Raw genomic sequence first — 110,732 nt, forward strand, 5'->3', positions numbered from 1 at the left:
TTGTCTCTCGAACTGACAGAAAAAAAGTTCTAAAGGTTGAAACTTTTTTATTCTGTTCGAAAAAACTTTGATAAAGAAAAAAAAAGTTTTCGAAAACTTTTCGGTCAATTATTATTTTCAGAGTTTTCATGTTAATTATCAGGAGAAACTTAATTGTGATGGTCTTAATTTAGTTTTATTGACTGTAAACAATTAAAGAAAAAGAAAAAGTTTTTTCTTTGTTTATCTTATTATGGATTCGTTTCCGTTTCTCAACTGACCAGCTCATCGGTACTCTACTGGTACTTTATGACCAACGCCTGTTGAATCAACGGGAGGTGTGACGAGGAAGAGGTTCTAAGTGGTAGTGATTGTGATGCCATGAGTGGTGATGAAGCTGACGATGAATCGTTTGTATCTTCATCTCAATATAATCATCATCACACTAATCAACAATTAACTTTAACAATGGACAATTTACAATCAAACGGATTCCTTACCAATTTACCTAAATCACTTGAATTACGTCCATCATCATTATCTTCAAATAACAATAATGATCTTCATCATCATAACTCCTCTTCCGGTTTACCAAGGTTAGTTGCCGTTACAACCAAAGTTGACCTAAGAACGGGGCACAGATTTGGCCCATTTCCGGGTAAAATAACCAAAGATCCGGTTCCACAAAGTTACAATTGGAAGGTAAGAGTTTCCAAATTTATTATCAATGTTGTTATTTATCAAATTAACCATGTAATTGATTCAGTTATCATTTGAAAATGAACAAATAGATTTTGTGTTTTCATTTCAACCGGAAGTTTATCCCACCCACTTTTTATTATTCTTATTATTGGTAAAACAAATATCCGGTTTTGAAACACTTTGTATATTTATTACAACATGATAATAATTGACGAGATAGATAAAAACAAACAAAACAAATAACATGATAGTTAAACTGATAATCAGGTAACAATCAAGGTAACCCAATATTAAATTGAATCATTATAATCAAAAGCATTTGTTTTTCACCAATTAGATTCCCATTGTTATCATGATGATATAATTATCATGTATTCCTGAAAAAAAAACAATCAACCTGAAAGGTTATCATTAACAAGAAGGTGATAATTATCAATATCAGAGTGGGAATGATCTATGAACTTGTATATTTATCCAGAGGGTGGGTTATTATTGTGGGTGGATCAAGATTATTTTAAGATTATCATTATAATGGATTGAACATTTTGTCAATTGAAATGCGAATTGGTAATAAATAAGCTTTAGTTTTCCAATTGAAAAAGATTGTACTGTAAACTTTGTGATTCTTTGTTGTATTTTAGATGTTGATTGAATTGTCATTTGGGTGACAATTTGAATCCATTTTGAGAGAGAAAGAGAAGATGAGAAAGAAGATGATGAGGATGAGAAGATGAAAATAAAGATACAATAATAATAACACACGTACACAAACGGCTTGAAGGTTTTAAGGTCTTAATCCGTCGTGCGCTTTTACTAGAACGTCGAGAAAAGTTTTAAGCTTCAATTCTGAGTTCCGAAAATGCTCTGACAATACAATATTATCACAATAGAAGAGTAAGTGAGAGAGAAAGAAAGAGAGAACACCTTTGGACAAAAGAGAGAATTGAAACATTAAAAGCTTCTCTTCATCTTCTTTTTTTTCCTCTAACACCATTCTCGTTTCGGCCTTTTGTATATTCGATATATTCGGTCTCTCTCTCTCTCTCTTGTTTACATTGGATTGCCACTTTCACCCTCACTGATGATCAGGATGATCTCTTTCTCTCTTTCTCCCTCCTTAGATCATCTTCTCACCCTTCATCAATAGTCCCAACTACCTTTTGGTCAAAACCATTGAAAAGATTCATTGAAAGGTAAACCTTAAAATCCAAGGTTAGGCTTTTTTCAAATAACTTTTTTCACCTTATACACCTTTGTGTTCATCTTCATCTTCATCATCATCATTATCATCATCATCTTTTCCTTTCTACTAGCGTCTATTTTGTCTCTCTCTCCCTCTATCTTTCACCTTTATCCTCATCTCTTTTTTATTTCTTCTTCTTCATCCTCATCATCATCATTTATCAAGATGATGATTGTTGTTATTATTGATATATGAAAGTTTCCTTAAAGATGATGAATAAAATTCAATGATGGTAAAATTTTTTCTCTCCTTCATCTTCATCTTCATCTCCTCTCTCTCTCTCTCTCTCCCTCTCATATCTTTTACCATGTCGAGTGTCAAAGATCATGTCATCCTTAATCTCTCTCCCTCAATCCCTTTGATTGAAATGATTAAATGATTAACTTTCAAGAATAAACTTCTAATTCAATATTTGGTTTTGTTTCTTTGTAACATGAAAATAATATTATTACATTATTATTATCATAATCTAATAACACAGATAAAAGTTGAAAGTTATTATCATTTTTTGATGTTGTTCCCTTTTACCATGAAATTCAAGTCTCAGAATCTGAATGAAATAATATCATGGAACAATTTAATGATAATAGTAATGATAATAAAAAAAAGTCTAATAGTTTGAGTGAAATGACAAAAGCATCTGGTTACATGTTACTTTGAGATAGAAATGAGAAGTTACTAAAAACGAAGAAAAAAAAGTTCCAAGTTCGAATATTCAGTTCGAATGTACTTCACCTTAATGGTTTCTCTTTCTTTACTTTTTTTTCTATCTTCCTCCTACTTTTCTACTCGAAATGATGATCTTGATGATGTCGAAAAGGAGGAGGAACATTTTCTGGGAGTGGGAGTGGGAAGAAGGAGAAGAATATGAAAGATTAACTCAGAGAGAGAAATGAGAATTTTCTCCCCATGTAATTGCCCTTTGAAAATTTTCTTATTTCATCTCATCATGTTTGAAATTCATCTTCAAGTTTCCATGGTAACGTTGAGCATTCATCTAAACTGATAACTCCAATTGAGATAATAACAATAATATTATCATTGTGGGCGAATGAGAGTAAAATTTACTGACAGCAAAATCGTAACAATCAATTGATTATCATGTAAGATAATTGGTAATTTTTTTATCATTACGGTTCAATATTTCACTAAATTAAATTACATCAGAAACATTCATCTTCAATTTTTCATCAATCTCATCATTATGATGATCCATTAATCCAACTTGTCTTAACCATGAAGATGAAGATGAAGATGATAATCTGAATGAAAGTTACAAGATCATCATCTCGAAACCAATGCAATTGATTTAAGTTAATCTAGTTTTCGTTTTCTATCAACTTGATTGGAAAATATCAGTTTATTATAATAATGAATTTCAGTCGTTCAATTGTCATGATAATCAACTGGAAGATTAAGTTGTTGTTGATGATTAACAATCGTCATCTCAGTTAACTCAATTTGAGAGTCTAAAGATTTACCTTGAATCATCTTCAAGTTTCCATGGTAACGTTGAGCATTCATCTAAACTGATAACTCCAATTGAGATAATAACAATAATATTATCATTGTGGGCGAATGAGAGTAAAATTTACTGACAGCAAAATCGTAACAATCAATTGATTATCATGTAAGATAATTGGTAATTTTTTTATCATTACGGTTCAATATTTCACTAAATTAAATTACATCAGAAACATTCATCTTCAATTTTTCATCAATCTCATCATTATGATGATCCATTAATCCAACTTGTCTTAACCATGAAGATGAAGATGAAGATGATAATCTGAATGAAAGTTACAAGATCATCATCTCGAAACCAATGCAATTGATTTAAGTTAATCTAGTTTTCGTTTTCTATCAACTTGATTGGAAAATATCAGTTTATTAATAATAATGAATTTCAGTCGTTCAATTGTCATGATAATCAACTGGAAGATTAAGTTGTTGTTGATGATTAACAATCGTCATCTCAGTTAACTCAATTTGAGAGTCTAAAGATTTACCTTGAATTTTAAGCTTACATGTTAAGCGTTAAAATCGACACCTTTTTTTGTGGATTGACGATAAAGATGAAGATAAGAAAAAGGATGACAAAAGAGATGAAGATGAAGATGATAAGGTATTAACATAGTTTCCAATAATATCTGACAATTGTCATCTTCATCTTCATCTTGAAACTATTGTCCATAACATAGTTTCCAATAATATCTGACAATTGTCATCTTCATCTTCATCTTGAAACTATTGTCCATTGATTGGAAACACACACACACAACATACAAAAGATTTTTTTTCTTCTTTTTTCAACTTGACCGATTCTCAAAGTAACAACAATCAACGATAATGATTAAGATGATGACCATGAACAAAAGGGTTGATTACCTGGACAGTTTATTGTTAAAATTTGGTGAAATATTTAAAGGTAAGAAGATATGAAGATAAAGATGACAAAAGGATGACCAAAAATTGGGTCAGAATTTGATTCTAATCTTCACTTATCCATTTTCTTTGATAATTTTCTGTGTGTCATTTGCATACAAATTGTTATCAATTTGATAATATAACTATAGATTGTTGTTGTTTTCCAGGCATTTGATTAATGTTGTTGATTGTTGGTGATTTATTTAATTGTTTACAGAAGCAGATTATCAATTTTGTTTATCTTTACAGAATTGATCGTGAGCTTGATGACAATATGTTACTATGAGGAAGATGAGGAAGTGGGAGGAAGGAAAAAGTTTTAATATCATTGATCCTCTTCCTGATTAGCGACCACCCTTTTCATCATTTAATCATCTTGATCATCATCATCATCCTCATCTTTATCTTGATCCCTATTCAGGATTGATAACATTTTCTTCAGTCAATTGGTTCATCTTAAGATTAATAGTTTATAATCTTTCAGTTATGATTCTTATAAATTGCCTTCGATTATGGGAGAGGATAGAGAGAAAGAGAGAGAGAGAAAAAGATGAGGATGCTAAAGGAAAGTAGAAAAAAAGTTATTTGGACACATCATTTACCCATTATTATGATTACCGTTATTACTGATGAAGGAAACAGTTTTTACAGTTGAAATGATTGGGAAGATGAGGAGGCTGAAGATGAAGATGAAGATGATTAAGGTAAGAATTGGAACGAAAAAGATATTCAGTTCTACAGGAAAAGTTTGATTTTTTTCGAGAAAACGAGAAAGTGAGTCAATTCAATTGCTTTTTTATGTGTTATCACCAATATTTTATGAAGAAGAAGCAAAAATGAAGATAAAGATGAAGATGAGGATGAGGAAGAAAAAAACATAAGCAATATTGTTGTTTATTCACTTTCTCTTTTTTATTCCATGATGATGTTATCCAATTTATCATCCAAATCATTCGATACATTAACCTTTAAACATTCCCAATCTTCATCTTCCTTATCATCATCATCATCTCTCTCTCATCCATATCCATCATAAACTTATGCTACCAAATTTGTGTAGTTACAAGTTAAGGGTGACTTGAGTTGATATTTTTGTATAATTTTTACTAACTTTCTCCCTATTCATCATCTCCATCATCATATTGATCTCTCTTCCTCCTCTTCCTCCTCCTCCATCGACACTGACCTGTCTTTGACCTTCATTGAAAATAAAATTAACTTAATATTATTACATTGATATCTTCATGTTGATTATGATAACAAAAGAAATGGTAGTAATAAATGTAATAGAATAACAATCGTAATGATGATAATTGTTAAAGTAAAGGCGTAAAAAAGGGGGAAGAGAAAAGAAGAATAGATGATGATAAGCACGCGTTTTGTGAGATGCGTTGAAAACGCGTGTTTACAGACTCGAAATTGGAAGTGAAAAAAATTGAAGGCTAGAACTCTGATATCTGTAAGAGAAATCGTATCATATACAAATATTATATATCTCTTCGTGTGTGTGTATATGTATATATGTTTGTCCCTCGGTGGTTTTTACTACACGTGTTTGAATTAATGTCTAAGTCAATGAAGCGATAGTGTAAATGATGATAATGATGATGGTAATGATGAGGATGATGATGAGGTGGGAGAAAGATGATCAAAAACTGAAAAAAACATCAACATTGATCCTCCTTCAGATGATGATAATACCCACCAAGGGCTATAGCTTTTTCTACCTCATATCTCCCGATAGTTGATCTCAATTGATTTGTGATAAAGATGAAGATGAAGATAAGGAAGATAAAAAAATCTCTTTCTCTCCAATTGATAGAAAGTGAGAGTTTGTTTTTTTTTTACTTATCATGTTTATTATTATCATCATCCAGTGGGAGTGAATTGATATCACACTGATTTATGTTGGTTTTTGTTGTCAAAGTGAAAAAAAAGTAAACCTTATTTAACCATTAATAGGAAATTGTTGATTAAATGGCTTCCATCATTATCTTCATCTTGATTCTGATGATCGTCATTATTTTGATGACAATGAATGTTTTTTTCGCCATCTTCTTGATCATCTCAATATAATCGAAAACCTTGAATGCTGAATATTGAAAGGTTTCCATGAATAAAAAAGTTATATAACATGAATTCAAATGTTTATCATGTTAATATCAAAGTTAATAGATAATGTTGATTACTGTTTACTGATTATCATTTATCATTATATTGTTATTAAAATGATTATATTAATAAATGATAACTTTGTTTGCTCCAATGTAAATATTTATCCATTTGAAAGATTAACCGTTATATTGTCCATTGATTTATTAAAACATCTCTCAGTCTAATCTGTTATTTTTATCATGAATTCATGTTGATATTATTACATGAGTAACAACCATCATATTTTTCAGGGTAAATGAGGCAACAAATAATTTTAACGTCAGCTTGTAATCATCATCATCATCACTTCCTCTTCCTTTCCATTTGTTTCTGATTATTAATTCACATTATTGTTCACATTATTACACCTTGAGTCTTGTTATCCTTGAGTTCATCGTTAACATGATTTTACAATCATTTGAATTGTTGATTTTCTTGTATGAACAATTTAAGTTAATTAAATGTAATTATCTGTTGAACCATAAGATGAATGATAGGATTGAGAAGATGTGATGGAACTTTTTTCTCATTCTCTCTCACTTTTCATCCTCTCTGAGGTGGGTAACACTTGATAGTTGGAAGATGATGATGATGAGGAGGAGGAGGAAGAAGAGGAAAACCTATATGATGATGATGATGAGGATGAGGATGGAGATGGATGATGATGATTGAGAGTGAGAGTGAGTCGTAGAGAGCAAGTGATGAGATGTATCAATAATATTCGAGGGCAGTTTCAATTTATGGATGAAAAGATATTATTTAAAAAACGAAAATTTTTTTCTCTCTTCCAACTGTGAACACTTTACATGATGATGATGATAAAGATGATGAGGATGATGATTTTCTGGAAAGTTTCAACTTTCCGTTATGAGATTCAATCCATCATGTATGATTACTTGAAACTTTAATATTACACTTTTATATTAACCATGAAATCCAATAGATTGAATCAATTTTGGTTAAAATTGAAATTTTATAAAACATTTACCGTTATCCTTGTGATGATGATGATGATGTGGGTGGAAGAGGAAAAGGAAACTGATATTTAGAAGAAAAAAACTTTTTTTTTCACTTCTCTCTCACTGTTTATCATCATCAACATATTATCAATCAGCTTGTCGTTAATTTAATCATAATCAAAAAGTTTGATTGTTATTAACACTAATCCATTAGTTTAATCAATCAAATTGAATAAATCTCATGTTAACCTTGAATCTATTTTCATGTTGATCAAATTGCTTAGTGATTTATTGATTGTAAGTTTATCTCAGATTAAATTGTTACAATGCTGTTGTTTTATTGATCAGTTGTTGATCATAAACAATTAATTTAGATCATCAGATAATTGATTTACTTTTTTCATCGACAAAAAGTTAATCTCAATTAGATTAATATATTATCCTCATCATCTTTATATTAAAGATTATTTTTGATTCTTGAATCATTGGAAACTTCATTTTCTCAGTTAATTAGTAACAATCAAATGGACTTGACTAATTAACTATTTCAAAGGATAGATTAACATTAATTTATATTCAGATTCTTTTCTCTCATGATATTATCATCATCACCAATCTCATTAACATGTAACAGATTAAAACAATTAACTTTTCCATCAGATATTCACCATCATTAATTATCCTTCTTGTCTCTCTCTTGGTGGAAAGCTTGTTAACTGATTATTAATGATAACCAAGTTAACTAATTTCAATTAGTTTACGATTCAGTGTTTCAAGTTTTTAACCTTTTCTAATGAAAAGGATCATACTAATCAACTTTTTCCTTTGGTAATTAACTGTGTTAATTTACTGATACATAATTTAAGTTGATTTATCAATTTCACCTTTAACTTTCCATATTTTCTTTAGCTTTTAGGTTTATATTTACATTTGTTGATTATCATCATCATTTGTTTGATGTGTTGATCATTTATCAAAGTGATTTTCATGCAAATTGTTTTTCTGCAACATCATCATTATCACCATTATTATTATATTAACCTTATCGTGATGATTATTACATCAATTTGTGTCATTAAGTTATTATCAGTGAGGTAAATGTTTTCCATGAATGATATTCAAATGAGAATGATAATAGTAAATAGAGAGAGAGAGACCAATATGGTTACAAGTTTGAAATCGTAATTGTTGAAATTTGATCCTTAATTGTGGGTGATAATAATACGACGCTGGTAGAGAGAGAGACAGGAAAGTAAAACCAAACAAGCAGCAATTTGAGATGAAATTGAACAGAATTGAGGTTGATTGGTGTGATTAAGGTGAAAAATCAGTTTCCAGATTGATTATGAATGTTTAATTTCATGTTTGTCGTGAGGTTGCATAAACAGGTCCAATATTGGTTTTGTTTCATTCCAATCTCTTGGTGTCATTCTGGAAAAACATTGATTATTTGATGGATTACAGTTATCACTGTTCCCTTGTGACAATTTGTATACAATACAAACTGTCAACTGTCCATTATAATCGTTATTATTACTATCATTATCATCGTCATCATTATTACCATTGTTATTATTTTGATGTCATCCTGAAAGAGAGAGAGACAGAGAGAAACGTTTCTATATTATTATTATTATTACTATGATTATGATTATTACTTTAACCATTAATGTTTAAGGTAAATGATAAAGGTTAGATATTTATAATAAACAGAATTGAGTGATTATGTTGAATAAAAGTGTCAACTATAATAGTCGCTATTACAATTAATCTCATTGAATCATTTTTCTTACCTTTAGCTCTTTTTTTTTCCTAATTCCATCGTCGTCCTCTTCCTCCTTTTCTTCATCGTCTCAATTAAATGATTACAGCCAATAATCAGGTTAATTGACAATTATTTTGCTCCATTTTGTTTAGTATATGAAACACAATACCAAGTCATCTGTGATTGATTGAATATTACTGAAGGAGAAAAAGGAAAAGGAAAATGTTACTTTCTAATAATATAATCAATGTTACCACAGGAGAATGAAAAAAAATGATAGTTTTTTGTGACAATTAAATTAATCATGGTGAAAGGGAGAGGGTGGATAGATGAGTGAAGAGAAAAGATTTCTATTAATTAAAAAGAATCGAGGAAAAAATAATAATAATAATAACACAGGACATTGAATCCTTAAGGTGAATACCTCATTCATGGGCTGTGTGTATGGGTGGGGGAGGTTGTCCTATCACGATAATAATGATGATGTGATGATTATGTGATTGTCATGTAATGATGAGTTGATGTAATGATGGAAAAGTGTCAAAGTCACGCAATCAGAGGGCCTTGATTACTGATGAAATGGTGAAGAGAATCAATGATTAGATAGGATGAGGAAAATGTAACCAATTGGATGGAGAGAAACTCATCAGGATTGAATCATTTTCTGTTGGGGGAAAAGAAAACCAAGACAAAGACAGTCAATTAGAATTTATATAAATTTGTTAATGATAGAAAATTAAATTACGTGATTTAGAAAACAAATGACAAACCGGATAAGATACACAATTAATATCCTATTGAGAGAGAGAGAGAAAAAAATCAATCAAATTGAGAAATTGACTCAACACTTTGATTACATTTCCAAAGACGATCCTGAGTTTTTCCAATGGAGATTACATGTGATAGAATTGATTCCTACGTGACTAGATAATCTACATGTTAGGAAATTAATGAGAAATAATATAAAAAAAACAGAACAATTAAATTAAGTGAATTAATTAACGGTCAGAAAATTTTTTCCTTCCAAATGAAAACAAAACAAAAATTCAAAATCTTTTCCGTTGGCGGTTAACATAAACGCTATTCTAATGCCATCTATTGGTGTGCGGGGAAATTTCCCTCGATTAATTAATTGGAAATTTAAACAATTAAAGGTAGAGAAGAAACAATTTAACCGATAATTGATTAAATAGGACAATTACATGACATGATTAAGGTAAATATGAGATATTGTTTGAATAAGAAGAGAGAGAGATTATGTAAATATTTAACAAACGCCTTCGCAATTAAATACTGACAATCAGTTGATTATCAGTGAGATGAATCAATCATCTGAGCTAATTGTTGGAACGGATGTTTACCATGATTGGGCGTCAATATGATTAGTAAATCATTGACACAGGAAATGAATTAAATAATAGTAATAAAGTTTAGTAAATTAAGAAAATTGTGAAAAAAAATGACTTTGACCTTATTCAATATTCAATGATTAAGTTAATTGTTGTCAAAAGGTAGTTTAATTTTACCATTTTCTTACCAACAATTTAATATATTCACATGAAAGTTAGTTGATGATTTAATCTTGAGAAATAATAATAAATTGTTAAGGTTGAAGAAGGAAAAAAAAAGTTCAATGGAAAAGTCAATTGAATTGATAGAATGGAAAAAGAAATGAAAAAGTTAATAGAAACTTTTTCATCTCATTTGATTTGATTCATCTTCTTGATTGTAATTGATTGTGGTCATTTTTGTTTACCTATTTCATGGTGATCATTTGAGTTTCGTTTTTCCCTGACAATTCAATATTGAAACTCAGATAATCTTAATCACATTGAAAGCAATCGAATCAAATGTAATAACAACAATCGTAATCAACTCTAAATGTGATTGGGAACAGAAAGAAAAACCTATCACCTAATTTATCTTGATCGTTTCTTCATCTTCCCAATCATCTTTATCCTCTCATCATCATCATCATCATTTCTCTTGACCCTCCAAGTCCATTTACTTTTGTATTGGTCATTGTCTCATCATCGATATTGAAACTTCATCAATTTCTAATCCAATCACATCAACAGATAAGTGATGATGATGAAGATGAAGATGAAAATAAGATGATAATGAAAGTATAGGTAATAATCATCATCATCACTTTAATCATGGTAACTACATTTTTATCATTCTAATCACCATCATGGAAACGGAAATGATTGACGAACCTTCTGAACCGGAAATAGATCATAAAATTTTATCATCAGTCTCACTTTTTTTTTATTTCTCTTCTCTTATCATTTCCTGTTCTGTGAACACATTGATTCCACCCATTGAATAGTAATAACAAGAAAAGAAAAGACATTTTATTATCTTAATAATTGTTCGATAATTTTTTTCTTCTCTTTTTAGAACTTTTTCCCCTCGATTCTCTATCACATCTCTCTTATTATTATCTAATCTGAAAGGCATCAAACCACCATTGAGCATCAAAAGAGAACACAGAAAAAAAAATTCGAAAACTTATCAATAATATTATCGTATGAATCATTAATTATTTTAGATAAACAAATTGTAACAATTAAAAAGTTCGAGAGTTTGAGTTTTCCACCAAGAGATGGCGCTTGTTGTTACGAAAATGAGAAAACTTTAATTACAATTAAGTTAATCTAGTAAACCTTGTAAACTCAATCCCTGATCTCAATGATTTATCATGATTATCAAGCTTTTCAATTGATTAGCAAAAAAAAAACTCAATTCTCTAAAGGGAATCAAGATAATCAAGTTGTTATTGGTTCTAATGATCTTTGAGAGTTAATTACAATTAAATTAAATCTCATAAGTGATTAGTGTTAATAAGAAGCATTTTTCTCATCCCCTTACAACCTTTGGATGTTAATCTTGATTGTGGTTCAATACAATCTACTAATGATGATGATAATCAATGTAACAAAAGGATAACAATCAGTTGATTCCTTTTGTTGAAAATTTCCAACCATTAACATTATTGCTTCGAGCAATTTGATTCAGTTAACTTTTCATTTCTCATCGAGAAAAAAAACGTGATCTGAGTCTCATCAACTGAATTAAAGTTAATCACAATCCATTTGAATCTATGTTCTCAACCAATGAGATTGCGTCCATACTATAGGATCATATTGAATCATGATGATCATCATCATCTTCACCATGAGCATCATCATTATCATCCTAATATGATGAGCATGATCAGGGAACTGAATTACAATTGAAATGGAAAAGAAGAAGAAAAAATTGAAAAAAAAAGTTTTTGCTTTCCACTCGAAAAGACAATTAATCAATTCACCAACATTACCATGCAAATTATCATGTAATTAGATTGTTGATTAAGGTGGATAATTAGTTAATTACACTGCAAGCTCAAAGTTTAAATGATTTACATGAATTATAATTAAAAGAAGATGAAAATTAAAATTTTCCCAATTCACTTTTCTCAACCAACATTTTAATCAACACATTTTCACACCAACGCAATTAAATTTAATTCAGTTATTGTTTTCTTCTTCTTTCCAACTATTAATATATTTTAAAAATTAACCTTTAATTGAGTTAATTGTTGATTATCAATCATTGATAATCAATTAATTATTGTTGCTGTTGATACGATATCATTTCGTTGGCGTAATTTATTACTCTTTTAATTTGTTCATTAAGAAACAGCAAAACTGTTATATTAATTAAATTTATATTGTGATTACAAAGTTGATTAGTTAATTGTAACACATGTTAAACCATTAAGAACCATAAAATAAACATGAAATAAATAATTGAACAACATGATTTTGAACATGTTTGTTGATTGTAAATTGCGAACACACAAATTGTGATTAAAATCAATGATTAAGACTCAAGAAAGAAGAGTAAATTACACTTAACTGTTAATAGTTTAAACTAAATTAAATAAACTATCAACAAATTTTTCTTCATCATCATCTTAATTCTGTTAACAATCATCAATTGATCTTGATGATGATGATGATGATTAACTTACCTGCGGGCAATTAACTAACATTTTAATTCCTTTGGGCGACAATAATCGTCAATAAAAATCAACAATCAACCAAATCACTTACACCTTCATCATCATCATCATCACAATCTTCATCTTCATCTTCATATCGTCTTCATCATTATCGATACCATTTAATATCGTTGATTAATAATAATTAGTAACTTTCAATATACGGAAAAAGTTGTGTTTAAGTAAATTGTTATTGATGGTTGATTGTAATTACTTTTGATTGTGAATATCTCTTCTCTCTCTCTCTCTCTCTCTCTCTCTCTCTCTCTCTCTCTCTCATCATCATCATCTCAGCTGATGATTCATTGATAACTGCCTGAGTCCTTGTTCTAATTTCCAGATAAATTTAATCAATAATGTTAATTGCTAATAATCAATTTACTTTACCGATAATTTTTTTTCTCTTTTTGTTTTTGTTGTTTGTTTGTTGATTATTATTATTGATAGATGATAATGATGATGATATTAATCTCTTAATTCAGTTCTGTTGATTATTTGAGAGCACAATTTGTTTTTCTTTTGCTTTTTCTAACCATTTAATAGCTTAATCACTTTTCTCCTTTTCTGAATATCTCTTCAAGATATTTTATATTATTATTATATGAAGATGACCAAAAAACTACCCACTATTTAAGGTATTAATTAAATTGCCGATAACTCGTTTCTTAATCCAATTGTACATTGATTAATCCTGTTGTTGACACTAATTCCTTACCAATAGCCGCTTCAATGTCCAATAGAGTTTTTTTTAACAATCCAATCAAAATTATCATTGCAAGTTTATCCTCACAGTAATTAGTCAAATTTTATGATTGATTCTTAATTGCGGTTCAATAAGATGATCATGATTGATGCCATGTGAGTGGACCTTTGAGAGAGAGAGAGAGAGAGAGAGATGATTAAACATTAAAAGCTTGAATTTAATCCAAAATATTGATTACAATTTATCTGATCATCTGAGAAACATAATCTTGAGATAATCTTACTAATCCCTTTTTGTAGTTACATTTGCAATAATGTAGCAAGTTGTTAATCTCTTTCTCTCTCCCGATTAATTCATTTAATAAATATCTCTTGAGGTGATACTGAATTAGCTGATTTTGTAATTGAAATATTGAAACACCAGCACCTCTCGTTTTGCCTTCAATCGCCTCGCATTTGAAACAAAATTAATTGATTTGTATTGTGATAACTCACGCTGAGCCGATCGCCATTAATATTTTTTCTGGGAAGAGAAAAAAACAAAATTAAAATGAAAATTTATACAAAATGTTAAATTTATAACTTGATTATCACTCGTTCGGCTAGTATATTGTATTGTGTGTGAGTCGATTTAATCTGATTCCAAAGATTGATTTGATTAATCTCAAGGTTTCCATGATCATTTGAATACACAATATCAATTCCTAACAATCCTGATTAATTGAACGAAACCACTTTGAGTTCCATATGAAAATGGGCCAATTTAGTTTATCATTCAAGTCCAAGTCTCCATCATCATCATCATTATCATCATCTAGAGAGAGAGAGAGAGAGATATGAAGAAGAGGAAGAAGATAAATTATTGAGAAATAATAGAAAGTATTAGTAAACTGGTTTATCCACCATAAAGAATACAAATGCATCATGGAGGAAGAAAGGTAACAAATTGATGGATTAGAAAGAGATCATGAGAAACTGGAAGAAAATCAATGAAATCGTTTAAACTGTTATTCGATAATCCATCGATCCAGTTGATCACTATCATGGGAATATTCTCACCAAATTGTTATCAATTGAAGAAGCAAAATAAAGAACATTGTCAAATCAGCAAAAATTATCTACAGTAAAAAAGAAAACCAGTAAAAGAAAATATTAATCAAGTCATGGTTAAATATCGCCTCAAGGCAAATGTATTAAGAGAGATTGAAGAGAGAACAAGAAAATAACAGAATTGATTACTTGCTCTTTTATCTTCATCATTATTAGTGTTTTACTTTTAATAAATGAATTTCAAGCTTAGATAAATCACCCAGAGTAATCAAGAGATAATTTTGATTGAGTATTTAAACAATTAAAAACAATTAAAGTGAACAATTAACAGAAAGAAACATCAAAACATTTAATCTGAATGAAGATTTACTTTGTAGTTGTTGATTGGATCACCAGGAGGGGACACTTGGTTAGAACTTTTTTCAACAATCAGTTAATCATTTTAATTGTGATTCGTTAAATTTGTTACAATATTTCAATTTTCTGTTGATTGTTGTTGGTTTTACTCAAATGTATCAATTATTTATAATGAGAATGATGTATAATTATATTTGTACGCTTTTAATTAAGATGATTATTGGTGATTATTGTTTATTATTATTGATGGAAAAGTTGATTAGACAAAAATAGTTTTTTTCGTTTGTTTTGTTTCAAGTAAATTAGCTAATTGTTAGACGATAATAGAGATTAAATTAAACGACAATTTGTTCAGAAAGATGAGATGAGATGAAGAGAAAGTAATTGAAAAAAAAAATATTGAATTTAACGTTTCAGATTAAATGATGATAAAAGTTAATTGGAGTTACTTGAAACCCTTGACAGTAACAATAACAATGAGATTAACTGTAAATAAGTTAAATCCTTTCCGGTTAATACTTAATCTTAATCACACACCTTACAATTTGTTCCTGATTATTGATCATCATCATCATAATCAGTGGTAGGTGATCTAGTTTATGGAAAACCAAGAAGAAAAGTAAAGTTAAATCAGTGGTCAGTTTGAAATTTTGATGGACAATTGAATTTAACTCATAAACAAGGAAGCTGAAAATACAGATAAAGATGAAGATGAAGATGATTAAAAATGATGATGATGAAAAAGCGTCAAGAGAAACTGAAAATTGTGGCTTAGCCTCTCCCTTAATTGTGTCTGATTGTAATAATAATCAGCGATATTAATAATAATGATTAACTCGAATCGACTTGACCTCACCCAATAACTAAATCTTATCATCTTTCCTCATGATGATGATGATGATGATGATTAACCCCTCCCGAATATATTTCTCTTTCAGTTTCATTTGTATAATAAAAGAGTAACTTAATTTCATCATCATGAAAATGATGATGATGAAAAAGTGATGAGGAAAAATAAATTCACTTCGTTATTGTTATCGATTGATTAATTTACTTTCGATGAAACTTTTTCCTTTTACTTGATTGTGCTTCTGAAGACACAATCAATTGCTTAACTGTTAATTTAATTGTTAAAAAGTGAAATACATTTGATTCACTTTAAAACCAATTAATCATTGCCATCTAATCATGAATAGTTAATTGTTGTTGTTGTTGTTACAATTTGAAAAATAGTCACACTCCCTGTCGATTGAATTAAGAGAGAGAGAGAGAAAATTATTTCATATTAATTGTTTATTGGACTCACACTGGTCAACATTTAATTGTGTTGTGGTCATTTTCAAGTGACCACTCTAATTGTATTTATTGTTATTGACAAGAGCCTCTCACTTCAACACCCTCTCATCATCATCTTATCTTCCTTGTCATCCCCATCTTCCACCCATCATTGATAATGATGATGATGATGATAAATTATCATTAATCAACTTTTTTTGAAACAAAAGTTTCATTTTGATTAACTTGACATTGATTAAACTGCCAACGCCTCAATCTATGGTTGTAATTGACAATATACAGACAATCAATTAATTTAAATTGATTGTACAATCGCAAGTCCCAAGATTTACAATAATAATTAGCAATTCAAATTAATTAACTGATTGCAACAACAATTAAGATATTTTCATTTGCAAATTGTATTAATAATAATCATGATAATTTCCTAACTAATATTATAAATATAAAAACTTTTTGATTGTTGTTGTTGTCATGATTAAAGATTTTAATTTGACCATAAAAATGTAACTTTGTGACAGTTAATTGTTGTTGTTATTTTCAATTAACTTTTTAAATTGTTGAAAATTAATTCTCAATTGTTGATGGGAGACTTAATCTCTTTTGATCTAATTTTTTTTCCTCATCTAATCTACTTTTATTGTTACCTTTTTTAAAGGTTAATCTTATGGATTTTTAAATCATCATCATCATCAACAATCAACTAATGATTATCTTGATTGTGGTGTTGATTAAAATCCGTTACCATTTAATATATATATATTAACTGTCCAGCAATCAAATTAATCCATCAAATTTATTGGCCTCTTATCATCTTCCTGATTGGTTACAATTAAAAAAAAACAAAATGAAATTGATTGATTGGATGTAAACAAACCTTTAATTGTCAATTTGATTAGAATCAAATTAAAACTCATTGAGCTTTTATTTGAATAACAATCTAAATGAAAAGTTTCACTTTTAAATCATTAATATTTAACAATAGTCATTAAGATGTTGATGATGATGATTATGATTATAATTAAAGTACTTGAAACCTGTTATTTGATTGTTTACCTTTAATCATCATGATTAAACTTGATTGTTATTCATTTCTCATTACACCAAACCCATTAACACTGAAAATGACCTTAACTTTAAATTGTTGATTATTATTTAATTCTTGTTGATAATCATTTTTCACACAATTTAATATTTTTCATCGGTATAGTAACATTACAATTAATATCAACAATTTAAACAATTGTTCAACAATTAACTTAAAACTAAAGTTTATATAAACTTTGGAGATTGTTGTTTAAATTGTTAATCGATTAATGTTGTTAGTGGTTTAACCAAATCTAACCTTTTTTTTGATTAATTACTATGAATTAAAGGTTAATCATAATCTAGTTTAATTGTGATTAAAGGTAATGATAAATTTGTTGTTCTTGATGAGCTAAAATGCAATTAGTTGATTAAAACTCATCCCACAATCAAATGTTTTCATCATCTTAGTGATTCCTTCCTGATTCAATTTAATCAAAAATGGTAACAGTTAACAAATTAAAATCATTTATATTTAACTAATGATGATGATAATGGTGAGGATGATGATGACAAAGTCTCTCTCTCATCCCACCTCATCATCAACTTGATCTGCATCCTCATCATCATCATCATTAATGGACAATAATTAAGAATCATAAATGTGAATAATAAAAATGATAACGAAAAAAAAAATAGTTTATCATTTAGACAATTTAAATGATTAAAACTTTTCCATCAACTTAATCAACAACAATTTAATCGTGAAATTAATCATCATCACAATTAAGCGAAAAACTTGTGAATTTAATTTCTATTTGAAAAGTTTTTCGATCAAGTGAAAAAGTTTCGAAGTGAAAAGGAAAAAAAAAGTTCTAACTTATTCGAATGGTCTTTTTTGATTATAATAATATAACAATAACTTTCCAAAGTTAATCAACTTTTAGATTGATTGTTAATTGTTGACCAACTGATGATGACGGTGATAGATAAATGTACGATTAGATTGAAAAGATCAATTCGATTAAGAAGAAGGAGAAGAAAAGAAAAGAAGAAAAAAAAAAAGTTCGAGAAAAAAAGTTCTATTAAAATTGTGGTCAATCTAACGAAGGGCGTTTATGATGATTACAGTTTTGTCGATTAATTTATAATATAATAATCATTTCACACTTGATAATTATCGTTGTGATAATGATAATGGTGATGATAATGATTAATTGTCCCAATTTTAAATTGTCGATCAACTAATTAAGTAAAAAAGAAGAAAGAAAAAAAAAGTTGTTCCGTCGACGAAAAGTTCTAATCGTCAGTTCGTATCTAATTATCATCAAGATATTTAATATGAATTAACTAAATGATCCAATAAGAAATAAATTGTAATCATAATATCATTAAATTGTTATTAAAATAAACAACAATTCATTTATATATTGATATCGTTAGTTAATCATCTTGAGTTAATGAGTTCTGGTGAAGATGAAATAACAATAATTTTTCATGATAAATTGAATGATAATCTGATTATCATCAAGTCTAATGATGATGATGATTAAATTGCTGAAATGGATAGGAAATGATTATTGTTGATTGTTTGCTGATTGTTTCTATTAGTGTTATATTAGTTAATTATTACAATTTCTATCAGAAAATAAAAACATTCTGATTCTCATTCATTTCCTACTGAATTTTTTACCCTGTAGTCTGATTGTGATACTGATTCAGATTTCATGTTACAGTTAATTTAACAACTGATTTATGATCTAAATCAGGAAATAATTGGTTTAACAGATGATTAAAATTAAGATGATAATGATAGTGATAAAAAAAAAGTTTAGTTTAATTTGCGATTTAAATTGTTCAACTTAATTGTTGCCGTTTATGTTAATCATGGATCTTCAATAGGATAAAGAGTTGAATCCTGTTACCTCTTGATTGTTGTGAGTTAATCTTGATTGTTTGCAATCAATTTTAACCGGGAAAACATTTGACAACAATCAATTTAAACTTCTGATTGCCGGTGATCAGTTGTGATAAATTGTGATGATGATTATGATGATAATTTAATCAAATTACACACTTATCGTGACAAATCATAATCATTGATGATTGAGGTGTAAAAAAGTTTCAATTGTCAGTTAATTGTAATCAATTTGTCCTTATACTAGTATTAGGCATTGGTAAATTGTTGAAATTCACTGTTAATTGTGATTGAAGTGAAATTAAATTGTGATTTCATGATGAAAAGTGATGACAAACAGGAGATGATGTTACTGATATTCAATTCTGACAACTCAATGTTCATGTTTTCATCACCTTAACATATTATGTTACCTTTTTAATCAGATTCAGTTTCAATTTGAATTAAAAGTGAGATAAAGTCAACAGCCTCCTCCTCATCATTTTCATCATCATCCTAATCATCATACAATTTACATGATGATGATTAAATTAACATATTGTTGTTGTTGTTTACAGGCGTGAGAAAGACACTACAACTGATTAACAGTAATTTAAAATTCAATTGACTATTAACATAATTTACAAAATGTTCTGGTAAATTTATCTAATATATTTAATAGGAGATGATGTTGATCATCAGGCATCACTTTTGATTGTTGTTGTTGAGAATCAACAACAGCAACAATCAAGGTTGAGTGTAAACAATAATGTAAATTAAGTTTTAAAACAGAAAATTGAAGAAAACTGTAAAAAATTTAGCGAAAAATATTTACTGATTATTCAAATTAATCTTAATCTTAAATCATCATCATGTTAACCTTAACTATCTAGTGATGATAATGATGATAAAACCAGGTAAAAGTATTTACCTTTAGAAAGTTTTTCTTATTTTCCTTTCAACTGTAAAGTAATTGAGGGTTGGGTGCTAAGGTGTGGAGAGGGTCAATGAAGACAATCAACTGATGATCATGATGAAAAAAGGATGATGAAGATGCTGAAGATGATGAGGATGATGAATATTTACTGGATGATTTAACTATAATTAGCTACGATTAGAATCTATGTTTCTAATAAGTTGAGATCTTTATGATTATGGATTAAGAAAGAAGAAAAAAACTTGAAACTTTTATCAGAACTTTTTTTTTCTCTTCTACCCTCAGGGTAGTTTATCTTTATTTCCCTCATCCTTCATCATCTCAATAAGGGATCACATTCATTTCTTGTTATTTTCAAGAGAGAGAGAGAGAGAGAGAAGAAAGAAAAGAAAAAAGAATCTGAGAAAAAGTTCTGAAAAGAATAAGAAAAAAAAACTTTTATTCTCAATTTCCAAGGTAACAATTTATTCTCATTGTTTTCATAAATATCAAACTCTTTTCATCTTCCTCATCTTCATTGTGATGATGATAAATAAGTAAATGTTTTTTTAATGTATCTCCAGCTCCTTGAGAAGCTCATCATCATGATTAACCATTATGGTTAATATAATCATGATTAACTGGCTAAATTATCACCATTAACTTGTCTTCAAATTGTAATTTAAATGCAACAATTAGAAAAAAAAGTTTTCTGAAACAAACCATTGATTCAATAGCTGTAAAAACAACCACATGATTATCAATTGTTATATAATGGTGATGATGATGATGCTTTATGATAGTGATTAAAGTTAATTGTTTGGTCAGTTTTCAATTAACCTTGAAAATTTATGATTATATTTGTGTGTGTGTCTTTCAAGTGAATGAAATTTTAAATTATCTACGAGATGATCAATTACTTTTTCATTAATTGTCATCATTAATGAATCATGACCTTGCCTATTGACACTGACATCTAATTATTATATTAACTATTTAACTATTAGGTTAATTGTGGAAGAAATTAATTTATTTTTTTCGGATGCTGGTTAATTGTAATTAAGATTCAGTTACAATTTTTTCTTAATCTCTTCTCATTTAGTTAATCATAAGTTAATCAATTTTATTAAACGACTGCGAGTTCAAGTTAGATTGAAAGATTTGATTGTAATCAAGTTTTTCAGTGATCAAATTAAATCTTCATCTGATTGAAATGAAGAGAAAATTATTTTTCCAAAACTAATCAAGATACAATCAAATTTAATCATGTAAATTAAATGATAATAATAATAAAAAAAATTGATTCCCATTAAATTACAATCCAATAATCAGTAAATTAGCATTTAGGAAAAAAACAACAAATCAATAAGTAAAATGATAACTGAATCAAATTAAACTATTGGGTGGTCATTGATAATAACTGTTAATCACTTTGTTAATAGTTAATAATCAACCAATTTATGAATTAAATTGCGAAAAAAAGATAAAAATTGATTAATCAAAATTTATTATTAACAATTAATCCCCAATGTCAGATGATGATAATTAACATGAATTCTGATTTATTGATCTTCCTCCTTTTAATTTTCATGAAAAGATTATTAATTTTCTTGTTCTCTCTCTCTCTCTTTTTTATCATCCTCATCCTCATCCTTATCATCCTCATCATCTTTTATCATCTTCCACCCACAGGTTACCGATATTGCAAGATCGCTAACCGCTTGGCTTCAACTCAATGATTTTAATTCACTTAAATGGTTAACATGTTTCCGGTGTTCAGATAGGCAATCGGATCAAAATGCAATATTATTACTCTTTAGGGGACAGGTAAGCTTAATCACAATTAACTAACTTAACGCCAACACAATTAGTTAATCATAACAATTTTTAGACTTACAATTTTGTGGCTCATCACCAAATCCATTGACACATCTTAATCCATTCATCTTAATACAATAATAATATTGAAACAAGATTCGAGTGGTCAACTTGGACAACTGGACATTAGTTGGTGTGTATGTTGATATGTATCAAGTTAGAGGATCAAATTGATCATATTGTCACAATTTAATTAGTTTGGTGTTTAATTAAGACATTCATTTGATTGTTTTGTTTTGTTTCTCAACTGAATTAACAGTTAATTACATTAACCTTTTATTTTGTTTTTCTACTTCATTATTATTAAGTGAAAAATGTTGATTCGCGATTTGATTTGATTACTTTTGATTGATTGATCACGATTAAGGTGATTTCTGTTAATTTGATTGTCCATGATCAAGTTAATGATGATTGTTATTAAATATATTTCATGATGATTAAGTTAATCAGTATCTCGGCTCATCTTCCTTATTAGTTTAATCAAAGAGCAAAACTTGATTTAGATGCGAAAATATTTGAATCCATTTTGAATTTAAAAGAAAAAAAAAATTCAATAATTATTATCGATTTGATTTGATTGTGAACTGGTTTTAATAACCTAATATATTGTCAGAATTACAATTTATAATTAACTTGATCATCTTTATTTTGACGTTTATCGTAACGATTATTATGTTGATAATCAAGCAACAATTTTCTCAATGAATCTTTCATTGAGATGCTCATAATTCATGAGGGACGATATGAAATTAATGACAATTAACCCAAAGAATATGAGTAATTAAATTTACAGATAATTATTCGGTGTTAAATGATTAGCAACGATTAACATAATTATAGAAAAACAAAGATAATAAATGTGAATGAGAATAAGTATAAAATAAGAAGAAGAAAAAAGTTCTGAAAAAGTTTTTTCTTCTTATTCGATGTGTATAAATATAAATATGATGAAAGAATATAAGAAGATGATGAGGAAGATGAAGATGAAAATAGAGATGAAAGAGTTCAGAACTTAATCATCGTTGTTATTATTAATCTCGTTCTTCTTCCTGATCATCCTCAATTCGTAGGCTCACCCAATTGAAAACAGATCAATCGATAAAGATGAAGATGAAGATAAAAGGTGTGGCTGGTTGATTGAGTTCACGGTGTTGTTGTTATTCAATAATTGATGCTACTGAGATGAGGATGATTAAAGATGCTGATTCTCATCTTCCTGGTCACGGCAAAAGTATTTAAATGAACAAATTAAAAACCATTGATGATATACAAAGAAAACGATTTAAATCTTTATCCTAATCAAATCGTGGTTTCTATTGTTACAATCAAACGTTTCTTTTTAATCACCATCACCATCATCATCTTCATCTCCATCATCTTCATCTTCATCTTCATCTTCATTTTTAACAATATCATAAGAAGGTGAAGATGATTAGAAGAAGAAGAAAAATTTTCTATCGGATTAACGGGATGATTAGGATTATCTTTTTTTCCTCTATTGTAATTTGTTGTTTAATCTTCTTGTTTCGTTGTTGTTTTCTTGTCGTTAATCTTGTTTAACATTGTGATCAATGGCTTCTGATTGTTATTTAGCGGTTAGTTAGCTAATTGTGATAACAATCAGGTTAAACAATTTGATTTCCATCAGGTAAATTATCATGATAATGATGATGAGGCTTCTGTAAGTCACGAAATGATAAATCACAATCTAACAATTTAATCATCATCATCATCATCATCAACAGCAACAAATTGTACATTACCTTTAAATTGTAATAATTGTTATGATTCATGATTAAGTTAATTTGTTTTTTTATTATTATTTCGTTTAGTTAATCAATACGATATGAACATACAACTTTTCAACACCATTCAACTAATTATCACAATCATAACGGTAAATAAATAAATAACAACAACAACAACAACAATTAACTTAATCATAATCAACCAAAGAAAAGAAGAAACAAAATTAATTATCATTAGTTTAATTTTATTATTACAATTTGAGAGAAATTTTCTTCTTCTTCTTTTATTTAGAAAATTGTAAATAATTAATTGTAATATCATTGAGTTAATTGTCGATTTAGATTAACCTTCACTTTTGAACAATTTGTTTTAATTCCTCGAAATATGTTGATTAATAGTTTTTCGGGATAATTTATTCAATCAATTGATTGTTACCTTTAGAAAGTAAATTCTGATTAATCAACCAAACATGGTTTATATATATTAAATTGTTGTTGATTGATAAATGTTAGTTTAATTCAGAAAATCAATTTCCTAACCTTAACTTAATTTTAAAAAAACGTAATCATTAACAATTTATACTGATTGTGATTAACGGGATAATTTAATGTTGTGTTGAGATTTATGATACGATGTTAATAATATCAAGGGTTGATTGAAATTCAAATTGATTACAATAACAATTAAATTGCCAATCCGATGAGAATTAGTAAATTATTTTTCTCGCCAAATTTCATTCATTAATTTGGCTTCTCTCTCATTCACTTGATTAAGATTTCAAGGTGTGTCCAGGTAATTCACACTCGCCAAGGGTCAAGCTATTGTAACAATCAGGTCAAATCATCGTTGTATAATAATATAATATAAATATCACTGATTAGCTAATCATTTACAATTTAAATTGATTCAGCTTCTGTTTCAATGAATTACTTTTAATTGTGAGGAGTGAATTTGAAGTAAAAAAAAATTGATTTTAACACAATTAAACCTTTAAAAGTTTCAATGTTGTTTGATAAATACACAATCAATTTGTATTATAAACAATTAAAAATTGGTTCAATTAACTATCATACAACAATTAACTCTTATTGATGGACAGTTATGGTGAAATTAAATTGTATTAATCATCAATTATGATGATGATTTGATTGAGAGAGAAATGATCCTCAGGGTTTTTACAGGAAAATGGAAATTTATTCAAACCAATACAATGGAGTTTAATTGTGGAGGAAAAAGAAAAGTTAATTGTAAATGGATTAACTCAATTAATTGGTTATCGATATGTTATGATATTCAATTTGAAGTTAATAATTGTGATTAATTTACGTCGGCGACAGTAAATAAGATATGAAAGAGAAAATGAATGAATCGGATTCTGATTAGAAAATGGCGAAAAATATTTTATTCTTGATGATAAATATTCTGTATCTTCGACACCCAATACCAAGCCCAAACCTGAAAACCGGAATTATGATGATAATGATGAAGATGAAGATAAGAAGGAAAATGTAACAAAGAGAGATGAGAAAGAAGAAGAAGAAAAAAGAAATTCTTTTCAAGAGAAAAATATTGATTCAATTCTGAAATGAGTGAGAGAGAAAAGAGATAATCTCTTCAGAATTGGAATAACCTTATTCATTTAATGTTACCTTTCAATGGATAACAGTTTTTTTCTTATTGATTCATTCAAGGCAATTGACCAACAATCAACTTACAATTCAACTAAATTGTTGTTGTGGTGGTTGTTAAGGTTGATGATGATGATAAAGGTGAAGATGAGGATGAAGATGAGGATGAAAAAGATGAAGGTTCCTCTCGTTTAATTATCTCCATCTCTCTCTCTCTCTCTCTCTCACTCAAAGCTTCCCTTAGAGAGAAACACTTTTTTTTTCTTGATTGCTGTTAATCTAATCAAGTCTATTGTCACGATTAGAATTAATCTCTTTTCTCTCTCACATTGAGCTTTTAATTGTAATCATTTGGTCTTAATTGTTGTTGTCTTTTTTTCTCTCTTTTTCATTTGTTGATTTAAGGATTAGATTTTAGTTATTGACTTACACACACATCCCAAGAACTTAATCAGACAATTAATCCGTTAACTCGTTCAATCATCAGAAATCCTTGTAGAACTTTATTTCCATTACTTTCATGATTCCATCAATTCTTGAATCACATTGACCAATTATTATTATTATAGTTTAATAATATTGAAGTGTATCAATTTGTTTTAATTGAATGAAAATTGAATGATCTGAATAAGTGAATGATGATTAAAGGATGAGGAAAATTTTCTGATAACATGAATCGCCATCATGATTGGCAGCATATCCTTGTTTCACTTTCAGAATTTCCATCAATCTTTTTTTTACGATTTTTCAGATTTTTCCTTTAACATTCAGCCTCACCCTTTTCATCATCATCATCATCATCATCTTCAAATCCAGTTGATCTAATTTTTATCTTTTCTTTCTCATCTATTACTTTCCTTTTCTTAATCTTTCATTTTCATCTTCATCATTAGTGAAAAAGATAAGGATGAAAATCCTATCATCTTAATGATTTTTATTTTCTCTTCATTCAAAACAATGATGATGATGAGATGATGATGGAGACTTTTTCTTTCTCTCTCTCTCTCTCTCTCTCTCTCTCTCTCTCTCTCTCTGCTCGAAAATGCTCATTATCATGAAAACTTTTTCTTCTATCATGGATTCTGAATAAGGAAATTTTTTCACTTTCCAATTGAATTTCGAAAAATTTTCTTTCTTTTTTCTTCTCTTCATCTTTTCCAATCAGTTAACAGTTATGTTAATTGTCTTCCAAGGTGGAGTCGAAACTGTTTCCATCATCATCATGTACTTTTTTATAGGTTATATATACATTATCATTCTGAGTAACATCCTCTTCTGGTGAAGATGATCATCATGATATTGAGCAATTGAGCAATACACGAATGAAACTGAGGATGCTCATGATAAAGACCCCACTTCCTCATCCTCATCTTCCTCCTCCTCCTCCTCCTGTTTATCCTCATCTTTCCCATATCCTAAACTTCATCTTCATTTTCATCTTCATCCTGAGCATCATGAGGAAAAGTAGGTTGGGTTTTTTTGTTGCTTTGTTCTCAACTATCTGAATCTAGAATCAGAATTATGATGAATTTATAAATAATATAAATTCAATGATAAAAATCGTGAATCAAATCTAATTGTTTATCAACATGATTAACTTTTGATTCTATTGTTTCTGTTTCAAACCCTGATTTTATTACGTTTCATTGTTAAATCATTTTCCTATTTAATGTGATCATCATCATCATCAACTAAATCAGTGAATTAAATTAAAAACTTAATCACTGTACGATTATTTTAACAAACCATGATAACTACAATTGATTGTTAGATTGATTAAAGGGATTGTTAAAGGGTAACAACAACAATTAGAGACAATTATTAGTTAACTGTTTGTTTTGATTTCTTTCCTGTTTCTGGTTGGTGATTAAATTACTTGGATTAAGATTAAATTGCAATTCAAATCCCAAGGATATTTCACTGATTATCAATTAATTGTAATCGAAAACGAATTGAACCAAAAAAAAAACTTTTCTTTTCTAAATTAATATTTGATTGTTTGATCTTAGAACTTTGTTCAAAATCATTTAACCTCAATCATTGATCGTTGTCGATTTTTAATCAAAGTTAATCAACGAGTTTTAATTTGCTCTTTTTGTTTCGTTAATCACGATTCGTTGATTAGTAATTAATGTATTTGATTTTTAATTCTCTGTCATTTACAATCATAATAATAATAATCTGCTATTTAAACCTTGATTAAATGTTAATTCAATTCACTTGATGACTTTAATCAACATGAAACTTTTAATTTCTCACCCTTGAAGAGTGAGAGAGAGGGTTAATCACAATTTACTACAACAATTAACTCAATGAAAAATCTAAAGGGAAGTTAATTAACTAAGTATCGATATCGAGACAAACCAATAATATTTATATAAACTCATCATTATCATCATCATCATCAGTTAATTGCTGAGTATATAATTTTAATCTCAAATAAACTAAATCAAAAGAACTTGAGAACGAAGTGGACTTGGGAGTTAATTGTTGATTGGAACAATTTAATAATCAGTTGTAACAGTTAACATTTATCATCGATCGCTTTGGTTATCCTTTATTATTGATAATCTCGATAATTTAATTTCGATAATCGAGAAAATCAATCGTTATCATCGCGAGAAAAGATGAATGAAAAACGAATCAAGAAAGAAAAAAAGAAAAACTTGATTTTCTTTCTTTCGAATTTTCATTTCTTTGATTGATCCATAGCCTCGAGGGAAATAGCTAATAGCGATCACGAATTTCAATCGATTCGATCCTGTTGGTACCATCATCATTATTATCACTCGATAAATCGTCATGATGATGATCGACGTTGTCGTTGGTTCGTTCAGTTTCATTTCGTTCTGAACTAATGATTACTTTCATTTGAAGCGTTTCTGATTAAAAAGATTTAACTTTCCGATTATAATGATAACGGTAATTACGATGATGATGATGATGATGATGATGATGGACAAGATGATGAACATCATTGATTGACTTTGATGACATCAACGTGACCTGGATGGTCAAACTGATGAGTAAAAATTATAATAACAAGTGTGTTGATATTGACCAGTAGAAGATGATAAATGAAGGAGAAAAAGATGAAGAGAGAGAAAAAATTGACATGAATCAGATTTTGAAAGATAATTATCATCATGATGAAGATGAATCAAGATGATCACTTGAAATGATTGATAAAAAAACAACAACAACAGCAACAACTGAATCATTTGATTGAATGTCCAGTCATCTGCAGAAATGATGATAAAGATGATTAATGTTTGCAAATACTATCAAACAATTGACCATTTGATTGAGAGGATCAAGGAAAACTTGAGTTGACAAAAAAAAATTAGAGACACGAATTTAGATTAACCTTAATCTCATCGGCTACTGGATTACAATGTGATTTGTACAAATCGTTAATCTTAATCATCTCGAAACTTTTTTTTTTTCTTCAACTTTAATTTCACAATTTAATTCACAGTCCATTTTGGTGTAACCGATAATAACTATTAAGGTAAACTCGTTTTACCCACTCATGCGTATTTAATTTATTGATTGTGATGAGGATGAGGATGATTAAGATTATGATGGTCATTTATGTTTCCACTGGACTGGTTATCAATTTGGTCTTAACTATGATCTAGTTTAATCAGGCGTTGGTTGGTAATCATTGGAATCAAAATCTTCCTGTTTTCATGTTTTTTTTATGCTTTTCCTTTTTCTTCATCCTCATCACTTTGATTTAACTTGTTTTTTACATCATTATCATCATCATCTTTGCTTCATCTTCATGATGATAAACGATTCAATTGAATTGCCTTCTATTTTTTTTCCTCTTCATCTTCGCCATCATCTCAATCACCTCCTTCTCATCACGACGGTAGCATCGTGATAATAATCACCGTGATAATCAGAAGCTCTGATTATGATTGTTACTCTTGTTATTGTGATTAAGATGATGAATCAAGAATCTGTTTCAAGTTTTTATTCATTATTATTGTTGAAGCGAGTTTAACTTTCCAATTGACAATTAACTCATTTACTGAATTGCTTTCATGCAAAAAGAATTGAATTACTCTTAAATCTTAATGGATTAACAATTAAACAGATAAACAAGATTAATCTTTATAAGTGATGATGATGATGATGATCAATAATCAACAATAAACGTAAAAGTTTTTCACCCTTAATTCAATTTTCTAATATTAGTTAATCGTTTAAAGTTAATTATTTATCTCTCAGTTGATTTGATTGGTGATAAGATGATGATGATTTTCAAAATGAAAATATATCATTTATTTTGCAACTTTCATCGATATCAGAATTAATCACGCAATTAAATACAAGCAATTAAAATAAGTTCAATGTTGATTGCAATTAATTCTGAAAACATGGAGATAAATATTTTTCTTTTTCCTGATTTCGTATTTTCTATCAGAATCTGAATTTCAAGTTTCTTTCCAAAAAATTGATTGGAAGAGAAAAATAATGATAGCTTCACCTTTCTTATCAAACTGATGATTATTATCAATATAATCATTATCATCATCATCATCTTGATCATTATTATCATCTTCGTGATCATTTTCTCACGTTAAAGGATGAATGTTGTTGATTGACAAGTTTGTATAACAAAATGATATCGCCAGGTAATGATGATGATGATGTTTACCTTATTTTCATTGTAGTTGAAGATGATGAGCCTTGATTTTAATTGGTAACAATTTTGATTGTTATCATTGTTGATGGAGGTAAACTGTTATTATCATGATGGTGATTGTAAATTTAATTGTCGACAATCATAGATGATGTTAATCTATTGGTTTTAATAGATAAAAGGAAAGGAAAGCTAATTATCATCCAAACTAATATCTTCCTCCGTACACACTCACAATTTAAGGTAAAGAGACAGAGAAAAGTTAGTGAGTGAGAGAGAGAAAAGTGAGTGAGTGAAAGAGAGAGAGAAAGAGAGAGAGAGATAATTATCCTATTCCTCATCCTCATCCTTCTCACCATCATCTTAATAATCATTAATAACGTGTAGGAGTTTATCTAATGATGATGATGATGAAGATAGAGATGAGGTGACCCAGTGTCAAAATCCATATCCGAAAGTTTCATCTCCATGGATCCGTAATAACAACAACAATCATAATAATAATTGTTAACAGTTAGACAATAACAATAAACAATAATGATAACATTAGACAGGAAACTTAACTCTCCCACAAGACAGACTTTTCATCATCTTTATCCTTATCCTTATCCCTCAATACTTATCATCCATATCTTCATCCTCATCATCATGATAATCAACAGATATAAATTAGTTACAATGACAATCAAGGTGATTCTCTTATTGGACTCTTCTCATCATCTTCTCTTCTTCTTCTTCTGCTTCTTCCATCTCTATCTCCTTCTCCTTCCTTCCTCTTTTACCTTTGATCACCTTTGACCCTTGACAATCTAAAGTAAATCCCAAAGCAAGTGACTAACCAACCATGAACAAGAAAAACCAAATACACCACACAGACACTAATCATCATCATCATCATCATTCTCGCCCCCCACCAACCGCTATCATCAAAAACTCTCACTCTCAATATCAACACACAAATAAATTAACTGATTGTTATTAGCAACATCCCAACGGAACTTGTACCTTTATCCTCTAGACTCTGTACTGTCCTCATCCTTGTCCTCATCCTCGTCATAATCATCACATCACATCATCATCATCATCGTCATCATCATCATCATCATCAACCTCTGCTTCTGTCTCAACCTCAACCTCAACCTAAACCTAAATCTAAACCTTATCACTAAAACAGTTCACATGTAACCCTAAACAGCTGCTTTAAATTGTTATGTATTAATGATAATCCACAACAACAATTAACTTATTGATAATAATAATTACAACGAGAAACAACAACAACATTGAACAGAAAAAAAAGATTAGCTTTAAATAGCCTTCGGGTAAAAACCGTGTTACACTTAAACACCAATGTCATAAAACGCCAATGACAACGGATAGTTGATCAGAAGCGACGATGAGGTTTACTGTTTGTTTACTATTATTATCATTTGATAATTGTTGTTGTTGTCGTTCAATTAAAAACGGAAATTGAGGACACATTTAGAAAGAGAGAGTAAATTAGAGATTGACTGTAAGAGAATACAACTAAGAGAGAGAGAGAGAAAGTGAGAGAGGAAAAAAATTAAGTGAGTATGAGGAGCGAGAAAGTGATTCCCTCCGGTGAGCTGTTGAAGTCACTCAAGTCCTCACTCGAAGTAGTAAAAAGTTCATTAAAATTTTGAACTTTCTTCGAACTAATTGTTCTCGACAATTTTCCCCGTCAACTTTGACATAAGAAAAGACCTAATAAATTAATCTCACTCACAATTAGTTTAACTTGACTTATTTTTATCATTCTCGAACTTTGAATTAGAACTTTTTTCTCTCTCGTTTCAATCAATATCGTCATAAGTATTAGATAAAAACTCGAACAACGATAAATATTATATAATTTCATCACCACGAAGATCCGATTATCTGTAACTAAATTGATACTTTGTTATAAAGAATCAAATCCCATTTGGTTTGACAATTAGCGAATTGTAAACAATCAAGATCAACCCATTTTTTTCGTCAATTTAACAAATCAAATCAAAACAATCCGATCAAATTGTAGTATTACAATGAGTGAAAAAAAAGATTAACTAACTACCAAACAAATTGATTTAATGTCAACAATGATTACAATTAACTTTCGATTGAGAAGAAAAAAAAATGCAATCGAACAAAAAAAATTTCCAAACCAACACAATCAACTAAACAATTGAGGGTCAATTTTAAATGATGATTAAGATGATATATCAATGATGATAAAGAGCTAACAATCAATTGTATCACGACAAAAAAAAATCAATCCAAACAATTAACGGAAACAATTTAGGTAAAGGTAAAGGTTAACATTTGAAAAAATTGTTATGGTTACAAAAACCTTGGATTTACCAAGTTTTTTCAATGGTTTTAAGTTTAACATCCAAACTAATACGAATCAGTAGAGCAACAATTAAAGATTCACAATTAACTAAACAATTTAACATAATTAACTCTTTCTCTCTCTCTTTCTCTTCAATAGTTATACATTGAAGTTCTTAAGGATATCCTTCCAGGTAAAGAATTGCTTCTTGTTTTCAATGAGGTTCTTCTGATAACTGAGAATAATTCAACCAAGGATTCGGATAAAATTGAAGGTAAATAGATGATTATCATCTTCATCTTCCTTTATCACCTATCTCCCTGTTCCCCGGTTTCAATTGTTCACCAGCAATTAACTTAAATATCGCCCATGAAACAATTGTAAACTTTTTCCCAATCACAATCAACTAATTCGATCGCAAATTGATCCTAGATGATAATAATTTCGTTGTTGTTTTTTTCTCACAGCACTTAATGTGTGTGTGTGTTACTGTTCATCATGATTAGTTAATTTTCTTGTTGATTTGATTGTTTACTTGATGTTTTTTGATATAATTTACAATTTGAACTTCACTATCATCCGACCTGAACAATTTGTTGTTGATTATTATTGTTGATTGTTGAAACGGAATCTGATCCCTTCCAATTGGGTTACTGTTTAAAGGTCATGGTAGTGGTAACAACAGTAGTAATAGTTGATTGTTGATTGTTAATCTTGATTGTTGTTTAGGTCGATTCTTGTTTTTCTTGTCTATTCTGACAATTCAATCCACTTTTATATATTATATAACTTTTTTTTTCTTCACACTCTTACTATCAAAAGTTGATCACAATTTACAAATCTTGATCATTTTCTTTACTCTCTTTCCAATTGTTCCCGTTTATAAATTAGTGGCCTTAGATTTATCGTTAGTGGTCTCAATAGATTCGTTGGTTCGTTACAACTAATAAACGATAATAAAACTTGTAGCATTTTTTTTTTCAACGAGTAACAATTAAAGTCCATTTGAATCTGATAATAATATCATGAAAACAACATTGAACCCATTTGATTGAATAATAATAATAACAATTAAAAACAACAACAACAAGAAAATACAGTTACCCAATCACGATCAGTAATTAAAACCTATTATTATCATTATCATCACGATAACATTTATTATCATCAATAGTGACCTGGTAACTGATTTATCACTCACACAGAGATTGATTTGTTATCAGAATTTGATTCAAATCTGATTAGTATTTTTGATAAACTTTCTTAATTATCTAACTGAAAATCGTACGTAACCTTTTTACTTTCGCGATTAAGACAAATTGATTAACGATAATGAATCTAATCTTCGATTCACATGGACGGAAATTCATAGTTGACCTGGATTCTTGTACCAATAACAATCTACTACTAATTTACTTGTAGTTAAGTAGATGATCCGGTTGGCCTGTTAGCCGAAAGTGCGATAATATAATAATATTTATCATCGTTACAACTTTTACTTTCTAACGATTTTGGGAGAGAAAAAAAAACACAAAAAGTTTCATTTTTTTTTCTTCTCACATTCGAAAAGTGATAATAATAAGTTAACAATAATGATAATAATAATTCGTTATAATGATTTAATTAATTGCAAGGTTAATTCGTTGGGGTCTCTTCTTGTGTCAAAGTAAATAGAAAAGTTAATTAGCTGAAGAGTTGACAGGTTGACGTTAGGAATGGTTGAGTGAGGGAGGAAAGAGGATATCATAACTGTGTCATGGTGGTGAATTGTAATCAAGATAATTGTGATTACTATTGCCAAGAAAATATCAAACAATTAGTAAAGAAATTAGTTATCATGCCAGTTAAAGGTAGAAAAGAATCGAACTGTAATTATATATATATGATATATAAAAGAGAATGAAAAAAAAAAGTTCGATTATATTTAATAAGCGAATTCACGATCACCGGAATCAAATTGGAGGGCAATTGACAATCGAATAACAATCAACAGCAATTAACATAATTAGTATCGTTATGATTACGATATCGCACGAATATTGTTATGGGTTAAATGTTTAATATCGATTGTTGATTGACAAACAACGAAGAATCAAGAGAAGGAGAAAAAAGAAAAAGTTCTAATCGAATTTTCGTTTGAGCTCGAACTTTTTACCTTCTTCTTGGAAGACAACGAAATGATCGAATTAACTGATTATAACAATTAACCAGATTTTGGAAATTAGGTTTAACCCACAACAAGAACAAACCAGCCAAAAATATAACAACTGATAAGAAGGAGAGAGAAAAATTGAACTGTAAATGATTATCATGATTATGATTATAATCATTATGCTAATAATTAATTCATTAAGCAATTACAATCCCATGGATGGTTGAACACGGAGTTTGATTGTCAATTGGTGTGTTCGAGTTTTTTTGGATTCGAACTTTTTTTTTCTCTAATTCGAGTGACGACTTGAGTGACTTCAACAGCTCACCGGAGGGAATCACTTTCTCGCTCCTCATACTCACTTAATTTTTTTCCTCTCTCACTTTCTCTCTCTCTCTCTTAGTTGTATTCTCTTACAGTCAATCTCTAATTTACTCTCTCTTTCTAAATGTGTCCTCAATTTCCGTTTTTAATTGAACGACAACAACAACAATTATCAAATGATAATAATAGTAAACAAACAGTAAACCTCATCGTCGCTTCTGATCAACTATCCGTTGTCATTGGCGTTTTATGACATTGGTGTTTAAGTGTAACACGGTTTTTACCCGAAGGCTATTTAAAGCTAATCTTTTTTTTCTGTTCAATGTTGTTGTTGTTTCTCGTTGTAATTATTATTATCAATAAGTTAATTGTTGTTGTGGATTATCATTAATACATAACAATTTAAAGCAGCTGTTTAGGGTTACATGTGAACTGTTTTAGTGATAAGGTTTAGATTTAGGTTTAGGTTGAGGTTGAGGTTGAGACAGAAGCAGAGGTTGATGATGATGATGAGGTTGATGATGTGATGTGATGATTATGACGAGGATGAGGACAAGGATGAGGACAGTACAGAGTCTAGAGGATAAAGGTACAAGTTCCGTTGGGATGTTGCTAATAACAATCAGTTAATTTATTTGTGTGTTGATATTGAGAGTGAGAGTTTTTGATGATAGCGGGTGGTGGGGGTGAGAATGATGATGAAGAAAATGATGATGATGATGATGATGATTAGTGTCTGTGTGGTGTATTTGGTTTTTCTTGTTCATGGTTGGTTAGTCACTTGCTTTGGGATTTACTTTAGATTGTCAAGGGTCAAAGGTGATCAAAGGTAAAAGAGGAAGGAAGGAGAAGGAGATAGAGATGGAAGAAGCAGAAGAAGAAGAAGAAGATGAGAAGAGTCCAATAAGAGAATCACCTTGATTGTCATTGTAACTAATTTATATCTGTTGATTATCATGAGGATGATGAGGATGATGAGGATGAAGATATGGATGATAAGTATTGAGGGATAAGGATAAGGATAAAGATGATGAAAAGTCTGTCTTGTGGGAGAGTTAAGTTTCCTGTCTAATGTTATCATTATTGTTTATTGTTATTGTCTAACTGTTAACAATTATTATTATGATTGTTGTTGTTGTTATTACGGATCCATGGAGATGAAACTTTCGGATATGGATTTTGACACTGGGTCACCTCATCTCTATCTTCATCATCATCATCATCATCATTAGATAAACTCCTACACGTTATTAATGATTATTAAGATGATGGTGAGAAGGATGAGGATGAGGAATAGGATAATTATCTCTCTCTCTCTCTCTCTCACTCACTCACTCACTTTTCTCTGTCTCTTTACCTTAAATTGTGAGTGTGTACGGAGGAAGATATTAGTTTGGATGATAATTAGTTTTCCTTTCCTTTTATCTATTAAAACCAATAGATTAACATCATCTTTGATTGTCAACAATTAAATTTTCTATTTCCTATCATGAGCGCGTAACGCGTGCCAAATATTACTTTTTGTCATTTCCTCTTAATCATAAACATCATCAACAAAAGGTATCAGATGATAATGATTATCATCTTATGATTATTATTAGTTTTTCATTGTAACCGAAATCATTAATTGTTATTATTATTTGATTACTTTGCATCTGTTTGTTGCTTCAATGATTATTATCATCAAATAATAATTGATGTTGGACAATTTATTAATTGTTTGCAATTTGATAATATCTTCGTGCATTATTATTGATTAACTAACCATTTTTATCTAATCATGATTAGACTTTTACAGAACACAAGCAATTTGATACAAATAAATAGTTGATTGTGATTTACCAAATTAACTTATTGATTTTAATCTCTAATCATTTCAATATTATTATTAATCATCTTCTCAACTTAATTGTGATTTCCTTAAATCTCCCACTCACAGGATTACCTTTCTTTAATCTGTTTGGATTAGGAAGTTCAGTTAATCAACAACAAATCCTTGCAGCAATTGCAGCTAATCTGAGTTACTCCAATCTACCATCATCAACAAGGTAAGAATCAATCTAATTACAATTTAATCTAATTGTTAATCAATGTCAAAATATTATCAAATTGATAAATTAACTTATCTTAACAATTGAATAACAATTGAAAAGCAAAAAAAGTTATCAAATCAAATTAAATTAAATCTAATTGAATTGTGATATCCGTAAATGAAACCAACCAATATAAAGTTTTTTTTTCTTGTTGCTTTTTAAATTTAATTGTGACAATTGGTTTTTATTGTCAACCATAAGGCCTGATGATGATAATGAAGATGAACAATTAGATTATCAATTATGATTGCGATGATAAGTTTAACTAAACTATGAAAAGATTTTGATTAAATGTCGTTAACCCGTTTTCAGGCCAACATGAAGTGTTCAGGTACCGATGGTGTTGGGTTAAAGTGAAAGGGAAAAGATGATAATGATGATGATGATGATTATTATTATTGGAGATGAAAGAGAGCGGATGATGATAAGATGATGAAGGGATAGGAAATAAGTGTGTAAATGAGCTGAAGAAGAGAAAGTGGAAATGAAAAAGATGAAGATTAGGTGAAAATGAGTGAGACTGATGATAGACAGAAATAGTGAGTGGAATTGATAAAAAAAGGTTTCGAAGATGAAGAAGAGGGTGATGAAGATGAAGATGAAGATGAAGATGAGGATGATGATGAGAGTAAATTGGATGCTCGGACGATTCTAAGATCATCAGAGCAGATTGAGATGAAAGTTATTGGAGCGATTGGAGCAAAATTAGCAGAAGATGATGAGGATGATGATGATTATCATGATGATGGAAAATGAAAATGATGAGAAGAGGGAGAGTTAACTGTAAAAAAGAGGGAGAGAGAGAGAGATAATGATAATATTATTAACTAACTGTTGAACATTGATTAAGATAGTGAGAGTTAATCATAATTAAACACTAAACACGAACAACAAGTTTGAACATTTTTATTAACAACAATTGAGTTTTAACGATTTCCAATCAGACCGAGAACAATTATATTCACACATGAGGAGTTTCCCTCTCACTTTTCCCACTCCACCATCAGAATCTGAATTAAAATGAATCAGAATCATTTTACTTTTCATTTTCCACCATAAACATGATAGCATATATTGATTACAATTATAATCAACATTAACTGTCAACAATAACAACGTTGACAATTTTCAGGTTACTTTCAATTCAATTGAACGATTTTACAATCAGTTAGTTGATTATGTTACTATTATCATGATGATAATAATAACAAATCATGATGATAATCATGGTGATGATGATGATGATTCCAAGCCTTTTTTTTCTTCCTCCTTTTTTTCAGCAAAAAAAAAATTAGTAAAATTGTTCATCATGATGATGATTTTTTCAACAATTACAATACAATAATTGATAATTAACTTTAGTCAAACAATTAAACTTACACTTAACTTTGCAATCGTTTTTGTTATTTTTACAATTAATTAGTAATAATGTTTGTCTTTTCATTTAATACCTGATTTTGTTATTCTTAATCAATATTCTCGGGTTAATTATGATGATATTGATGGCGATTATCAGATGCCCATGATTGGTATCAATCTTATAGCCTCAGGGTATTCATTTGCTAAACAATCATCATCATCAACAATCAAACAACAACAAAAAACAACATAATCAACCAGAAAAATAAATTGTTTCTTCCCATAATTATCATGATGATTAACTGGAAACCTTGCTCCAGGGTAAATTAATTGAATAACTTGTCTCGATATTAAATGTTAATGATGATTAAAGTTTTAATTTAGTTCGTAAAGATTGTCAAAAGTTAATCAATACATTATTTAAACCAACACCCAATTCATAATATTGATGATTGGAAATTTGTTATTACCAGTTAATTGTGATTACTGATTGTCACTGATCAAGACACTGATTTAAAACATGTAAACAAATGGAGATGGTATCAAATCAGGAACCTAATTAGTTGATTGTAATAATATATATACATTTATGTAATTCAGATCAATCATATTCACCAAAACAATTAACTCAATTTAACCTTAATCATTATTTGAAAACAAGGGTAACCAAAAAATTGATTTGATTATTGTAATTATTAATTACGAATCAATATCAAAGTTTTAACTTTCACTTTTTTCACGTTGATTGTTGTTAATCAACTCATTGAGATAGATTAACAGTTGATCAACTTAATTTTAATTGTTTACTGTTAAAAGGTTAAGTTAAATTGTTAGATCAGGTTGAAACCATTGATCCGGATAAAAGTTTGGTTAAATTGTTGCGATCAAGAATTAACTTGATCAACTATTATCCTAATATATGAAATAAAAAACAACGTACAAGATAAAAGTTCATTTGTTAATTGTTGTTAACAACAATCAGTAAACAACGAAACTTAAATTTATTGGTTGACAATTAAATTAAATTAAGTTGATCAACAAACAAATTAAGTAGATGAAAAAAAATGCCAACAAATCAATTGAAAACAAATAGATATTCAATTCCAAGGACAGGTTAACCATATACAAGGTTAAATTTTGTCAACTAATTTAAACAATTAACTTGTTATAATTAACCAATTTGATGAATTAAAAGTGAAAGTGTTTATTAATAACTGAACCATTGATCAGGTTAAAAGTTTAAATTCAATTGTTGATTGAATTAAATTGTTGGAAAGTGAGAGTAAAAGTTATTGAGAAAATTGTTTTTCTTTTTCTTCATCAATTCATTGATCATATTTACAGTTATCTTTGAGCATCTTCATCACCACAATCATGATTATCTTCATCATCTTTATCATCTTAATCACCAACATATGTTAAATAATTTAACCTAAATAATTTAATCATCTTCGTTATCAATCATCACTTCATCAAAAGTGATTAAAAAAACTAGTGATCTTATCATTCACAACAACTTTAAATGATCATCATTTAGCTTGGTGATGATGATGATGATGATTAAGATAAAGCTGATTAGGATGATTAGTAAATCATGTTTTAAAGTAATTTACTTGATGACAATTTACTTGACAAATTGATTAGCAGAATCAGAAAACGATCATTAAACTAATAATTGGGAATCATGGAAACTTTAAAGAAGAGAAAAAGTTTTTTTTTTCCAAATTCGATTATCATTTAATTGATTAGATAATTATGTCTTTTAATTGTTATTATGGTCAATGAATTTCATGATGATCAGGATGATGAAATATCGACCATCGAACCTATAGAAACATCGATATGATTTTTAATGAAACCGTTATAAGAATCAGTGATTACTATGATTAAGATTATTCAGAATAATTTAAACACAATTTAACTTAAATTACTTTCTCATTTTTCCGTCTCTCTCACTTTCTTATTTATCATCCTCATCATCCTCAATTGACTTACTTTCATTATCTCTCTCTCTCTCTCTCTCTCTCTCTTCTCTTACTACTTCGAAATCTTCAAGCTCTTTCTTTTTCTCTCTCTCTTTTCGTTCTCTTCGATATGACCTTACCCCTCCCTTTTTCCTCTCTCATCATCCCACCCATTTGATCCGCTTTTCGCTTTCACTCCCTCTCCCTCTCTTTCTCTCTTCGATCTTTCTCTCTTTCTCTCTTCCCTTTCTTTTCTCTTTCTTAAAACACGTTAATATGTGACCGAGCGTGCGTTTCAAGCGTACGAACAAGTAGCTATCATCATCATCCTCTTTCTTCATCTTCTCCTAAAAGAAAACAAAAACACTTTCTCCCTCGAAATTTTCACTTTCTTTCGCTCTCTCTTCTTCGTGTATCTTATCATCCTCTCTCTCTCTCTCTCTCTCTCTCTCTCGCTCGATGTTAGTACGAGCTGTTCCTGCCTCTCTTTCTCTCTCTTCTCATCTTATCATCATCCTTACTGTCTCCCTCTTCATCCCAGAGGAAGCTCTTAATGCGTTTGTTTTACTTTTATCCGACTCAAGCTTCGAGCAACAATCGTAACGGCCTTGTCTCTTTTCTGTCTCTCTTTCTCTTCCCCTTTCTTTTCCTTTCTCTTCTCTTTTTTTTCACTTTCTCTCATAACGGTCACAAAATAGTAACAACAATCAACTATCACATCAAACAATTTAGTTAACATCATCTAATATATTTAACAACAATCGACAAAATTTTTACTTCAATCAATAGTAAAAGTTTTTCGAGAGAGATAAAAGTTTGTCGGAAAAAAAGTTCATGTCACCAACTACTTTCTCACTCCCATGTAAATATGTGTGAATTAGTTAATTGTCCATGAGAATTATTAACAGTAAATCTTAATCATCAACAATAAACTTAATCCAATTTGTACAATATAATTTAAATTGTTCATTATCATCATCGTCCATTGTCATTATTGTTTCAATTTTAAAGGATTTTAACATTCATATTGATTTCAAGTGAATTTCAATTGATTCTAATTGATTATCGTGTTTAATATTATTATTATCATTTAGATCTGTTGATCATCGTTCATCGGGTGCATCATTTTCAGAGGATTCTGTTGGCAATTTATCTTCTTCATCAGCACTTGATAACAATTCGTGCGGAGGTAAACACAGTGATCTCGGTGGCAATCATACTTGTAATCAGTGTGGAAAAGGTTATGGTAACAAATCCAATTTAATTCGTCATCAAGCCTCACATGATGAGAATCGTCGTTATCTTTGTGAATCGTGTAAAAAAGGTTTCACTGATCCGTCCAATCTTCAGCGACATATAAGATCACAGCATATTGGTGCTCGATCTCACGCTTGTCCAACTTGTGGTAAAACATTTGCAACTTCATCGGGACTAAAACAACACACTCACATCCACAGTTCATTCAAACCCTTTAAATGTGAAAAATGTTTAAAATCGTATACACAGTTTTCCAATTTGTGTCGACATAGGCGTATGCAAGCTAATTGTCGCTCTGAAATTAAGTGTACTAAGTGTGGTCAAGCTTTCTCAACGGTCACTTCATTGTCAAAGCATAAAAAGTTTTGTGAAGGCGGTGGAGATTGTGAAGAAGAGGGTGAAGACGAAGAAAACGAAGAAGAGTTTGAAGATAACGAAGAGGATAATAACAGTAAACTAAATCATCATCAGCAATCATCTTCATCTTCATCACATCAATCCATTGATATTAATAATAGTAAAAATAACAACAACAACAACAACATTAATTTAATTCATAAAAGTTCATCATCATTTTCATCATCAACTTCATCTTCATCAACAAACTCATTATCATCCTCATCTAAAACAATGGAAACTTTATCATCATCAACTAATAAACGTGAATCACCAAAATCGGGTTCAATTTGTCCAGAATCATCAATGTTATCGTCTACCAATGGGTATCTTAAATTTCCCTCGATTGCTGAAGCGATGAGATGTGAAGTGCCTTTCGACCTTTCCAAAAGCACGAGCCCAATACCAATTAATGCTAATAATAATCATAATAGTAATAATAATGACAATAATTGCAGTAGTAGTAGTAATAATAACGATAAAAGTTCAAACAATAACGGTAAAAGTGAAGGTATAACTAATAGTAGCAACAATAATCTAAAGTCATCGTCACAATCAAATTTAAGGATACCCAGTATACTATCGGGTGGTGAATCAAAGACAAGGGCTAATTGTAAGAATGATAATCAAAGTGAAGGTGGTGGTGGTGGAAGAGGTGGTTCATCTGGTCGTGAAGAACCGTTAGATTTGCGAATAATTAAGAAACGTGGTTCAATTCGTTTAGCACAATTAGAGATTGAAGAAGATGATGATATTATTGATACGGATGAAACTGCGAGCAATGGAAGTTTATTTCACCATAATTCATCATCTGAAGCAATTAAATCTAATGCTAATGGAGTAAATAATAGTTCTCGTCGAGGAAGAGATTCATCGCCGCAAAAAAGTTCTAATCATAATGATTCCATCAATAATAATAACCATCATCATCATCATAATCAATCTCATCATCATAATAATAACAATCACCAGTTAAATCATCAACAGCATCAACTTCAACAGCAACAGGGTAATCAACGTCAATCAAGCCCTCGAGCGAATCAAGAAAATCTGGAAAATTATCGATCAACTTCTGAGATTAAAATCGACGAAGCTCCATCGCCAATTGGATTTTTACCTCATCTTAATGGTTCTAACAATGAATTAAACAGCAATAGCTTTACTCGTCCATTATCACCTAATGTTGGGAAACATTTTCCTCTTCCTTATCCTCGACCTTTTCATCCATTGTTACTTGAATCCATGTATCGTCTTCAGGCAGAAAATTTATCCGCCGTGGGTAAACCCCCGCCACCATTTTCAGGACCAGCATTTCCATCAATATTTCCTGATTCAAGTCGACTCTTTCCCTCTTATCCACCTCGATATCAACCCTCTTTACTGAATCCAGCGATTCTTAGTTCACCATTATCAGCGACATTTGATTTAATGAGACATCATATGGAAAACAAATTGTCAAATTCAACATCAAGTTCAAGTGGTGAAAGGACAAAATACTCCCATGAATCAGGTTCAAATGGACAGGTAAATGAATCGAAACACTCTCACCACCATAATCATCATAATCATCATCATCACCATCGACACCATCGACATCGGGATCGTGATCGTAGCTCAGATAAAGAGAGGGAGAAACATAAAGATAAAGGAAGTGCAAGTGGTAAAAGTGATGGTGCTCATGAAAGATCTGATCCGTTAAGTTCGGTTGGTGATGGAAACACAGTTCTAAATGAGTTAATGTCCTCTTCCTTAACGGAGTCCAGTCTAATGTCCACTCCTCCTAGAACAGGAAAGGAAAGGTATACATGTAAATATTGTGGTAAAAATTTTCCTCGATCAGCCAATTTAACGCGACATGTTCGTACTCATACGGGTGAACAGCCATATAAATGCAAATATTGTGAACGATCTTTCTCAATATCGTCTAATCTTCAGCGACATGTACGAAATATTCACAACAAGGAGAAACCATTTAAATGTCCTTTATGTGATCGTTGTTTTGGTCAACAGACTAACTTGGATCGTCATTTAAAGAAACACGAATCTGATGGGCCAACTATTTTGGATGATCGATCACCTCGAAGCTCTTTCGGTGATGCAACACCAAATCATCATTTCTCACCAATGAACAATGATAATGATAAGGATGCTTATTTTAATGAGATCCGTTCATTTATGGGTAAAGTAACTGATCTTGGTAAACCTTTACTTCATGGTATTGATTTAGGTAATCTGGCCAGTGGTCTATCCAATGGTGGACCAATTAATTTAGATTTTAATTCACATCCCAATTTAAATCTTGGTGGTACTGGTGGTCTTCTTAATCATGAACATAATAAACGTGAAATTTATTCACCAATGAATGGAACCGCTGATGAACATGGTGGAGATGAAACTGCTAATGAAGATGATTTTTCTGATCAAGAAGATGAAATTAAAGTTAAAAAATCTCGACTCAATTCAGATTCATCGTTAAATGATATGGATGATGATATTGTGTCAACAGTTGATTCAGAGGGAGATCGAAGTGATTCAGAGACACCATCAATTCTGTCCACTAATTTAACCAAAAGGACCTCAGATAATGTAACCAATACAATTAACAACAATAACAATAATAATATTAGCAAATCAACGCGTGGAAGTTCAAATAGTCCATTACCACTTCGTCGTGGTCGTAACGATATTGGATCAGTAGTTGCCTGTTTATCGAAAAAAGCTGAAGCTAAATTAAAGATGAACGGACAAGAGAATGGGAAATCATCTCCAATCGATGTAACTGGATCATCATCGGCGACAGCGAAAAGCTAATTCATTTTAATAACCAAAATCGACCATCATTTTGTTTTTTTTGTATCTTCTTCTGTTGTTCTCATCGCCATCATCGTCATCGTCATCGCCATCACCATCATCAGAAGCTTAATCACTGATAATTGTTGATCAAATTGTAACACAATCAGTGGTCTTTTCTATCTCTCTCCGGAAAAGCCTTAAATCAATTGGACATTTGAAAGCCTTTTTCAACCTCGATTTTGATGATGGTAACACCGATACATTAGGTCAACAATTGATTTAATTGGTAAACAACAATTCAATTTATCCTTTCATCAGGTTGAAATCATCTTTGGTAACGTTTGACGTTTGTTTGATTGGTGTGATTTATTAATCATTGTAATTAATATTGAACCTTCACTGCTCCAAAGCAAATATAATTTTCACTCTCCCTGATTACCGACACCTAAATATAAATATTATATATAAATGTGTAAGAATATATATTTAACTGTAATTTGAAATGTAAGTGGTTTCTACATGAATTTGATGACAAATTAATCTAGTGAAATTAAGATGAAATCAATTTTGTAATCAATAAATGAGATGATAACTTACCTTAAATAATGCAGAAAAAAAGGTAAAAAGAAAACAGGAAAACCAGAAAATGACAAGAGATTCGGGTTAATACTTGAATTCTAGTCAATCCATTGAAACTGATCCATATCCAAATCAATGTTCCGGTTAACCATGATGGAGAGAGATGATAATTAATACCATCATCGAAAGTTAATCATCACCACCATCAATCAATTGAAAGAAAAAAAACAAATTCTTTAGTCAATTTTGACTATTAAACTAAACCATTGGAAGATGAAATGAAACAGTTGAAGATCCGGTTTCCATTTTAAATCGACAATCAAATCGACCCTGATTCCAAGTGATGTACAAAAATTAACTAATTAATCGGAAGAAGAGAGATTAATTAACTGCTAATCAACAATTCTCTCAATGATTCAACAATCTCTTTGGAAGAAAATTTCTGGCTATTTTCACTTGAAGATCTGCAATTTCCACAGCAACAAAGTCTATTTATCCGAAAGAAAAACGATCAGCTGATTTTGACGAATTATTTTCAAATAATTTTCTTAATGATTAACGATTCTTTGATTGTTTCGGTAGTTAATTGTTGGAAGAAAACAAAAACAAAGCTTTTATCTCTCTCTTCCTGTCGATAACCTGAAATTAATTGTGATTAATTTATGTTTTCCATTCTAATTCCTATTGTGTATCAACTCTCCTCACTTTTTGATTGCTGATTTCTTTTCACTGATTGTTCAACTTTTTCGAGATTGTAAAATGATTTATTATGGAATAATTTATCATTATGTTCTTAATTACCTTCCTCATCTTTTTCATCATCATCGACAAGTTTACATCCTGATTGAATTGAACGACAGACAAACTGATTTACCAAGATGATTATCAACAAAAGGCGATGACGGTGATGGTACAATTTACACAGCCCACAATTTAATCCAAAGAAATCAACCAATTATAATTATAAATATTTAAGCTTAGATGATTTAATATTATCTATTTCTACTTCGATCCTTAATTATCATCATCCAAAAACCAAATTATCTCTTAATTTATAACATGGCTTTCATCAAACATCATCATCATCATCATTTAATCAATCACCTTACCCTTTTTTTTTGTAATCCAATTTTAATCAACTGCAAATCAACAGCAACAAAAAAACACAAATCATTTAATCAACTCTTCAAATTGTAATTTACGTTCTTCCAATTCCCCCCTCAACTAATCATCATCAATTTATAAAAAGAAAAATCTTTAATTACAACTACTAATCACAGCGACAACAACAACAACAACAACAATACATCCAAAAGGCAATGACAGTTAATTGTTACATGTAAATGTTTACCATAATTCAATTAATCGGAGCAAAGAAACGCCAATGTTAATTATCCTGACGATGGAAAATCAATCAAGATGAAGATCGATAATAGTTAATCTATTTAATTGTCTTAATTATTGTCTCTTTAACCAATTTGCGTGACCAGTTTGCTTCTTTAATTGTCCTTCTTTGCTTGACCAAATATGGTGACCAATTTAAGATGTAACCATTAATCAACCAAAAAACACACACACACACATATTCAAACCAAATCAAAAGCAATTCCCCTTAATCAATTAACCCTCAACAATCAGTAAATCATCATCATCATCATTGTTATTTCACAATCTTCTTAATTCTGATTCTCTCATCATCAAATTGTGTATTCGTTTATTATTATATTATATATTATGACTATTATATTATCTATTATTAATTATTATTAATTATTATTATTATATTATTATGATTTTCCAAAGTCTCCCTCTCTCTTTTTGTCTCTCTCTCTCATCAACACACAAATCCCATCAATATATAAATAAAATCATCAAATTTTGAAAACGTAAATTGTTTTAATTGTTGAATAATTAGACTTTCCACTTTATCTCCGGATTGTTAATTGTTTTGCAGTTAAATTGGTGATCCTTTTTTTGGATTAAACAGTAATTTACATCTCACGTTGTTCTAATAGTAATTGTAGATTAGCATCGAAAAGTTCACATCTAAAAGGGAGGAAAAATAAAAGAAGAAACAATTAGTTAAATCATCAGAATCAATAATATTCCCTTAAAATTAATGTAACAAAAAGTGTTTATGGTTAATTGTCGTTTCGTCTTTAAAATTAGAATTGATTAGCAAGGAAAATTATTCTTCTCCCTATCATATCAGTTAACTTTCTCTCTCTCTTTTCGAAACGTTAATTAAGCACAAATCATCGATTAATAATTTACTAACCTAATTGGCATATCTAAAGAGTAGAATGGATTTTTCAGAGCATAATCGGTATACAGATCATAAATTTTTCGTAAAAGGACCTCCTTTCGTGGACCGAACGAGGATAAATCACTTATGACAATTATCTTGAGTCCCGTTAACGTTTGGAAACAGTTTAACCGGAAATTATCGGTCTCGAGAACCTCGATTCCCGAAGCTATGCTACGTGATTTGGTTGGATCTTTGATACAATTTCGATTGATTTGTAGAGACGCAATAGCGCACATGGAATGAAACATGGAGGCGAATACTATCTTCTCATTTGAGCTCAACGGTGCGATTCCAAATCTATGAGTAAGCGAAAAGGGAAAAATGAATTAATCAATAGGAAAATGGAATAGAGGTTAATTGAGATAACAATTAGTAACTCATTTGATTACTTTAAAGTTAATGGGTAATTTGATTCTTTCGCGAGAACCTCCTCCAAAATGTCTCGATCGCCAAGCTTACGACTGACAATCGGGTCTCCATTGATCGCCATCAAACTGTAACCCACTGAGAATGTAAATTATATGGATAAACAAAAAGAAAGAAAAGATTATTAGAGCAAAGTAAATTTCTGTTTAATTAGATATTAATTAGGTTAACTAACCTTTAATACCATCTCGTTGACCAAATGTAACTACTAATCTATTGTCTCTCCATGAGAGTCTTAAATCAAGTGGATATTTGAATGTTTTTTCAACCTCGGTTTCAGCTCGATGATGGTCACAGTGATATATTAATCCACCATTTTTACTGACCATAAAAACACTATAAATTACCATTATGTTGTTATAAAATTAGTTAATTAGTAGTGAAAGTGAAATCCAACCAAACAGAAAGTGAGACGACAGCAATCAACAGTGACAATTGGAAACAAAAAAAGGCAAATCAATGAATCACTTGTAGCCAATCACAAACAATTAGCAGAAACAAAAACACTTCACAAGACCTTAATTACCAGCATATATTACTAATTACGAAGGTAATGTTAAAATTAAGGTTCAGTAATTAAAAATTGTAACAAATCACAATCAGAAAACCGTGAAAACAATCAACTTAATCATAAATTGATCCATGAAACCAACAATCAAAATGTAAACAAACCCTCCCGATCTTAGGGACTTTATACTAAATGCAAAGAATTCAATTGAAAGTAATTAACTAATTTCTGATTAAAATTGATTTTGATTCATTAATTAATCGAAAAATTTACTTAATTACTGTATGACCTTTGATTTAATTCTGTTTTGGGCTTTGTTTTGCTCTTAATGTTTCAAATGTTTCAATTTCTGTTGAACCAAATCAACTGAATATGAAATTGATTCGTTAATTGTCTTGATAATTAAACGAAACTCTGAAATTAGTTATTGATCAATTGGTTGATTATTACAATTAGACAATCCTGGAGATAGATAAATGTTTAAAACTGTTAATATTAATCAGTTTAATTGATTTAAGTAATTGTCTTGATCAAGATTAGGAAGGGAAAAAATTACAATTCAATTGATCAGTTAATCTGGTTAATTGTTGAATCTTATATCTTAGCGAATTACTTTTTGTTAATTATGATTAAGTTAAAGATAATTAACAGTGAAAAATGAATTAAATTTGCTGTTCTCATTATTTTAATTGAGAGAATTGAGAAAAATTTTCTTTTCATAATTTCGTAATTGATTAAATCATTGAATCGTATTAGTAACAATCAAGTTATCAATAGAAATTAATTTAACAATTATCTTTATTATCAACATCTAATTTCACACCTTTGACCTTAACTTTTAATACAGTTGATTTGATCATCGATAATCAACAATTAAGGTGATTATTAATTCATTACCAAGTTGATTAGATAATCAAACCAAATTGTTACTCTGAGAAAACGCCTTCGTTTACAATTGATTGTGATTAGAAAATCATCACATTCAATTCCAATCAATTTCTATCATATTAAAATCACCATAATTCATTTAATTACATTTTCCAAATTAAATTGTTCGCGTTAATTGTTAGTCAACTTTTTCTTTTCCATGGATTCGGTCAGATTAAAATTCGCGCTTCTCTTTTTTTCGGTTACTAAGTGAATTATCATTTTCTCCTTAGAAACGAAGACAACATGTTTTTAGAAAAACTTGAGTTGGTTAATTAAATTGTTCTGTTAATTGTTCTGATCTTTATCGGTCATTATTTAGTAAAAATTTATATTAAGTGGTTCATGATGATTAATGAACGATTGGTTTTATCTTTTTTTATGTAACATTTGATATAATTAAGTTATCTTATTATGTTAAACTTTTCTCTCTTGTCTATTGTTACAAGTAACTATTTTTAACTTGACAATTTTTTTCCTTTACAATTAGTTTTACCTTTTTCCTGATTGCTGCTGATTTAATCAATTGTTTACCATCTCCATGGGTCTCTTAGTCACCAGTAGACTACTTAAAGTCGGCCAGTTCATTAATGGTACTCTGTTTGGACGTAGAAACCTCCTTCTCACTAACTGTTTACTATCAACTGCACTTGGATCTTTGGGTGACGCCATTCAACAGCATTATGATATTATAACGAATAAAATAAATGAAGATAAAAAAGATTTACCGATATCAACCATGCCACCATGTTCACCTTCATCTTCTCTGGCACTGTCTTCATCTTTATCATCATCTTCATCATCGTCAAGTGGAGATGAGAAATTTAATTTCACTCGAAATCTTCACATGTCAGCAGCCGGTTTTACCACGGGTTTGGTAACCCATGTTTGGTATATTCTACTCGATCGTTATTTAGGTACTAAAAAGTGTCTTAAATTGGTTACAGTTAAGGTTCTTCTCGATCAAATCATGTTCAGTCCAGTCAATCTTGCAGTTTACTTTGGAACTGTTGCAATATGTGAACAATCAACGTTTAGAAAATTCAAAGATGAACTAATCGAGAAAGGAATGGAAAACATTTATCTCTGGGAATGGGCAATTTGGCCTCCGGCTCAATATATAAACTTTTACATTCTTCCATTGAGATATCGTATTCTTTTTGACAATATTATCTCACTTGGTTTCGACATCTACTCACCTTACGTAAAATACAAGACCGAATTACGTAAAGAGAAACAAATCTCAAATCCAAATGACCAATCATCGGAATTTCCTGTTATGGTCAAGCTAAACTTGACCGAATAGAACAATTTATTATTCTATTTATAAATTTTTCTTCAATAGAATTTATAAATTGCCAATTGTTATAGTTTTTGTTAATCAAATTGACAACAATATACACAAATTCGTTACCAACTTTTATCTCAACAACTCGAACCTTTTTTTTTCAAGAGAATCAGAAAAAAAAGGAGTAAGGTTAACTAGATGATCTCGAAAGAGAATCAAACCTTAATTCTTATTAATCATTCTTAATTACTTGAAAGATAGAACAGAAATCTAATAGAAGATAAAAAAGAAATCAAGGTGAAAATCGAGAAAATCAATCAATGATTTAAATTGATTGTTAATTACAAAGTCTATCAAACCGAATCACGGAATATTTTATCAATCATTCTATTGATCATCAACAATTACTTATTCGATTATCAATTTATTAATTAGTGCAATTCAGAGAAATGACAGATAAATTGATAATAGAAAATGTAGTTAATTAACTTTTCATCTTAAATTGCAAAAAAAAAATTCTCTTAACGAATCAATTAAGACAATTAAATCCCCGCATTGGAAAAAAATTGAAACGTGAAAATTTATAAATCGTAACAATCGGTAAACAATCAAAACAAATGATCAATTAAATACTTTTATTGAAATATCATGTTGATGAATTATAATTAATTTGATTGTCTCTTAACTCATTTTATTAATAGCTTTCTATCTGGAAACACTGATCTTGGTTACAATTAATGAGGAGATGAAGTAATATAAGTAAACAATTGTGTCTTAATTGACATTTTTTATTTGTCTTAATTGTTGATGAATATCTTGACAGTGTAAGCATTATTTTTACCTCTTCCATTTTCTTAATCATCTTAATTAATTTGGTTCTCTCTCTCTCTCTTTCAGATTGGTAGAAGTGTAAATATCCCAATGATACAATAATATAAAGCTCGATGTGCGCTCATTCATGATACGAGATTACAAAACAAAAAGAATCAGCTATAATTATCAAGAGAAGAGGAAAAGAAAGAGGAAGATGAGGATGAGGATGATGATCAGTTATTGAGTAACGATTATCGAGTAACCAGGATTCTTATCAGTTACAATTAAAGTCATACTTTGAGACCGGATCAGTCCGGGAATCGAAGATGAAAAGGTAAGTAAAGAAGAATAAGAAGATGATGATGATGAGAAAGGGGGAGAAAGAATGAGAGAGAGAGAGAGAGAGACGGAGAGAAGAAGAGAAGGGAGAGAGAGAGAGAGAAAGTACTGATGATGATGAGAATAAAAAAGAGAGGGAACGAACTAAGGGAGAAAGAGAGTGAGCGAAATTCAGTACTTATGATTTCGTTATCATCTCATCTGATTCTTTACATGGGAATGCTTTCAATCTCTTTCTATTTCTCTTTCTAATTTCCCATTATTCTTTTCTCATCATCTCAATCATCTCTCTCTCACTCACTTTTCCCTCTCTCTCTCTTTTCTCTTCTCTCTCAATCATCTCCAGATCACACTCTTAAAATAATTATCTTTATCTTATTTCGTTGTTATTTTTTTTTTTTTTTCTCTTCATTTCTTAATATTATCCAACCTCTTTCAGAATCTTCTCATTCATGGCGATTTTTGCTTGGGTTTCCTGAATCTTTTTCCTTTTAATTTCTTCCATTAAGGCATCACGAAGAACGGCGATTGGACTTGTCACCGATAACCTTGGAGGTGACACACCACGAACCCAATGTCGCAGATTGAGTGACCCTTGTTTCTGTCGATACTCATCCAGAAGATTTTGTAGATAATCCATTTGTAAGGTTAAACGATTACGATTATTACGAGATTTAGGTGATGAGCCCTTTTCGTCCGTATGAGCTGCCGCTTCTCGAATCAACTGGATCAACTTTTGTACCTCATAGAAAAGTTGATCTTCACTTGGTTGCACTGCGTTTACTTCATCTCCATCTGAAGCAACTCCCGGTTCGATTTCGTCACTTGTTGAACCTTTTCTTTCTTCCTCGATATTACCAACAATTCCACTATCGATTTCACTTGGACCATTTTCTTTTCTTTCTCCGAAAATTCGACTTCCCATTCTTCCAACGGTTCCATCAAATTCAGATGATGACGAAGGTGATGATGAAGATGAAGATGATTCCACATAATCAGACGAATCTCCATTCGAATCATGCATCATAGGACCTTCGAGAGCTTCTTTGATTAAGGTTGTTGCATAATCCAAACTTTTACCTTCATCGGGATTAGAATTTGAATGGGACGGAAAAGTGTTCGAAGAGGAAAATGGATCACTAATCACTGGAGATGGATAAATCTTTGGTAATAGAATCGATGATCGTACATTTTGATTGTTATTATTGTTATAATTAGTTGGTGGGCCTGATTGTGTATTATGAGATTCTTGGCTAACCAATGAATGGAATCGATCATCACCATTATTGTTATCGTTTTGATTAAGAGCTGATTCACTTATGATATCGGAAATTTCGACATCAGTTGAAGACGGAGAAGAAGAAGAAGATGATGATGATGATAATGGCGAAGATGATGACGAAGAGGAAAAGGAAAGAGAAGATGAAGAGGACGAAGATGATGATAATAAATCTAAATTTGATGGTGGAGATGATGAAGATAATAACGAGGAAGATGATGAAAAATCATGAAAGGCACTTGGTGAACCATGATGTTGATGATGTGACGGATTTTTATCTGTAATTAATGAAGGTAAGATACTTGATTGGCTACATTTAATTAAAGTCAATAATGTCATTAGTTTGATGCAAAATAAATGCATCGTTTTTTAATTTTATCGAACCAAAAAGTTTGATAATCACTAGAATTATGTTTATAATTTTTTCTCTTTTCTTTTTTTTTTCTTTTCTTTTCTTCCTTTCCTTTCTCTCTCTCTCTCTCTCTCTCTCTCTCTCTCTTTTCTTAAAGATGATAGATGAAGAGATGAGATTGAGATGACAAACGTTGGAGTGGATAAAGTGAATGAAAAACGTTGATTGTATTTGAAGAACAACAATATAACTATAATCAATCAATTGATAAATTCTCAATCAGGTCACAATAAAGAGAAACGAAATGATAAAGGAAAAAGTAACGGAAAGGATAAACAATCAAGCAAACAATTAGGAGATGATTAAAGGAAGACACGTTTAGAATTGGATGTAAAACATTTGGATTACAATTTACGATGATTACAATTTGAATCGTTGGGCTTTATTATCTTGCAATTTTCACTAATTGTGATTAACCTGAGACTTTAACATTGTCACTTGTTCAACTTTCAAGGCGAAAATGAATCTTCCCTGAATGTTCAACGATAATGTTAAGAGGATGAAAAAGGGAGATTGAAAATTATGGGTGAGAAAAAGGGAGAAGAAGATGAAGTAGATGATGAAGATGAAGATGGTGGTGGTGGTGGTGAAGAGAAGAGAAGAAGATGATGAGAGAGAGAGAGAGAGAGAAAGATATTTATATACAAGAAGATCGTTCGCTTTAAGATTATGTGAATGCAAAGGTAAAGCAAAGGGGAGAAAGAGAAAAATATGAAAGAGAATTGGATGATTTTCTAGAAAATAGACAGAGACCGAAAGAGAAGATAAATTTTACGATCTTTCAGTTTGTTGCTAGTCTATTTTATCGTAATAATTAGCAGCAGATCTCTTGGAATGACGTTTACTTGGAAAGTTATTACAAAGATCGTTCTCAAAACTTTTCTTTCTTTTTAGCTAATTTCTTTTTTTTTTCTTCTTTTTTCCACTCCCATTAGTTTTCTCTATGGTTATCGAGGAATCATCTTCATGAAATAACTTCATTCATACGAAAAGAGGTTTGGTATAAATAACATGGAATACGATGAAAATGAACGAACTGTCCATGGGAACATGATGAAAGGTCTCATCACTCATCATCATCATCGCTGATTTGATTGTTTGGCAAGAAGCCCAAATAACAATTTAACTTTGTCTAATCATTGATTCAAATATAAACATCAATTTTTGACAGATTCACTCATCATCATGATCATCATCAGACTCATGGTGAACATGATTTATCAATGATTTTCCATGATACTCTCAATAATTAACAGAACTAAATCAGCTTCCGTTTTCAAAGTTTAGTTAATTTCTTTTCTCTTTCCAATTTTTTTTCTCCAAATTTAATTTTATCTCTTTTTCCTTTTCCTCAACAGAATAACTTGAATATTGGAATTATTTTTATTTCTCTCTCTCTCTCTCTCTTTCTGTTAAAATAAACAAAATTAAAGGAAAACGCATCAACCAGAATGGATGATGATGATTACAATTAACGACGATCACAAGTCTTTGAGCTTTAATCGATTGAATTTCATGGAAAATGTTATTGGAAAACATGGAAATGAATCAAGAATTGGAAGAGACTAAGATGATGATGAAAACAAAAGTAAATCAAACGATTATGATTAAAGATTTTCGGATTAACTTGATTTACTTTTCTGTAAGTAAATCGAGCAGAACTTGAATTGAATTAAAGTGCGTTTGTAATTTGTGAACATTATCAATTGTATGTCGTCATTGGTTTGAAATCGACTTGGCACCAACAAGAATATCAATCGAGTATTTTTACAGACTAATTCACTTTACTGAAATTAACGTTTCTCTTCAAGGTGACCACTTTTCCTATTGAATAACGACGACTCAGAATATAAGATGATTACGATTGAAGAAGAAAAATATATTCACAAGACTTGGGAAAAATATTCTGAATTCTCATGATTATGATTGATCAATTTGTAGATATTATTATTTTTCTTTCCTCCTTTGTGATTCCAATCTCTTCATGTGTCATCAGACTTTAATTAGTCGCAATTTGTTTTTGTTCATATTTTTTTTTCTCCAGTTGAAAGAAACAAAAATAATAACATCTCTTTCTCAGAATATAATCTTATTTTTCTCATCAAAATAACATAATCAATTGGTAAACAATTAAATCCTTTTATAAGCCTGAAACAAATGACTTTGGGTTAAGAACCTTAAACCCAACACAATCACTAAAATCAATCTCTATAAATGACTGATTAATGTCTAAAAATTGCCAAGTTACCATTGTTACAAAAATAAACTAAATTATCTAGCAAATATCTTAATTTGTTTATCCCAATTAATAATCCACCATGATGATTATCAGCAACAAAAAAATAATAATTAAGAAAGAAACATTTTTATCAAACAAAAAAAAACAAAACAAACACAAAAAAGAGAATCAAAAAAATTGAAAATGAACAACTAATTTGATAAAGAGATTTCTCTCCATGGTAAGTAATTAACTGGATCAACACATCCAAAAGAAATTAACAAATGTTTTAATCACTGAGATTAAGAAGAAAAAAAAATTGAAACAATTTGATTTAATTTGATTAGATTAGATTTTTAAACCATTTAGATTATCAAAAGAAAGGGAGAGGCAACTCAACTTCTATTTTCCCCCTTCGATAGAATCGATGTTCGCTCGATACAATCGATACTATCGGAGAAGAAGATTAAAAGGATCATCGTGATTGGTCAATTCGTAAGAAAATCAACCAATAGGAGAAGCGAAAATTTTGTTTCGTTTAAATTCAAACACCGAAGCGCAATCAGTTGGTTCTTTAAAGTTGTTAGTTTAAAGTTGTCTCTTCATTTTAATTGTCTTCTTTTCTCTGTCCGTTAATTCAGTTTGTTACAATATTTTAATCATCTATTTTTTTTCTTCTTATCTTAATCATCTTCATCTTCATCTTCCTCTTTCCTTTCTTTCATTTTCCTTTAATTAATTCTCACCACTCTTTGTTCCTCTCTCAAGTTAAAGAGTTCACTTTGAGACTCACTTTTCTCTGTCTTCCATTTTAATTTAACTTCAATCAATTAATTACTATTTTTATTTTGGTGTCATTTTCTTGATTGATTTTTATTATTATTGTATTTTTAATTCCACTATATTATTATTCTTTCATTGGTGTGTATCTGCCTTTTTTTCCCCACTTTAGCTAATTGTTCCTCTCTCAAAGTGTGTCCATGTTATTTGACAGTTTCTGTTACCATTATAATTAATCATCTCTCTTTGTCTTCACCTTCACTTTTTCTCTCTATTGTGTAATTAGCCTAATTCTTTTTTTTTCTCTCTCTTTTATTTCAAATTTATCTCATTGTCCAGTTGAGACTCTTTTTTTTGGTCTTTTACACTTATGTTTCTTTCATCAAAGTGACTAATTTTTACATATCATCATCACCACATCATCACCTTTGCCACCCTCTCATCTTTATCATTTGAAACTCACTTTTTTTCGACTTTGTGTTCACCATGTTATCCAAAAGAGTTTTTGGTAATCGGTCCAATTTATCAAATTTGACTCTTCACATTGAAGATGATCATCGAATCAGTTTAAAACGAGCATCTGAAGAGCCTTCTCATTTAATTGCTACCAAGAAGAGCAAACCTGAAGTGTTAACCAGAAGAGCCAAAGCTGATCTCAAGAATCAAGAAAATGTCACCAAAACTATTGAAAGAAAAGTTAAAAGTATTTACATTGGTAAACCTTCCGCTGCATCGACCAAATCAACCATCATCACCAATCCAACTGTAAAAACCTCCAATGTTTCCTGTGAGAAAATCCCAGAGGAAATAATTAAAGAAGAAAATAGTTTGGCTGCTCTATCTGAAGAAGAATCTTTCGAATTTGAAGAAGTGAAAGTGGAAGAAATCACACCAATTAAGGTTGAGTCCCCAGTGAAAATTGATTTTAACAATCCCCTCACATACTATTCTAAACCTAAAGATTTACCTGAAGACCTGGATGATTATGATTCGAAACATATTCTTGATACATTTTCTGAGCCTCATTATGCTTGGGATATTTTCAAATATTATAAAGCAAAGGAAACGGAAAGTTTGACCACCAAATACCTAAGTAATCAAAAAGAGATTACCAAAAATATGAGATCAATTCTCGTTGACTGGCTAGTTGAAGTTCAACAAAATTATACACTCAATCACGAAACTTTATATTTGGCTGTTAAAATGGTTGACCAATATCTCATGAAGGAGAATCTTAAGAAAACCGATTTCCAACTTCTTGGAGCAACAGCGATGCTGATTGCGGCTAAATACGATGTAAGTTGACCTTTTCTTTACCTTTGTTGCTCTTTGTTCTTTTGTTCACTTGTTCAAAGGCCAATCCTTAAACCAGTTTTCTCTTCTCTAACGTCTTTACCTCGTTCTTTCATCTTCTGGTTTAAATTTATCTTCTCAGGAAAGAATACCACCCGCCATTGAAGATTTTGTCTACAGTTGTGACAATCTTTACAAAAAGCGTGATATTATTCTCATGGAGATGGACATTCTCAAAAAATTGGATTTCAATCTTGGCTTTCCCCTTTCATATCGTTTTCTTCGGCGTTATGCCCGGGTAAGTTTTTCTTTAATCAACTTATTTTAATTTTATCCACTGGATTAAATACTTAATCCTAATGTATAAATTTTTTTTAATCTTATGCTAATCGCCTTTTAACTTCTGTTTATCATGTCCAGTGTGCTGATCTCTCTATGGAAGAGCTTACTCTTGCTCGATATATTCTGGAAATGTCTCTAATGGAATATGAGCTAATCGAAGAGCGAGAATCATTCATCTCTGCTGCGGCTCTTTTACTTGCTCTTAGAATGAAGCATTTCCCTTCTGTCAACGTTTGGGTAAGTTCGTAGTTCGATTTAGATTGTTGAATACATGAGGGTGTGTCCATTTGCCCATTTTAAATTCTACTAAGACACTTTCTAACTTATTTTTTCCATTTCTCTCTTTGTTTTTATTCTGTAGTCTAAAGCGTTGAATTATTATACTGGTTATACCGAAGAAGAATTAACCCCTTTGATGTTCAAATTGAACCAAATGATATCTGCTCCCCCCAAACAAGCACTTTCATCCATTAGGTCAAAATACTCTCACAGGTAAGTAAAATTGTATTTTCTTTTGATGAATGAACAACTTTTATTTTCTTTTCTGATCAATTGTTTTTTCTTGTTTAATCTTTTCCACAGAATATTCATGGAAGTTGCAAAAATTTCACCCCTCCCAAAAGAGGTCACCAAATAGTTAATTCAATTTTTACTCTTCATCTCAAAGTATCTCGACAATAACATCAAAAATATCTGCTTAAAGACATTGGAATATCATTGAATTATTAGTTCCATGTTCCTCTTTATTATTGAATTGTTTAAATCCTGAACCCAACACAATATGAAAAGTTTTTCCATATGATAAAGATGATTAACAAATTTTGGGACTCATTCTAATCTACTTTTCAATGGAAAGATATTATGGTGTAAAAAGATGTAAACAAAAGCTTATGCACACATAGATACACTTTTTTTTTATAATTATACTTTGAAATTACTTAAACAAAAAGAAAACTGAAAAAAGATTAATGAAATGATGCAAATGAAGATGAACCTGATGATAAATTAAATAGTAAACAAAGTGAATTAAGATGCAGAAAACAAAATCAATGCAACTTTAAATCCTGATGTCAACAAAAAGCAACAATTTATGAAAAAAGTACAAATTAGATGATCCAACATTCACTTTTTCCCATTTCTCCAATTCTCTGAAAATTTTGATAGCACAAAATTATTTTTATTATAATTTTACCCAATCGACCAATTAGTTAATCCAATATTTATATTTATTGTCAATTTTCATATCATTTCATCATTTGTAATCAAGTATTTGCGATAAAATGGAATTAAAACAAAAGACAACGAATCTATCCTTGTCGAAGATTCTAAATATCGAAAATTTCTCATTTTATCGTTAGAACATTTTCTAAATTAATAGTAAATAAATCACTTCAATCAATTCTAATTATAATCAAATCTTTTTGCTTAATAAACGAAATCTTTTTTGAAGAAAATTATGTTTACATTTTTTTCCATTGTAATTAAATCTAATTTTTAATCCAATTCAATTTAATTGGATTCATAGAATATGTAAATTAACGAAAGAAATTAAATTGAACAAATTAAAGAGAAATCAAATTCTAATTGTTGGTTAATTTCTTATGATTGAATTTTTCGAAGATCAATTCGATTCTCATCTAAACTAATCAACTAATCATAGAAGAATCATAACAACTAATTAATTTTCTCATCTATCAAATGACAGAAAATGTAATCAGTTAACCAAATTAATTGTCGATTTGTAATGATGATAAACTTTTCCTTAATTGCGAACAATCAACTGATCTGAAACTAGAAAAATCGATTGAGTTGAGACAAAAAGTAAAAGAATAACCCGAAAAAAAGAGTTAAAAATTTACCGAATTTGATACCAGTTAATTGTTGACGATTAGAAAATTAACTCAGTGATTGGATTAAAAGAGAAATGTTAATTTAGAAAATTAAATTAGATGACCAATCGAATAAAGAAATTAAAAAAAAGAAAATGTGATCGACCAAGAGAAGAAGAAGAAAACGAAGTAAAAAAAGAGAGAGAAACAGAAATAGAATTTAAACTGGATTAAAATTGATCATATTGTGAGAAAAGAAGAAGAAAAAAATCAGTTGCAATTAAATTGTAAACAATTAACGTAATAGAAAGAAAGAAAAAGGAGAAAAGTTAATCACAATTAAAAAAGGAAAAGAAAAAGATTCAAATTTTTTTCCAAAATTCGAGTAACCAGTGCGCATGATCTCGATTCACACTACCGACCAATCGCTGCGCTTTCCTGTTATTTCCTGTGAATCAGTGTTATTTTAATCTCTTTTTATTTCATCAAATTAATTTCTGAGTTAATCATTAACTAATCATTGTAATAATTGGCTTCATTTCTATTGAACATTTTCATTAATCATAATCACACAAAATCCATATTCTCTCTCATTGTCTGGTTTACATTTAACTATCATCGCCATCAGATCACCTTTAAACCATTACAACACCAACACCATCAACTATTCACACAATTAGTGTACCTACCATTTTTTTTCTGTCTTTATTATTTTTTCTCTTTCTATTTTTTTTATTCTCTCTATTTTCTCTCTCTCTCTCTCTGTCTCTGTCTCTCGCTCTCGCTCTTTCTCTCATTTTTTTTATTTTCTGTTTAATTGATTTTATTTTCGTTAAATTTCTGTGTTTCATCATTTTAACCTCTCCATTTTTTGTCTAATTTTTCCTTTAGATGCTGAGATCGCCTCACATTTCACTACTAACATTTCATCTTTCATTGTAAAAATAACTATTCCCCCACTTCAATCCAGCCCTGATAAAGGATGAAGATTGATAGGGCCAAATTGAAGAAAAGCTCCTCGGAAGTGGTAAGTTAATTCGTCTATTTAATGTATGCTTTTCAGCATCTTCTTATCCCCTAATCAATTTCTTTTGTTTCTACCCAAATTCTGGGTGATGTAAGTAATTCCCTATGTGTGTTATGGAAAAAAAGTGTGGCTTGGTTTTTGTGCTCTATCTCTCTCTCTCTTTCTCTATGTATACGCATTCACATTCACCATGATACTTGATATATTCAGCATGACCATTCTGGTTATTTTTTATTTCATTTTCGCTTTTTACTCCATTCTCTTGGTTATTTGAACCTTCAAGGTTAACAATTTTATTAATTAATATAATATAACAGATTAATTGGCTGACTCTTGACATTTGAGGGTCAATCAGTTTGTATTACGTTGTGTCTTCTCATCTTGGAAGATTTTTCACTCAACTTGTCTTTCTTTTCTTTTAGTTGCCTTTCTCTTCCCTTTCTTCTCTTTCTCTCCTCCTCTCTTTTTTATTTCTTTTTTGCTTCTCTTTCTTTTTTTCTGATTTCTCCTCTGTGTCTCTTACTCTCATTCCTTTTCCTCTTTTTACCTTTTTCTTTCTTTCTTTTTTTCTTTTTTCTCTTTCCATCAGCCTACCCTTTAAATCAATGCTCTTACTATTTTGTCTTTTTTTGTAGCTTTCTTTGCTCATCATTCTCTCTCTCTCTCTCTTTCTTCCATACAAGCACACAAACACCACTAGAGTCTCTTTCTTTATTTACTCTTTCCTCCTTTGTATAATTCAAGCATTTTAACTCTATTCTCTTTTTATTCTTATATAGCCACCTGATTGTAGGCTACTTGTTGAAAGAATCCGAGGATGTAATGAAAAAGAGCTCCTTGAGTTACTTAAAGGCATCAAGACCTGGAATTATGGCAAAGTAAGTCGCACCATGGATAATAAATTGCGTTAACAAACGGACAAATGTCTACTTTTATTAGTCAGGCTTAGCTATTTTTTTACTCATTAACTGTATCTCTTTCTCTATCTCTCTCTCTCTCTAATTATCTATACACAGTGCGAGCTATACCATTGGATTGATGTACTTGATTTGTTTGACTCAATCTTGGCAAAATGTTGTCAAAAGGAACGGGAGACTCAATGGACCTTACCTGTTGATCTCTCAAACAACTCATTGGTAAGAGATTTTCTTACCTTAATCTTAATGAATCAATTGTACCATCTCTAATACATGCTTTCATCTCTCTTTTTTTTCTATATCCTCATTGGAAATGTTGTTTGGGTTGATGCTGATTCTACCTTTGTTCCTGTTTATAGAAGGAGTTATGTATACCTATCTTACAATTCACTGCTCTTTTAATAGAGCACAGTTTCTCCAAACATGTCTACAATTCGATGGAGGTGAGCTTAATTTGTTGTCATTCTCAATTTCTATCAAAATCAACATGATAATAATCCGATGGACCATAGAAACAAAAATATTTTAATATCTGATTACGTTAAGCTTCTAGTAATTGTTTGTTTCTATCGGAATTAAAAAGCATCATCATTTCCCATTGTTTATTAGCCATGCAAAACTAATTTTATCTTTTTTTTCTATCTCAACCATTTCCAGCACCTAACAACACTTCTCTCCTCGAGTGATATGCAAATCGTCTTGTCTGTTCTCAACTTACTTTATGTGTTCAGCAAACGATCTAATTTCATTACACGTTCAAGTCCAGACCGTAGAAAGGCCCTGATGACTCGGCTTAATTACTTAGCTGAGGTGAGTTTATATACGAATTTCTGTTTTTCTGTGCAAGGCATCATGTACTGCAATCGGTATCACCTCATGTGACTGATTGAGTTTTAAAAATGCTAGATAAAAAATCTGATGGTTGGCACAATTGTTGAGGTTTAACTTTTATACTTAACAATTGACTACAACAATCAACAATTATTATTATTATTATTATACTTTTGAGTATTTTTCTCATAAAAATGATTCCATTTACTTTTTTTTCTCATAACAGAGCTGGGGTGGTAAAGAAAATGGTTTCGGTTTGGCAGAATGTTGTCAAGAATTAAAAATGTCCTCTTACCCTTTAAGTGCCACTACTCTTCACTTTGAGTATTATTGTGATGAAAGTGGTCCAAATCCCCATCCATTCAGTACAACCGGTAATAAAAAGTCACCAAGCAGCTTAAATGTAATTCATATTGAAAATGTGGATAACATTAAAGATAAAACAATAGCTCAAGTCATGGAAGATCTACTTGAAAATCATCATGTGCCCAAAGAGAAACAAATGCTTCTCTTTACACATTTAAGGTTGGCCCATAATTTTTCCAACTACCGTAAAAGGCTTCATTGCGTTCAAGCTCGCCTTCAAGCTCTCTCAATCATAGTCCATAGTAATGCAATGTCCATGTTTGATAATGCTAATAATGTTTTATATAATGGTTTCATCGAAGAATTAGTCGACGTTCTAGAATTAAAAGAACTCAAATTATTGGATATCAAAGCTGCTGCATTGCGAACATTAACTTCGGTGATCCACCTCGATCATACAACTCAATTAAATACCATTATTGATGTTACCGGTGCTGCTTCTTACCACGGGTTCTTGCCAACTCTTGTTAGAAGTTGTATTCAAGCTCTTATTGATGGTAATACCAACCTGTTCCCTATATCACTGGCCACCGCATTGTTTTCGTTTTTGTATCATCTTGCTAGTTATGAAAATGGTGGTGAAGCTTTGGTTTCATGTGGAATGATTGAATCCTTACTCAAAGTTGTTAGTTGGACTGGAAGTGACCCTGAGCATATAACCTTTGTGACTCGTGCTGTTCGAGTTATCGATTTGATTACAAATCTTGATATGAATGCTTTTCAAAGTCATGGTGGATTAAATGTTCTCATCAATAGATTAGAATATGAAGTTGATATTTGCCGAAAAGATTGTCCATTCGAAATTGATGTTGGCCATCAACGTCGAGAATCTCAGGATGGAGTTCTAACTGAAACCTCTGCATCGATAAGTTCAGTCGATGCCTTATCTAGTGAGAAAGCCTCAAGCTCCAACGCAATGGAAATTGAAAATATCGATAAATCTGGTCAAACCTCTGGAAACATGTCTTATAACAGAGATCTTCAAATATATCCCCAAAGAGCTGCTGTTTTAAAATCAATGTTCAATTTCCTTAAAAAAGCTATCCAAGATTCATCCTTTTCTGATAGTATTCGTCATCTTATGGATGGTCCATTACCTAAATGTCTTCGACACATCATAAGTAACGCTGAGTATTATGGACCATATTTATTTATGCTTGCCACTGATGTTGTGACCGTTTACGTGTTTCAAGAACCTTCTTTACTTTCCTCTCTACAAGAAAGTGGCTTAACAGACGTAGTTCTCCACGCTTTACTTGTTAAAGAGGTAAATTCATCCATAGATTGTTTCATCATAATTTAGCTTTTTCTAGCTCTTTCCATTATTTTCTAATTCTTTTATCTTCTTCCATCTAGATTCCTGCAACTCGAGAAGTGATAGCCGGTTTACCAAATGTCTTTAGTGCTCTGTGTCTCAATACTCGAGGACTAGAAGCTTTCACTCCCCATAAACCTTTTGAAAAAATATTCAAATTGTTACTTTCACCCGATTATTTACCTGCAATGAGACGAAGAAGAAGCAATGATCCAATGGTTGATACAGCTTCCAACTTGGGTAGTGCTATGGATGAGCTCATGAGACACCAACCAAGCTTACGATCTGAAGCAACTACTGCTATCATTAAGCTTCTAAAAGAGTTATGTGAACTTGGATCAGATCCTAACTTTGTCTGTTCAAAACCTGCAGCCAAAGGACCTGAAGCTAATGCTGGACAAAGTGACAGTATTAGACCTGTTATGCCTGGTGGAAGTGCCGAAGCGGGTTCATCAGATGAAGAAGACGAAGAAGATGAAGAAACAACTGCGGCACCAGCAACTGGATCTCTCATCGTACCTAAACCAGTACAAGAACAGGCTAGCACATCATCATCTGCTCCTGCAAACAATAAACAACCTGTTCCATTGGTTGATTATATCCTTCATGTCGTAAGTAGTTACAGAACATTGAAAATGACTTATCAAATAATGAGAATACCTTTAAATAGCAGTTTAAATCTATTCATACAGCAAAAGAAAAATTTGCTGAGAAATGTTTCCTAGTTATAGGGACCATTGAAAAAGTTAATGTCTTTATCTATTCGATGATTAACTTTAAATGGAAAAATTCAAATTTTATTTTTAATTGATTGTTTTTTTTTTTTATTCTTTTTCTACTTATAGATGCGTTTAATTGATGCAATTCTTTCAAATAATTCCACCGATGACCATTGTAGAGAATTCGTCAAACAGAAAGGATTAGAACCTTTGCTCAACATTTTACGTCTCCCTAATCTTCCAATTGACTTCCCATTGACACCCGCTTGCCTCTCGGTATCAAGTGTTTGCAAGTCTCTTCAGGTGAGAGATGAAGATTATCTTAAAATTGTTGAATTTATTCACTAATTGTTTCAATTTATCTATTTATTTATCAGGTTCTTACCTATGAGCGTGAAGTCTTAAAATTAGGATTAACAAACCTAAACGAAGTTCTCAATAGTCTTGAACCTTTACATCAACCTCTCCCTGCTCCTGGTGGTAGCGTTCTTCTTGAAGAGCTTGTTCAAGCAACCTTGAAGGCTCAAGGTACTGGGTGTGATCCCCTCCAATCAGCTAGTTTGACGCCTTTGCTACATCACATGTCAGCTGCTCACGCGTACATCATAATGTTTGTTCACGTTTGTAGAACAGGACAACCTGAAATACGAAATCTCACTGTCACTCATTGGGGATCTGATATTGGTCTTAATGTTCTTAAAGGTTTAAGTCAACTTTATACTTCATTAGTATGGGAAAGTACAGTTCTTCTTGCTCTTTGCTCCGATTCAACTGCTACAGTCACTTGGAAATTCGGTCGACATCAAGTAGAGAAACTTGCTTCTCTCTCTAAAGACGGTGACAATTCTCCAACCGGTCGAAGTTATGAAGAAAGTAAAATGGAGATCGAAGAGTCTTGCGATGGGCTTAGTGTAGATACTGAAAATAGTAAAAAGAAAGATGTTAAAGCACCGAAACCAGGCCCACAAATGAAACAAATTAAACCATTGCTATCAAGTGCTTCTCGTTTGGGTCGTGCTTTAGCAGAGCTTTTCGGCCTTTTGGTTAAACTTTGTGTCAATTCTCCCTTGAGACATCGACGAAATCATCATTCCATTCCAACAATACCTGTTGCACCATTTCCTGCTGCGAGATCAGTTGCTACTCATTTGACTAAATTGTTAGCCAAAGGTCTTTCCTGGACACCACCTCCTACTTCTCCCATTCCAAAATTCAGGCAAGTCAAAAATTCTAAAATGATTAAAGTCTCGTTGCATTTGGTATCTACGTATTGTGTTTTTTTCGTGATCAGTACGTTCGAATCGATGCTAGAAAAATGACGACTCCATCGTTTCTTTGGGCGAAATTTAATTCGTTCGTAAGCTGGTAAATTTGTTTGTAACAATTTAATTTTTTATTTACAATTTAGGCTTACATTTTATACATGCTCTGTTGGATTTACTTCACCAATGCTATTCGATGAGCGAAAATTTCCGTATCATTTGATGTTGCAGAAATTTGTCCAATGTGGAGGTCAAGATGCTTTCTTTGAGTAAGTGCATTTAAGATTACATTTATAAATTCGATAATTTACTTTTCACTAACTAATCTTTATTTTCTTCTAACAGCACTTTTCATTGGGCATTAACACAAGGAGGTAAAGTTCCAATTGAAGAAGGCTTAGAGCATTCAAACGTTCCTGATGGAACTGGTGAATTTTTGGACTCATGGCTTATGTTACTTGAAAAAATGGTTAATCCAAAAATGGTTCTTGAATCACCTCATACAATGGTTACTAAAACAACACAACCCAATTTTGTACCATTCGATCCTGTTAAATATCTTATCAAGACTCATAAAAAAGCTTTTGAATGTGTAATGCATTTGTGGAATAAGAAACCACTTAAAGTTTACGGTGAACGAATGTCTGAATCAGTTCTTGCCATATTCTGCCATTTACTTAAAGGCGAGGTTATTATCCAAGAAAAATTATCAAAAGAAAAAGATCAAGAAGCTAAAGAAAGTACAAGTACAACTACCACTTCAACCACAGCTCGAACCAGTCGACGAAATGAGCTGGAAGAACAAGGAATTAGTAATGAACATTTACAACAACTGATGGATATGGGATTTGCTCGAGAACTTGCTCTTGAAGCTCTTGTTCATGCAAACTCTCTTGAACAAGCAACTGACTATTTGCTCAGTCATCCTTCACTTACAAGATCTGGTGGTTCAGACTGGGAAATGTCAGAAGAAGATCAAATGATTAGAGCAATTGCAATGTCTCTTGATGATAATGTTACTCCGGATGCTCCTGCCGAGGGAACATCTCAAACTCAACCTGATAAAGATGATGAACCAATGTCTAAAGAAACAATCGATGGATTTACCAATGAATTACTTCCTGGATGTTTGAAGCTTCTCGATACTTTACCTGAAACAGTTTATCGTGTCTGTGATCTACTTCTTGCTGTTTGTCATCGAAATAGTGAAAAATGGACTGAGCAAATGTTGAAACAACTTATAAAAGAAATAAGTATTAACGTTGATAAATTATTGGAAAGTGCTCAACCGATGACTTCTTCAGATAAAAGAAGTATTCCCGAGTGGGCGTCACAAGTAAGTCAATTACCAGAAGCCTACAAATCTGCCACCCGAATCCATCTATTCTCTCTTTTGTTTGAAGAGAAACGTAATCAATGCGCTGCCTTGATTAGTGAGACCAATCTGATTAACAATCTAGTGCAATTATTGGAATCTGCACAAAATGCTCTCGTTTTAACTTCATCAAATAAATCAACTTCACTATCCACACCTAAATGGCTTTCACCAGCCATTTTGTTGATTGATCTTTATGAGAAATCAGCTATTGCCTCGGCTCGAAGAGCTCCTTTGTTGGCTCTTCCTAGACGTCAATGGAAATGGTTTGATGATCGAAGTGGTAAATGGACCATCTATACTTTGAATAATAACAAAACAATTGACGATGCTTATAAAAATGGTGATTCATTCGTTAGATTCACAGCAAGTCGTCGTAAATATACTGTACAGTTTAACACAATGGTACAAATCAATGAAGAAACAGGAAATTGGAGACCAATCATGTTTTCTAGTGACGATAAAGCCATGGAGGTAACTGAAGAAGCAGCGGCAGCCTCATCTTCAAAAACATCCACACTGAACTATGTTGTTGTTAAAGGACTTGAATCCTATCAATGTACAGCAATTATAAGAGCTTGTACTGGTTTTATTGGAATCCCTGTTGACCCTGAAACTTTACACGCTGTTATGAGGTTGGTTTTACGGTTAACTCGTAACTACGAACAAGCTGCTATATTTGAAGAGCTTGGTGGTGTTCGAAGTATCTTGAACCTCACTCAAGTTTCTGGTTTTACTGGATTTACTTCATTAGCATCGTTGATCATCCGTCACGTATTAGAAGATCCTAGTACATTACGATATACAATGGAACGTGTTATCAGGGCGACTCTACATAATCCGACAATCAATTGTAAAGAAATGAATTATATCCTTCGAGTATTGGGTCCAGCTGCTTGTAGAAACAAGGAACACTTTATTGAAATAACGAAATCTATTCTGAGGATTTCTCTTTATCCTCAATCTAAACGTGAAGAAGATGAAACTCGTATGTTGAGTGCTCAAGCTGTTCAAACTCTTCGAGCATTACCTTCTAAACAGACCAATCAAGTTCATGTACCAAATAATATTATCAAAGAAGTTATTTATGATCTCCTTAATGCTCTTACTGTCAAAACAAATGGCCAAGTTCAAGAAGAACTTTCTATTACTATTGAAAAATCTGTTATCGGTCAAGGATCCGCTGGTGTCTCATATTGTCCTGTTCTTTCTCGTGGAATTGCTCGTGAATCATCATCTGATTTAGTTCAACAAGATGACGATGAGATAACTGCACCCGAAGAACCTATTGCTGGCCCAAGTGATAAAGTTGGAGGGTTAAATTTTAAAGACGAAGAATCTGCGAAAAAATCTCGACCATTACTTAATCAATCTTGCATCATGCGTCTTTTAGCTGAACTAATTCGTTCTTATCCTGTTGTTGCTAAATTAATCGCCGAGCATGTTTATCATGCTGGACACAATGATTTGATATCAGAAGAATGTTCCGCTTTATCCTTCATCTTGGACCATCTTTTACCAAACACTCAAAATGTTGGTGATAAAAACTGTCCAGCTTTAACTCGTGTGTTAATTGCAGCTTTGTCATCATCTAATCATTGTCCCGAAGCTCAAGCTATACTTGTCAGCGAAGTTAAATCTGCTCTTAATCGTGCCTTAGCTTTACCAGAGTCAAATGAAAAACATGTCAGAGTCCAAGCGATTCTTGGTATAATCAACACAATGATTGATTCGTGTCCATCAGTAGCTCAAACTCCTCAAAACCCAATTCGTACACAATCAACGCCTCTTAATAACATGGTTAAAATAATGTTGAGACGAGGAATCGTCAATGACCTTGCAAGAATAACCCACTCACTAGACTTTTCATCACCACACATGGCATTAACGGTTAATGCTGCTCTTAAACCACTTGAAACTTTATCCAAAATTATTAATCTGCCCACCTCAATCTTTGCTCAAGCAAAGAGACCAAAGACTGGAAATGTTTCCTCTTCGAACACTGAAGCGATGGAAGAAGATGCTGTTGCTTCTGGAGGTGTCGACCAAATGACCAACCTGGTTAATGAAACAAACGAAGGACCCGTGACAGAATCATCGGGTAATGTTGAGCCAGAAATTCTTGATAATGAAATAATGAACCAACAAAGTGATGCCCGGACTTACCACAATGTCGAGGATAACACTGACAACGAAGCGGTTGTTATCGAAGAAGGTATTCACTTTGATGTTTACAATGACTCTCATTCTCGATCAAGTAATTTGATTGATGAAGTTATCCGTAATGAACACAATGTCGCTATGGAACCTGAAGAAAATCATGATAATGTCATCAATTCTAATGGAGCTGAATCAGAATCAGATGATGAATCTGACAGTGATGAAGAAGATGAAGACGAAGATGATGATGACCAAAGTAAGTTAATAAATCTATTATTATAATTTGTGTTTATTATATTCACCAATATCTTTAGGTAATCCAGATGAAGAAGAACGGGATGAAGAAGACGAGGACGAAGATGAAGATGATCATGTTGACGATGATGATGTCGAAGATGATGAAATCTCAGCTTATGTTAATCAAGAAGATATCGATGATTCAGTTTTAAGAAACTATGAAAGAGACAATGAACAACTTGTTTTCGATATTGAAGATATGATTCCGGCCTCCGTTTTTACTGAAGGTAGTTTAAGGTTAACCACCATACTACCTATGCTAGAAAATGAACAATTATCCAACACAGTCGATGCTACTCAACCTTCTGTTCCTCCAGCTCCAGGTAGTGTATCTATTTCTCATCCATTACTTGTTCGTCCCGGTGAAATTGGTGATTCAGTTGGTATGAATCCTGCATCAGCCTCAACCACGGCAAGTATTTTATCAAGACCTCATCGAAGTAACCGTCAAAGGATGTATAGACCTCCCGTTACAAGTACTTCTGGAGCCGCCCATCCAAATTGGACCTCTGGTATAGCAAATCGTCATCCAAATCCACCTGTTATACTGCAGAGACTGTTAGGACCATCAACGGCTCAACAAATACTTCAATTAACCTCAGGTACAAGTTCAACCCACCCTCCCCGGGTCATCTTCACTAGCAATGACTTTCAAATTATTACCGCTGATGAAGATTGGTTAGATTTTTCTGACTCTGGCTTAGTGGCTGGTGCTGGTTCTTCATCCGTTTTAGGCTCTATCCCGTCGGCTATGCTCCGATGGACGGAGGAATCTCGAGTGTTGGATGGCGAATCCATGCACGATTGTGTCGCTTCTCTCAAAATGAGTATCATTGAAGTGTGGGAAAAATATCGAGATGAAGAACTCGCTGAACGTAAAGAAAAAAGAAAAAACATGCTCGAAGAAGAAGAGAAACCAAAGAAAAAGATGGCTCGAGATAAAAATGAAAAGAATGGATCGAAAGATTCTGAGCCAAGACCACAAACTGAATCTACTGTTTACGCTAACACTGAAAGACTTGCAGCATCAATTGTTGAACAAGTTTTAGGTCCCGTTATGGCCTCAACAAATATCACCGGTCGCTCTGAACGACAATCAGCTTTAAGAACTGGAGATCGAACTCGTGCTCAGCCTGTAGATTTGGTCCCTGGTGCACCAGAAGTGTCAGCTAGTGATCCTCCTGAAGCTGACACCGAAGCGGAAGTTGAAGATGAACACTCGTCTTCACCTTCGCCATCTAATGACACTACATCAGTTCAAAATGACAATGAAATCACAGAAATGATTTGCTCATTGAGCACTCGAGAAGAGGAAAATCCTCGACCTATGGATGTCGATGAAAATCGTAGACATAGAGATCAACGTTCTCACAGAGATGATCCACCTCCTCCACCACCTGAACGTGCTTCTAGTAGTGATGGTCTTCCCGCAACCGGTGCAATTACACCTGAAGACCTATCAACTGTTACCAATAGTAGTAGTGAAGGTAATGCTACTTCAGTAACTGATGAACCGACAACTCAACCAGAAAATTCCGACAACAAATCTGAAGGAAGAGCATCAGGACCTTCAGCTCCACAAGCTCCAGAGCCTGACAACACTGTTGAGGTTGCAAATGGTGAGGGTTCAGCTAATACTTCCACACCTACTGGAGAAACTCAACAACCAGCTGGTTCTACAAGCTCTAATAATAACTCTGAACTTCAAAATCTACTCGGTGATACTGAATTACCTGAGGGTGTTGATCCATCATTCCTTGCCGCTTTACCTGAAAATATTAGACAAGAAGTTATTGCCGACCAATTGAGAGCACAACGTATTCAACAACAACGAAATGCCGCTGCTACTACTGCCGCGTCTACTAATCAACCGTCAAGCTCCCAACTTCCTGCACCAACCACTACTACTGCCGCTGTTTCCGCTGTCGCAGTTGCTGCCGCTGCCGTTGCTCTGCAACAGCTACTGCATCTGGAGGTGAGACTAACGTTTTAAGTGAAGTTAATCCTGAATTTCTCGCCGCTCTTCCACCTAACATTCAAGAAGAGGTTCTTGCTCAGCAAAGAGCTGAACAGCAGCGATTACAAGCTCAATCTACCAGCCCAGATGCCCCAGTTGATCCGGCATCTTTCATTCAAACACTACCACCAGGACTCCGTCGTCAAGTTTTAGCCGATATGGATGATAGTCTTTTGGCTCTTTTACCTCTTGATTTGGCATCAGAGGCTCAAAATCTCCGCCAAGAGTTAGAAGCAAGACATCGTCAATTCTCTGAAAGATTCCTCGCATCTCATGCTACTACCACACTTTCAAGAATACTCAGAAGTGCGTGTAAGTTTTTTATTACTATTTTTGACCGGTTAACAATGATCATTTATCTTTAATATTCGGATCAAAATTCGAAGCATCATCATGTTATAAGAAACAGCTTCTTACAAATCATTCTTTTTTTTCTCACGTTTAGCTGGTCGAAACCGATACGCAATAAGTACAGCTCAGGGTGGAAACTGGTTATGGGATCTTGGTGCTCGTGGGACTAACTCTTCCAATTATGGTACCTCATCAGGTCATCCAACTCAAGTTCGTCCTCCTTTTCCACCAGGTCGATTCAAAGGCAGACAACTTCTCGATCATGAGGCTCTATGTTGCCTTCTCATTTTACTGTTTGTAGATGAACCAAAACTTAATGTTTGTCGCTTACAACGTGTTTTAAAAAATTTATGTCATCACTATGCTACACGAGTTTGGGTAATCAAATCATTATTAGCAATCATGGAAAAGACTAGAGACCCTAAAGATTTCGTTGAACCAAAAACTCGAAAATCGAGCAGTGGCTCTATCCTTAATAAGTAAGTTTCCTTTTAAATTTTCCGATATTATTTTACATGTCCTATGATTAAAACTGACATCCTGATCAAGAGCAGATTCACTTTGTAGTATTCGATATTTAATTCGTAATCCGAGTTTCCTTTCTATTCTTTCTCTCTTCACCTTTTCTCCTGTATTCTACACTTTCCCCTTTCCCTGTCAATTCTCTTTCCTCTATCTTTTTTTTTCCTTTTCCTCGGATTATTGAGACGAATATTGAAGAAACTCAGTGTAATCTTGCTCTTATGATGGTTAAGATTATGAGATCTGAGGGCTCACCAATATTTTTCTAGTCAAACCTTTTCTACTCTGAACTTGATTAACTTAGAATTTTTTTCTCTCATTCTTCAGATCATCAAATCAATCTCCATCATGGTTATCCATATCTCTGGATGCTGCTCTTGGTTGTCGCACTAACGTGTTCCAAATACTTAGAGGCTCTGGTGGTAAAAAGGGAGCAAGCCAAGTAAATCATTCGATCACCATTCATCCGCAAGCTGCTCCATTAGTTTGTAGACATGTTTTAGATACTCTCATCTCATTAGCAAAATCTTTCCCTCAATCATTGAGAGTAGATTCACCCAGAGAAGAACAAAAGTCATCTTCAAGTTCTCAATCATCTCGTGATGATAGTTCATGTAATAAATCCTGTAAAGACCCAGATTTCTGGGAAGTTCTTTTAAGATTGGACTCTTCTAATTCTACCAAGAAAGGAAAAAGTGTTATTAAAAGTCATAGTAAGTTAATTTAAAATTTCACCGATTAGCAACTAACCTCAATTAACTTAATCACTATTTTTACTTTTCTTTTATCTTCTCTAGGTTCAAGTCCTTACCAATCAAGTAATCAAGCTTCTGGTTCCAACGAAAGTGATGCTACTTGTCAAGATGGCGATAGCTCACCTCTGGTTCAGATTATTAACTTATTATCTCATCCTGTTGTTAAACGAAGTTCACTTCTCACCGATAAGCTTTTACGTTTACTTTCACTTGTTGCTCTTGCTTCATTACCACACTATAACTCGCCATACTATGCAACAGCCTCCACATCACAAGCAGGTGAACAAAGTGGTACATCAAATGAAGGAGCACCAGTCGCTGTTCCACCCTCACAAGCCTCCTCTGATAAACCGAAAACAAAAGAAACCAAAGAAGACGAAGGGGAGAGTTCCACTGAAAGAAAATTGGTTATCAATGAAGATGCCATTAAATTGGCTGTTGAAGTGCTTACATCAAAATCTTGTTCTGAAGCTGGACTTGAAGATGCAACATCATTACTCTTACGCCTTTCTCGTAGTTGCCCAGCCACTCGAGACATTGTTTTAAATCTTCTTCTTGAAGGTGCAAGAGAATTAGGTTTTACTGTTAGTCAACATATTACAAAATTGAATCAAGAACTTAGAAAATTAAATATCTCATCAAGGGAGCCCAGTGATGATAACAGTGATTCAAATGCGGATAAACTTCTTAAAGGTATTATCCAAGATCGATTCACTGCTGCAAGTATTGTGATAAATGCTGCTACTCATATCAAGCATAGTTCCGCCTCGAAAGAAGTTCAACTTCCATCCATGGCTGCTTTGACATCCAAAACATCAAGTCAAAGTTTCTTCCTTCGAATCCTTAAAGTCATTGTTCAATTGAGAGAATCAATTAGAATGCAAAAGCTCCGTGGACGTTTAGTTACTGGATACAATCAGCCTTCAGCATCATCAGAGGGTCCATCAAATGTTGTTGCCTCAGGAAATTCTGAAGGCTCCTCATCAACAGCTAATGCGATCGAGCAAAATCCAACTGAAGTGGAAACCCAGGAACAAGAAAGTCTAAGCTCAAAGCTTAACTTAAATACACTTTGGGAATGTCTCAGTAATTGTCTCCTTGAACTTGCCGATGCTCCCGATCATCATGCTGTTCTTGTCTTACAACCAGCAGTTGAAGCTTTCTTCCTTGTACATGCTTCTGAAAAAGAACCCAAGAATCGTCGCCGTGAGAATCGTCATGAAAGTCGAGAAACTCAATTGGCTCATGTTAATCAAGATTTTTCGGCTCTTTCTCCGATGGTTGAAAATGCCTCTGGAGACTCAACTACAACTGTATCAACCAATTTACCTGTTGATACTCAGAAGTTCCTTCAATTCGCTGAAACTCATCGTGTTGTTTTAAATCAAATTCTCCGTCAATCCACTACTCCTCTAGCTAATGGTCCATTCTCAGTTCTGGTTGATCATACCAGAGTTTTAGACTTTGATGTTAAACGAAGATATTTCAGGCAAGAACTTGAAAGAATGGAAAATGGTGCTCGTCGTGAAGATCTTCCAGTTCATGTGCGCCGTGAACATGTTTTCGAAGATTCATTTAGGGAACTTTATCGTCGTACCACTGAAGAGTGGAAAAATCGTTTCTATATCGTTTTCGAAGGTGAAGAAGGTCAAGATGCTGGTGGATTATTACGAGAATGGTACACAATTATTTCAAGAGAAATTTTCAATCCTATGTATGCTCTTTTCACCACCTCACCCGGAGATCGTGTAACATACATGATAAATTCTGCCTCCCACTGCAATTCTAATCATTTACAATATTTCAAATTCGTGGGAAGAGTTATTGCTAAAGCGATTTATGATAACAAATTATTGGAATGTTATTTTACAAGATCTTTCTATAAGCATATCTTAGGAAAATTAGTCAAGTAAGTTGATGAGCTTTTTACCTGAATTTACTATGGACTATCTTTGCTCATATTTATTAACTTTATTTACACTGTTTATTTTATTTGTTTTCAGTTATCACGATATGGAAAGTGAAGATTATAGTTTTTATCGAAGTTTGGTATTTTTACTAGAACATGATGTTAAAGAATTGGACATTGAACAAACCTTCAATTTGGAGGTACAAGAGTTTGGGGTCACTGAAATACGAGATCTCAAACCTAATGGAAGAAACATCGAAGTTACAGAAGAAAACAAACACGAATACGTTCGACTTGTTTGCCAAGAAAAAATGACTGGTTCCATAAGGAAACAGTTGAGCAGTTTCTTAGAAGGTTTTTATGAAATAATTCCTAAGCGACTTATTTCAATTTTTAATGAACAAGAATTGGAATTGTTGATCTCTGGTCTACCAAATATTGATATCGATGACCTAAAAGCAAATTGTGAATACCACAAATACCAAGCAAACTCTTTACAAATCCAATGGTTCTGGCGAGCGTTGAGATCATTTGATCAAGCCGATCGGGCCAAATTTTTACAATTTGTTACTGGAACATCCAAAGTACCATTACAAGGTTTCTCCGCGTTAGAGGGTATGAATGGTACCCAGCGATTCCAAATTCATCGAGATGATCGATCCACCGATAGATTGCCTTCAGCTCATACTTGGTGAGAATTTTTTCTTACTTGACTTTCTTAGATTTGTTTTAATAATTTTTAATAATAATTTTAATTTTTTTTTCATTCCTTCTCTTCAATCAGCTTCAATCAATTGGATCTTCCTGCTTACGAAACATACGATAAACTGAAAACAATGATGTTAAAAGCCATTCACGAATGTTCCGAGGGATTCGGCTTTGCCTAATCTTAATCAAAAACACAATAACAACAACAACCTTTTGTAATTATATTTTTGAGGTTGACGCTCATATGGATCTGACGACATTACAAGCATAAAATAAATTCAGCTGCTTGTAGGATTCGTTTGAATATTAAAGAAGCTGTACTGAGCAAAAGAAAAAGAAACATTGAAAGATGACCTCTCACCTTAAACAAACAAACAAAAAAACGAGAATTTTATCAAACTCAAGCTTCATCCCTACAATTGATACAATCCATTTCGACCCATTTACGTTGTCTCTGATTCAAAGAAAAGAAATACACTTGAAATCAGCAAGTTCATTCTTGCTTCAACCTGAAGCACAAACCCTTCAAAACCCAATCATCATCACATAACAACAACAACTAAACAATGGCTACGGGTCTTTAAATAAGAATTTGCAATCAACCTTTTATTTTTGCTTTTCCCTATCCCTGTGTTTACGGCCCTTTGTTTAATTTCGGTTAACAGACAACACTAAATAATTCAACATCAATTAACACAATTCATACAAAAAAACTAAGAGAGATGATAAAAAAAAACAAAATTTACAAACCGAAAAGATTGAATTGTGAAAAATTGACTTTATTGCCATTTTTATTGATGATAAAAGGCTGTGATTAAACAAAAATTAGTAGTTAACTGAAGAGTTTTATTTTACAAAATGATCAAAAAACGAGAAGAAAATTTGAATTTGAGACTAAATTGCATAAAAAAAGTAACTCGAATGGAAAAAAGTGTAAATTTGGTATTGCTATAATAAATTGTCTTATGATTAATTAATCAATTGTTGCAAATTAATTAACTTTATTATCCTTTAAATGAATTGATAATCAACTGAATCATCAATTTGATGGGAGACATCAAATGTAATTGAAAAGAAACAATTTATCGATCAAATTTTGATTCGACTCGGAATCAATTTCTGTTAAGCCTAAAAAAAGATTAACCGATTTTCACTATTAAACTAATCATCAGACATATGTGACTCTCTAGTGATGCTGTTAATTGTGATATAGAAATAGTAAAATTGATTAGTCAACAATTAAAAATGAAACCATTCAATAAGATCAACGGTTATCGGTTACGACCAATGAAACCAATCATGTCAACACCAACAACAACAATCAATATATTAGATGAAGATGATGAAGATGAGATTTGTGATGATGATGAAGATGAAGAGGGAGATGATAATGATAATGATAATGAAGATATTGATGAAGAAAATGCTTTATTATTTGAAGATGATGCTAAAAACGGTAATGTGAAAACCAATCGATCGAAAAAGTTAATTAATCGAAAAAAATGTTCTCTCTCATTTAAATGTCTCTCTAAATCATCTGATCGCCGTCGTGTTAACCTTTCATCTCTAAATAGTAATGACAGTTCATTAGATGATAACGGTGATTGTGATTCTACTCTAACAATTGGTAAAATTAAGATAATTAAACCAGTTCGACGAAAACAGCGAGTTCGTCTTAAATTGTGTTCCATTTGTTTTACTTTAATCATTTTGTTAATTTCGATTTTCCTTTTTGTTTACCTTCTTTACACTAATCAATTAAATGTTGTACTCAACCTTTTGATTAAGCTAATTACGATGATAGTACCTTCTTCACTGTTAACAGCATCCTCATCATCTTCACAATTAACTAATCATCGACCTTTATGTGATCAAATTAGTGTTAATCATCAATGGAATCAAACTTTTCCAATGTTAACTATTGAATCTGCATTAAGATTAATTGATGTTAATCAAGATGATTTTCTTGATACAATCATCGCCTTCGGTACAGGTAAGTAAATTAACTAATATCTAATCTCTAATCAAGTTAATCTAGATAATTGACAATTTAAAAATCGTAACTGAGCAATCAAATTAAGTTAATTTGATTAACCTGTTGAAATCGATTCCATGATGTGATGAAAACAAAAAAACGGAAAAAAAGTCTTACCTGTTTACAATTGAATCTTTTTTTTTTTGATTAATTTTTTTTACTTCTAATTGTTGATTAATGTTTAAGGAAAAATATTGATTGTTAATTTGTTGACCACAATTAAAGATAATTATTATTCTTGATATTGAATAGATTCATTAGATTTTAGATACGATTGATTTTCTTTTCCTTTGGATAGTTGAACATTTTGTAATTTTGTTTTATTCCAACATCATTATGATTAAGTTAATTGTTGTTGATCTTTTCTTTTTTTCTCTGTTAATTGTTGTAATAAAGGAGCTGATGTTGCTTCTTACCCACCGGTGGTTTGTCAGGTTTATTTTAACCTGACGGAGGATCAATCACGACAAGGTGAGTTAATCATGACGATTAATTTTCGTAACAATTAGTAAATCATTTGGTTGCCATTTTTGTTTCACAATCACATGTGAATAAGTCAATGTCACGAATATATTGTTTTCCATGAACAAATTATTATACAAACAATTGATTGTTAACAATTACCAATCAAATTTGAATGTAAATTAAGCTTGACAGGTAATATGTGTTGACAATTAATTAACTAACAGTAATCAACAACAACAACACCACCACCAGAATCAAATGTTCACAATCAATTTAACCTCAACCCCAAATCTTATTAAAATTAAATTTTCGCCACATTTTAAATGAAAACTTTTTCGCCATAATTGTTGATCATTTAGCTATTACTTAATTACTCCTTTAATTATAATTAGGATGTGGAGGAGGTTTAATGGCTCTTGATGGTAAAACAGGTAAACTCATTTGGAATCAATATACAAGACATGAACTATTTGCAGTTAATTGTGAATTAGATGTTACCGGAGATTCAATTAAAGACTGTATTTGTGGTGGTCGAATGGCGGTAAGTTAATTGTTAATTAAATTCCATCACAATTAACTAAATTTACAATAGAATCCAAGTGACTAGTTGAGCTTTGGTATTAATCGTATAATAGTTATAATCATCTATCAGCTTTGCAGATTAATCGTAATTTAATCAAAATTAGTTAACCAATTGAAGTTGTCAAGGTTAATTCTCAGCTTGATTGTGATATCAACTTTCTCCCCGGCGTCTTCACAATCAAAATTAATTCTCAACAGTCAAGGATTGAATTAAACAGAATCAGAAAATCTGTATTAGAGGGATGATGATTGAGGAAGAAGGAAGAATCAAATCAAGCTCATTTAATTTGATCGATTTTAAGGTTCGTCGTAACAATTAACCTTGAACAATTTGGTTTTCTTTTTCTTTCATCATTCAATAATCAACATACTCTTAATGATTATATAATAATTAAGGATTAAGATCACCAAAAACTAAATCATTGACTTGGTTAATGCTCAAAGCTACCATTAGATAACTAAATATGTTGATTATTAGGTGGACACTTTTTTAATTAGCAACAATTTAGATTCCAATGTTAACCAGTAAATTACTTGTACGATTAAAGAGCCGATATACTTAAATACTGTATCATTGAACTTCCGTGATTAGCATGTTTCCTTGATTGTTATCCAATCTGATTAACGAAACTCAATGAAAACAATTAATAAACTAAAATATTATCACAAAATTAGAGTTGAAAAAACAAAATCAAAACAAAACGTGCAAAGATAATTAAACCAAATCAACGGATCTAAATGTTTGTTCACTGTTGACGGATTGTAATGCTAATTGTTTCTCTTAATTATCTCAACAATCAAGTCAATGTATGCAATTAACGGAGCCTCTGGTGAAATAATTTGGTCCTACCTTGATTACGAGGATGAAGCGATTTGTGGTACATCAAATTTTTACACTCCCCTGTATATATCAAAGGATCTTGATTCCGATGGATTATCGGATTTAGTTTTATCTCATGGTGGTGACCCTTTAAGGTCACCTCATGATGCGAACCGACTTGTGGCCAGATTAATGATCGTCTCATCGGGAACCGGTAAAATATTGAGTTGGGCAAAGGTTCCCGATGGTGGGGAGAGTTACTATTCACCGCAACAATTAATCCGACCTGATGGAACTGAATTAATCTTGTTCGGTACCGGAGGTGAAACTCACCCTGGGTCACTTTGGATTGTCCCGTTGGACAGTTTAATCCATGGGAATATGCATAAGGCTCATCCGATTTACACTGATTGTTGTAAAGGTAACAATTTGCTCAGCAATCAAAAGTAATCACGAGTAAACTGATTGTTTTCATTTGGAAATTATCTAATTGTTAATTGTAGGGATTATGGTTCCACCGGTTCTTGTTGATATAAATAGTGATTCAATTCTTGATATAATCATGTCGCTATTTAATTCAACTGTAATTGCTTTTGATGGTCACACTTTTCATATTATTTGGCAATATCATTTCCCTGGAAGTGAAACTTACAGGTAACTTCAATTAACTAATTGTTTGGTTATTATATAGATGACAAATTAACTTTAATTATTGAATATGATTCAGTTCACCGACAGTTGGTTATTTTAATGCTGATCGAGTTCCCGATTTTTTTGTTTCCTATCAATTTGGACCAGGATTCCCAATCTATTATTACTCTCAGGTAATTTGAGTTAATCAACTCATCGATTATCGGTTGATTGTTTGTATATGTTGATTTATTAATCTTTTCCATTCAATAAACAGGCAAATGTATTGGATGGATTAACAGGAAAACCTTTATTATCTCAACCGATCTCAATGTTAGTTGGAACTCAATCTTCACCATTGACAATTAGCACCAATGGTGCTAATGATATTTTCCTCTTTTGGTTATCAACTTGTGACAATGTCAATCAATCAGTGACAAATTTGGAGCCATTTAAAGTGCTTCCAGGTAAATAGATTACAAAATAATCAACAGATTGTCAATTTGTCACTTTTCCCTTGATTACATTAAGATTATTTGTTATTATTAATATTTGACAATCAATATTAATACAAAAAACGATGATAATTTACTAATTGATAATTTCTTCAGGTACAACTGTTCATCAAGCATCTCGAGCTGATTTCTGCTCAATTAGATTTAATTCAACTCTTTACACTCAATTAATTGGATTGACTCCCAATGGTTCAAATGTAATTTATGATTCCAGATTAAATAAACAATTAGAAAGTGTTTCAATTGATTATGCAGCAATAGGACAACAATGGTTACAAGAACATCAATATAATCCAATTGATCAAGATGATCCATATGATAGTTTAGCACAATCAATTGATTTCCAGCAGCAGCAACAACAACAACAACCATTATCATCAACCCAACAATCAGTCAATCCTTCATCAATTCTTGATTATGTACGATCAGAACCATTGGACTATCAACAAGTTCCTGATTTCCTGAATAATAAACAGATAAATCAAGATCGATTCCGTCGTCATGTTGGAGTTCATGATGGTAATGGTGTACAAAGAGTTATATCAACAGGTAAATTGTTTCACATAAATTATTCCACAACAATTAACGACTTTATTTGTTTCCAACAATCAGGTACATTAGCTCCATCCAAATCACCCAATTCGATTGATTTAATCTTCTCAACATTCTGGTTTCCTCCAACGAAAGGAGTTAATCGTATCTCCAAAAAGATGCAGAATTGTTTAGATAAATATCTTAATCCTGAAAAGGAAAACAAATTACGTCTTGGAATTAAATCAAGTTTAAAGGGATTCGATCACGATGGTTATGTTGAGATAATTGAAGAGACTTGTGCGAAAGCGGTTGGGATTAATTTAACGAAGATTAAGGAAGATTATAATCCATATAATCGGCCGATGGGATCAATGACTGTTTATCGAAAAACGATCAAGTGTATCAACACAACGGCCTGGGTTCGTCCTTTTAAAGAGCAAATTTGGCCCTCGTACATGGGGAAGCATGTTGATTGTTTGGCTAATTTGATTCCTCTCGATTAACTCATCAGCTAATTGAGAATTAATATTCTCAATTTAATTGTATAATTAAAAGTTCTTCAAGGTCAACAACTTGTTTTGTTTTCTCTTCTCTAATAACATGATTGTCTTCGAGAGAGAGAGAGAGAGAGAGAAAATTGATTTTCCAAAAGGAATCTGATTGTTTCTGCAAAAAAACCACAGAACAATTAATTTAATCATAATTACTATTGATGCAGAAATGAATTTTCCACAAATGAATGGAATGAAAAACTTCCTAGTTGATTGAAAAAACGATCAGATTTTCCTCTTCTCGGATTCTTCCTTTATCTCAATTATCATTTAATTTGGTAAATTAATGATGATAATTGTCAATAGAAAGTGAATGTTGTCAAAATTTTCATGTTATTCAAATGAGTTGAATGAGAGAATCAGTTAATTTCAATCATAAGTCAATGATCCAAAAGTTGTGAAAAACTTTTCCCTTTTACCATGAAAAGAGCTACCGGTTAGATCGTTGCTCCAAAACATTGGTCCTTTGGTCTATCATCAAAACGGTTATTTAGCTTGAGGCACGAAAACAAAAGGTTATCCTCATCTTTGGCATCTTCCTCTTTTTTTTTATTCATTGGGGTTAAACAGCAACATCATCCCCATGAAATCATGCAACATGAATTTTCAGCAATTTAATCATCCACTCAGGTGAATTTTTTCCCATTTCTGCCAGGAAAACGACACAACCGTGCCTAGGATGTTGACCGATGGAGGAACCTGAATTTAATTTCTCTGAGTATTAATCAATCAAACGATGAATATTACTTTATACGATTCATAATCATCTTCTTCCTCCTTTTAATTTGAATGGACTTTTCATCAGGATGATAACTTGTTATTCATTCATTTAACTCTTTGTTTCTAAGTTCAATTATGATAATTCTGGTGGTGGTGATGATGATGAACATTTTCAATCCTGTTTTCTTTTTTACTTTCCACCATTTAGTTGATTGTTGATTGGCCTTTATGCTAATATGTAAGTTAACGGTTGTATTACCTTGGTGATGATAATGATGGAAACTGTTGAAAGATGATGAAAGGAAAAAGAGAGAAAATAAAATTTTATCAATCAAATTAGTTATCATGTCCGAGGAAAATGTTAGCTTTCCTGATTCAGTCTACTATGGATAAGGACAAATTGTTAAAGGTCAATGAATGGGTGGTGGTAATTGTTAGACAATCATGATAAATATTAACCAATTAAAAAGAGTGTTAATCTTTAGACTTGAATTACTATTGATGGAAAAAGGATTTGACTAAATTTTGATTAGAAAACAAAAATTTTGAGGAAAAAAAAAGTTCTAAACTTACCTGTTGAAAAGGTTTGTGTTAATCGTCAACAATTAACCTCCAAGTATTGAATAATTTTTCATTGGGATGGTTAATCAGTTGGACCAGTTAATTGAGTTGATATAAATTGAGCAAGACTAATAAATTAAACCTTCATTGTAACATTGTAAATAAAATTATAAATTTCCAACGACTATTAACATTGTGTGTGTGTATGTGTTTATAAATATAAAAATATTGATGAGAATTAATGAAAATGCTGATAATTAACTTAATTGTGGATGATGAAGTTGTGTGTATGGTTGTAGTAATCAGGGTTTCCAAAAGTCAATTATGATCACTTTGTTTACAATTTAATTTTACTATTTGATGAAGGGTTTTGACTATTTGTACCAACGCTGAATTTACGTTCAACCTCTGCTAAAGCTTTTTCAATGGTCACCATTAAGTTAATTAGATTACTAATTAAATGTAATCGTCCCAATCGAGCTCTTTGTCGTTTACCATCTTTCTTGGCGCAACCACAGCCTCCAACCGGTCCACCGCCCAATCCATAGATACTCTTATAATTGTAGATTATCAGAATTGGAATAAAAATTGAACCTATGGCAAAGATTATAATCGCTGGATACATAACTTTGAGAAATGATTTCTCAAGATCTTCCTTTTCCTCTTCAGGTTTAGCTGGAGGATATTTTGGTGGCCAGGGAATCGGCTGAGGCCATGGCGACGGATATTTCATGGGCGTTGGTGGGACTTTGTAGCCATAAGGTTGATAAACGCGTTCATCGGGAACTAGGTAAGGATATCGCTGAACCATAATTGGCCTTACACTGTCCGAATTGAACATTGGTTGATAGGCTTGATTGGATGTTGTCTGTTTATCGGCTCCATCATCGTTAACACGAGTAGTTAAATTATTTTCTTTCACTGAATCTTCACAATAAACCCATGGAATCAATGTTAATAGTAGAATTGATTGTAGAAAGGACATTCTACATAATCTTTGATTCCAAATCAATGATTTACTTTCTCAGAATCTTATAGTCTTGATAAAAGTTAATCACTTTTCTCCAACGACAACATTTGACGATAATTAGTTAACATACAATCGTTGGTTTAATCATAACACACATAGAAAACAATCAAACTTGATCCATTTGGAAGTTGATTTGCAAATGATTCCAACCCTTTAGATTGTGATCGTGGTAACCATCAGAATCGTCTTTCTGTCTTCAATTCTGTCAGGTCAAACGTAACCTTCCGTTAATTTACCACCAGCCCTGTTGACAATTAAGGAAGGAAAAAAATGATGAATTAGGAAACAATTTAATAACTAAAACAATAAGCACAATTTAGTAAAAAAAACACACAAACAAATAAAAAGAGGTTAAAATGTAAACACTGTTCATTGAAAGGGTTTTGTCTTTACCTCTTTGTCTTATAAAAACTGAGCAATTTGTTGATTTTCAACAATTAATCAACAGCTCAGAAAATGAAGACACTATTTTTCATGATGATCACCAGATTAATTCATTTAAATTGTCAACAATTTTAATTCCTCTCAACCGAACGATTCCTGATTCAAATTGAGATACAAACACTTCTCATCTGAATAAAATCACATAGATAATGACAAATAGTGTCAACAAGAACAGAGGATTACAGAACAGACGAAAAAGACAATTAAACCAATTAACTACAAATTGTAAATTGATTTCAACTGTAAATTAATTTCGTCATCAGGTAACACAAATTGAGAAAGAAAAATGATTTTCCCACCAAAGAATAACCTCTTTTCTTTGGCCAATCAGCGTCTAGAGAACAAATTAAAATTCTATTTGTCGTTAATTTCTCTCTCCAAATTGTCATCGTTTAAATTGTTCTTCTGATTATTTTTCGCTGGGTGATGACCATTTCCAATTAGCTTAATTGTAATCAAACTTTTCCTTCTTCATCAGGTGAGTAATGTGAACATTAAGATGGAAAAAGAATAAGAATTAAAAAAAAATGAAATAATATTCTCATAACAATGTTGGATATTATTCTTGTTGTTGTTGTAGATCAACAATAAGATAATTTGTTTTTTTTTCTCTCTCTCTCATATCTCAGGTGGTGGTAAGGTAACAGTCGAAATTATAATAATAAACAGTTAACCAGGTAAATGATGGAAAAATTTGCTGATCACTGTAGTAAGAATTAGTTGATTAAATAGAGAACAAGATGAAATCAAAATGGCGAAAGCGTGGGTTCAATTATTGGTAAAGAAGAAAAAAAAACAATCCAATCATTGGATCTAAACTCTATCAATAGGTTAACTTTTTTATTCTTTGTCATGTTGGTTAATTATTGTTACTAATCTGATTTTTTATTTTCTTCTTCTTCCTTTAGATTTTCATGGTTGGTGTTTATTGTATTTAACTGATTAGTTTTAATTTCATTTCGCTGACAAGATCAAGTGGAAAAGGAAGAGATTATCAAATTTAACCTTTGATGGATTAACAAGTGAACATATCTAATCGTATAAAGATTGATTCTTTTTTAATGTAAGTTGATCATTTACTTTTTTTCTTTTTCCATTTTCCTTTATTGATTAATTTTAATCACGATGATTATGGTTAAAATTAATTTAAATCATATTCTCTTGTCATTTAGTGTTACAGGTACACTTGAATTAATTGTTTATAAATCTTGTTTACTGTTTGTTTGTTGTTTGTATTCTCATGATGAGATAACTCATTTTAATTGATAATCGGTTAGGAAGAAAATTGTTTCATCATAATTTTCTAATTAAATTCACCGATATCAATATAAATATAAACTAATTTGATTACTTTAATTGTGTAGATTTGAGCCTCTCGATGATCAGTCAGGATGATTTAATCTCAAGTAGTTAGTTGATACAATTTAGATACTTTTACAATAAGTTTGTGTAATATTTAGATGTGTATTTGTTTACTATTTGCAAGAGCAATAAGAGAGAGAGAGAAAAGAAAATTGTTTGATTGATCATTTTGATTGAATTTTTCTTTCCTATTAATTTCTAACAGGTAATTATGATGGTGCTGATTATCGTATGGATTATGTATCTCTCTCTCTCTCTCTCAGATTTAAATGGATATTATGCCAAAAGGAAGATTATCTTAACCACCCATTAACTGTCAAGTAGCCAATTGATCTCATTATTGAATAGCAGGTAATTATTATTACATTGTATTCATTTTGTTTTCACTTTCTATCAATACGATTTTATATATAAATATATATATATCAATCTATTATCCTGTTTTCTGTTAAATTGTTATGATTAATTATATATTATTTTTGTATATTATTTACACTAAACAGGTAATAAGGCAAATCTTTAAATTGGGCGGAGATGATGAACGTCCTTGAACTGGAACCATGAACTTGGAAGAAATTTGAATTTTTGTTTACTTGTTATTCTTAATGATCAACAAAAGAGAAACAACATAAACAATGACGTTTGAGAGAGGAAGAGGAATACAATTAATTAATTAGTTGCATCACAATCTCTTAATCGAGTCTTGGAAAAGTTTAATATTAGTATTATTAGCTACGTTGGATATAATAATAATCAGTGATAACGATGATGATGACGCTGGTGATTATTGAAAATGTTGCATTATTATTAATACCATTTTACCCTTAAGGTATTAAAATGAAGGGTTCAATCAAAATGTCACATTTAAAGGATTCATTAGAAACACAACCATGTTAATTGTTTACCTAGAATTTGCCCTAATTATGTTGATCGAAGAAGGAAAAAGTTTTAATTTTCCAATTTATCATGGAAACTTGTTCCTTCAAAATTTTGGCTCATACCTTTTATATTCAAGTTAAACCTGTCTTGTTGATTAACATTGGTAATTCCAATTGCTCTTTCACTGAATCCATCATTTAACACCATAAGAATCAATTGAGATGAAATTATGATAAACTGATGGCGATGCTGTTGATGATTACATTTCAATTTTGTAACATTCTGGAAACCAGATTCAGTTATTTCCTCGATTTTGATTACAAAGATTTTAAAGGTTGATCTTTTTCTTCTTCTTCTTCTCTCAACAATTTAAACTGAATCAAGAAAAAAATTCTTTTAATTATAAGAGAAAAACACACTCTAAATCAAGGTTAGTCTTAAATAATTATTCGTTAATTAATTATATATACCAATGACAATTGTATATTTATATTGACTTTCTCTCTGTACCTCTGGATTTTATTAATACCTGTTTATCAATCATGATGTCCACCAGCAAGAATTAACTAATCATATTAATTTCGGAGTAAATTGATTGAGCATTAATTTTAAATCTTTTCAGTCGTAATTAATTTAATAGATTATTTTTTTCTTCTATTACTTTCTATTAATAGATTATCATTATTTGATTATATTTTCTATTTCTCTCTCTCTCTCTCTCTCTCTCTCTCTCTCCAGGTTATATCATTAATTTATCAAGATATTTGATTTAACACTTGATTAGATTGCGAAAATAATTTGGATTCACTTTTTTCTTAATTACGATAAACAATTAATCGTGTTTGAATCAATTCTAATCCATGGACAATTGATTAACATTCATCGTTACATCACCTTTAATTATGGTAATCATTTTCTGCTGATAGATTGGTGAAAATTGCAACAATCAACAGATCTGGAAAAGTTAATTGTAATTTAAATCTAAATTGAATGATGTTATTTTATTGTTATTCATTTCTTAATCATTCAAGGATTAGTGAATATTACCTTTGGTTTTAACCGTTGAATTAACAACAACAATCAACACAATTAATTGTAAATCTATTTGTTGATTAAGTTTAGACCAAAGATAATCAGCAATTGATCATCATCATCATTAATAATTAACAGAACAATTAACTTTTTTATTGTTAAAAAAAGCACATTTCTGATAATATTATTTGATGGAATCGTCTTCAGTCTGATTGAGAGTTAATTAGTGATTAAAACATTTACCACAATTAAGATAATTGTTGATAGCAGTTTCTTGTTTTCACTTTGTTAATCTTAATACTTTGATTGATTTTGATTGGAAAGAAGATGATTTTAACTAACTGACCATGACACTAATTGATAAAATCTATTGTGATAATCAGTCAATCTACAAGTTACAGAAATTGATAAATCAATAATGATTAAGTTTCAATGTCTTAATTAACTTGAATACAATTGGAAAATTTAATTATCAATTAAAAGTTACAATCATCATTCAAGGTTAATTGTAAAGTGTCTGGGCAAGAAAATGTATCAACATTAATTAATTACGATGACCATTGGTTGGGAAGGGAAATTGAAAACAGGAATTGTCACTCAATTGACAGGTGTAACCAAACTGGTTACACCACCAGTTTCTTTGTTCAACCAGGTACCACCTCTCACGTGGTACCTGGTTGATCTGATTGGATAAAATTTTAGGAGGATGAAGAAGGTGATGGAGACAATTTTCTCCCTCACCGCCAATATAATGGCCAAACAAACGGCCATTTTATCATGGAATCGGGGTTGTAGTTACCCAAATTATATTTTATATAATTTTGTTATTAAAAGTTTCTTTTCCTTGTTACCAATTGTGACAATTGGCACCCTTACGGGGATCCTCTTCTCAGTGAATTTTATATAATAAAAGTGTTTCTTGTAACTAATTAAAGTAAATTAATAGTGCAAATTTTACCTAATAATCTTAGGTAGCAGTGAATTGGTTTAGGCCAATAAAAGTGACCTAATTATAACAAATTTTACCTAATAATCTTAGGTAGCAGTGAATTGGTTTAGGCCAATAAAAGTGACCTAATTGTAACAAATTTTACCTAATAATCTTAGGTAGCAGTGAATTGGTTTAGGCCAATAAAAGTGACCTAATTATAACAAATTTTACCTAAATAATCTTAGGTAGCAGTGAATTGGTTAAGGCCAATAAAAGTGACTCAATTATTAACAAATTTTACCTAATAATTTTAGGTATCCAAAATTGATCTTCATTAATAAAAGAATCAAATGATTAAAGACCTTTACCTTATATCTTAAGTATTGAATTACAACTAATAAAGGCTATCTCAAGGCATAAGTGTCCTGTCCTGGTAAAAATTTTTTTTTACACTCAACTAAATAACTTCACCTAATAATAATTAGGTATTAAGAATATCATCTTTAGAACAATTCCATTATTAATAAATAAAACAAAATTAAAACATCTATTTTAACCTGATTGGCTTAAAACAAATACTCCTAACTCTTTTGGTGGTCGAAATTATTTTCTGGTATCAAGAGAATTCGAGTTTATATAATCATTGGAATCCTTAAGGAAATAAGATAAGTAAAGTTTTATAATAATAATAACCTCTGGTTCATTTAATTAATAATTTTACTGACAGAATGACCATAGTCAACAGTTTAAAAGGGCGATATATAGATATTATACATTTAAGTTTTAAGAATTCAATGAAATTCTATCATAAAATATAGTAATAAGGACAATGAAAAGAATAAAATTATTGAATCAAAACAATAATTATCTTCAACAATAAAATAAAAGATTAAAATCATTGAATCAAAACAACAATTACCTTAAACAATTGAATGAAAAGAATTAAATCATTGAATCAGAACAATAATTATCTTCACGAATAGAATAAAAAGATTAAAATCATTGAATCAAAACAACAATTACCTTCAACAACTGAATGAAAAGAATTAAATCATTGAATCAAAACAATAATTATCTTCAACAACTGAATGAAAAGAATTTTATCATTGAATCAAAACAATAATTATCTTCAACAACTGAATGAAAAGAATTTTATCATTGAATCAGAACAATAATTATCTTCACGAATAGAATAAAAAGATTAAAATCATTGAATCAAAACACATTACCTTCAACAACTGAATGAAAAGAATTAAATCATTGAATCAAAACAATAATTATCTTCAACAACTGAATGAAAAGAATTTTATCATTGAATCAAAACAATAATTATCTTCAACAACTGAATGAAAAGAATTTTATCATTGAATCAAAACAATAATTATCTTCAACAATAGAATAAAAAGATTAAAATCATTGAATCAAAACAACAATTACCTTAAACAATAGAATGAACAATTGAATTACCTTCAACAATTAACAATAGAATGAACAATTGAATTACCTTCAACAATTAACAATAGAATGAACAATTGATTTACCTTCAACAATTAAACAATAGAATGAACAATTGAAACCAACCAACCATAATTAAAGCTAATCATTGAATTTTCATGAATTAAAATTGGACTTAACAATTGAAACCAACCAACCATAATTAAAGGTAATCATTGAACTTTCGCAAATAGTAATTGTACTTAACAATTGAAACCAACCAAACATAATTAAAGGTAATCATTGAACTTTCATGAATAGTAATTGTACTTAACAATTGAAACCAACCAACCAGAATTAAATTTAATCACTGAACTTTCATGAATCATAAATTAACAACTTGAACCTTACTGATATCTTCTCTTTATTCTCTCTCTTATTTTATCTCTCTTACTTTAGTCTCTCTCTTTAGTCTCTCTCTTACTAGTCTCTCTTACTTTAGTCTCTCTCTTACTTTAGTCTCTCTCTTACTTTAGTCTCTCTCTTACTTTAGTCTCTCTCTCTTACTTTAGTCTCTCTTACTTTAGTCTCTCTCTCTTACTTTAGTCTCTCTCTTACTTTAGTCTCTCTCTCTTACTTTAGTCTCTCTCTCTTACTTTAGTCTCTCTCTCTCTTACTTTAGTCTCTCTCTCTTACTTTAGTCTCTCTCTCTTACTTTAGTCTCTCTCTCTCTTATTTTATTCTCTCTCTCTTATTTTAGTCTCTTACTTTAGTCTCTCTCTCTTACTTCAGTCACTCTCTCTTACTTTAGTCTCTCTCTCTCATTTTATTCTCTCTCTCTTACTTTAGTCTCTCTCTTATTTAGTCTCTCTCTCTTATTTTATTTTCTCTCTCTTACTTTAGTCTCTCTCTCTTATTTTAGTCTCTCTCTCTTACTATTTTAGTCTCACTCTTTTAATATTAAGTCTCTCTCTTTTAATATTCATTATGTGCAAAACATTTTGTTTATTTTTTTGTTTAATCATTATTTTCTGGTGATATGAATGATAATGATCACCTTTTAGAAATAGAGGAACAGGAAGCTATACACCTAATATTTGGAATTCAATTTAATGATACTACAATCAAAGTTATACAATTATTAATTCTTCTCTCTCCATTTATCATATTGACAATCTGGTTTACATTTAAATTACACCAATTTTATATTGAAACACACTTTTCTCCTTAATTATGGATGATCAACCTCTATTAACTACCCCGGTGCTGGGGATAGGTAGAGAAAAGAAAAATAAATTAAATTCAACGGTAAATCAACAATTACATATTCCTAATTTCTCCGGTGATGGGGATGAGGATTTATTAGATTGGCTTGATCATTTTGAATCAGCTGCAGTTGCTCTTGATTGGGATGAAGAGATTAAACTAAAAGCTTTACCTGCTTATTTAACTGGTACCGCTAGTAGATGGTACCGATGTAGAATTAAGCCCTTAACTGGTGATAATATTCCGAAAACTTTTGAAGATTTAAAAGTCAAATTGGTTTCAGATTTAGCTCCTTCAGGTTACCGGAAAATTTAATTAAAGAGTTAAATAATAAGAAACAACGTTCAGATCAATCAGCTATTTCTTACTCTTACGAGGTTCGAGATCTATGTAGAAGAATTAACCCAGACATGCAAGAAGAATTAGTAAATAGCTTCATCGACAGAGGTTTAAAATCAAACATCCGAACTAGATTAGATTTACTAACAGCTGATTCTACCTCTGACTTTATTACTAAAGTAACATTAGCTGAACGATCACTATCAAAAATGATGATTTAACTGAATCCGAAGAGAATGAACAGTTAAAAAATACAATAACGGCATTATCGCAACATTTACAACAAATTACCGAAAGATTAGATTGCTTAACTTTCCAACAAGATATGAAAAAGCGAGAGAGAGACAATTATCGTAATCGAAATGATTATGGAAATAGTAATTATCGAAATGATAACTATCGAACTGAAAATTATCGAAATACAAATAATTATCGTAACTATCGAAATAATTACAGAATGAATAACTATCGACCAAGTAATCAATCAAACGATAATAATCAACCAATCATATGTTACGGTTGCAATGAGCCTGGACATAAAAGAAATGAATGTCCCCGAAGAGCGGACAGACCTCGGGATGATCAAAAAAGTATTGGATGGGCAACTCAAGGTCCATCAACATCTAAAGATGATAATTGGAGAACCCAAAATCAATCACAAGATAATAGAAAACAACCATGGTTTTAAACAGAAATTTGAGTAGATCCTCGTTCGATGCGTCCACTCGGCCAGATGAATATAAAAGTTACCCTCAATCAAATACACCACGAAATCGATCACTAAGTCCTCGACCTAGAGGACGACCACGACAAAATTCTCCTCACCCTCAAGGTAGAGGTAGACCAAGATCGAGATCAAGATCACCATCAAGTGACAAAAGAACTAAAGTAGTTAAAACAGTTTATACTGAATATGGTGATGATGATGATGAAGTAAAATTTCAGTTCAATCATTTCAAATTTATTTAAAGAAAGAATCAATTAATATTTACTAGAGCAAAAATTAAGGAAACAGAAGTAGAATGTTTGGTCGACACCGGAGCCGAAGTCTCATTACTTTCCAAACAATTAGCTCATAAATTGTCACTGAATTATCATAACTATAAAGGTCCGATTCATTTAACTGCAGGGAACCAACCATTGAAAGTGATTGGTGAAACTTATATTAAATTAGAGATTCCCGATGGTCCAACTAAAATAGAAATTAAATCACCTATGATCATTGTTGACACCTTGCCGTCAGGAATTGAGGCCATCATTGGACAAAATATTCTAGAAAAGGGAAAATTTTTCATCGATTGTAAACGGAGAAAATTAATTATTCCATTAAACCCAAAAGAAAAATTTGAAAACATAGATTTAAATTTTAAATCAAATATGCAACTAACCACATCATCAATCGTCTCATCTAATTATGATTCGAATCAAATACAATCATCAACAAATTCACAATTAATTACAAGAAGTGACTATTCATCAACAATTAGTTTATCTTCATTATTTTCAGTCTCCGTGATGGGAAGAAAATTTTGTTGATGAAGAAATTTACATCAATAATATAATTAATGATTTAAAACTTGAAGTGAACAGTGAAATTCAACCCACAACACGAAACAAATTAAATGAATTAATAACTAAATATCGAGTGGTTTTCGCCATCCAAAGAGTTAGATTCTCTAATGTTTACTCACTCAATTGATACTGGAAATCATCCTCCAATATCTCAAAACCTTATCGAATGTCAGATTTGAAAAGAAAAGTAGCAGAAACTTCAATTAACGAATTAATAGATGATGGAATTGTTATCCCATCCTGCTCACCTTGGTCATCACCAATTGTATTAGTATCAAAAGGGAACCACAGAGATGCGATTGTGTGTATAGAAAATTAAATGAGATAACTGTTAAAGATAAATTTCCATTACCAAATATTCAAGATTATCTTGATAGTTTAAGAGGAATGAAATTCTATTCATTATTAGACTTAAGATCAGGTTATCATCAAATGGCAATGGATCCAAAGGATCAGCCTAAGACAGCATTTGTCACTCCAAGTGGGTTGTACGAATACACTAGATTACCATTTGGATTAGCAAATGGACCTTCATCATTTAAGGATGATGACTATTGTTTTGAGTGGATTAATTTATAATACTTGTTTAGTTTTTATTGATGATTTATTAATTTATTCAGAAAATGAAGAAGAACATTTAAGTAAATTAGAATATTTACGAGACTCCAGAATGCAGGGTTAACTTTAAAACCTAATAAATGTTCATTTTGAAAAGAAAATTCTATTCTTAGGACACGTGATTAGTGAGAATGGTCAAGTTGACCCAGAGAAAATAATAAAAGTTCAACAATTTCCTACTCCTAGGACAGTTAGAGATATAAAATCTTTTGTTGCTTTATGCTCTTATTATCGAAGATTCATAAAAGACTTCGCTAACATCGCCCGACCTCTCACTAACTTAACAAGAAAAGATTTACCTTTTGATTGGGGGCCAGAACAAGAAAACGCTTTTAATGAGTTGAAATTTAAATTAACAACACCACCAGTTCTTGCTCATTATGATCCAGCAAAAGAAACTCAATTGCGAGTGGACGCCTCAGGTTATGGTCTCGGAGCAATTCTCTTACAAAAGGATGATAATGGTTATCACCCTGTTGGATTCGCCTCCCGAATATTAAGAGGAGCAGAGTTACATTATCCAGTATCTGATAAGGAATGCTTGGCCATCGTTTGGGCAGTACAAAAATTCCAAGTCTATTTAGAGGGAATTAAATTTGAAGTAGTAACTGATCACTGTGCCTTATGCACATTCATTCAAAAGATCCTTCCTCGCTTACAGCGATATGCAATGGCCTCCAATCATTTGATTTTTCAGTTAAATATAAATCAGGAAAATTCATGCTGATGCCGATTGTTTATCACGATATCCTGTTGATGATATTGTCTATGATAATCAAAAGGATGAATGTGAAGAACTGTTCACATTATTAGTTAACCAAATTATTGAAGAAAAATAGACTTAGTTGATGAACAACGAAGAGATCAACGAATCATAAAATAATTGAACAATTAGAAAACTTTCTCATTTAGATCCCAAGAAAGAAAATTAATTTCTAGTATAGAATTCGAGAGAATCTATTATACCGATTAACAATTAACCATTATGGAGAGAGTTGGAATATAGTTATTCCTAAAAGATTAATTAACAAATTTTGCATGAATATCATGATTCGATCTTGTCCGGTCACCCAGGATCTTTTCCACTTACAATAAAATTAAACAACATTATTGGTGGCCACATGAGTAGAGATGTAACAAATTACGTTCGAAGTTGTCTAATCTGTCAATTAGATAAAAGAGGAAGTGGAACCTTAGAAGCTCCATTAAAATCAATAATTAATAATGCATTCGAGAAAATTGGAATCGATTTAATTGGTCCCTTCCAACATCTAAGAAAAATAATTATATTATAGTATGTACCGATTACTTTACACGATGGGTAGAGGTTGCAGCAATCAAAATATGACCGCTGAATCAACAGCGACTTTCCTAATTAACTCGATCTTCCTCAGACATGGTTGCCCCAGAACAATTGTCTCAGATCAAGGTAGAAATTTTATATCTTCAGTGGTTGATCAAATTAGAGTTTTCCAAAGTAAATGGTCATTTTCAACCGCCTATCATCCAGCAACAAATGGCTTAACAGAAAGGTCAATCAAACATTATGTTCAATGTTAACTCATTATTGTAAAAGAAAATACTCAAAGTGGAGTGAATTAATCCGGTGCTGGGATTCGCTTATAACTGAGAATCAATCTACGAAAGCCTCTCCTTCTATTTACTATATGTCGTCAACCAACCTTACCCATTGATATTATAATTAACAACCAGACATTTAAACAATTACCATCTAACTTAAAATCAACAATCGAAAATGGCCTGAGATTTATGATCAACAAAACTTTACTCATTGAACTCAAAGAAAATCAAAAATTCAACATGATCGGAAGAAATTACGAACCTATCAAGTAGGAGATGAAGTAATGTACAAGCAATTTCAGGGACCAAAGAAACTGAAACAAAATTCAAAGGACCATATAAAGTAATAGAAAACAAGGAGACACCACTTATAAAATATTAAGAACAGATAAAAGGAAAATGAGACGAGCATAGTAACCAACTCAAGCCGTACTTTCATAGAAATTTAATCAATTTAGTAACAATTTTAAGCATACTCACACGAGTAGATGCTAGAAATTTCTCCTTTCATTAGTGGTGAACCTATTCTATGGAGAAAAACTGATCACCCAAGAAAATCAGCTCAACAGGTCTCTGTTATACTAGCATTTTCAAACCCATGTAAAGAAACAATCGTTCTAAAACAGACAAGGAAAGAAATGAATCCATTACATGTGAGTATAATCCAGCCATGTAAATTAGTAAGGAGATTTCTAGACAAATTTGAAGACCATTGTTCATCATTTATTGATGAAAATTACATAAATCCTATTCGTAATATACCGAACGTAACAACCCAACCAGAAGAAAATATTATAAAAATAAGACGAGAAATAATCACTCTGGGAACTGTAGCCTCCACAATAATAGTTGGTGGAATAGTAATTAGTGGCGTTAACTATTTATATAAACACATTTTCCCTCCCGAAATAGAAATACAACCAGTACTAACAGCCATCGCAGAGTCTAACCAAGAATATAAGAAGCTGATAAAAAAACAGTTTGAACAATTACATAATGTAAGCCAACAACTGTTTTATATTCAATTCGATGTGAATCAACTGCCTCAATATTTACCGATATTAACATTTCAAGCCGCCGATACAGTAACTCAAGCAAATAACCAACTTAACCAATTAAAACATTTTAATGAAACCATTAGAGAAGCTAAACCAAGGATTGATAAGAATTTCTTTAAATTCTTCAAAATTATTTTACCATGCTCACCAGAATGTTCATTAGATGAAATTGAAAATGTTAATGTAATACAATAACGAAAGATTTCCAACATTAATGATAAATTTTACAACATTTTTACGAGATACCACTAACCAAATATTTCAAGCAGATGCATTTACATTATATAATAAAAATAATACACACACTTGTAAAGTTACATATAAAGGTCCAGAATATGTATTAGTCAACATCACTGATTATCGATTCTGTGAGATTAGCGAGAAGGATTTGAAAGGTCATAATCCTATTTTTAAGAAAGTATCGAATTGTAAAGAAAACTTGAAGAAAATTGAACTTTGGAAGAATGAAGTTTGTTTCAGCATAGCCTAATGTTACCACATACGCAGAAACGATTCAAGTTAAAAGAGAGTATATTTAATACATTGTGCAGGACACCAATTACTTTATATAGTAATATTAAATATATTTGTCCAAATAATGTGATAAGATTATCAAAATATACCAATTTTACTATCGATGACCTAGAATATACAGTTCAAAGTTTTCACAGTCAAGGTTCACCGGTATCAGAATACACATGCAATCAATTTACGATTAACTCAACCATCGGCTAAAGAATTACAAATTGAACCACTTGATTTCACATTAATCGATGAAGCTCAAGAGAAATTGAAACAAGTATCAATCATCTTAAAATCAATTGGAAAATGAATGTCCCAATGGATTTGGATACTTATTAGTATTACCATCAGCTTCTGTTGTGTTATTGGTTGTAGATTAACCTTATCCAAAAGATCAATCAACTCTGTGATAGTTGCTAGAAAATAAGGAAAATAAGGACGTTATTATACCTTACATCAGTGTTATTAATACAATTAAAATCAATGCTCCGGTTGGGGCAGGTTTTCGAATTTCTCCGGTGATGGAGATAAAATTAATTAAATAATGATAAATTCAATTCACCTGGTGATGGAATAGAATAAATTAACCAAAATCATCTTTTCACCCGGTGATTGGGTTTTGAAGTTCTAATGATAAAGTTTAATTAACCTGGTGATTGGGTATTAAAATTCAAATTTATGATAAAATTTCAATCAGCCCGGTGATGGGTAATTTAATACTTATTATTCAAAACCTGGTGATTTGGGGTAGATGAATAATTGAAATTTTCTTCTTTCTTTTCTTTATTTTACAATTAGGATGGAAGACGACTGGAATGCAACAAATGCCCTCCAGATCCAAAGCTAATCGCTTTCCAAAGAAAATGGAAAATTTACAACTAAAAACGGTCCAGGTTTCTTCATTTCATCAAAACAAAAAGAAAACTAATCAAGATTATAACAATCATTTTAAACCAGTTTCACCAAGTTCAGTATTTAGAAAATGTTATCTGATTTTGTCTATCTTCGCCTCTAAATACACTAATTACTATGGTCATGTTTGGAGACCAGAGTTAGTATCACCAGATTATGATATATGTGGCACCCCAAAAGAGATGAACAAATTCACGAAGTTAACAGTCACAGCAAACCACCCGGACAAATTACAAACTGCTCACCAAAACTTATTATATTACACTAGAAACTAAATTACCAGAACAGTAGAAACTCAACAAAATCAATCTTATCGATTTACCAGAAAACATTGTTCCTATGCTTCCGCTTTAACCACACTAAGATAAATTGTGAATACTGCTCATACTGTAGTGAACCTGGTCATTTCAGAAAAATTGTCCTGAATTACCTTTTAAAACTGATCAACAAGTAAATATAAATACCGTACAATCTAGACCAACAAAATATTCCTATGCACGAGAACAACGACGAGTTAGAAGAAAATAAGGAAGCATATGGAGGTAAACCTTTTGGAAAACCTAAATAATCCAATACCTGAACATTTGAAAAATATGTTCCAATTGGCCTGAAAATAATAAAAAGAAACATTATCCCTTGACATCGAAGGTGATGGAAATAATGTAGGAAGCGTACATTTATCAGGATGGTTTGGCAATGTAATTAGAATACAAACAGTATATTATGCTCAGGTAAAAACACTACAATATCAAACCCAAATACTGAATCACTGGACTACAAATCAATGATTTAGCAACAGGATTAAGCCTGGACGAGATATGCCAATACAGAATTAGCCATCGAAGAAGATTATTAACACAAGGGAAAGACGATTTGAATAAACTCGAGTTAACGACATCTAAACTAAAAGCATCGTTCATCCAACACGTTGACTTACAAGATCTTTGGCCTGGACAACAACCAATAGGATTAGTTTCATTAGATAAATTTTTATTCTTTAATCATCAAAAATTACGTAGAGATGATGATAAACATGTAACCATTGGACATTCTCCTGAGAGGGATTCTCGAGTCACTCTTAAAGCATACATCGAATTACAAAAGATGAAAGATAAAAACATTCCTGTCCCCACAGCTGAAGTCGTTCGAGATATGGTAAAAATGGGACAAAATATTCATCACTGGCTCCAATTGCATTCAAATAATCCGATTGAAATAATAACTTTAGACTGACATGTCCATTGACTATTAATTATTACTAACTTTAATTCTATGTTTCAATATCGTTTATATTTTTTTATATACTTTGTAAATAATGTCCGGTGATGGATAATATTATATATTAATTAATTTCCTAATAATTGTAAATCAACGGGGACGTTGATACTTTTCTATGTACCCCCGAAGAACTGTAACCAAACTGGTTACACCACCAGTTTCTTTGTTCAACCAGGTACCACCTCTCACGTGGTACCTGGTTGATCTGATTGGATAAAATTTTAGGAGGATGAAGAAGGTGATGGAGACAATTTTCTCCCTCACCGCCAATATAATGGCCAAACAAACGGCCATTTTATCATGGAATCGGGGTTGTAGTTACCCAAATTATATTTTATATAATTTTGTTATTAAAAGTTTCTTTTCCTTGTTACCAATTGTGACAACAGCAATCAATTTCTAAGGTAACAATTAATTGTTAATTGAATTCATTGAATCGATGATGGAAATTAACATTTTCCAAATCAATTAATGTTCTCATCATTGGTTCTCTCGAATTTCTTTTTCCCCGTAGACCAAAATTTCTTGTCCGAATTTGTCCTTAAACAAAATATTCTTATGATTGATTATCCATGTTATCGTTATATTATTATCTACGAAATTCGATAAAAGTTCATATTCGATGTTCTTTTCTTCAGGGCATCGTGAGTTCTTATCGAGATCTCTTGTTCTTGAATTTCTTTTTCTCTCTCTCTCTTCTAATTTGAATACATGATGAACATGATAATAAATAGAAAAAGTCACCAAGAAGATGATAAACTTTTCCATTTCAGTTTCGTAACGATTTTCATGACGATTTTCTTGTTCTCATATCCAATGAACTTTCATAATTTATGAATTCTCATAAACTTCAATCACGCAATCACAGTTAATTGTGTAGATGTTTCTCTTAATTAACATGTTACACTTGCCATTTAATTGTTCCAATAATTGTAGTAGTTATTGTTTCTTATGATTAAGGGGAAATTTTCACTGATAATCATAATTAACTAACCACGAAATCTTTACCTTTTTTTAATTTTCTAGTAAAATCCACAAATAAAAGTCAATTAACTTGATAACTAAATAACAACAACAACAACAACAATTCACAATTAATTGTTCACTAATTAACCTCATGCAAATGTAAACAATAAATACAATATATTTACAAGGTTGAATTAATCAGATTCTCATCATCATAATGATAATGATAATCATCATATGATTTAAATTGTAATTGACTGACCAAAACAATCAATTGTCAATCTTTGATTGTGTAAATCAAACAAGAGAGAGAGAGAGAAAATCAATACGTTACAAAGTATAGCTAAATTATCAACAATTAAAATCTCTTCTTCTTTTAATATTTGAAAGGTAAATAAATTTGGACAATTTAACAATCAAGAATAATTTAAACTCTACCATCTTAATTGTTGCCCCATTGGAATAAAGTTTTTCCAATTGTTTCGTCAGAGGAAAAAAAATTGATCATAGATTGTTAATCAATCCAAATCAAACCAACGGCCCAAAATTAATAGGCAAAAAAACCCAAAGATAATTAATCAACTTACCTAATCTATCAAGTTGATTAACTGAAACAGGATTAAGAGGCTTTAACCTTTAATCTTACCTTTAGGTCATCAAGATTTGACCAAAGGAAGAAAAGGTTTTTCCGTTTTTTCTTCTCATCAAATTGATTTTATCAGTTGAGGTAAATTGTTGTCCATTTAATTTACTCTCTCACTCACTCTCTCTCTTTCTCTCTCTCTCTCTCTCTCTCTCTCAAATAAATGCACAAGGACAAATCACAAGGACGTCAAACCGAACCACAAGTAGAGAAGTTGATCGATTTAACTTTTGGATTGGACGAAAAGATGGAGCCACAATCGGGAAAGAGAAAAAGAGAACAATTGAAATTCGAATTGACTTGAGTCTTTCTTTTTTCTCTTTCTCCAAGTGTCGCCATCTCTCCCTGAAAGAAAGCAAATTTTTCTGTGAATCGAAATTTTCTCCTCTCAACTTGATATTTACTCTTTGAAAGGAGGAGGAGAAAAAAGTAAAAGTAAAAAAAAAAGAAAAAGGTAAATGATGAAAAAAAAGGGGGAGTGAAACGTGTTACCTGTTCATCTACATTAGTAATCATCCATTAACCAGCGTCCGCCTTAATTACAAACAATTTATTTTGATTTAAAGTATAAAAGGTGATCCTGATTAGAAACTGGTCTTTATTTTTCACTTTTAATTCAGTGGAGTTTAAATGTTTAATTTTCGGATAATCAACTAAATCATCATCATTTTCCCATCGACACCAAACAAACACAAAAAAGCTCACATATGAGTAACATAGTTTCTTACATTATTGATAAATACAATGACGTTATGTCAGCGGCGGATCCTCGGGTCGCTAAATGGCCTCTCATGGATTCACCTTTACCAACCATCACAATTTGCCTTTCATATGTTTATTTTGTCAAAATTTTGGGACCCAAATTAATGGAGAACAGGAAACCATTTGAAGTGAGAAAGCCGATGATTATTTACAACTTTTTGATGGTCATTTGTAGCGCGATTCTTGTTTTCAATGGATTAAGATACCAATGGTTAAATGGAGCATCTTTAAAATGTGAGCCTGTTGATTACTCGACAAACTATGTGCCAATGATGACTGCCTACAATTCATATTTTTACTTTTTAACTAAATTCATTGAGTTTATGGACACCATTTTCTTTGTAATTCGCAAGAAAAATTCACAAATTTCCACTCTTCATGTAATCCATCATGGTATCATGCCTTTCAGTGTTTGGTGGGGAGTCAAGTTTGTCCCAGGTAAGAATTTAATCCACTGAATCAGTTATTTCTTCCTACCTGTTGAGAAAATCATTACAATTTGATTCCTTGTTCCTTAATCAGATTAGATTCTTATCCTGATGGTTGGTTAATTGTCTTCGGTGAAAATGTAGATGAGAATCTGAAATTTGTCACTAAGTTTTTTTTTTCTGTTCACAATCAATTGGTTTATTAATTATTCTCTAATTGTTGTGATAGCTTTTTTTTTCGAGGACTTGATTTTGTAATTGATTAAGCTCGTGAGATTAGACTGATTAATTTCCTTTCCTTGCTTATTAGTTAATGAAGAAAAAAAACAGTTAACTAATCAACCATGATTAATTTTCTGTAACATTTAATTTCACTTCTCACTAATCAGCTGATTTATCTGATTAACTTGAAATTTAGTTTTAAATTTTAACAAATTACCCAATAATTAGTAACTTTCCCTCATAACCACCAAGACAATTAAGATATTATTTAATTGTCTTTGATTAAAGTTAATTGATCCAAATTATTAGTGATGATTAAGGTGAGAGATTAGAAAAAAGGATCTGATTAAGAGTTAATTTGGAGAAAAAAAATCGTCAACAATTAGGTTGAAATAAAGAGAAATTCAAGTCAATTGTAAATCGATTACTAATCAATTGTTTTTCTTCAGGGGGACATGCGACTTTCTTTGGATTCTTGAACAGCATCGTCCACATGGTCATGTATACTTACTATGGATTAGCGGCTCTCGGTCCTCATATGAACAGATTCTTATGGTGGAAAAAGTATTTAACCGCCTTCCAAATGATTCAGTTCGTCATGATCGGAGTTCATTCCTTCCAGTTATTGTTCCGTGAATGTAATTTCCCAAAGATTTTCGTTCTATGGATTGGATCACATGGTGTTCTTTTCTGGTTCCTTTTCTCTGATTTCTACAAGAAAACCTACTCACAGAAACAAAGGATAAAAAAGGATGACGATGCTCAATGTAAAAAACAAGAAAAGAAACTTTTCTTCTCATGTAATCAGACAGAAACTCTGTTGGATTACATGAAATACGAGCCTACCCTGAGTGGTTAATCCCTTTGATCCTAATCCTCTTCCCTTTCCCCTTAACTAGCTCACTTTGAACAATCTCCTTTTTTTTTAAAAAAAAAATCTCTCTCTCTCAAATCTAAATCTATTGAGTGTATAGCTAATCAACCAAAAGTTGACCCTCTTGACCGTTACTCAGAAAAATCTTGAAGAAAAAAATTCTTTCCTAAAAATCATCGCTCAATCACCATGAAACTTTGGAACTGACTTGATCATTGGCTTGTTTCATACACTTTTGTTTCTCATCTTTTTTTTAAAAGAAAAATCATCCCAAGGTTGATCATCAAGATAATCCTCTTAATCCTTATCCTCTCTCTCTCTCTCTCTTAATCCTTTTGTAAATTTTTTTATACAATATTTTACAACATTGTAATTGTGCTGAATAAGTTGAACATCCAAGAATCATTTACATGGAAGCAAAAAACACCACGAACCTGAAGCCATTGATACACAATCCACACCATGAACACACAAGCATCTTAATATTTTATTATCATCTTATTATTATTAATATACTTTGCGAGAAATCAATTGATCGCAAATCAATTTTCACAAATAAATTGTCCACAAAAAATTTATACAAATTTTTTTTAAAACCAAAACAAAACTACGATTCCAATTGATTTGATTATCATGTTGATTAGTAAATCGTGTGTGTGTGTGTGTTAATCAATGCTACCTGTCATCGATTGTGATGATGTAGCTTGATTGTTGTTGATTACTGTTTGATGTATTAGTTGAATGGTTTGAACAAAAAAAAATCAAGGTAATACTGGACCAGGAAAGGTTAGTTAATTTATTGTAATTGTAATTGTTATCATCGGACTCTTACAATCAACATTGTTAATCATAATGGATATGTTATCATTAGTTAAGTTATTAACTTGACATTGAAAATTAAGAGACACTTTAAAGTTAATGTATCTCCCTGAGTGGTTAATGATTAGTGTGTATTGTTACGTGATTAATGTGATTGTGATTAAGGTAATTGTTTGACTAAATCAGTGGTAATTTCTTGTATTATTATTGTTTTGCCATCACTTTGTTTTCGGGATTTTTTTTTACTTGTTGCTGTTACACTGTAATACAATTGATTGATTCTGGTGAATACCTTTGTTGAAGGAAATTAATGATTACAATTAAAACAGAATTAGTTTGATTTAGTAGCTATTTGGTAATCAACCGATTTCATCACATTAACAATGTTAATGGCGAGGTAACAATTAAATAAATCACTCATTGAAAAAGGTGAATGGATAAAGATAACTTTTTTTTCCCATGTTAATTGTAACTGATTAACTGAATCAGGAAAAAAAAAGGTTAATCTAATTGTGTTAAACGTGATGATTATCGAGACAATGTAGTTAATCAATAGATTATCTTGATTATGATCTAAGGAAATGATTGATAAATTAATCTGGTGATTGACTTTGAGATTTTTTTTGATTTGGTTTTGGTTAATTGTCACAATTATTCAATGGTAATTATTCATCTTTTTTCAATCAAGGTGAAAATTAACTTTTAATTTGGTTTTTTTTGGCTCATTTTTTGATAATTTTCAGTTCGCAATCAACTAATTTGATTTTTATTTTATTCTCATAAGATTTTCATGTAATAATAAGTTCGTGATTTTAATTTTAAGGTCACCGGTAATTTCTCAATGACTTTTGCTGTTATTACCCCTAAAGGTAAGTTGATTTAGTTATTTAATTGTTGGGCTAATTCACTCTCTCTCTCTCTCACTTTCTCTCTCTCTAATCTTGATTTGATCTCAATGGACTATTTAATTTAATGCTAAATATTTGGTGTATTTAATACAAGGAAATCTTATGCCCTGAGGCATCAAAATGGATCATTAATATTTTTTGAGATGAACAACTGAAAGTACACAAAATTTTGAACCAACTCTTTGTGTCAATGATTCAATATCATTTGGATTAAATAATAATATTGATTGACATTAATCAAGAGGGATGAGGTTCAATTAGAAAAGACAATTTATCCTCTTAATTGTCATCTGAGAATTTAATTCGTCACTTTTAAAGGCCATTTTGCGAATCAACTTTTCTGTCCTTCGTGTTTATTATAATTTTCGAGGTGTAAACATTGACCATCCTTAAATTTACCTGACAATTAACTAGAGATGACCTTCAATTATAACGATAATCAGGTCAAAGGTGAATATTTTTCCATAACAATTTAAATTCGCAATTCGAAAAGTTCAATTCTCGTGTAGTCTTAATATTCAATTCCAAGGTTACGTGATTCAGAATATTAAAGAAACATGGAAACTATGTGAGGAAATTTCAATTTCCACTCGAAACAATTAGTTAATTGTTGATTCTTTCAAGTATTTGGTTCAAACCTAAGCAATTAATTTCTCTAGTCACGGATAAATTGTGATTAAATTACTCTAATTTTTTTCTCTCTCTCTCAATACAATAATATTTTCCAATTAAAGTAACGAATGTAAAAAAAAGTAAAGACAAAGGTCAACAAAAGATTAATGATTAACACAATTAACTACACTGATCACAATTAACTTTACCTTTTTGGTGATTTACTGATTGCAACTGAGACAATAATAAAAAAGCGTTTCAATTAAATCCTTTGGTTGCTAATTTCAAAACAAAAACTAACCTGGATAATCAACTAATTGTTAACCAAATCTATTATGTTGAGAATCAAATTTTCTCATTTGATTACAATTTAATACGAAATCTTTTCAATATAATCAACGAAAAAGTTTAAACAATTAAACCAACAAATTTATCAAGAACAACAATTAACTCCATTGTCAAAGTCTAACTTAATTTAGAAATTGTTTCTATTTAAATTGTAGTTATTTATTCAACTAATCAATTCATGATGATTAGCCAATCAGTAGATCAATCAAATTGTCTCTTAATTGTTTTCTCTTCAAACCAATCAAAGTTAAATTGTGGACAATTGCTGGTTAATATCATAACAATTAAGAATCTCTCTTTTTTGTAATATACTTTCAACTTGATCTGTTAATTGTTGATTGAACAAAAATTTAACTGTAACCATCTAATCACAAATGAAAAGTTACCAACAGAAAAAAAAACCAAACCAAATCAAATCAAATCAAATCAACAATCAAATGTAACAACAATTCCGGACAATAATATTTACTGATTGAGGACAATTTAATCAATTTAAAGGTCAATCCATTAGTTTGTAACTAATCTAGTTGGTGAATTAAGGTTAATCAATAATCGCAACGATTTTTAAACCAACAATTTAAAGGTGAGGAGGAAGAAGCAATTTAAAATTAAGAAGATGATTTAATTTCATTTCTATCTACTGATTGTTGTAACTTTTTTTTTCCGCCATCTTAATCATTTGTTAATCAGGGACAGTTTTTTTTACCACCTAACTAATCAAGATCAATTTAATTTGATTGTTTGGTAAATAATAATAATTATAATTGTTTGATTAATCAACGAATAGAAAACTTTTTTTTTCAGAAATTGATCTTCATAATTTATTATCAATTGCAACATACAAAAGGTTGTTTGTTATTCAATTGATTGCAATTGATTGTTGATTGTTGATCATGATTATTAATTTATATAATTTAGATTAGATAACAATTTACATTTCATCAAGTGTGAAACAATCAACAATCAAAATTGATCTTCAAAATGATTTAATCAATAACCACTTTTTTTGCTTTCGATTAACAATAATGGTAACTCAGTGTTCTTGATCTTTGGTTGTTTAGTAATTAATTTTGATTGTGATACTTGAATGATTAACTTAAATTGTTGATTATTTACAATAACTGAATCAATGAATAATAGTAAACAATTCATTTAAATGTGATCATATTTATTAATTAAATTTCTATCTCTATTATGATTAAACATCCTTGACATTTGAAAGTCTATTAAGAAATTAAAATCAATAGTTTTCATTTTAATTGTCAAATAAATAATTTAATTTCCAATCAAATCTAAATTGACATAATTTCAATTGCTCAATGAACATTAATTATCAAGTTTAATCCGCTGATAAATTGTCAAAGTCTATCAGTAATTAGCAATTGGTAATTTAAATTTCTCTTCACAATCTAAAATAATTAACTCATAGAGAAAATGAGATTAAACTAAATTAACTAATCATCTTATTGATTGATCGGTTGATTAACTATCTTCTAGTTAATTCTTGTCCCAATCAAATTAATGGTTAATTTTTGATTCAATTTTTTCCCCTAGAAAATCAACATATTGATTAGTTGATTAAATTTAGATTTAGATTAAATTGTAACCATGAAAACCTTTCGATTGTCAATTGTTACGTTAATTCATTAACACGGAAACATAATCATCATTAGTTAATTAGTTAATTAGTTAACGGTTTGAATAACCTTTCCCCAGGCTTTAAATGGTATCAAATTAAATTAAATTGTTATGTTGGTCATGGAAATTAGTTAATAAAACATTGATCGGCTATTAATATTTCGGTTAATACTCTGATTGTAATCAAAGTTTATGATTTAATTTTGTTTTATAATTAACAATCATATGGTCATGATCAATGTCTTACCATGACCAACATTTAATTTAGTTTAAATTGTGTTTTAATTTAGTTTGATATACATACAAGTACATTTACCCTACGGAAAGGTTATTCAAATCGTTATTAAAATTGATTCTAATGACGATGATTAGTAAATTGTTTCCGTATTAAGAGTTAACAATTAACAATCAACAGCCATTGACATGTTCACACTAATTGTTAATAAATATATTCAACTTAACAACAAGGACAATTTACTTTCAATTGGTATAATTAAATTGCTTGAAATCATTTAATTTCTTACAATTTAACCCAAGAATTGATATTTAATTGTCAATTTGAATCTGTTAATTAATTTTATTGGTAATTTTTTTGCTTCCTAATCATGATTAACTATTTTTTATTATGTTACTTGCTGCTAAGAGATTAGGATTTGTTAATTGTAGCTGATTACAAAATGATCAGCAATTAAGTGGTTAATTGCTGTCAACTAGTTTAATAAATCACGTGTGTTGTTAAAATTAAACTGCAATTAACTTTTAAAATTACTGATTAAATGATCAAGTGATTATGTAATATATATTATATTACAATTCGGTACAAATTAGTTAATTGATTAACCAAATTACTTGCTTTAATTACATAATAATAATAATAATACAATTGACAATCAGTAATTTAATACCAATGGTGACACTTTATGAGAAAGTTTAATTATTATCAGTTAATTGAAATTGAATTCAAGTTTTTCACCATTAGGACAATTAAGACCTTGATTGTTACCAATTGATTCCAAATTACAATTGTTACCAAAATAAATCTTTGATAAAATTTAATTCTAGAAAACAATTAACATACAAAAGGAAAGTTTTATTTTCAATGGAGTTGATCACAATTAACTGAAAACATGATTCGAATCACAATTTACTTGATGATTAAAGAAATCGCGAAAATCACATTGGACAATTAGGCAAGAAAGAAGATTCAAGTTCTGATCGAACATATATTTACAATGTTCGTAGGTCAAAAGTTCTAATCGATTTTCTAATCTTTTTTTAGAATAAAAAAAATTCGATTAATATAATTTGACGAAATTCTGACCTCCGGCATTTAGAACTTATCAAAATCGAAATATTCTCTATCTCCATGGTTTGTTTTCCTTAATTTTCTCACTAAATTACCCCATTGATTTACGTAATTCGTTAATCATTAAGTAAATTGTGATTAACTTTATACATTAGAATTTAGAAAACTAATAAAAAAATAAAACTTTCCTTTTGATGTTAATTGTTTTCCTCTTTAAAAATATCTCTTTCTAATCAATTAATAACAATCAAGGTCTCAACCACCATCTCAATGGTTAAATTTAATTCAATTAACTTGATTATCAATTAAGAAAACTTTTTCTCTCTCATCATAATTAAGTCGCCATCTATTGGTATTCAATTACAAATTGTCATTTGATTAATTTAACTAAATTAACTAATTAGCAAATATCTTTGATTGAAATATAATATCAACTAAATCCAATGTAAACAATTAGTTATGACCTTTGATTACAATCAATTAGATTGACTTGTTATTATTATTGTTTCTCTTTTCATTAATTTAATTACATTTTTCTCATCACAATTAGTTAACTGTAA

The 110,732-nt window shown here is 30.9% G+C and overlaps 9 protein-coding genes and 2 long non-coding RNA genes across 14 annotated transcripts; 7 read left to right on the forward strand and 4 right to left on the reverse strand.

Annotated features, from left to right (window-relative positions):
- Positions 1-325: 325 nt before the first annotated feature.
- LOC128391566 (histone-lysine N-methyltransferase MECOM-like) lies at positions 326-45,134 on the forward strand. Its single transcript, XM_053351471.1, has 5 exons — positions 326-681; positions 22,217-22,351; positions 32,925-33,039; positions 37,181-37,289; positions 41,752-45,134. The coding sequence occupies exons 1-5, from the start codon at positions 361-363 to the stop codon at positions 45,119-45,121; spliced, it is 4,050 nt and encodes a 1,349-aa protein (XP_053207446.1). The 5' UTR covers positions 326-360; the 3' UTR covers positions 45,122-45,134.
- LOC128391571 (uncharacterized) lies at positions 8,808-10,255 on the reverse strand. Its single transcript, XR_008325826.1, has 4 exons — positions 10,000-10,255; positions 9,654-9,893; positions 9,258-9,426; positions 8,808-9,052 (listed from the first exon to the last, which is right to left on the reverse strand). It is a non-coding gene; the product is annotated as an uncharacterized LOC128391571 (long non-coding RNA).
- A 2,424-nt stretch (positions 45,135-47,558) lies between the features above and the next one.
- On the reverse strand, positions 47,559-49,081 carry LOC128391570 (trafficking protein particle complex subunit 4-like). The gene is made up of 4 exons (XM_053351474.1): positions 48,592-49,081; positions 48,380-48,494; positions 47,961-48,287; positions 47,559-47,728 (listed from the first exon to the last, which is right to left on the reverse strand). Exons 1-4 carry the CDS (start codon positions 48,764-48,766, stop codon positions 47,674-47,676), a joined length of 672 nt encoding a protein of 223 aa, XP_053207449.1. The 5' UTR covers positions 48,767-49,081; the 3' UTR covers positions 47,559-47,673.
- A 1,009-nt stretch (positions 49,082-50,090) lies between these two features.
- LOC128391568 (mpv17-like protein 2) lies at positions 50,091-51,274 on the forward strand. Its single transcript, XM_053351473.1, has one exon. It carries the CDS (start codon positions 50,393-50,395, stop codon positions 51,155-51,157), a length of 765 nt encoding a protein of 254 aa, XP_053207448.1. The 5' UTR covers positions 50,091-50,392; the 3' UTR covers positions 51,158-51,274.
- A 530-nt stretch (positions 51,275-51,804) lies between these two features.
- On the reverse strand, positions 51,805-54,991 carry LOC128391567 (uncharacterized protein DDB_G0271670-like). The gene has a single exon (XM_053351472.1). It carries the CDS (start codon positions 53,931-53,933, stop codon positions 52,713-52,715), a length of 1,221 nt encoding a protein of 406 aa, XP_053207447.1. The 5' UTR covers positions 53,934-54,991; the 3' UTR covers positions 51,805-52,712.
- Positions 54,992-56,836: 1,845 nt separating this feature from the next.
- Positions 56,837-59,954, forward strand: LOC128391110 (G2/mitotic-specific cyclin-B3-like). Of its 2 annotated transcripts, XM_053350956.1 has the most exons (6): positions 56,837-57,121; positions 57,320-58,276; positions 58,416-58,571; positions 58,694-58,852; positions 58,977-59,107; positions 59,198-59,954. In XM_053350956.1, exons 2-6 carry the CDS (start codon positions 57,467-57,469, stop codon positions 59,250-59,252), a joined length of 1,311 nt encoding a protein of 436 aa, XP_053206931.1. In that variant the 5' UTR covers positions 56,837-57,121; positions 57,320-57,466; the 3' UTR covers positions 59,253-59,954. The 2 variants fall into 2 exon arrangements, with proteins under 2 accessions (XP_053206931.1, XP_053206930.1); XM_053350955.1 differs by having other exon boundaries at positions 56,837-58,276.
- A 927-nt stretch (positions 59,955-60,881) lies between these two features.
- On the forward strand, positions 60,882-77,952 carry LOC128391223 (E3 ubiquitin-protein ligase HUWE1-like). Its single transcript, XM_053351075.1, is given in 19 exon segments — positions 60,882-61,125; positions 61,336-61,471; positions 62,251-62,349; positions 62,488-62,607; positions 62,748-62,831; positions 63,046-63,198; positions 63,446-64,852; positions 64,942-65,511; positions 65,746-65,922; positions 65,997-66,835; positions 67,028-67,150; positions 67,227-70,672; positions 70,731-72,708; positions 72,711-73,042; positions 73,176-73,560; positions 73,931-74,316; positions 74,401-76,267; positions 76,362-76,958; positions 77,052-77,952. Coding segments are annotated over 18 exon segments (12,711 nt in total). The 5' UTR covers positions 60,882-61,125; positions 61,336-61,426; the 3' UTR covers positions 77,155-77,952.
- Positions 77,953-78,096: 144 nt separating this feature from the next.
- On the forward strand, positions 78,097-83,128 carry LOC128391220 (uncharacterized). Of its 2 annotated transcripts, XM_053351070.1 has the most exons (9): positions 78,097-78,968; positions 79,407-79,481; positions 79,868-80,016; positions 80,860-81,298; positions 81,381-81,531; positions 81,605-81,701; positions 81,785-81,974; positions 82,119-82,571; positions 82,635-83,128. In XM_053351070.1, exons 1-9 carry the CDS (start codon positions 78,221-78,223, stop codon positions 83,057-83,059), a joined length of 2,727 nt encoding a protein of 908 aa, XP_053207045.1. In that variant the 5' UTR covers positions 78,097-78,220; the 3' UTR covers positions 83,060-83,128. The 2 variants fall into 2 exon arrangements, with proteins under 2 accessions (XP_053207045.1, XP_053207044.1); XM_053351069.1 differs by having other exon boundaries at positions 82,119-83,128.
- Positions 83,129-83,419: 291 nt separating this feature from the next.
- Positions 83,420-86,067, reverse strand: LOC128391222 (uncharacterized). Of its 2 annotated transcripts, XM_053351073.1 has the most exons (3): positions 85,812-86,067; positions 84,401-85,662; positions 83,420-84,109 (listed from the first exon to the last, which is right to left on the reverse strand). In XM_053351073.1, the coding sequence occupies exon 2, from the start codon at positions 85,371-85,373 to the stop codon at positions 84,726-84,728; it is 648 nt and encodes a 215-aa protein (XP_053207048.1). In that variant the 5' UTR covers positions 85,374-85,662; positions 85,812-86,067; the 3' UTR covers positions 83,420-84,109; positions 84,401-84,725. The 2 variants fall into 2 exon arrangements, with proteins under 2 accessions (XP_053207048.1, XP_053207049.1); XM_053351074.1 differs by lacking the exon at positions 85,812-86,067 and having other exon boundaries at positions 84,401-85,805.
- A 173-nt stretch (positions 86,068-86,240) lies between these two features.
- LOC128391224 (uncharacterized) lies at positions 86,241-101,782 on the forward strand. Its single transcript, XR_008325766.1, has 7 exons — positions 86,241-86,340; positions 86,492-86,692; positions 86,771-86,925; positions 87,430-87,575; positions 87,728-88,727; positions 88,842-89,743; positions 101,036-101,782. It is a non-coding gene; the product is annotated as an uncharacterized LOC128391224 (long non-coding RNA).
- A 1,055-nt stretch (positions 101,783-102,837) lies between these two features.
- LOC128391221 (elongation of very long chain fatty acids protein 7-like) lies at positions 102,838-105,148 on the forward strand. Its single transcript, XM_053351072.1, has 2 exons — positions 102,838-103,455; positions 104,117-105,148. Exons 1-2 carry the CDS (start codon positions 102,963-102,965, stop codon positions 104,524-104,526), a joined length of 903 nt encoding a protein of 300 aa, XP_053207047.1. The 5' UTR covers positions 102,838-102,962; the 3' UTR covers positions 104,527-105,148.
- Positions 105,149-110,732: the final 5,584 nt, after the last annotated feature.

Source organism: Panonychus citri, unplaced genomic scaffold (genome assembly GCF_014898815.1).
Source record: "Panonychus citri isolate SS breed McGregor unplaced genomic scaffold, ASM1489881v1 Contig00134, whole genome shotgun sequence".
In the NCBI taxonomy this organism is placed as follows: Eukaryota; Metazoa; Arthropoda; class Arachnida; order Trombidiformes; family Tetranychidae; genus Panonychus; species Panonychus citri.

What these genes read in the sequence shown, in the direction of transcription:
- LOC128391220 (XM_053351069.1), top strand. Translation starts at nt 78,221, where the DNA reads ATGAAACCATTCAATAAGATCAACGGTTATCGGTTACGACCAATGAAA. An exon ending in TTACACTGATTGTTGTAAAG is followed by an intron (nt 81,299 to 81,380) that starts GTAACAATTTGC and finishes TGTTAATTGTAG; the next exon opens with GGATTATGGTTCCACCGGTT. An exon ending in CCTGGAAGTGAAACTTACAG is followed by an intron (nt 81,532 to 81,604) that starts GTAACTTCAATT and finishes AATATGATTCAG; the next exon opens with TTCACCGACAGTTGGTTATT.
- LOC128391110 (XM_053350955.1), top strand. Translation starts at nt 57,467, where the DNA reads ATGTTATCCAAAAGAGTTTTTGGTAATCGGTCCAATTTATCAAATTTG. An exon ending in TGATTGCGGCTAAATACGAT is followed by an intron (nt 58,277 to 58,415) that starts GTAAGTTGACCT and finishes TTATCTTCTCAG; the next exon opens with GAAAGAATACCACCCGCCAT. An exon ending in TCCCTTCTGTCAACGTTTGG is followed by an intron (nt 58,853 to 58,976) that starts GTAAGTTCGTAG and finishes TTTATTCTGTAG; the next exon opens with TCTAAAGCGTTGAATTATTA.
- LOC128391567 (XM_053351472.1), bottom strand. Translation starts at nt 53,933, where the DNA reads ATGCATTTATTTTGCATCAAACTAATGACATTATTGACTTTAATTAAA.
- LOC128391566 (XM_053351471.1), top strand. Translation starts at nt 361, where the DNA reads ATGAGTGGTGATGAAGCTGACGATGAATCGTTTGTATCTTCATCTCAA. An exon ending in TATTACTCTTTAGGGGACAG is followed by an intron (nt 22,352 to 32,924) that starts GTAAGCTTAATC and finishes TCTCTTCAATAG; the next exon opens with TTATACATTGAAGTTCTTAA. An exon ending in GGATTCGGATAAAATTGAAG is followed by an intron (nt 33,040 to 37,180) that starts GTAAATAGATGA and finishes TCCCACTCACAG; the next exon opens with GATTACCTTTCTTTAATCTG.
- LOC128391221 (XM_053351072.1), top strand. Translation starts at nt 102,963, where the DNA reads ATGAGTAACATAGTTTCTTACATTATTGATAAATACAATGACGTTATG. An exon ending in GGGAGTCAAGTTTGTCCCAG is followed by an intron (nt 103,456 to 104,116) that starts GTAAGAATTTAA and finishes GTTTTTCTTCAG; the next exon opens with GGGGACATGCGACTTTCTTT.
- LOC128391222 (XM_053351073.1), bottom strand. Translation starts at nt 85,373, where the DNA reads ATGTCCTTTCTACAATCAATTCTACTATTAACATTGATTCCATGGGTT.
- LOC128391568 (XM_053351473.1), top strand. Translation starts at nt 50,393, where the DNA reads ATGGGTCTCTTAGTCACCAGTAGACTACTTAAAGTCGGCCAGTTCATT.
- LOC128391570 (XM_053351474.1), bottom strand. Translation starts at nt 48,766, where the DNA reads ATGGTAATTTATAGTGTTTTTATGGTCAGTAAAAATGGTGGATTAATA. An exon ending in TCAACGAGATGGTATTAAAG is followed by an intron (nt 48,495 to 48,591) that starts GTTAGTTAACCT and finishes TTACATTCTCAG; the next exon opens with TGGGTTACAGTTTGATGGCG. An exon ending in AATTACCCATTAACTTTAAA is followed by an intron (nt 48,288 to 48,379) that starts GTAATCAAATGA and finishes GCTTACTCATAG; the next exon opens with ATTTGGAATCGCACCGTTGA.